This window comes from Lactuca sativa, chromosome 8, assembly GCF_002870075.4.
Source record: "Lactuca sativa cultivar Salinas chromosome 8, Lsat_Salinas_v11, whole genome shotgun sequence".
NCBI lineage: Eukaryota > Viridiplantae > Streptophyta > Magnoliopsida > Asterales > Asteraceae > Lactuca > Lactuca sativa.
Window position 1 is genome coordinate 117,946,959 of NC_056630.2, and position 144,179 is coordinate 118,091,137.

A 144,179-nucleotide genomic window follows, 5' to 3' on the forward strand; every position below is an offset into this window, starting at 1 on the left:
GGATGCTCCAAGCCCAAAATAAAAGTCCAAGATCCATCTTCACAAGCCCACTTCATCCAAACCTTTAAATTTTTAAGCCCTAATCTTCTTTTATGGATCCGCCAAGCCCAACAATGCCTCGAGAGCCCACTAAGCCCGTCTCCAATCAATTCGCAACCGCAACGAACACCGAAAACCCACAAAATACCTTATGCAAAATAAAAAGCACCCGACACGATCCATTAGAAAGAAAATAAAGAATATACAATGCATTAATATTTAAAAATAGTTAAAAAACTGAAATAAACTAGTAAAAATAAGGAAATAAAATAAGTTATCAGATTATCGGTGTCATTTAGCAGTGCGAGGTGAGTGTCCTCACCGTGTTTAACGGGTTGAAGGCACCAATGCTAACCCATGATCTGTTATGTTAGAATACTCATTGTCTGTGTGACAATAGTATGTGTATGTGCTTGTATGCTTATTGGGTGGGGCCCGATGATTATTCTGCATGTTATTACTTGTTATGTAGTATGAATTGTATGTGGATGGGGCCCGTTATGTGAGTTAGGGTGGGGCCCATTATACTCATTGAGCGGGACCCATTATGCGAGTTAGGGAGGGGCCCGTTATACTTATTTGGCAGGGCCCGTTATGCGAGTTAGGGCGGGGACCGTTATGTGTTATATGTTTTGATAGACAGTATCTTGGGGAACTCATCAAGTTTTGTGCTTACGGTTTTCAATTTATGTTTCAGGTACTTCAATCTCCAAGGGGAAGGGCTCGGGATGATTGAAGAACACACACCATCTCGTTCCGCTTTTTGTGATTCATTATGATTGATATGTTGTTTGACACATTTATTTCATTTGGTTTGTACCGATGATGTTTTGGAAATATTGATTTTACTGAATTAAAATGAAATTTTTAGGTCTTATTTTTGGGACGTTTCACGTTCTTACCTAAAAATCCATTTATGTTGTTGCCGGCGTCGCCACCACCAAAGTCTTATGTCTCCTCTGCCGACCTGCATCCCCTATGTCTGTCATCGTCACCCCTTACCTTCTGTTCCAAACTCTTACCATCCTCTATCTATCTTATATACCATCAGTAAACTAATCTTACAAAATCAACCTTCATATCCCTACATAATCGTTATCTCAGCTGTACCTTTATGATTTTTGTTATAAACATAAGAAATTGTATTTAGGTTTTAACTTTCGTGTTAGAGAAATTAGTTTCGCCAATGATGACACTCGATCCATGGAACCATCAAAGTTAACCATCGTCAATTATAGATAGATATGAGTTTGATGCAGCCATAACATGGAAGTGTCTGTGTTTTTCTTTACATTCCAGTTCTTTCTAACAATCTATCTAAGTTGCTCAGCATGATCGATTCCAATTTGATTTAACATTATGTTAGAATTTCCTTTTATAATCTCTATTGGCCTATTGAATTTAGCCATATATGTTATTGTGGAATTGTTGAGGATTTCAACTATATTAACAACATAGTAGTATCAATTTGTTTGCAGTTTATATGTTTGTTTTACAATTTTGATTTGTTTGCATTCTGTGTGTCATGTTTATGCGTGTGAGAGTGAAGAGTGTTGGTATAGATATTTCCGTTTGACATTTCATTTATCTTGAGGTGTTTAGCGATTGTTTTTGTTGGGGTAATTTTGTGTTACTCTATATGTGGCCGAAGATGGTGACCGAAGCAGGAAACCGGGTCGCCTTCGTCTATTTTCGGGAATGAAGATAATTAAGATGGTTGTGAGTCCCGTTTCAAGTAACATATGCATGATTTATTTTATTCAATAATAATTGAAGTAATAAAATAAAAATATATCATTAAGGCCGAAATAGTCTTTTTAGGATGGATATGGACCTAATGTGCAACAAAATTACATAATAAGGACCTCCCGTGTTAAAAAACGTGTTAGGGATCATATGCATAAATTACCCTAAACTACAAGATCATGTGTGTAATTTAGTTTAAAAAAATTTAAAGAACTACAAAGCTTGATAAATTTTCCTTCAATTAAGGCTAAGCGGAGTGGCACTAGCCAAAGCCACTCGCTTAGCTCGCCATGGATTTAGAATAGCACCCCTTAGCTCTCGCTAGGGGGCTCACCAAGTGATAAGTGCCAAGCTCAAAGCGAGAAGTGAGAGTGATAGCTTATTTTATTTCCTTATGTTTATTAGTTTGTTTTTAATTAGTTTGCATTGTATATTCTTTATTTTCTTTATCATGGATCGTATCGGGGACTTTTTATTTTGCATAAGAAATTTTGCAGGATTTTGGAGCTTATTGTGGTTGCGGTTTGACTGGAGTTGGGCTTAGTGGGCTTTCATATGCATTATTGGGCTCTGCGGATCCATAAAAGAAGATTTGGGCCTTAAGAGTTAAAGGCTTGGATATAGTGGGCTTGTGAAGATGGATCTTGGACTTTTATTTCGGGCTTGGAGCATCCACATTTGAAGCTAAATGATGATTGGTTGGTTTAAATCACATGTATATGGAGGGGACCAAAGGAATCTTTGGTAGTGGAAGGGTGGAGTGGAGGAATGAGGAGCCAATAGCATTACAGCAACACTTGCGTGGGTGGGATTTCCGTCGCGTGGGTACCCGTGCAACTGCCCAATTTGGGCATTTTGGTCATTTGGCACACCTTAACCTTGGGGGATCAGATCCATCAGCTACATTCTCGATTTTTCACCATTGGAGACCTGTAGGAGGCGATTTTAAAGCTCAAGACTCATTTCTTTTCATCTTCCCAAGAGATTGGTAGTTTCTTCATGCAATTAGACTTTGGTGATTGTTATTTTGTTGCCATGAGTGGCTAATTTCTCTATATTAGTTAACTTTGGTTAAAACCTTTGAATGTTTGTGGGTTTTTGAAGGATTCATGCTAGATTATCAATTATCTTATGTTTATGGTTCTAGATCATATTTCTTATGCTTGTTTAATGCATTGATCATGAGCTTGGCACTTGAATGAGCTATTGTTACTTTATTTCTTTGGTTTTGCATTGAATCATTGAATTAACTTAGAACAAGGGCTTTATGATGGTAAAAATAATCTCTAGTTTATGAACCATAGCTCCTTTATGGATGTGTAATGTAACATCCCCCTCTGGCACGTATCACAATATTGTTCGCTTTGGGCAACTCGGCACGAGGACTTCCCAGGGGGTCACCCATCCTGGTACTACGCCCGCCCAAGCACGCTTAAATGTAGAGTTCTTATGGGATCTGTTGCCCTCACGACTTTAAAACGCGTTGTGATAGGGAAGGTATCCACACCCTTATAAGGAATGCTTGGTTCTCCTTCCCAGCCGACGTGGGATCAGATCTAACCCAATTTCGTGAGCAACTGTGACATCCCCAAAATCTCGGCCAGAAAAGACCGATTTTCATTTATGCTTTAAAATAATTTCAGAGTAAATCCTTTTGATTTGAAAGAGTTGCGGAATTTGTTCCCAAAAACAAAACATGATAAAACAATGTTTACCAAAGCATTTCATAAAAGAAATGTATTTTCATTATATAATCAAAACTCGGGGTGTCATGTTCCGATACAGACCAATAAGCATAAACGATAACATTACAAGTCATTCATCATATATATACATATACAAACTTGTAAACAAAACAACTTGATGGTTCATCCATCTTATGCCCTCGCGCCACTTCCTGTAATACAAATAAAATTGAGTGGGTCAGGCTTGGGAGCCTGGTGAGCATATAGGGTTTTCAACCCACAATAAATAATTATATTTAATTTCCACCAACCAACAATAACCCAATTACACATTCCCGTTATTCTCACTTTATGTCCCTAAGACAACTAACATAAGGGACCTAGTCTAAGAATATTTCATCGGGGCGACAACACATGCTTCGGGGGTTCCTCAGCAATATAAGTCAAATAAGGCAACCGTGGGGGGATGAAGTACAGTGAATGAACACCCGAGTTCATTAACACCTACAGGTGGCGAACCTGCTAATGTTTCCACAAGACTATCTAGAAAAGTTCGTGGTCGTCATCTAAACTTCGCTAGATGACTAAATCAAACAACAACGAGGCCTCTCATCTGTTTATTACACACCAACTATCTACCCATGTTCTACCCAACATATTAGTAGATAAAAATATACATTTTTATACATAGTTTAAAAACCTGTATAACATGCTTTAATCAATACATATTCCACATAACAGATGAGGCACACACACACATAACATGTATTTCATAGAGAATAATCATATCTATGAGATAGAAGAAAGTGAATACACATTCACACATATAAACAACAATATAATTAATACACTCAAACCATACTTGTATTATTATCGTGTTTATGAAAGGTAGTATACACTCACTTGATCAGAAGATGATCGGACAGCACTACGACTTGCAGAAGTAGTAATTCTCAGCAGATCTGGAAGATCTCTACAAAAATCGAACTTCTCGCGGGTAGAGCTTCGGCTCGGGAACCGCACTTCTTGGGATCTTCGGGATCTTGGGACTTGCTTCGAGGCTCGAGAATAATACCGGGGCTTCGGGGTATTTCTGGCACGCAAATCGATGCAAAACGGGAGAGAGAAGAGAGAAAAGAGCAAAAGAACTCGGCTGCCCTCACATCCTATTTATAGGAGGCTGGAGCCTCGGAGTACGCGGGGCGTACTGCTCCGAAACGTCATTGCTTATGTATCCGAAGTGATCGGGTGCGAGTGTCGACATTCCTCGTTGTACGCGGGGCGTACTTCGGATCAGATCGGTGACTCCTTCGGATAATCATCCGAATTAAAGATTAAATTTAAATACAGATTATTTAATAAACTTCGGAAATTCATAACTTCTTCATACGAACTCCGTTTTCAACGTTCTTTATATCCACGCGAAGGTGAGACTACGCTCTACAACTTTCGTTTAGACTCCATCGGCTAGTTTTAAATTTATTTTTATTTTTTATTTTTAATAGGTCGGGATAGAAAAACTTCATTATAAATTCATAACTTCTTCGTTTGACGTCCGTTCTCGCCTAACTTTTCATCATTTCGATACCAACAACGAGACCTTCGATCCTCGTTTAGATTGTTTCGGCTAAAAACCGCTCGATCTCAAATCGAGTATATCAGGCTGCATACCGCTAAGCCGAAACTTCGATAAATCATAACTTCCTCATACGAAGTCAGATTTGGGCGTTCTATATATATTCGGAAACCTCGTTTCAACTACTACAACATTATCCAAAGATACCAAGTTTATTTTACACTTAAATTTTGACGCTTATTTTTATTCTTAATTAATCAAACCACATAATTAAGCAATTAAGCACAAAACACATAAGACTCAAATAATACAATCTTATTATTTCAAAACGGGTTACAAAGGTTAACCTAGACTATTACATTGCTAAAAATGGCAAGCCCGGAAACACAGGCGTTACAATTCTCTCCACCTTAGAATGATTCCGTCCCCGGAATCACACATCAATAAACAAATGCGGATAGCGACTCAACATGTCACTCTCTGTCTCCCAGGTGAGATTTGGCCCATTCGTGTGTTTCCATAGGACAAGCACTAACCCAACCATTTTGCGTCGCAACTTCTTAGTCTTTCGGTCAACAATTGTCTCTGGTTCTTCAATCAACCTTTTGTCCTCATCAATTCTCAATTCAGAAATTGGAATTATGTCGGGAACTTCTCCCGTGAACTTCCTCAAATAACACACATGAAAAGTGTTGTGAATTCCATTCAGTTCTTCGGGTAATTCGAGCTTGTAAGCTTGGTTCCCAACCCTCTGAAGAACTTTAAACGGTCCAATAAACCTTGGACTCAACTTTCCCCTTTTACCAAATCTTATAAGTCCCTTCCACGGCGAGACTTTAAGCAAAACCGAATCTCCAATTTCAAAAGTCATCGGTCTTCGCTTCTTGTCAGCATAGCTCTTTTGACGATCCTGAGCTGCTAACATTCTTTCCCTAATTATTTTCAACTTTTCAGCAGTTTGATGAACCATCTCCGGTCCCATAAACTGCTTTTCCCCAGCCTCAAGCCAACAAGACGGCGTACGACACTTTTGTCCGTACAAAGCTTGATAAGGTGCCATCTTTATGCTCGAGTGAAAACTGTTATTGTAGGAAAATTCTACCAAAGGTAAATGTTCATCCCAGTTACCTAGGAATTCCAGGGTACATGCTCTCAGCATATCTTCAAGTGTTTGTATTGTTCTTTCACTCTGACCATCAGTCTGCGGATGGTAAGCTGTACTTAAACATAACTTGGTACCCATTTCCTCTTGTAGACTTTTCCAAAACCTCGAGGTGAAACGGCTATCACGATCCGACACAATCGTTAACGGAACACCGTGAAGCCTCACAATTTCGCTCACGTAAGAATTTGCAAGCTTCTCCATAGACCATTTCTCCTTAGCTGCTATGAAATGCGCAGCTCTGATACCAACTGTGACTTCCCCAATTTCACGGCCAGAAAAGACCGATTTGTTTATGCTTTGTTTTATAAATCAGAGTGATCGTTTAAAGAAAACGGTTGCGGAATTTGTTCCCAAAAACAGAAATATGATAACCATTTATCCAAACGTTTCTCAAAGATAATGTATTTTCATTAAATAATAAAACCTTAGAATGTCATGTTCGATACAGACCAAAAGAATAAACAATATAAAATATACCTTACAATAGTTATTTAACTACAGATCTATAATCCAAAATCTCTCGTCAAGTCCACCAACTTATACCCTTGTGCCATTACCTGTAATGAAAAGAAAACTGAGTGGGTCAGGCTTGGGAGCCTGGTGAGCATATAGGGTTTTCAACCCACAATAATATAATTATTATATTTAATCAGCAAACAATCAACCCAATTACCCATCCTCATTATCTTCTTAAGGTTTTACCCTAAGAACCAACTATCCTTCATTCCTTTATTCCTAAGGAATTGGCACAAAATCCATTGCTGCCAAAGTTTATTTATCAAGTACTAAATCCATAGTTATCAGGCGCTAACTCCATAGTCGTCGGGGTTTACTCAAACGGCGCTAACTCCATAGTCACCAAGGTTCACTTAACAAGCGCTAACTCCATAGTCGTCAAGGCTTACTCAACAAGCGCTAACTCCATAGTCGCCAAGGTTTACTCAACAAGCGCTAACTCCATAGTCGCCAAGGTTCATCAAATAGGCACGAAGTCACATCGTCGCTAAGGTTTATACAATAGGCGCTAACTCCATAGTCACCAACTATCTCATCTACCCAAGTTCTACCCAACATTTTCGTAGATATAAATACTTACACAGTTTAAATCATTTAACACTTGTATAAAACATCAATTCCACGCCCATCTCAAATAGACAAATAATATATAAACACATAGCACGTATTTCATAGCAAATACCTCATATTTATGTGTTAGAAGAAAGTAACTACACACTCACGCATATAAACAACAATATACTTAATACACTCAAACCATACTTGTATTATTATCGAGTTTATGAAAGGTAGCATACACTCACTTGATCAGAAGATGATCAGACAGCACTACGGCTTGCAGAAGTAGTATATCTCCGCAGATCTGGAAGATCTTCACAAAAATTGAACTTCTCGCGGGCAGAGCTTCGGCTCGGGAATCACACTCTTTGGGATTCTCGGGGCTTCGGATCTTGCTTCGGGACTCGGGATTGATATCGGGGCTTCGGGATACTTCGGGCACACAAAACGATTCAAAAAGGGAGAGAGAAGAGAGAAAAAATAGCAATTGAGCCGGCTGCCCTCGCATCCTATTTATAGGAAGCTGGAGTCTCGAAGTACGCGGGGCGTACACGTCCGAAACGTCACTGCATGCGTCATCCGAAGAACTCGAGTGCGAAGGTCGTCATGCTTCGCTGTACGCGGGGCGTACTTCGGATGAGTCCGATGACTCGTCTTCGGATAATACCGGGATTTAATAATTAAATTTAATTATTAATTATTTAATAAACTTCGAAAATTCATATCTTCTTCATACGAACTCTGTTTTCGACGTTCTTTATATCCACGCGTAGGTGAGACTACGCTCTATGACTTTCGTTTAGACTCCGTCGGCTAATTTTGAGTTTTATTTTTTAATAGGCCGGGACAGAAAATTTCGTTATAAATTCATAAATTCTTCGTTTGACGTCCGTTCTTGCCTAACTTTTCGTCGTTTCGCTACTAACAACGAGATCTTCGATTCTCATTTAGATCGCTAAGAACTTGCAAGCTTCTCCATAGACCATTTGTAACATCCCCCTCTGGCACATATCACAATATTGTCTGCTTTGGGCCACTCTGCACGAGGACTTCCCAGGGGGTCACCCATCCTGGTACTACTCCCGCTCGAGCACGCTTAACTGTAGAGTTCTTATGGGATCTGTTGCCCTCACGGCTTTAAAACGCGTTGTGATAGGGAAGGTATCCACACCCCTTATAAGGAATGCTTAGTTCTCCTTCCCAGCCAATGTGGGATCAGATCTAACCCACTTTCACCCCCATTATAGAGTTCGACGTCCCCGTCGAACACATCGACTCGTGCCCTGGCTCTGATACCATTTCTAAAGTGGGTTAGATCTGATCCCACATCGGCTGGGAAGGAGAAGTAAGCATTACTTATAAGGGTTGTGGATACCTTCCTTAACACAACGCGTTTTAAAGCCGTGAGGGCAGCAGATCCCATAAGAACTCTGCAGTTAAGCGTGCTCGGGCGGGAGTAGTACCAGGATGGGTGACCCCCTGGAAAGTCCTCGTGCCGAGTGGCCCAAAGCGGACAATATTGTGATACGTGCCAGAGGGGGATGTTACAAATGGTATCAGAGCTGGGGCACGGGTCGATATGTTCGACGGGGACGTCGAACCCTATAATGGGGGTGAAAGTGGGTTAGATCTGATCCCACATCGGCTGGGAAGGAGAACTAAGCATTCCTTATAAGGGGTGTGGATACCTTCCCTAACACAACGCATTTTAAAGTCGTGAGGGCAGCAGATCCCATAAGAACTCTGCAGTTAAGCGTGCTCGGGCGGGAGTAGTACCAGGATGGGTGACCCCCTGGGAAGTCCTCGTGTCGAGTGGCCCAAAACGGACAATATTGTGATACGTGCCAGAGGGGGATGTTAACGATTGTGGGTTAGATCTGATCCCACATCGGCTGGGAAGGAGAACTAAGCATTCCTTATAAGGGGTGTGGATACCTTCCCTATCACAACGCGTTTTAAAGCCGTGGGGGCAGCAGATCCCATAAGAACTCTACAGTTAAGCATGCTCGGGCGGGAGTAGTACCAGGATGGGTGACCCCCTGGGAAGTCCTCGTGCCGAGTGGCCCAAAGCGGACAATATTGTGATACGTGCCAGAGGGGGATGTTACATGTAAGCATTGACATCCTCTGGGAATTGGGGATTCCTTCTTTCTTAAGGCTAATTAACTTATTGGGTTCAATTGCTTCAATTAAACCCTTGATCTAAATTAAGAAGGTATGTTGTGGGCTTCCCCAACCTCCATACTACCTAAGAGGAATCTTGGCATATCATGCTTCATGATTGCTATAACCAATTTGTGATGAATGATAAACTTCATTTTGAATCCTAATGATAAACACACAACTGTTCATTGTGTTGAATTGCCTTAGTTAACCAACTCTCTCCAATATTTGAGCATCTCGCTATCTTGCTTAATTGCAAGTTTTTAGTTATTCAAGTAATCACCCCCCCCCCCCCTCTTTTAGTTTAATTGTAGTTAGTTAGTTTATTTACAATAGTTCTTTTGGATTGCATTGGTGATTGAATACAACCATTTCCCTGAGGATCGATACCCCTTTTTACCATTATATTACGTTTTATTTGCAAACAAAGGGTGTAATTTTCTTGGTGGACTTGACATCCCATCAAGTTTTGGCGCCGTTGCCGGGGAAATCGGTTATTGTTATTTGATTGTTTATGTTTAGGTCTACAAGAACCGGTAAACTAATCTACAATCCGGAAATTGAAAAAGAAGCAAAAAGGTTGAAAAAGTTAGTCAAACAAGCAAAGCAACAACAACTCGTTCAAGCTTCTTCCTCTTCTCCTTTAATCAACATAGAAGACCAAGTTCATACTTCAAGTGATACTGACAGCGAATCGAATTCTCCAATTGTTGGTCAATCATTTGAAGACATTCCGTTTGAAAACTACATAGCCATGAATCACACTCCACCTCACAATCCCATCCCAAACCCAAACAATCAAGATGCCATTACCCCACCCCATCAACCAAGACAACAAAAACAAGAACCTCTCATTGATATGCCACCTTGGAATCAAGCCCCTCCTCAAAACCAACCCAATTATCAAACCCCACAACCACACAACCAACAATTCCACCAAAATAACCAACTTCAAACCAATGCTTTTCAAGTTCAACAAGTAGATTACCCAAATCAACCCAATTACCAACACCCTCTAATATACCAAAACCCAATGTACCCACAACAACAAACTCTGTACAGCCAATATCCTAACTACCAACCTTATCCACCACCAATATACAATCCCCAATAATACTCATACCCACCTTACCAGCAACATCCCAATTACTTGCAACAATATCCCAACAACCCCAATCCACCCAATCCCCCCTCAAGAGTTGACACTTAGACAAATGATGGAAACAGATGTTACTCATACACCTTTTGCTATTTTTTTATCCCGCAAACCGCCGAGGAATTGAATTAAAGTCAAGTTTCTACATCAACTTACCAAGTTCCATGGATTGGATAGAGAAGATCCTCAAAAGCATTTGAAGTCATTTCATATGATATGTGTTAGCATGTTGCTCGAAAATGTGACACTGGATGATTTCAAGCTAACCGCCTTCCCGCTCACCTTGGAAGATAAAGATAGAAAGTGGTTTTTCAACTTACCACCGGGATCTATTCACACATGGGAAGAATTACTTAAAGCCTCCAATAGCAATTTCTATCCCACATCCTGGATATCAAGCCAAAGAAGTGACATTTTGGGGATTCTTCAAGGGGAGAATGAGACATTTCATGATTTTTGGGAGTGATTCAACAACATATGTACAAGTTGTTCTCAACACAACTTACCTGAACAACTACTTCTTCAACAATTTTATGAGGGTATGAATGAAAAAGATCGAAGGATGATTGATGTTTCAAGTGGTGGTGACATCTTCAACAAGACACCTCATGAAATCCGATCACTTTTTGGCACCATTTCTCAAAAACAAAGGAACTTTGGAACTCTCAATGAAATGAAGAGAAATTCTCCACAGGTGGTTGGTGAAGTTAGCAACACTCAACACTTGGAATCAAATATATTATATTTGACTAATGTGCTAAGTCAAATGGTGGTGGGAAGTGGTCAACAATTGATGGTGTGTGGCATTTGTGCAATGACGGGTCATTATACGGATAAGTGTCCCGCACTTAGTAACGAACCGGAAGATATGAATGCAATGGGAGGATATCAAGGTCAACCAAGACCCATGGGATTTCAAAACAATTTCAACCAAAATTGGAGGAATAACCCAAACAACCCATACCCACCAAAGCACAATCCACCAAACATTTTGATGAGACCTCAACATCCACAATACCCCTCTCAAAAACCTCTATATCCACAAACTTCTTTTAACCCTCCAAATTACCAACAACCTCCACCACAAGGCCAATCAAGTGGTAACCATCAAATGAGCCTTCAAGAACTGGTTACTTCTCTTGCTAAAATCCAAAGCCAATTTCAACAAGAGACTAAGAACACCTTCTCAAACATTCAAGCACAAATCGGAGACTTGGCTACCGCTCTCAACAAGATGGAACAAATGGGCAAACTTCCATCTCAAACCGAGAAGAACCCCAATGTGAGTGCAATAACTTTGATAAGTGGGAAAACACTTGGAGAAAGCAACCCTAAAAGAGTTTCAAGTGAAGAAGAATATGAAGTCATCATTGTTGAACATTCAAAAGCTGTAGTTCCCCCAAAGGAACCGGTTGTGCCAAACATTGATCAACCCGAATCTTCTAACAAACCCATCAAACCATTGGTCATATCACCACCCTTCCCTTCCCGGTTAGCCTTTTCCAAGAAAAAAGAGGAAGAAAATTAATTATTTGAAACTTTCCGCAAGGTCCAAATCAACATTCCACTATTGAATGCTATTAAGCAAATTCCAAGTTATGCAAATTCCTCAAGGATTTTATGCACCAAGAAGACAAAATTCAAGGCAAATGAAAAGATCCAAGTCAATGCAAATGTGTCCGCGGTTATCTAAAAGAAGTTACCTCCCAAATGCAAGGATCTGGGAATATTTGCTATCCCTTGTACCATCGGTGATTTGCATGTCGAAAGGGTCATGTTAGATCTTGGAGCCTCGATCAATGTGACATATTCGGTTTTTCAATCTCTCAATTTTGGACCTTTGGAAGAAACCGAAGTAATCATTCAATTAGCAGACAAGTCAAGTGTCTCTCCAAGAGGAGTGTTGGAGGATGTGTTAGTACAAGTTAATCAACTTGTTTTTCCGGCTGATTTTTATGTCATTGATCTTGAAGAGAAGACTCCTTCCAAATCATCTATGATCCTCCTTAGAAGACCTTTCATGCATACCGTCCACACAATCATTGATGTCCCTAAAGGAAAAATAACTATGGAGTTTGATGGAGAAACCATTCTCTTCAACATCTTTGAAGGAATGAGGTACCCTAGCAACATTTCTCCATTGTATCGGGTTGATGTGATTGAGCCAATAAACAAGATATGCCCTAATGTATGCACAGATAAGATAATCATGGAAGATAATTATAATCCTAAGAGGGAAGCTCAAAGAAGATTGGATCCTCCAATGATGGAAGTGGTTAATAAGAAGATAATTAAATGGTTCAAAAGGTGCAAAGATAAGAAAAAGGCATTCCATGACATGCACATGACCCAAAAACAATTTATTCCAGGTCAAAAAGTTCTTCTTTATCATTCGCGGTTAAAGCTATTCTCGGGAAAATTGCGATCTCGATGGCACGGACCTTTTATTGTTATAAAAGTGTTTGATCATGGTGCGATTGAAATTAGGATTTTGAAAATGAATCAAATCTTCAAAGTGAATGGGCATCGTTTGAAACCATTTTATGAAGGCTTTGACATGGGAGAATTAGACAACATAACATTGGAAACTCCGATTTACGAAGGTTGACGGAAGCGGAGTTATGTCTTGGCAAAGAAGTTAAATAAATGCATTGTAAATAAATAATCTCCACTTGAAGTTTTGGGTGTTTCTAAGCTTGAAGTTGGTCTAAAAATAAGCATATTAAAGTCTAGCAATGATCTTGGTGAAGTTTGAAAAATGCCAAAAATCTGCACTTTGCGCGAGTACCCGCGCAACCGTTGCGCGACTGACCACCTGCCGCGCAGATTCCGAGTTCTAAATTACCCCCACATGGGATGCAATCTGATTGTTGCGCGCGGCCGGTTCCTCACCCGCGCAAATGTTTGCGCGACCCAACCACCACTCGCGCAAATATGCCACTTCATAAGAAATTTTTGAGTCATTGCATGTGCTTCCTTTGCGCGACCAAGCTTTCATCCATGTGTATATAGGCGGCCAAGAACTCCACCCACACATCATTGTACGACCCATGTGTTGCCTCCATACCGTCCTCGCGGGACTCCTCCACCTTGATCCCGGTATGATCCTTCCATACTCTCATTATAAGCATTGAGGACAATGCTTAATTTTAAGCTTGGGGTGAGATGTTCTTATATTTTATTTTTTTGATTGCATTTAGGATGTATATAGTTGCATTTAGAGTAAGTCATTTAGGTCATTCAAAAAAAAGAGCATAAAATTTCAAAAATATTGCATATTTTGTTTCTTTCTTTTCTAATTTTCATCTTTTTAGATGCATTCTAGTTTAAGTTCATGCATTTTTGTTCTCTCTTGTCTTCTCATCCCTACAGGTACTATAACACCGAGTCATAAGTATTGAATCATAGATTGGTCTCGGGTCTTGATATGAAATTTATTGTATTTGATAAGTGGGACACGTTTTCGGCCTCACATACCACTTTGAGACCGCTTGTGTGGGGGTCAGATGCAGGTAGCTTGAATGGGTCTAGGTGCAGAGGAATGTGGTTGGTCATACCGATGTGTGCGAGCAAAGATTAGCCCGGTATGGTATTTTGAAGACATTGAAGACTCGCATCTTGTTTTTTTTTTTTTGGGGGGGGGGGGGTACCCCTTAGTACTCCCGAGTCTCATCCGATCCTTGTTTAGTTAGATTCTCACCACCTTTTTTTTCAAGATAGGTCATCATTATTTTAGGAGTCTAGATTAGATAGTTCGATAGATTTTTGTTTGTCATGCCTTGCATTGAGGCGCTTGATGAATTTTGATGTGGGTCCCCCAATCCGCATCTTTTGGGACTAAGTTTTTTTTGGTAACACCCATTTTTGAGTCATATTCCACCCTTTTTAGGTGATCTTGGCACATTGTCAATGATAAATAGGTGTTCATGATTAAGCCTCTATCTATTACTCCATTTTAACTATCGGAGTGTTATGTTTCATGGTGAAATTCCTTAGAACTTCCAAGAAGAAAGACAAGAAGAAAACATAAATAGAAGAAAATTTAAAAAAGTGAAGACAATAAGAGACGATAAAAGATGATTCAAGAAAAACACCAAAAACAAAGAAGAAAAATGAAGAAAAAAAGCAACAAAAAAATAAGAACAAGGCTCCAAGTTCAAGACTTCTTCAAAAAAAAAAAGTGAATGCCAAGCAACAAAAGAGGCTGAAATCCAAATAACAGAAGTTCAAGATTGAAGATTTGAGTTGCTAGGTTTAGAATTAGGTTAAGTAGAATTTTTATTATTTTATTTTATTTTTGATTTTTGGTGAGAAAAGCCCCGACGATGAGACGGTAGAGTGTAAAGGACAGTACAAGGGAGAAACCTCCGAAACTGGATGTTTACCCCGAGGCCGTGCTGCAAAAACCCTATTTCGTATTAAACACTTTAGCCTGACAAATGTAGGAATCATCATGTGTGAAGAGGCGTCTTTCCTTCATGCATTATGATATGCATTAGCCATTTAAAGTGCCCCCACTGGGCGCATCTCTGTTCCTTTGTCTTGCACACCGCGACTACATCCAGCTGTGATCTATTCGCCCATCAAGTGGTTGAGTATGTGGTTTATGGCTCTAAAGCGGGGAACATTTTGAAGATGCGGAGGGTCCATGAAGGACTAATCCTAACCATGTTGACTGATGTTGACCAATTTCTATGGTATCTTTTTTTTCCTTTTTAGTTTAGCTCATCCCGAGCTCATTTTAGTCTTGTTCTAACTTGAGGACAAGTTAGGTTTAAGCTTGGGGTCATTTGATAGCTTATTTTATTTCCTTATTTTTATTAGTTTATTTTATATTTTTAGCTCTTTTTAATTAGTTTTGCATTGTATATTCTTTATTTTCTTTATCATGGATCGTATCGGGGACTTTTTATTTTGCATAAGAAATTTTGCAGGATTTTGGAGCTTATTGTGGTTGCGGTTTGACTGGAGTAGGGCTTAGTGGGCTTTCCGATGCATTATTAGGCTTTGCAGATCCATACAATTTTAAGAGTTAAAGGCTTGGATATAGTGGGCTTGTGAAGATGGATCTTGGACTTTTATTTTGGGCTTGGAGCATCCACATTTGAAGCTAAATGATGATTGGTTGGTTTAAATCACATGGATATGGAGGGGACCAAAGGAATCTTTGGTAGTAGAAGGGTGGAGTGGAGGAATGAGGAGCCAATAGCATTACAACAACACTTGCGTGGGTGGAATTTCCGTCGCGCGGGTACCCGCGCAACTGCCCAGTTTGGGCATTTTGGTCATTTGGCACACCATAACCTTGGGGGATCAGATCCATCAGCTACATTCTCGATTTTCACCATTGGAGACCTGTAGGTGGCGATTTTGAAGCTCAAGACTCATTTCTTTTCATCTTTCCAAGAGATTGGTAGTTTCTTCATGCAATTAGACTTTGGTGATTGTTATTTTGTTGCCATGAGTGGCTAATTTCTCTATATTGGTTAACTTTGGTTAAAACCTTTAAATGTTTGTGGGTTTTTGAAGGATTCATGCTAGATTATCAATTATCTTATGTTTATGGTTCTAGATCATATTTCTTATGCTTGTTTAATGCTTTGATCATGAGCTTGGCACTTGAATGAGCTATTGTTAGTTTATTTCTTTGGTTTTGCATTGAATCATTGAATTAACTTAGAACAAGGGCTTTATGATGGTAAAAATCATCTCTAGTTTATGAACCATAGCTCCTTTATGGATGTGTAAGCATTGACATCCTCTAGGAATTGGGGATTCCTTCTTTCTTAAGGCTAATTAACTTATTGGGTTCAATTGCTTCAATTAAACCCTTGATCTTGATTAAGAAGGTGTGTTGTGGGCTTCCCCAACCTCCATACTACCTAAGAGGAATCTTGGCATATCATGCTTCATGATTGCTCTAACCAGTTTGTGATGAATGATAAGCTTCATTTTGAATCCTAATGATAAACACACAAATGTTCATTGTGTTGAATTGCCTTAGTTAACCAACTCTCTCCAATATTTGAGCATCTCACTATCTTGCTTAATTGCAAGTTTTTAGTTATTCAAGTATTTTAGTTTTCAAGTAATCAAACACCCCCCCCCCCCCCTTTAGTTTAATTGTAGTTAGTTAGTTTATATACAATAGTTCTTTTGGATTGCATTGGTGATTGAATACAACCATTTCCCCGATGATCAATACCCTTTTTTACCATTATATTACGTTTTATTTGCAAACAAATGATCTAATTTGCTTGGTGGACTTGACATCCCATAAAGTTTTAGTGTCGTTGTCGGGGAAACAATTTTTTTGGGATTGCAACATGTAATCGATGGTCCATGCAAAGTAATATATGGCTAAAAATTAAATATCTCAATTCTCAATTTATAGACTCAACAACCTCAACAATTTATTTGTGATTTAATTAAAATAAATGTTTTAATATATATATATATATATATATATATATATATATATATATATATATATATATATATATATATATTCAACTACCAATTCAACTAATAAAAATTAAACCACACTCTCACCAATTTACACACACAAAATACCTTATTTTTTTTCACAAACTCTCTCAATTCAAGAAAAATGTCTTCATTTTAAACAAAAAAACCCAAGAAAAAATGTCTTCTTCAAACCTTCCATCACTATACCTTCCACCTCCAAAAACTCAATCAACAAACTGTAACAGCCCGGAATCTCAGGTATTATTAAATTATGTTTTTGGGGTGATTTAAGAGGGGACTCGGCGAGTTGGAGCCTAGACTCGCCGAGTAGGATCGCAGACTTGGTCGCGGGATCGCGACGGGACTCGACGAGTCCAGGTACGGACTCGGCGAGTCGACGCTGTTCAGCAGAAACCCTAACCGTTCAGTTTGAATCGTATATAACGCCTCTTAGGCCGTCATTTTCAGTCTTTTGGTCGATTGAGAAGAACCCTAATCGCTGTGGACGTCTAGAGCAGGAGAGAAAGCTTTTGGAACTTGGAAGAATTGGTTAGACAAGAAGAAGAAGAAATTGGTCAAAGGAATATCAAGGAGGATCGAGTCCTGAGGTTTGGGGGGACACAGAGAGAACGTTCTCAGGTAATATTCGGATCAATTATGTTAGTTAATGTGCCTATGAACCTAGGGTTTATGAAAAACCCATTTAGTGATTAGATGGGTTATTATGTTATTACCCAGATGTTATACCACAGTAAAGAGATGTTTAGACGTCCAGAGGGTCCCATGGTTGTATATCTTGGGACCATACGTAATTCAGGAAGCAGTTACTCGTCTGCATGGCATGGACTCGCCGAGTTGTTCTTCAGACTCGGCGAGTAGCTTGAAGATTTACTGGGACTCGCCGAGTTGTTCTTCAGACTCGGCGAGTGGAGTCGGGGTGGCCCCGCGATTCTTCCAGGAGTAACTCGTCGGGTCGATGAGGGTACTCGACGAGTAGATAAGGAATCTCAGAAAGTTGGAAGACGTCTAGACTCGCCGAGTCGCCATGGTACTCGCCGAGTCCGGTCGAGCTGACCGTTGACCATTGACCAGAGTTGACCTAGGTCTGACTTCTTAAGGATAGTCACCCTTAGAAGTTATAAGTGTTAATGAGATATGTGATGTTATAGGAAGGTTGTAGCTCGTCGGATTGTGCACGAGTCATTTTAGGAGTTGCTAGTTTTCAGCATATACGAGGTGAGTCTTCTCACTATACTGTACCCGGAAGGGTTTGACTGTGTGACCGGAAGGTCGAATATGTTATGTGATATGTATGCTATATGTGGTAAGTTAATTGTTATATGTGCTATGTATGATAAGTGGGCCGGAAGGCAATATGTTATGGGCCGGAAGGCGTTGTAATGAGGACCGGAAGGTCAGGGCCTGGAAAGGCGTATGTGTGTAAGTGTATATTGGGGACTCACTAAGCATTTATGCTTACAGTTGTTGTGCATGTATTTCAGGTACTAGCGAGGACCGTGGGAAGGCGCCGGCATGATCGATACACACTGAAGATGGTTTTTATGATCTTGGGATTTTGAATAATTGTATTGACTGAATAACTAACTATTTATGCCTTGTTTTTAATGAAAACAATTATGTTTTAAAATTGAAAAATTTGTTTGAAAAATTTGAGTTGTTACAATTGGTATCAGAGCCTTGGTTTGAGGGATTCGGGTGCACCTTAGGGGGTAACTGAACTCAAACCGAGGATTTGAGGAAGCTTTTCAAATAAAGGCATAAACTTTTGTAAATGGTTTTGTGGTAAGCAAGAAAGAAGCAGTGTGTACGATCGGTCAGCGCCCGAACGGTAAAGATCCCCAAAATACCTTACAATATTATATGATATGAATTGTTATGCATGCTAGAAGACTAGGTATTCATGATAGGACTAGAGTGGCCTGATTTGTGATGCCTTAGTCTAGGGAAGTTGCCTATATGAGATGCTTTGCTAGTATGCGGGTAGATAGAGCGTATCAGAAGTAGAGTACTCATTATCCGGATTTTGGGGAGGAGGACTTGGGATGAACATTGATGCGGTGTGGTCGGTAGTATTGGGCCCGTACTACCGAGGACACCGGGTCAGTGGGAGGCCCAAGTAAGAATCCCTGGATATCTGGGACTGAGTAGGGTTGCGTATCGAGTACGATTATACTCAGTAGAATCTCTGATAGTTTTATGTTGTATTTCAGAGATATCATGGTTAGACCGCGTCACGGAGCAAGTACGAGCGGTGTGAGTGACGAGGATATTCGTCAGATGATCCACGAGGAGGTGGCGGCGGCGATCCGGGCTGAGATCCCGGAGATGTTTGGGTCTATCAAGACCACCCTGATGGAGACGTTCGACGAGCGGTACGCCGCATTGACTGAGGCTGCAACCGCTGCAGCTACCGCAGCTGTGGCCGCTGCTAGGCCACAGGGGGGTGATTCATTGCTGTTCCGAGAGTTCAGCAACACGAAGCCACCAGAGTTCGATGGGACGCAGGATCCGATTGCTGCGATGAGGTGGATCGCAGATATAGAGGGGTGCTTCTACACTTGTTCATGCCCGGAGCACCTGAGAGTACGGTTCGCTTTGAACCAGCTCCGTCTGGGAGCAAAGGACTGGTGGAAGTTCGTGACGGCGAACTTCACTTTGGCAGAGACTGCGGCAGTGACCTGGGAGGGGTTCACTACCATGTTCAGGGAGGAGTACGTTCCCCCGGTGGAGCGGGAACGATTGGTTCAGGAGTTCTTAACCCTCAAGCAGGGTACTGATTCGGTGGCGGCGATCACGCGGAAGTTCCATGAGAGGGCGATGTTTTGCCCCGAGCTGGTGGCCACAGAGCAGGCTCGGATGAGCCGGTACTTGGGTGTTCTGAGGAGGGAGATCCGGGAGTTTGTGTCAAACTCCACTTATCATACTTTTACTGAGCTTCAGGCGAATGCCAGGAAGCGTGAGATCGAGTTAGAGACTCAGGCCAGGGAGGAGGCCGAGTCTCAGCAGGCAGACCGGCGGCCGGCTCAGTCTCAGCCGGCAGCCAAGCGGATCAAGTCCGCCGATTCGAGGACGGGAGGTTCGAAGAACCGCACTTGCGTAAAGTGCGGCAAGGGTCACGATGGGGCGTGTCGAGCCGGTGCCTGCTACAAGTGCGGCAAGGAGGGGCACATTGCTAGGGAGTGCCCCAAGGGGTTTATGGTTTGCTTCCATTGCAACCAGACCGGCCATCGAAAGGCCGAGTGTCCGCAGCTTCGTCAGGGATCTGCACCTGTTGCCAGGACTACTGAGACTCGACCGGTGAAGGTCGAGGCCCCGAGGGCTCGTGGGAGAGCCTTTCAGCTGACTGCGGAGGAGGTCCGCGCTGCGCCCGATGTTGTGGCAGGTATGTTGTAATTCGTGAAATTATTTTTAATGTCGATATGTTATGCTTATGTTATTATGCGCGTAGGTACTTTCCTTGTGAACTCTGTGCCTGCCTTAGTGTTATTTGACTCGGGTGCGAGTAGGTCCTTTGTGTCCTTAGCCTTTAGTCAGCAGATCGGCGTTAGTCGTGAGTCGTTGAGACGACCTTTGCGAGTTTCTATAGCTGACGAGAAAGTGATTCGTGCTACGGAGGTTCTTCGGGGATGTGTACTAGAGATTTTCGGGGTTGAATTCCCGATTGACCTGATTCCTATTGCGATGGGGGATGTCTGTGTTATCGTGGGCATGGACTGGTTGAGCCGATTCGGCGCTGTCATCGACTGCGAGCGTCAGTTGGTGACCATACGAGACCCTGGTGGGGGAGTTCTTTCGGTGTATGGTGAGGGTACCCGTTCAGGATCAGCTTTTTGTTCGGCCGCTAGGGCGAGGCAGTGTCTACAGCAGGGCTGTAAGGGTTTTGTGGCGTATGTGATGGATATGCGGGAGGTTTCCGAGAAACCGAAGTCAGTTGAGGAAGTTCCGGTGGTGTGCGAATTTTCAGATGTCTTTCCCGAGGAGTTGCCGGGAGTACCGCCTGTGAGGCAAGTAGAGTTTAGTATTGATCTGGTTCCGGGGGCAGCACCTATTGCTAAAGTGCCCTATCGTCTTGCACCTCCAGAGATGCAAGAGTTGTCCTCGCAACTCCAGGAGTTGCTGGGGAAGGGATTCATTCGACCGAGCAGCTCGCCATGGGGAGCACCTATTCTGTTCGTCAAAAAGAAGGATGGTTCACACCGGATGTGCATTGATTACCGGGAGTTGAACAAGCTAACGGTCAAGAACCGTTACCCATTGCCGAGGATCGATGATTTATTCGATCAGTTGCAGGGAGCATCTTGGTTTTCCAAGATCGATCTGAGGTCAGGTTACCATCAGGTGAGAGTACGGGATGAAGACGTCCAGAAGACAGCGTTTAGGACGCGATATGGGCATTATGAGTTTGTGGTTATGCCTTTTGGACTCACCAATGCCCCGGCTGTGTTCATGGATCTCATGAACAGGGTATGCAGGCCGATGTTGGATCGGTCGGTGATCGTATTTATCGACGACATTCTGGTGTATTCGAGATCGAGAGAGCAGCATGAGGAGCATTTGAGGGAGGTCCTTGAGGTATTGAGGTCGGAGAAACTTTATGCAAAGTTCTCCAAATGTGAATTCTGGTTGCGGGAGGTCCAGTTTCTAGGACATGTGGTTAATCAGAAAGGGATATTGGTCGATCCGGCCAAGGTTGAGGCGGTGATGAGTTGGGAGGTGCCGAAGTCACCCTCTGAGATCAGGAGTTTCCTTGGGTTGGCAGGGTATTATCGGAGATTTATCAAGGATTTCTCCAAGATCGCAGTGCCACTCACCAGATTGACCCGGAAGGGTGTTACGTTCTCATGGGGGCCCGAGCAGCAGACCTCCTTTGAGACACTTCGCCAAAGATTGTGCGAAGCCCCGATATTAGCTCTTCCAGAAGGGATGGAAGATTTCGTGGTATATTGCGACGCATCGATTTCGGGATTGGGTGCAGTGTTGATGCAGAGGGGTCATGTGATAGCTTATGCGTCGAGGCAGCTGAAGCCTCATGAGGCGAGATATCCCACGCATGATTTAGAGTTGGGGGCAGTAGTGTTCGCTCTCGAGATTTGGCGTCACTACTTGTATGGGGTTCGATGTACGATATACACGGACCATAAGAGTTTGAAGTATTTGATGGATCAACCCAACCTAAATATGCGTCAGAGGAGGTGGTTGGATGTGGTCAAGGATTATGATTGTGAGATCCTGTACCACCCAGGCAAGGCTAATGTGGTAGCCGATGCATTGAGCCGCAGGGCGGAGAGCACTCCATTGCGAGATGTGTGCTTGAGACTGACCGTGATGACTCCTGTATTGGATGATATTCGTAGGGCACAGGCTGAGGCTGTGCGACCAGAAATGCAGAAGAAAGAGCGGGTTGTGGGGTTAATCTCAGAGTTTGTCAAGGACAGTCGAGGCCTTATGACGTTTCAGGGTCGGATTTGGGTACCGTTCGTGGGCGGTACGCGTATTACGTTGATGGAAGAGGCTCATAGATCGAAATTCTCGATCCATCCTGGTGCTACAAAGATGTATTTGGATTTAAGGAAGGAATATTGGTGGCCCTGTATGAAGAGGGACGTAGCATGGTTCGTTGAGAGGTGCTTGACCTGCCGTAGGGTTAAAGCTGAGCACCAGAGACCGCATGGCAAGTTACAGCCATTGGAGATCCCCGAGTGGAAGTGGGAACAGATCACTATGGATTTTATCACCAAATTGCCAAGGACTGCTAGGGGAGTAGACGCAATTTGGGTGATTGTGGATAGGTTGACGAAGAGTGCACACTTCCTTGCCATCGGTGAGAGTTCTTCAGCGGAGAAGTTAGCGGAGATATACGTGAAAGAGGTGGTATCTCGGCACGGAGTGCCGATCTCGATTGTGTCAGACCGCGATGTGCGCTTCACTTCCAGGTTCTGGAAGAAATTCCATGAGGAGCTGGGTACTAAGTTGCATTTTAGTACTGCATACCATCCCCAGACAGACGGTCAGAGCGAGCGGACAATTCAGACACTGGAGGACATGCTCCGAGCATGTGTGTTAGACTTCGGGGGTAGTTGGGATGCGTATTTACCATTGGCGGAGTTCTCCTACAACAACAGCCATCATTCGAGCATTGGTATGCCGCCTTTCGAGCTGTTGTATGGTAGGAGGTGTCGGACTCCCATTTGCTGGGGAGAGGTGGGACAGAGAGTGATGGGCAGCACGGAGATCATACTCCAGACGACAGAGCAGATTCAACAAGTGAGACAAAGATTATTGACTGCCCAGAGCCGACAGAAGAGTTATGCAGACAGGCGCCGATACGAGCTTGAATTTCAAGTCGGCGACTTCGTTCTCCTGAAGGTCTCTCCTTGGAAAGGAGTGATTCGGTTCAGGAAGAGAGGCAAGTTGGGGCCCCGGTATATTGGGCCATTTCGTGTGATTGCAAGGATAGGTCGGGTAGCCTATCGGTTGGAGTTACCAGCGGAGTTGGGTCAGATCCATGACACTTTTCATGTGTCGCAGTTGAGGAAGTGCATAGCCGATGAGTCGGCAGTGGTTCCATTGGAGGATATTCAGGTGGATGCGAGCCTGAATTACGCGGAGAGACCAGTGGCGATCAGGGATCGGAAGATCAAGGTTCTTAGGAACAAGGAAGTACCTCTGGTGTTGGTTCAATGGCAACACCGTAGAGGATCGAAATTGACTTGGGAGCCGGAACGTGAGATGCGGGAGCAGCATCCGGAACTATTTGCAGAGTGAGACTTCGAGGGCGAAGTCTAATCCAAGTGGGGGAGAGTTGTAACAGCCCGGAATCTCAGGTATTATTAAATTATGTTTTTGGGGTGATTTAAGAGGGGACTCGGCGAGTTGGAGCCTAGACTCGCCGAGTAGGATCGCAGACTTGGTCGCGGGATCGCGACGGGACTCGACGAGTCCAGGTACGGACTCGGCGAGTCGACGCTGTTCAGCAGAAACCCTAACCGTTCAGTTTGAATCGTATATAACGCCTCTTAGGCCGTCATTTTCAGTCTTTTGGTCGATTGAGAAGAACCCTAATCGCTGTGGACGTCTAGAGCAGGAGAGAAAGCTTTTGGAACTTGGAAGAATTGGTTAGACAAGAAGAAGAAGAAATTGGTCAAAGGAATATCAAGGAGGATCGAGTCCTGAGGTTTGGGGGGACACAGAGAGAACGTTCTCAGGTAATATTCAGATCAATTATGTTAGTTAATGTGCCTATGAACCTAGGGTTTATGAAAAACCCATTTAGTGATTAGATGGGTTATTATGTTATTACCCAGATGTTATACCACAGTAAAGAGATGTTTAGACGTCCAGAGGGTCCCATGGTTGTATATCTTGGGACCATACGTAATTCAGGAAGCAGTTACTCGTCTGCATGGCATGGACTCGCCGAGTTGTTCTTCAGACTCGGCGAGTAGCTTGAAGATTTACTGGGACTCGCCGAGTTGTTCTTCAGACTCGGCGAGTGGAGTCGGGGTGGCCCCGCGATTCTTCCAGGAGTAACTCGTCGGGTCGATGAGGGTACTCGACGAGTAGATAAGGAATCTCAGAAAGTTGGAAGACGTCTAGACTCGCCGAGTCGCCATGGTACTCGCCGAGTCCGGTCGAGCTGACCGTTGACCATTGACCAGAGTTGACCTAGGTCTGACTTCTTAGGGATAGTCACCCTTAGAAGTTATAAGTGTTAATGAGATATGTGATGTTATAGGAAGGTTGTAGCTCGTCGGATTGTGCACGAGTCATTTCAGGAGTTGCTAGTTTTCAGCATATACGAGGTGAGTCTTCTCACTATACTGTACCCGGAAGGGTTTGACTGTGTGACCGGAAGGTCGAATATGTTATGTGATATGTATGCTATATGTGGTAAGTTAATTGTTATATGTGCTATGTATGATAAGTGGGCCGGAAGGCAATATGTTATGGGCCGGAAGGCGTTGTAATGAGGACCGGAAGGTCAGGGCCTGGAAAGGCGTATGTGTGTAAGTGTATATTGGGGACTCACTAAGCATTTATGCTTACAGTTGTTGTGCATGTATTTCAGGTACTAGCGAGGACCGTGGGAAGGCGCCGGCATGATCGATACACACTGAAGATGGTTTTTATGATCTTGGGATTTTGAATAATTGTATTGACTGAATAACTAACTATTTATGCCTTGTTTTTAATGAAAACAATTATGTTTTAAAATTGAAAAATTTGTTTGAAAAATTTGAGTTGTTACACAAACCTTCCATCCCCAAACCTTCCATCACCAGCATGTTATCGACCATCATTTGATCAACCAATTCACTCTCCCACTAACTTCTACTTTCCTATAATGGCTCCACAAAAATTTCCATTTAATCCCTTCTCTTCTCAACCAATGGGATTTTACCACAACTAATCTCAACCAACACCTCGTCCGGATGTGGATCTTGATCCGTTTGAAACGGTTCAAGAAACTCAATTCTTTTCTCAACCCTGACCGCAAACTAACTTTCAATCTCAACCACGCCTCCTACTCGACAAGTCATACGATTCTTCTGATGAAGGCCCCATTTAAGATCTAGTTCAAGAATCCTTTCAAGACCCCAAAGTGGATCCACACGTAAAAAAAGGAAAGGGGAGGGCTCCAAGTAGAGGGTGGACGGATGATGAAGAAAGGGCACTAGCTCAATCATGGCTAGATGTGTTGGAGGACCCGATCCACAGGAAAGACCAAGACTCAACAACCTTCAAAAAAAGTTTAGAATAACTTTTGCAACCGCATGAATAAGAAGTACCACAACCCCGATTCACTTTACTCGAATTGGAGGAACGCCAACCGAGCCGCAATGGAGTTTAACGACATATACATGAACTCAATGAAAAATCCCCAAAGTGGTGCAACTGAGGTGGATATCATGGCTAAGGTTTGAAAGATTTACAAGGCGAAAGTCGGAAAACCTTTTGTTCATGAATCGTTTTGGGGAGTTGTGAAGGGAAATAAAAAACGGCTAGATCTAAAAAGTCCAGACAATTACGCAGGGATGTCCAAACGAACTAAAACTTCGGAGTCCAGCCACAATCAATCGTCTGATGCGCATATCGGAGGGATTGACCTCAATAACGACTGCCCTTATGAAGTTCCAACTTGTCATTTAGGACGAGACAGAGCAAAAAAAATGTTGAAAGGAGCACAAAGTTCATAAACTGCCCTTATGACATTAATATTCTCAATAATTCACCAATATTCAACAAGGTGTATGACGGTACTGCCCCAGATTCGTCATTTGTACTCCGAGGAACAAAATACAAATTTGGGTACTATTTTATGGATTGGATCTATCATGATCTTTCTGTTTTCGTTAAAAGTTTGTCATATCCGGATGACCCCCAGATGGCTAAATTTAAGAGAGTCTAAGCAAAAGCAAAAAAAGGTATCGAGCTAGCCTTTGGAGCACTCAAAAAGCGTTGGTAGATAGTTGCAAAACCATCAATGTTTCGTGATATTTCTAACATGACAGAGGTGATGTAACATGTATCATATTGCATAATATGATAGTAGAACATGAAGGAAATGCGATATGTGTGTATGACGAGAATGAAGTCATCCCAGAGACACAACCACTAGAATATGGTGGTCAAGAATGGATGCAAAGATTGAGGATAATTCAGAGTGCAGTGATCCATACTGATCTTCGACGCAATTTGACCGATCATCTTTGGACGATGGACAATCTTGATCTAAATATGCTACCGGGAGACGAATTGGAAGGCCAATATTCGGAGGAAGACTCGTTGCTTTAGTGTGTGTGTGTGTGTGTTTTGTTTTTTTTATGAAGTGAGTTTTAACAATGAAGTGTGTTTTTTATGTATTAAATCATGTTTTAGGTCTTAATTAGTATTAAATCGGGTTTTAAGTTATTGTAATCGTTTTTATTTAATATGAAGTGTTTGTCGTTATAAAAGTTTATGTCATTAATTAAATAAAAAAATGTTTGCGTATTATTAAAAAATATATTATTTAATATTAAATTAAAAAATATTTGTTTATTAAAATAAAGTAATTAAATTAAATTACAAAAAGAAAATACAAAAAAAATATTTTATATAATATTAAATAAAAATGTTTGTTTATTAAAATATAGTAATTAAATTAAATTAGAAAAAAAAAATTGTGTGTTAAAAGTGTTACCACTCTTTATCAAATGTTAAATTTAGATCTTAAAAGACAAAAATGATATAATATTTAAATTGCTGATGTGGCAAGGTGCTAAGGCTACCCGGAGTGGAACCAATTTCACGCATGAAAATCCTAGATGGCAGCCTAAGAGACACATAAACACTACCCCAAAGAAGCCACCCAATAAGAAATAAGCAACACATAGGTCGCTCTCTTTCTCTCTCTTTTTTTCCCTCTTCACCGCCAACCCACCGGTGAACACCATTTCCATAGCCTGGTGGGCGTGGGTTGGTTGTGGAATGGTAAAAAATCTACGTGTTATTCTTTTCACACACAGACCACCTCGAAAATACCATAAAACATGAGTGTTACCATTCCTTTTAGCCTAATTATTTTGTTGAGATGAGATGAGTCAACAAGGAGACTTGAAGTACAAAAAGGACGTACGAAATTTCCACGATTCGTGGTGAAGATTGCTCTCAGTTTTTTCTTTCAGTTTCGCACGTTAGGCAGACCAAATACAACTTTGACTATCTTTATTTATTTATTGTAATTGTAATTGTTCTCCAATCATGCCACCCACCATTTAATTGTAGCCATTTCAATTCAGAATTCAGAAGTATATAAATTGAGATGGTTTATAACTTTATATGGTTTTCGTCTTATATTGTAAATAAGGTCTGCGAAAAAAAAAAAAAAAAAAAAAAAACGAAATAGTTGTGTGAATAGGTTGTTGATGGTTTTTTTAAGACGATAATAAATAAGGTCTTATATTTTTTTCCCACGCTTTAAAACCTTTTATTTACTTGAAATAGGATTCCTTTTTTATATATACAAAAAAGTTGATGACGTTAATAAATGAAAGTTTTTTTATAATACATTTGTCATTGATAAAAGTAAACCTGATTATTAATTTCATTCTAGCTACTAGAATATCAGGTTTTCTTGACCGCAAATTTTAAATTTGTCATTGATAATTGTGTTCCGATTATAATTTCTTTCTACTAGAATATCCCGTTTTCTAGACCCCAAATTTTAGTCATTTTATTATGTATTATATAGGAACCTAATCAATATATTTTAATGATTAACAAACAAAAACCATCGACACGGTCATATCTTAAATAAATATTATTCATATTAGTCTACCAAATCAAGTTATTATATCTTATATTGTTATAATACATTAATTATATCCGGAGTTTTGGGCCAACATTTTACAGCTATTAGTTTCATATTATACAGATATTTTTTAAGTGTTTTAATCAATATAGTGTTGATAAAGTTGAAATTATGATAGTATGGTTAAATGTATATTTATCTAATAAAGTTTTACATATTAGTGTAATCTGCAAGATAGCGTTTTCAGATAAATATGCAACATTTTATTTTATAATAAAAATTAAAACATTGTACATTGAACACGGTTACTTAACCATGTGGCCTAGATCAAACATTTATTTATTCAACAATATTATATTTATTTTATAAAGTTATGCAATTAACGTATATAAAATAAAACCAAGGTTCAATCTAACAAATAACCAATAATATATTGTATGCCTTTACATTGTTAGAAAAACTATATAGTCATATTATAATAAAGTATTAATTCGTGTAGAACCGTTGTCGATTGCTTCCAAAATAAGTCAAAATAAGACTCCAAATTCAAAAAAATAACACAATATCAGTGGCCCACGTTCATTATTTCTAAAGAACAAGTCAGAAGTTGACTTTCTTGTAGACATTCCATCCGTACCATATATGGTACAAATGCGGAATACCCCCCATCCAACTCCATTCACTAATGCCATTACACAAAGCATCTTCTTTCTGTCAATAACAAAATGTTGGGGAAGAAGATAGGCTCAGTCAAGAACCTAGCCAAGATGGCTAAGGTTTGGAGTGGCACTGAGTCATCGCAATCTGAATGGTTACTCAGGGACGATGAAAAGCAGACAGATGTGTCATCTGATCACTGTTCTTCACCATCCACTACACCCCAAACTGGGTTTTTCACGCTTTACATTGGGGAAGAAAGACGAAGATTCGTCGTCCCTACGAGTTATCTGACTCACCCTCTATTCAAGATGATGCTCGAGAAGTCGTCTGAGGAGTTCGGGTTCAGTCAAAAGAATGGATTGGTGGTTCCATGTAGTGTCAATGCTTTCCAAGAGGTGGTAAGTGTCGTCGAATCTTGTAATGGGAAATGTGATTTGAGTCATTTGGTTGAGGAGTTTGTTTAGTGTATATTATATACGTCGAAGAGTAAATAATGGTATAGATATATATATATATATATATATATATATATATATATATATATATATATATATATATATATATATATATATATATATATATATATATATATATATATGTATTCAGTGTTAAAGGTGTAGGTCTCAATTTTGATATGAATAGGATCTGTTTGTCAATAAATTAGATGTCTGTTTGGTTTAATGAGTATGAATTTATTAAACCACGTTGTATAAGGCCTTGGATCAAAGCTAATGAGATTTCATAAGTTTCGAGTAGATGTGGTTTGTATTCTTACATCGATTATGATAAGTAAAAGATCGGATGGATAAAAGATTAAAAAGAGTAGAAACCGTCTTCATTATAATCAAAGACGTGTAATCTTTCTAAATCATTACACTTATAATAATTTCATTGTCACTTTCATAATTAATATAATTTTCGAACATGTTTAATATAATACTCATAGTATAAAAAAACAATTGTTGGCGGGTCAACCAAACAATGATGTTTTAACCCTAATATAAACAATTGTTGGCTTTATCCCATTTCTTATTTGCATATGACATGATTTTCCATGATTAATGGTCATCAGTCAAAACTTAATGCGATAAGCATTGTATGAATTTTGAGATGAATTTATCTTGCGTTGGGACTAAAGATAAATCTGCATAAAAGTAATTTTATGGGTGTGTATGTTTCAGATTCAGATGTACACGTGGATCGGATAAAATCGATTATCGGGTGTGTTTCGGCTAGATCACAATTTGCATATCTTGGCTTGCGAGATGGAGACAATATGTCTCAGGTGGATAAGCAGAAAAAAGTAGCGGACCTTTAATGTAAAAACTTTATAATGGGAAAGTTAGAATGTTTTCTGTTTGAGATCGAATAAATTTATTAAAGTAAGGGTTAGGAATTTAGGGATGAACACCAAATCGGACCCAGATCAAAACCCGGACTTCTTGTATATTCTTGACAAAACTGGACCTTTTATGGTGTGCTGGTGCAGGTCCGGGTATGCTAGTTGCAATTCATAACTGGGTTTCAATTTTTGAACCAATTTGTAAATGAAAGACAATTATGAATCCGCTTTGTCTACGAACAACTGAACAAGGAAGCTATAAGTAATGCAACTATGAATCTCATGGAGAGTTCGATCCTGGCTCAGGATGAACGCTATGCTTAACACATGCAAGTCGAACGGGAAGTGGTGTTTCTAGTGGCGGACGGAGTATTTGTTGGACATCTTTCACCAATGTCACATGGTTTAGAATATGTAAATACAATTAATTAGTAATTTGCTCATAAATTGTTTTATTAATAAAAAATAATAACAATTTTTGTAACCATATCTATCAGTGTAGGGATTGGTTGTTATACGTTGATAAAAAAAACCTTTTTGTCTCTAGTCGGGTCCGAGTTAAAATGCATATTTTGCGTACGGTCCGATCCAAACACAAAAACCAATTTACGTTTATATATTAAACCGAAAGCCGACCAATTAGCTATATTTCCGATTCGGTCTGGGTCCGGTCTCGATTTGTTTTTTCGGTCCGGGTACAATGAGTCAAATGTTCATCCCTAGTTAGGAAGCATTAGGTGGTGGGGGTGGTTGTTGTTGTTGTTGTTGTTATTATTAAAGCTCCAAATGTATTTTAAAAAAATATTATAACTAGTTTATCTCTCAAATGAGAATTACAAAGGAATATGTAAAGACAATACCTAAACTCTATAGACCTTAAGTCTGAACCCTAATCTTACACACTAACATCTAAAGACATAATACATTCAATTAAACCGATAGATTTAAAGAGAAAGACATAATACATTCAGAGAATGAAGAAGGACATGTCAACAATATGAGTTGCAGAATCGGAAAGTCGGAGATCAAGAACCGGAATGGTGAAAACTAAATCTGGAAGCAACAACTATGGTTACAACGACACTAGGTCGGCAGGTGGCAACGACTTGATCTTCAAACAACAACAACAAAAAACCAGAGGCAACAGTGATGGTTGTGCCTAAATATAGTAAACTCGTGAAGCACACCACCTCTAGAAATGAATTAGAACATCAAATGCAACACCAAACATAATGAAAAGACAAAACTTCAAAAATGGTCCCTGTGGTTTTCGAAAATATCAAGTTTAGTCTTTAAGTTAAAAAAAGCTCAAAGATGGTCTCTATGGTTTCAAAACTTTTAACAAATAGTCATTTTTGCTAACGTCGTTAGCTTTTGGCCGTTAAGTGAACGACATTTCTATCTTTTCATTACCACATGGACCATTTATGAAGTTTTGTATTAATTTAAAAAAAAATAGTAATAATAATTATTTAATATTAACTCTTCTCTCTCTCTCTCTCTCTCTCTCTCTCTCTCTCTCTCTCTTTCTCTCTCTCTCTCTCCCTCCCCCCCCCCCCACCCACCAATAAGAGCGAATTGATCTTAAATACTTTTCTTGCTATGTCTATTCTTTGGTGAAGAAATCGATCCCACCACCATCATCAAACCCACAACCCAACCGATTACTCAAACAAAAATCTCCATCCTTCAACAGTGTATATACAATCGAAAACACATTAGGAGAAGGACAACTTGGTACAACCCATCTATGCATAGACAAATCCACATGTTTATATTGATTCTCGTTTTTCCTTTTCTAAAATCTCTAATACGAATTGTGTTTTCAGATCGAATCATGAATTACTTAATTGATTTGGAGTAAAGGGACCTTAATTTAGGGATTTCATATTTTCAGTTCATCTATTTGTTTTGTTGATTTTTGCTAAGGTTCGATGGTTTGTGGTGTGGTGGTAGGTGGTGTCGCTGGTGTGAAGTGAAGAAGAGGAAAGGTAGAACGATGGTGCAAGAGGGGTGAAAGCAGATCCATGGCCAAAGGAGATAAAGGGGCTATGAGAAACAAAGGAGTGCGCCTACCGGATTTGATATGTGTTTAATTTATTTAATGCTTCCACCAGTTGTAGTGTGAAATCGGTGTCAATGGATCAAGTAAACTTGCCCAATTATTGCTCCGCATGACACTCTCTCTTCTTAGAATCCAACCTATTTCAAGGAGAATACTCCATCCCGTTCTTCTATAACAACCTTTGGAGTCGGTTCACCTGAATCGGAGCTTCACCGGACGTGATTGTCATCCCGCCTAGGGAATCGACACTTGGAATCTTCTTGAGGATATGTAGGGCATTGACACTTTGATTCTTTTTCACGCTCTTCGATTGAACCCACTTTGTTGCTTTTAGGTTTAATATCTCATGCTTAGAAAAAACTATAATTTGATCTCTATGGTAACTGTAATCAGATTTTGGTGATTGTAATCTCGTTAGAAAGCATGTATTAAACCATGATCAATCGTTCTTCCTTAGGTTGAAGAACAATTTGTTGGGGGTTTGGCTTTTGTTGAGAGAGAGAGAGAGTTAATATTAAATCATTATTATTATTTTTGTAAAATAAGACAAAACTTCATAAATGGTCCCTATGGTATATGTATTAAACCATGATCAATCGTTAGGTTGAAGAACAATTTGTTGTAATGTTTTAAAAAATGGTTTGAACCGCCCGGTCGAACCGGTTGGACCGGGAACCGGAAGAAGGAGCGGTTCAACTATCATCGGTTTTACAATGATTTCTGAACCAGACCGAACCGGCTGGTTTTTAGAAAAAACCTGGTTGAACCGGTTAAACCGAATAAAAACACATGAAAAAAAAATAATTTACATAATAAACTTTGGTGATTTTTTTTTAAATCTATTTAGTTTTTTCTAAATAAAAACATATGGTAAATGTTATAAAGTTTTTTGATGCGTTTGTGCTTATCTAAACTTATATTTCCTTTCGGTATTATACTTTATTTTCTTTTTGACGTGTATGGATTGGTATAAACACTAAAACTTATGATTTTGTATTATTTTTAATGTATTTGAATTAATCTACGACGTATTTTTATGTGTATTTTTAATGTTTGAACCTGTAAGTATCAAATTCATAATTTATATATGTATGTATGTGTAGGAAAATAGAAGACTAAACTGCAATTTTGGTCCTTGTGGTTAGCAAAAAATTGTGGATAGAGTCCAAAAAGTTTTCAACTTGCACCACTAGTCCAAAACCACAAACTTTCCGTGGATTTGGTCCCTAAACAATTTGAATGACTATTTTACCCTTTTCATTTGTTTTTTCATTTTTTTAAAATTCGTTTTATCATTATTATTTAATTAAAAACTAAACAAAAACGCACCCACCCCACCCTCAATCTTTAACTCCTCACAGCCACTTATTCTGCATCCTCTCTTCTGCCGGCAACATAATGTCGGGGCCACTGCCTTCTATCCGGAGAGAAATCGCCAGATCCAAAGTTGAAATCAACCATGGTTTGCCGGAGTTGCTACCTCCCACACCTCCCCCCTTCTCCTCTCCTACTTCACGGTGTTATCCCTCCCACCACCATATCCACTTCATATCATCCAGCCATAACTTCGCCCCCACCTCACGGAGTTGCCGCAAACTACCACCTGGTCCGTCATCGACATCTTCACCGTTTTCTCATTTTTCTGACCTAACCAACATCATCCAACCACCAGTACAATACATTAGTTGACTGATATCTAAAACACGCCAAACAATCACCACTCAGACAAAAACCATAAGAATAACACCATCACTAATTTCTCATCATCTCAACAGACCAACACCATCGATTGTAGAAGCATCAAAGGCAATGGAAGAAGACGATACTCAATTAGAACTCAAAACTTGGAACCCTAAAATCGAGAACTTGAACCCTAAAATCAAGAATTTAGGAAGAAGACGATACATTAATGGTGATCTTGATGTTAGTGAGGGCATCTAAATTAGAACATGAGATGAAGATAATGGTGGTTCATGGCGGCTGGTGATGTTAGGTTTGTTGATTTAGAGATGGTGAAGAGCTAGTGGTGGTCGGTGGTCCGATGAAGTAAATGCGATTATTAGATTGAAGATGATGAACGTGGATTTTGATGGTATGTATGATGGTTGTTGTGGTGGTTTTTAGAATGATGTTTGAAGATGTAGAGAAATGGCAATAATCCAGGTAGTGGCGGCTGCAATAAGACAAAACTTCATAAATGGTCCCTATGGTAGTGAAAAGACAGAAATGTCTTTCACTTAACGGCCAAAAGCTAACGGCGTTAGCGAAAATGACCATTTGTTAAAAGTTTTGAAACCACAAGGACCATATGTGAGGTTTTTTGAACTTAAGGACTAAACTTGCTATTTTCAAAAACCACAAGGACCATTTATAAAGTTTTGGCTGATGAAAATTAACACCAAAAAACAACTTCTTTTGCTAAATATGATTTACTCTCAATACACCAAAAAAGCAAACTTACATGTGTACCCCATCCTTTTAAAATATGTTGAATGTACTTCTATTGAATTTTATCGAATATAACAACCACGATGAACCAAATACCGTATCGTATATTAAATGACATATAATTCAAATATATTTATCTAGGTAATTAAATTCCCACACAGCAGGCGAGAATTCATGTAGTTTCATATAGATAAAAATAATTTTGTTAACTATAGAAATTTGCATTTCAAAGTAGTCAACGATTGTAACCAATTTAAGTTAATAGAATTTTGTTTTCATATTAGTAGAAAACTAAAATGATGAAAAAAAAAACTATACATGAGATCGATGATTGTGTTTACTCTCTTATTCACGAGTTTATTCCAGATTGAAAAATCTTTTTTATTATATATACTATTAATCGTTAAAAACTTGGTGAACAGTATATTTTTTTTCTCTTTCATATTTTGCCACTGAAGTTTTTATTCTCATTTTTACGCCACAATTCTTATTCTCATTTTAAAGACTTTTCCACTTTAGCCTCTTATCACTTCCTCACAATCGACTTTGACTCCACCGCCTTTTGACCTAGCCTCTTTCTTCTTATCTCAATTTGCTGTCAATTTCATTCCGAAAGCCTTCCATGTCGGTTGTTGCGATTTCTGGTGCTCCAATTTCTTGCACCACTTCGAAGGTCCCTTTTCTTGCACCACCAGGGCTCCTTAATTTTTTCACAGCTTCTGCCTTTCATTGTTTTCTCTTCAACCCACTATTTTCTTCCTTTCATGCCTTCCTGTAGATTTGTGAGGCGCGCGACGCATGAGGAGTACCTTTGAGGAGCATTGTTGTTCGGAGTCGCTTCATGGGAGAAAACGGTATACCAAAGCTGTTTAGTTGGCGTTGAAGGCGACCGGTGTTGGCGAAGTCGGTCGATGGAAGTGCTCGGCTACAGAAGGCGTCCACTCCATCATCAGTTGTGTCGATCACACTTTTATTTGGTTTATTTTCAGTATACATCTATTATAACATCATTGGTATATGTCCGACTAACCAGCTTCAACAACAACGAGGTTTAGGGATTTTTAAGAGGAACCCGGGTAAGTACAAACTCTGTAATTTACTACACAACTATGCCAACCTTTGTCTGTTCCTTCCAATATCGTTTTTTGAATACATTGAAATCATTGAAGATCGACTGTTTGTTGATTTTGGTCGATGTTGTTTGGTTTACAATTTTGCACACGAAGTGTTAGTCGTTTTGCCTCTTGTGCTTGCGTTGAGGCTGTGCAAGTGCTTATTTGCTGCTGCTTCTCTTGTTGTCATGTCGTCTGCTTCTGGCTTCTCTACTGTTACTTCCTTCTGGTCTCACTCCCTATCTCTCTCAAACACCACACACACACATCACAAATTTATTGATATGTTGTTCTTAATTGGATTTTAACTGTATTTGAAATTTGGGCTTCTCATCTTGGTTGTTATTGTTTCCGTTTCAATTGGGATTTCAATCTTGCTTTTTATGTAGATGTGATAAGATATGTAGTCGGATAACTTTCATGATAACATCACGAAATGGTGGGGTTCAGTAATGATAGGATTTAAGTGTTAGTGATTATATTAGTTTAAGTCTGGTGGATTGTTGGTTTGACATATTAGACCCTGTTCACCTCTGGAAATAGAGAAAATCATCAACAATCGATTTTGGCATGCAAAAATCGGACCAGTGTGAAGAAAATAATCAACAATAGATGCATAGGGTTCACCCTTTTTAATGACTTCATCTATATGTAGTTGGGCTTCTCATCTTGGTTGTTATTGTTTCCGTTTCAATTGGGCTTTCAATGTTGCTTTTTATGTAGATGTGATAAGATATGTAGTTGGATAACTTTCATGATAACATCACGAAATGGTGGGGTTTAGTAATGATAGGATTTAAGTGTTAGTGGTTATATTAGTTTAAGTCTGGTGGATTGTTGGTTTGACATATTGGACCCTGTTCACCTCTGGAAATAGAGAAAATCATCAACAATCGATTTTGGCATGCAAAAATCGGCCCAGTGTGAAGAAAATAATCAACAATAGATGCATAGGGTTCACCCTTTTTAATGACTTCATCTATAAATGACATTAGCATTCCTGGTTATCAATCTTGGAGCATTGTTTTGGAGTTCTTTGAAGCATTATATATGTATCCATCATCTAGCACTGTTTATTGGCTTGCTGGTAATGTTGGTGAAAGATTAAAGGCACAGCAGGTAAGAAACATAATCATATCTTGATTGCCTAATTGCTTTCCAATCATCCTGTTACCACTTTAGTTAACATTCCTTGAATGTAGGGATTAGATATGGACATTCATCATTCAGATATACAGCCTGTGAAACTATCTGGTATAAGTTTCTATAATCTAATATCACATTTGTTTTGTTTTGTTTTTTATGTTATGAATTTTTTTTAGTATTCAACTTTTCATAGGATTATTCCATGATGATCGTGTCTTTGGTTGTAGATGGATGGAATTCTGGATGGAAGTCAATTCTTTGATAGATGAAAATTTGATTCCATTCTTCCTTTTTATATATATATGACTAAAATACCCCCATTTCTATTTAAGTTGGAATACATAAAAGCAAAAACATAAAATTATAAGTAAAAGCCTAAAAATTTATCGACAAATTCCATCATAATTATTAACAGATCATGGTTTGTAATATTTTAGGTTGTTGGATACTATGCAAGTCATAGACAATGTACATGATGATACTTATCTTTATGCTTCCTCATTCATTCGATAAAACTTCAAAAATGGTCCCTGTGGTTTTCAAAAATATCAAGTTTAATCCTTAAGTTCAAAAACCTCACAGATGGTCCATGTGGTTTCAAAACTTTTAATATTTCGTCCTTCCGACTCACTCCGTTAAGTGTTGGCTGTTAACTGAAGGGTATTTTCGTCATTTTACTATGACAAGGACCATTTATGAAACTTTTTCTTATTTATTAAAAAAAGGAAAAAAGAAAATATAATATTTTAACATAAAAGGTCTCTCTCTTTCTGGCTTTCTCTCTCTCTCTCTCTCTCTCTCTCTCTGTATATATATATATATATAACAATCCTCCATCTCCCTCGTTAGTAAACCCACCACTGAGTTGCTGCTATGGGAGTGGAATTTCGACTACCAACCACCCTCTTCCTTCCGGTTTTGCCAAGAGAACACCCGCTGCCGCCCACAGCTCTGCCACTACCTCCTTCCCACTGTGGCTGCGTGAAAAATGAGTAAGAAGGAAGAAACAATCGAGTGCACCTCGATTGTTACCACCGTTTCTCAGTTCCTTTTCGCCTCCGACCACCACGTCACCACTGCAGCTGCCCACCACCCTCTACTCCGCCACTGCCTTCATCGATCAAACCCAACCCAACCCAACTCCCTTCCCTTTTCTTCGTTCTCGCTGACAGGAAAGTAAAATAGGAGGCCTGCGTGAAATAAGACCAAACAACCCATATGTTCATCATTTCTTCAACGTTTTTTTTCCTTACCCACTTTCAACGACTAGAGCCACTATTTAATCATTTTTGTTCTCTTCCCCTGAACAGTTTCAAAAAGGGGATGGTCTGTTGATTTTCTAGTAGCAGTCAATGTTTTAAAAATCGGTTTTTTAGTTGAACCGGTATGGTGATCGGTTCCCGGTTCAACCGGTTCGACCACCGGGTCAACCGGTTTCAATATTTTTCATGTTTTTTCCTATTTTCCTACACATACATATATAAATCATGAATTTGATGTTTAAAAGTTCAAACTTTAAAAATACACATACAAATAAGTTGTAGATAAATCTGAATACATTAAAATAACACATAAGTTTTAATGTTTTACATCAATCCATATACGTCAAAAAAAAAGTATAATATCGAAACAAAATATAGTTTTAGATGAACACAAACACATAAAAAAACTTTATAACCTTTACCATATGTTTTTATTTAGAGAAAACTAAATAGATTTGAAAAAAAATCACCAAAGTTTATTATGTAAATGGTTCTTTATGATGTGTTTCTATTTGGTTTAACTGGTTTATTTTGACCGGTTCAACCGGGTTTTTCTAAAAATCAGTCGATTTAAACCGGTTTAGAAATCAACATAAAACCGGTGATAATTAAACCGCTCCCTCCACCGGTTCTCGGTCCAACCGGTTTGACCGGCCAGTTCAAACCGGTTTTTAAAACATTGGTAGCAGTTAACATTTTCTTTTTTTGCAAGAACATAACAGAGGATGCAAATTTGGAAACCCGCATCTCCTTTATTTAGCAAAACAAAATTAGAACTCTCGATCTCCATCTACCATCGATTTGGAATGCGCATTCTTCATCAGTTATGTGTGTTTTTGTTATATGGGTCCATCATGTGTGATTTTGTTCATGAAATAAATTTGAAACCTAGATTAGGAAACAATCAATTTACCCATGTTTTGAAACGGTTTCGGAAACAAATAATTTGGAGACAATCGGTTTGTTCTCAAAATTAAAACATCAATCTTTATTGATATAGTTGAAAGCACCTAAAACAAGGAAGTGGTAAGGTTGGGGTAGCAGCCAGAAGCAGAGGAGGTATATGGACGCAACTAAAATTTGGCGAGAATATGAATTTTTGGGTTAATATTGTTTAAAAAGTTAAACAAAAACAAAGAGTTGGGGATGATGGTTTAAAGGTATCAGTTGCAAGAAATATGGAAGTGAATTGGAAAGTTAAGAAGCAGCTCCGTTGCAACTCAAAGTCAAACAATTATTCTTTTGTATTTATGTATTTTCCTTTGGGCTGTAGGCTTGTTAAATGATGGTGGGGGTTTTGAGAGAGAGATATATAGAAAGAGAACCTCATAAATGGTCCTTGGATATTGAAAAGACAAAAATACCTCTCACTTAACGGTGAAATATTGATGGAGTGAGCCGGAAGGACCAAATGTTAAAAGTTTTGAAACCACACGGACCATCTGTGAGGTTTTTTGAACTTATGGATTAAACTTGATATTTTTGAAAACCACAGGAATCATTTTTGAAGTTTTGTCTTTTTTTATCCCAATGTCATTTTGTAAGTGAAATTAGACAACTATTATTCACTTGATCCATCTTATAATAATACACTAATATTTTTGTTTTGCAGAAGATAAAAAAAACCCACTTTTGGTAGATGGAAGATGATGATGATGTCTGTGCGGATACATTGTTGTATACATAAAATGACTATTTTACCCTTGCACTACAGCAAACTCTGTAATACTGACTGTGGATGATGATACTTCATTAATTGTCGATTTATGTGGATGATGACACTTCATTATTTGTTGATTTCTGTGGATGATGATACTTCATGGGCTTTAATACTGGCTGCACTCTCTGAGCTGGTGACCTTTCCAGTTCCTTTGTATTTGCTTTTACTGATATTTGTTTTTTTTTTTTTTTAAATTACGGAGTGGTTATTTAAAACACTTAACGATGTTGAATATATAATTGCAGGGACAATAATCATTTCATCATACTTTGGTTTTCATTTATTCTGTCAAAAAATTTCTTTTTTGGAAACTTTTATAAGTTTGCTCTTAAAAATGTAAAAAGTTGGATAAGATCTTAAAACACTTTTTTTTGTGTTTTAAATTCTTGCAGGTGTTGTAGAGGTGACAAATTATTGATTTACCCTTTTCATATCTGGATATGGACCCTGGATGTTGGGACAAGACTTCATACTGCAGAAGGATCATCTTTGCTAACAAATCAAGGATCGAATTTCTCTCTTTCGTGACATGATTTTTTGCTTCTCAGGGTAAAGCATCTTTGAAAAAAATATAATTAGTCTAGCATTGTACTTTTTAACTTTCTTTTTCAAGATGTTATATAAAATTTTAAAGAATATTTATGCAAACTTGATCCAACCTGTGGGCGCTGGTAACTCCTACTAGTTAATATAAATTGACATGATACATGCAGTAAATGAACCACATTTTCAATCCACGTGTAAACGATACAAATTGATTCTAAACCATTGTAATTTGTAAATAATAATAAAGCTAGTATGATGCTCAATATAATTATATGAGACAAAATCGTCTAGAAGAAGATTGGATAAGAAAACCCAACCTCAATCCAAAAAAGAAAACCCGAAGCCGAACAAAAAAGCAAAATGCAAAGACCACAACATTGAACTGGTCTATACTGGACCTGAAAAAACCCCGTCCTAAAGACCAAAATTTTCCTTAAGAAAACATAAAAAAAACTAGGGGTGTTCAAAAATATCCGACATCCGATTTAATAATCTGAAAATCCGATCCGAAATTATCCGAAAATTCGGATATCCAAAATTTCGGATACCCGAAATTCGGATATCCGGATTTTCGGATTCGGATATGGATACGGATACTAGTTTTAAAAAAATCGGATATTTCGGATATCCGATATATATTTATATATTTAATGTATTTAAAATATGTTTTAGTTAATTTAGCTATTTAGGATCTGATTTTCATTATCTTCGTCTCTTTTTTTTTTTGTTTTATATTAAACCTCATTTTTGTTTGTTGCTTTTCGGTCATTTGATTTTCTTTCACGCAATATTTTGATGAATGGCTTATGTATCTTCAGAATTTATTGATTTATCACTCGAAATTATCTTTGCTCATACAAAAATTGCGCAACTAAAGAATATTAGTCTCTTCCTCTTTCTTGATTATATTCTATCGAGCTATCATGGTTCTTGAAGAATTTTGATTTATAATTTACTTTATTATGCTTTTTGGGGTTTAATATGCAAACCATCCATTTTAGGTTTATAGTGACCTGAGCAAATTATGTACTTCATTTACATTTTAGGTTTATAGCGACCTTAGCAAACAGCTAAAGCAATCTTTTTATTTTTTCTATTTTCCTAAAACTTGCAAATTTAAATAAGAAAATCGTCAACCATTGACAAGGATTAATTGTTGGATTGGTTTGCAAACTTATTGATACTCAACAGTTTCGAAAGTTTGTACTTTTTTGTTAATTTGTTGAATAATTAATTATATAAATGATAATTTCAGATATCCGATTTGATATCCGTATCCATATCTGAAAATCCGGATATCCGAATTTTCGGATACGGATTCGGATACCTAATATCAACTATCCGAAATTTCGGATATCCGAAATCCGGATATCCGGTTTTGAACACCCATAAAAAAAAACCAAGAGAGCTTCGAAACCGATTTTGTGCAACCTTTTTAGTAAAATGGAATTGTTTCTTTAGTATGGCCCAATAAGGTGTGTGTGGACTGTGGATTTATGAGGCAGGGTGCATCGCGATCCTGTGTGTGGGGTAGGCATGCACAAACCTGTTAATTTTTCAAACCGATCCGGTTCGGTTCACCCCCTAGCCAAGCAAAACCGGTTCACTCATAAAATTAGTCGAACCTATCTAAACCGGTTCGGTTCGGTTCCATACCGGTTCACACGATATAAACCGGTTTTAGCGACTAAAATCTCGAACGAGTATAAACCGGTGGTTCGGTTCACTGTGAACCGGTTCAATTTACCGGTTCTTTGACCGGTTCGGATATTGAACCGGTTTTTTTGTGCATGCCTAGCGTGGTGTGTATCTTGGGCTTTTTAGGCCCATTGACTAGGCTGTCAGTTTGGAATTGGATTCTTGGAATTTGTACATTGGACTCGTGCAAATGAAACAAAAGTTTGATGTCTCAGGGACAATTTCGTCAACTTAGTTCTGGCAGCACATAGACCGTGCGATCAAATTTCGTCGTAAATGAACGGTCAGATCAAAAGTGGAGAGCGTCCCTTCAAAAATTCAAAAACGCCTCACTCATCCCGCTGCTTTTCATTACATTTTCGTCAAATCAAACTAGTTTGAAGAGAGAAGGGGAGACAGGTCGAGAAAGCGACCAACATTCGATCGAATTCGAAGCAACGGAGCTTCAAAGTTTCCTCTTTAACACACCAGCACACAAAATCCGTGTGTAATTATGTCTTTTCGCCACGAAAAAGGCGTCAATGTCCAGGTGCTGTTGCGTTGCAGGTACTGGAAGTGTTTATCGTACTCAGTAATCTTTCCCTTTTGGTTGAAACTAGGAAGAAAAACTCTCTTTGGATCTGATTGGTTTTTGAGATTTTCAAATCCGTTCTGAAATCATGTTTTTAATTCTTCTTCTATACTTCGTGTATTGAAATACATTGTGTTGTTTGTTTGTAGGCCGTTTAGTAGCGATGAGTTAAAGAACAATGCACCTCAGGTGGTGACCTGTAACGAGTATCAGAGAGAAGTTGCGGTTTCACAGAGTATTGCGGGGAAGCAAATAGATAGGGTTTTTACATTTGACAAGGTACCCTAATTTCTACAATATGCATTTAAGATTGCATTCTTAATAGGGTTTAATTGACTCGGGCACGCTCTTTCTCGTATGTGTAAATTTATTCAGGTTTGGGAGTCTGTTAAATGTTTCAATTTATCACTCTTCTATGTAAATTAAATATGGTTATAATTAATTACTCTCTCCATCTCTCAAAGGATGATTAATCGATGGTTATGGTATTTCTGAACTTGTCCAGGTCTTTGGACCTACAGCCCAGCAAAAAGATTTATACGAACAAGCTGTAATCCCAATTGTAAACGAAGTTCTAGAAGGCTTCAATTGCACCATTTTTGCTTATGGACAGACAGGGACAGGCAAAACATTCACCATGGAAGGAGAATGTAAGAGAGCAAAGGTATGAAATCTATTACACATTACATTGCCCTTAAAGTATGTATGCATCTTTTATGTCAAAACTTAACACTACTTTTCTAATTCATTCTCAGAGTGGGCCAAATGGTGAGCTCCCATTGGAAGCAGGTGTAATACCTAGATCTGTCAAACAAATATTTGACACATTGGAGGGTCAGAATGCAGAGTACAGTGTTAAAGTAACTTTTTTAGAGCTCTATAATGAAGAAATTACCGATTTACTTGCTCCTGAGGAAATCTCAAAACTTGGTGTTGAAGATAAACAGAAAAAACTTTTACCTTTAATGGAAGATGGTAAAGGTGGAGTTCTTGTGAGGGGTTTAGAAGAGGAAATTGTCACAAGTGCTAGTGAGATTTTCACATTACTTGAAAGAGGTTCTGCTAAACGTCGAACTGCAGAGACTTTATTAAATAAACAATCAAGGTTTTTTTCCTTCACTAATTCTCCAAATTTTTGTTTTTTTTTTATATCTCATGATGTTTATAGTAAACCTTACTCTTGCTTTTCAGTCGATCACACTCTCTTTTTTCTATTACTATACACATTAAAGAGTCAACCCCAGAAGGTGAAGAACTTATAAAATGTGGCAAACTAAATCTTGTTGATTTAGCTGGTTCAGAAAACATTTCTCGTTCAGGTGCAAGGGAGGTAATAATTTATGAGTTTTTATTTCCAGTTACAGAAAAGTGTAAAATTTTGTAACATTTGTGATGAATTTGATGGTATTTTGGTGTTATAATCCCACCATGTTTCTCAAAATAGGATCATACCTCACTCTTTTTACCAATATAGACAATGCACTTTACTTTTTTACCCATAATAGCAATATACTTACCTTTATAAACCCATAATGGAAATCTACTTACCTTTTTTTACACATATTAACAATGTGATTGCGTACTTAAATTTCTTTATTCATAATATGTAGCAAATAGAGCGCAATTCCCATATTGGTAGTAAAATGTACGTACATTGCTATTATAGGTAAAAAATAAAGTGCATTTATAAAAAAAATGTAAGTATGATGCTATTATGGGTAAAAGAACAAAAAGTACTTTGCTGTCTGTTGCTAATTGCCCTTATAAATCTCCTTGTGTTTTTTTTTTCCTGATGGATAAGTTTGTAACATTTTGTAAATTTTAGGGTCGTGCAAGAGAAGCTGGAGAAATTAATAAAAGTTTACTTACTTTGGGAAGAGTAATAAATGCTTTAGTAGAGCATCTTGGGCACATTCCCTATAGGTTTGCTTATTTCTTTGCTTCATTGTTAATATTTCCTTTCCATTTAGTCATTTTATATATTTTTCTCTAAAGTTGCTAATGTATTTTGTTAAATTAAATTTACAGAGATAGCAAGCTGACACGTCTGCTTCGTGACTCATTGGGTGGAAGGACCAAAACATGTATCATTGCCACTGTGTCACCTGCTGTACATTGTCTTGAAGAGACATTAAGCACACTAGATTATGCCCACAGAGCAAAGAATATTAAGAACAAGCCAGAGGTATTACTCATTTACTTGTCACATAATCTATATTTAATTTTTCATTTTATTATGTTTATATTTTCTTGTCTTTCTGTAGGTAAACCAGAAGATGATGAAAACAACTCTAATCAAAGATCTTTATGGTGAAATTGAAAGACTCAAAGCTGGTAAAATTATTTCATTGTTTGGTATTTTCTTAAAGATTTAAAATGGGAATTATTTTGAAATATAACATGTTATGTCTTTTTTTTTGAATTTTTTTTATTTACAGAGGTTTTTGCTTCACGTGAGAAAAGTGGTGTTTACTTGCCAAAAGAAAGATATTACCAAGAGGAAATGGAACGAAAGGTACTGTTTTTTTTTTTTTTTTCTTGTTGTTACATTATCTTTTGGATATATAATATTTAAAACCAAATATACATATTCTTATGAAACCTTTTATTTGTTTAGTCAATGGCAGATCAAATTGAACAAATGGGAATTAAAATAGAAACACAACAAAAGGACTTTGAGGAATTGCAAACTCAATTTAATGCCCGAGTAGAAGAGTGTTCCAATTTGAGCAATAAACTTGAGTCAACTCAGGTATATTATAATTCATAGCTTTTGATTCACTTCTTTTTTATAGGATTCTCATAAACTATTACTAATAAATGTCTTTCCTTTTCCTTTTTTTTTTCTATGCAGAACAAACTGAACCAAACCAATAATGTGTTGGCTAACACTGAAGAAACACTCAAGAAATGTCAATATGCTCTCAAGCAACGCGATTTTATCATAGAAGAGCAGAAAAAAGCAGGTGTGCTTATTTTATAAATATGTCAATATTTTCTTTTTTTACAATTTTGTTGTTTTGTATGTTTTATATAGTTTCTGAATATTGTTTACAGAAAACGCGCTGACTCATCAAGCTTGTGTACTCCGGTCTGACTTAGAGAAATCCCTTCAAGACAACGCATCATTGTTTATGAAAATTGGTATGCATTCTTTTATAAAATATATAAAATATTTATTTCAATTTATAACTATCTACTCAACTTTATGCAGCAAGAGAGGATAAACTAAATGCGGGTAATCGATCAGTTGTAAATAAATTTGAGTCTGAGCTGGCACAAGATGTTGGCTCTCTTTCCAACATGGTGGCTGCTTCTGTATCTCAACAAAATGAACAGCTTCAATGCATTGAAAAATTCTGTCACACTTTCATCAACATTAATGATCAGGTTCTACTTTCATCAAATTAAGTTACTTGTTTTTTTGTTTTGTTTATCTTTTTGATTGTTTATGTGATTTTATGATTTAGGCCATGGCTGAGTTAAAGAAAAAAGTTTCTGCATCGAAGAATTTGTATATATCTCATATTGAAGCCCTGGAAAATGTTGTAAGGTTGCACAAGGCAAGTGCTAATGGAAGTTTAGAAGATATTTCATCCATGGCTTCTTCCAATGCTCGTTCTGTTGAAGAAGTAAGTTAACAAACTATAATTTAATTAAAACTTGTTATTATTTATTATTACATAATTTGATTATGTGTATGTATATTTTTTCTTTTTAGCTATTAGCTGAAGAATCTGCACAAGGGCAATCTATATTTGATGAGCTTCAAGGAACATTGTCAACCCAACAAGGAGAGATTTCACTTTTTGCTAGAGAGCTTCGAAAGGTTTTTATTAATGAAATGAGTACTTAGAATTTTTGATATTCTTTTAAATAACTTTTTGGTTTTTATTTTTTTTTATTTTTTTCAGAGATTTAATGAAAGCATTCACCATACAACAAATATATCCGAATTTATTAATGGTATATTTGATAAACTAATGGAAGAATCCAAGGAGCTAGGTGCTCATGCTAATAAAGTCGATGAGATACAAACAAAGAGTATCAATGAATTTCAAAAGGCATACGAGGTACATCCATAACATTTCTAAATTCAAATATAAAATATGAAATAGCATCCAATATTTCAAACTTGAAAATTATTTTTTTCTTCTTGTAGGAGCAATCAAAATCTGAAGCACAGAAACTTATTGCTGATGTCACAAGTTTAGTCTCCAGTCATATCAGTCGCCAAAAAGAGATGGTATTTTATGTTGTTTTACTCTTTTTTTTTTTAAAAAAAAAATATGTATTTTTGTTTGAAGGTGATTGATTGTGAAACAGGTGGATGCACGATTAGCTGGAATCAGAGAAACTTGTGGTGGAAGTAAGAGATTTTTAGATGGACATGTTTCTTCAGTTGAAGGAATCACAACAGATGCCAAAAGAAAATGGCAAGAGTTTTCTTTACAAGCAGAAAATGATGCAAAAGATCATGCCGACTTTTCTGCTGCTAAACATTGTCGCATCGAGTTACTTTTACAAAAATGGTAACCTTCAATCTTTTTAGCACAACATAATATAATACTACCTTTTTTGTAACGAGATGTAATTAGCCATTTTAACTAAAAGTTGTTATTTGCATCCAGTGTTGATACTACTGAAATGGCATTGAAGCATTCAAAAAAGACACATGAATCCGTGACTCACATGGGTCAAAAACATGTCTCAGCAATCGATGCCCTTGTCAGGTAATATTTATTTATTTATTTATTTTAACAAAATCATAACCATCCGTGACAAATTGTGATTTTTTATTTATTTATAAAATTGAAATATATAGAAATGCTTCTGAAAGCAACGAGCATCATGATGGTGAGATCAGTTCTGCAAGGGCCACTGCTGAGGTGGACGTCTCAAAGAACAGCGAGGACATAATCAAGCACATTGAGGGTAATCTTGGAATTTAAATTTTTAGTTTTGCCATTTCTTTAGTTAGAAACTCTAAAATAATACACAAATAAATATTCATTTTTAGGTACATCACTAGAAGAGGTAGAGGCAGTTAATGGAGTATTGGAAACCACAAAGGCCCAATCCACGGTTCTTGAAAATTTACGAAAACACCACTCAACTCAATCCACCGCAATAGAACAAAAAGCTCGTCATACTTTCCACCACAAATACATGGTAAGATGAGTCATGAATGATGTTTAAAAAATATTTGTTTGTATTAAGTTGTTTTTTTTTTTTTTTTTTCTGTATTTAAAGTTGTAATTATTTATTTTTGTGTTTGTAGGATTATGAGCCATCTGGAAATACTCCAATAAGATGTGAACCGGATGTCCCTAGTAAGGTGACAATAGAGTCGCTTAGAGCAATGCCGATGGAGACATTATTGGAGGAATTTAGGGAAAATCATTCGTTTGAAGGAAAGGAAGTGAAGATTTCTCCTAATCAACGTTCGCCTCTTACAGAGATCAATTGAATGATTCAAAGTGAAAAACTGTAAGTTGTTACTTTGTATATTGTGAAATGCCAAGGAGGTAGTGTGATAGGTGGATCAAAAATTGGAAAATCCCTGCTTGGGATTTTTTTTATGTTTTATTATATTTTGATGAATGTTGTAGAGATTCATTTTGTATGTTATTTCTTCTAACTCTTGTGGTTTTGGGTGCTATGTAATGTTCGATTTTTGTTCACTCGAGTTTATTGTATGAAGGACGATGAATGACTTGTAGACAAAATGGCTGCTTGGAAAAAATTATATCATCCGTATCATTTTTTACATATATAAAAAAGTATATAATGAAAATTTATGTTTGGAGGATGAGTTAGTTTTGAAAAACTAAATTATCAAAAATCAAACTCTAAGACAATAAAAAGTGTAATCCACTAAATAACCATACTTTGGTCTATTAGGGAGGGGAGGGGGTATCGTGAGGCGTTTCGGAAATGGGCTTAGGCAGTACCCGCCTTCCGAGGATACCGCTAGAAGATGTCACCTAGCTTTGAACGGGTTTAGCGGTTTGGGGTGTTCATTGGATTCCATCGGGTTCACTAACCCATGAGTATTGTACATATGCATGTGACATTCCCTTGACAATTAAAGACAATTCAATTCATGCAACAAAGAGTATAGATTCCTTGCCAACTTTATTTTTAATATACCTGAGCTTTTGATAATCTTCATACGGGTTTTTATTTATTTATTTTTTTGTTTTATAAGTTTATAAAGATTAATATACAATTCATTCATTTGTAGTGTATTTTCTCTGAGAATATAAGGTGTGGCAACTAGTCGTAACACTATTTTGGTGCCACCTCACATGCAACATCACCAATGGTGTTATAACATCAAGTGGAAAAATGATCATCATGTTGCATCTTGTTATAACACCTACTTTTTTCCATTTTATAATTTTTTTTGTTGAATTTCTTTTAGACAAATATTTTTTAAATATAACATAATAGATAAAACATAATATTTAAAAATTATAAATAACATATAATAAAAACAATTTTAAAGATTAAAATTAACATACAAACTAAATTACACATAACATCCAAATTCCAAAAAAAATAAAAAAAAATACAACACTATTCGTTAAAAAAACATTTTTTAAAAACTAAACGATATTCGTTATCGTTATTGTTACCATACAAGATATAATCCACCAAGTCATCTCGAAGTTGTATGTGTTTATTTGCATCCCGAATGTCAACAAGTCGATGCAAATACTTTGTTGTTCCTGGTTGAAACTGAACATGTATGGACTCCGTTGGGGTATAGTGTGCAATATTTTGCCCTTTATCTTCTACTACCATGTTATGCATTATGATATACCGGCTTTCCAAGGCGTTGACGATCCGTAGGAACACATTCCTACTCAAACGAGATCTTCTTTTGAAGTCCTTCGACCCGTATACACAATTATCCGCAAAGTAATCGCGATATAGATGCTTGTGTCCTTCCTCGCGATTTTTGTTTAACATCGCACGTCTTGTTAGTAGCGGGGCTGGGTCTTGTTGTAGCAGCTCATTAGTATAATACTGATACATCATCCTGAAGAATATATCGTCATCGGAATCATCGGACGAGTTGAAAGGATCCATAATTTTTTTTTGAAGATAATTAAGTTTATATAGAGAGAAAGAGAGAAGTTATGTGTAAACAATTGTTTAGATATAATATGTATTTATATAGGAAAAGAATAATTAATTTTAAAGTTTTTTTTTTAATTAAGTTAACCGTATTCAAACGTTTGAACTCGTAACGGTCGACTTTTTCTCGTTTCATTCGGTGAAGACACTCAAGAAATTAGAATGAATTAGCAATGGAAGGAACTCATGGAAGCATCAAGCAGCGACAACGATCGAAGTCGTCGAGTCGAAGTAAAGAAGTTGCAAATTGCCGGACATAGCTAGTCTCGATCTTTTTTTTTTTTTTTTTTCCTTTCTGCTTCTGTCGATCCAAACTCCAATTCTCCTAATTGGATCAAAATATCAAATTATCCAAATGCCATTGTGCTATTTTAGTTTTTTTGGGCTAAAACTAAAAGGATCTTTGGACTATTAACTAATAAGTTTAAGTTGTAAAATTTTGGATTTGGTTGATCTAATAGAGTGACAATGTTTTTTATGTAGTTGCCAATTTTATTTACGTAGTGGCATAATAGGTAAAAAAAAAATTCGATAAAATTTCCACAGTATAGATAGGAACCAGGTGTTTCCGGTGCCACACCGGGCACCTAGTCAAAACCGTCCCTGCATAAGATTTATGGTTTTGCCATGTATATTATGGTGTAACCGGTTCGAACAATGATCTGAACATCATCTACCAATCACCACTGTTTGATGAGAAATATCATGGAACAGGACCTGATTGTTCATTTTATCTAAATGGTGAACACTATAAGTATAATTACTATCTTGCAGATGATATATATCGAACATGAGTTGTATTTTTGAAAGATTATCCATATGTAGTAACCGATAAAAAAAAGATTCAAAGCGGCACATGATTCAACAAGAAATGACATAGAACGTGTTTTGAGGTTTTTAAAGGATGTTGGGACATATAATATTATTGTCAACACATGCTATGACGGTGAAGAAAATAATTTTTTTGTATGCTTGTATTATACTGCACAATATGATACTGAAAGATGTGGGTGCTGCGATCTTACTGATCATATTAAACATGTTTATATTCCAACTTTGAATAACTAATTAATTTTAATTGCCGTTTTAAGATTTTAATTATTGTCTTTTTTAAGTGTATTTTTTAATTATCGTGTATTTTTTTTATTTGAATTGTGGTTTTTTAATTAAATACTATTTTTAATAGTATTTTAGATTTTTTTTGTTTTAAATTAGACAACGTTTACTTTTAAATAAAAAAATGTTATGTTTTATTTTGTTTTATATTTTCAAATTTAATTAAATAAAAAAATATGTGACAAGTGGGTTAAAAAAATAAGATTTTTCATGTGTTGTTGTTTGAAAAAAGATAAACAAAAAAAGAAGTAAGAAAAACTGATGTAAAGCTAGTTCAGTAAAAACAAAAACAACCTCCATCATTGAAGTTTATGTGACCAAATGTTCAAATTACTACCTACAATATGAATCCTGAAAGGGTACTACTATTGATACTATTGACGCCACTTAATGATTGTATTTTCACTTGCCATGCCCTTTTAAGAATTACTTTATAGTTACTTTATAGGTAGATTACAAATTTTAATATTGATAATTAATCAATCATTGTTTGGTAGTTTATAAAAGTAATTATTAATCATTAATAATTTTTTATATATATATATATATATATATATATATATATATATATATATATATATATATATATATATATATTAATCGTTATATTAATATAATTATTATATTATTAGTTCCAATTAATATTTAATATTTAAATGTGTTGCTTTAATTTTCTTTCTGATCTTTTACCTTATTATTTTATTAGTTTTGATTTTTTACGACCGATATTAAAACATTTGGATCACGGATTCATAGATCTGATTTATTTATTTATTTATTTATTTTTTTGTGAGTGGCATGATAATGGGCCCATGCAACCATTTGGTTTTTGCTTTTACATCTCGGTTATATGTTAATAAATAGACAAAACTATACAAATGGTCCCTGTGGTTTGTTCAAAATTGCCATTTTGGTCGAAAAAAGTTTGAACTAGCATCACAAGTCCAAAGTTTTCATTTTTTTTGTATATTTGGTTCAATGGGTTAACTTCCGTCTATTTCTCTCTGTTAAGTTATGTTTGACTAGTCAAATTAGGGGTATTTTGGTCATTCCCTAATTATGCCCCTTATTTTATATTAATAAAGGTGTCCTATAAGAACGAATCCCAATCCCTCTTTGTCATCGTTCTCAGCTGTGTCTTTTTCAACTCTTCGATTTCTTCAAGAAATCAAAATAAAAAATGATGCTTTGTTTTTGTGGTAAAATGGTAATAGTTCGCACAACATGAACTGACAAAAATCCTGGTAGAGGCTTTTGGGGATGCCCTACTGAGGTATGCAAAGGTTTTGATTTGTTTTTTTTTTTTTTTTTTTTTTTTTTTTTTTTTTGGATTTCAGTATAAATCTCCCATTACATGTTACGATCTTCTTTTGTTTCTTAAATTTTGAAGGGATCCAAATGTCGATTTATTGGCTGGTTTGATGGTCCAATTTGTGCACGTTCGACAACTATTATACCTGGGCTGTTGAGGTCAATCAACAAATTGAAGTCACAAAACACAAGACTCAAGTGTTACCTGTTATGCAGTTGGATTTTGTTCGTGTTTGTTCTGGTTTATAAGAATTAGATTGAAGTGTAATGGTTTGGGTGGTTTCTAAGCAGTATATTGAAGTGTAATGGTTTGGGTAGTGTTTTAATGTTTTTGGTAGTATATTGTTTAAGCAATGTAATCTTTTGGGCAATACTTTGTGGTAGTCTTTTGTGGTTAAAATGTAAGCAATGTAAGACATGTTTAACAAGAATTTGTCAATGGTAATTATATTTGGTATGTACATTTTGACCGATTTATTTTGTTTGTGGTTTTGTTTAAAAGGGCATATTGGTCAATTTATTTTGTTTGTGGTTTACGCATTATCAATGGTAATTGTATGTTTTGTTTAAAAGGGCATATTGGTCAAGTTCTACAACAAAAAATTATACATGAGAATAACATCAAGACATTAAACATAACATAAGCCATTACATCAAATCCAGTGTAAATTGTTCCCATACATCACAGGGGTACACTATCAAGTACCAAAAATAACATCCAAATTGCTTAAACCCCAAAACACATAAAGTACTAAACATACAATACACATAAACATAACATTATCCCAAAAAGACACTTATACCCCTACATATATCAAAATCCCTTAAAATTCCATCACTTACCCCCTTGGCATTTGCAAGTTCTAGCATTGTGCCCTTTAGTTTTACACTTGCTGCAAGTTACTTTGATAAACTTTCTTGTAACACTCCCACTAGCAACATGGCTTTGACTTCCACTACCACTAGCAACATTGTCTCCCTTCTTCTGGCTTTTCTCCTCAACAAATTGCCTCCTCTTTTTCTTGGGCCGTCCAGGCTGATTATGGTGTAGAGGAGGGATGATTTTAATTGGGTATTCACTTATAGGCCACATTGCTCGAACTTTAATAGGATCTACCTTGTACACATAAGCTGCTTTCCATGTTTCTAGCTAGTGCACCATGTGGGCATAAGTGTGCAACTCTCTAACTTCCTCACAATTATCTGCTTTTTCATTTAGGACTGCAATGACATGCTTACAAGGGAGTCCTGTTAATTCCCACTTTCTACAACTGCATACTATTTCAACCATCTCAACAACATGTTGATCCTGCCATGGCCCTTACACTTGGTATTTATCTGACCCATTCCACCTAGCTGTGTACTGAGATGCCCAATTGACATTCTTCTCCATGATCTTTGTTGTAGATGGGGTTAGTGGACCAACACACTTGTTTTGCACCTTTATGACATTACATATTCTTTTCATCATATACTCCCTAATGTACTCCAAACAGGTTATTAGTGGCTTGTCCCTTCCCTCAATCAATTTGCTATTAAAAACTTCACAAAGATTATTCAGAAGCATATCTGAAACTGCTCTACCTGAAAACACCACAATAATGTCAGGATCAAACATATACTAACACAAAAGGGTAAATTTGGAAGCTAAAGTATATACTTGTGAAGTGGCTTCTTGCTCAGTGTTGTGGGGGAATCTGCTTCAACCAATTATAAGCTTCTATATCATATGAGCTGAATTCCTTCATCCTATGATTGAACTCTGGTACTGTTGTAGCTGTAGCACAATTCCACAAGTGTTCTTTGTACTCATTAGTTCTCCATGTTTTTCTCATATTGTCATGTATATGCTTGAGACAAAACCTGTGCTCAGCACATGGGAACAACTAAGAAATGGTAGCCTGCAATCCTTGTAAAGGAATTAAAACATAGTTAATATAGTACATCCAAATATGTCAAATATAAACAACAAATTACAAACCTTTTGTCTGTCACTTATAAATGTGAAGTTTGAGTTTGCATATAGGTCCAGATCATCTGTAATACACTTAAGAAACCACTTCCAACTCAGTCTCAACAATGGCATAAGCTATAGGGTATATTCCATTGCTGGATTCTACCCCAACTACAGTTAAAATTTGTCCTGGGAAAGGTCCCTTCATAAATGCCCCATCAAAACCTAGAAAATCCCCCAGGCAAGCTCTAAACCCCTTCTTCATTCCACCCAAACACACATACATCTTTTTAAACCTTGTTGAGGTAGCACTTAGGTTAGGTTCTGAATCAAACTCTAACTTCACAGTGGTTTCTGGATTAGTAGACTACAACTCCAGGATGTAATCTCTAAGAACATCATATTGCTTTTTGTAATCACCCTGGACAAGTTTTTTTTCAGTAGATTTGGCCCTGAATACCTTGTGAATAAAGAATCCAACTTGATAATCATTTTGAAGTTGTTCTTGAAGAGCTCTGACTGGGATTGTTGGGTTGGATATCTGGTCCATGATTCATTTAGAGATAAACTTTGCTGTTGCAGATCTAACTTTTCTTGTCTGGAGGCATCTATGTTCGTGGTTGTAAGTTTTTATGAACCAATTACTATTTACATCTGACCTAGAACCTTGTATCACCCAAGGACAAGGGGTAAGTTCACCCACATGACCATCATTAAAGGCTACAGTTCCTTTACAGATTGCCCTTAACCTCATTTTGTCGTTTTTCACAAAGAATATATTCCTTCTTGTTTCCAGTGCATGTAATTGTATCTTTTCGTTTAATGCATTATTATTTTTATATTTTTGTCCTATCCTAAAAGTTACCTTGTGTATCTCACCTTGAGAGCACCTTGTCTCCTTCCCCAATTCCTTTATTACATCTCTTCTTTTCTTATCTATATCAGAACCCTCATCCAATGATTCCCATTGATCATTATCTATAACATCTAACTCTTCATTGACCTCATCACTCTCATTATCTCTATGCTTTGATAACCTTTTTTCAAGAAATTATGCTTCAAGATCTATATTCATGTAAAAATCCCTCATATCTACTTCTACATCAAGGATTATGTTGTCTTCATCCACCCATAAATCAATATCATCACTGTCCTCACTCTCATCACTTCTTTCATGATTCTCTTCATCAGTCTCTATGTTATCTTCACTACCATCATCAACTGTAAAATCTCTCATCTCTACATTCTCATCATTCACTTCATTTCTGTCATGATTCTCTTCTTAAGTGACTTCCTTATAAACTGCATTGTCCTCACCTTCATGAACCTCATCATCTACATTTTGTTCATTAGACTGTAAAATCTGTTGGTACAACCCAAGATCAAAGTCATTAGTTGCCTCATCAAATTCATTAAATCCCTGGTCAATATCATTACCTACCTCATGAAATTCATTAAATTCATGGTCAATATCATTACATGCCTCATCAAATTCATTAAATCCCTGGTCAAATTCATTAGCTGCATCATCATTATTCCCACCAATCCTATCAACACCAACATCATCCATCACCAATTTCTTAATACATGATGACAATGGTTTGTCCTTGATAAATTCCCTTTTCTTAGTATATTCAGGGGATATCAACAAGGCTAAAGCAACTTCATTTGCTATCACAGGTGGTATGCATGTTTGTGGCATGCCACTGGGTTGGTTATTAGTTGGGGGGTTTGATGTTCATCAATCTCCTCTAATTGCTCAATAATAACTTTTCTTACATGTTTAGGAGCCATAAAGTAAGTAAGCAAGTTAGTAATACCATGTTCGGTGTAAACCCTTATCAGTTTATGCTCTTTCACATATTAGGCAAGATTGAGGACATCATCATCATTTCCTTGCGCCCGTAGCCCAAAATGCATGTCTCTCTTTGGCACTCGAAAATGATAGTAGATAAGTGGAGGAACTGAGTATCCTAACCCTTTCATAATCACATCCATCTCTTGAATAGAAAACTCTTCTATATCCACCATATCAACGTACGTCATAGTACCCTCAATGTAGTTGACATTTGGAAACTTTGTGAATTCACCTTCATGATGTAGCTTGATGGTAAACAATGTAGGGTGTCCATCTTCAACACAAGAGCAAAAAACAAACTTCAGAAAGTATGATTTCTTGTAAGCAAATCAAGAAAATGATCAAAAACAAAATTACGTACCACAAACCACCCTTGGGTCGAATAACGTGCTTGACAACCTTAAGTGCCACCTTGGTATATGCATTCACTACGAAAGTCGCCTGATCGAAGCTATCAACCTTGGTAATCAGTTTAGGGTTCTTGATCCTCAGTCAATGAGGAGGGAAATTGTATCGACTCATGGTTTTTAAGAACTATAAATGTGAATTAGGCTCAATATTTTCCGTATTGCGATGCATACATACGAACTCTCCTTTATTAATATAAAATAAGGGGCATAAATAGGGAATTACCAAAATACCCCTAATTTGACTAGTCAAACATAACTTAACAGAGGGAAATAGACGGAAGCTAATCCATTGGACCAAATATGCAAGAAAATGAAAACTTTGGACTTGTGGTGTTAGCCCAAACTTTTTTGGACCAAAGTGACAATTTTGAGCAAACCACGTGGACCATTTATGAAGTTTTGTCAAATAAATGTTATAAATTATAATCAATTTTAACATAGTTAATATATTCATGAAAATAATAATAAGAGTTGGACGTCAAAAATAAAACATTTTACATTTATATAGATATCGATGTTTTAAAATTAAATAAAATATTTTAATATGATGTAATTTGAAAATTATTATTTGAAGGTTGCTAAATCATTTAAATGACAATGGTAGTTAGGAATTTAAAATGATAATGTCGTGTATTACATTTCTAACACCCAACCAAAAATAGACAAAAAATAAAATGATCATGTAATAATTATGACAATTAAAAAAAAAGTTGATGTGACTGCGTTAGTGGTTCGAAAAAAAAAAAAAAACCAAACCTCCTTCATTATACTTTATGTGACCGGATTTTCAAGTTACTTCCACAATATGAATGGTGAAATTATATTTTTTTTTTGACGTGAAAAGACATTATGATAAAGACTCATTATTTTTTTTATTATTTTTTTTGTGGTGAAGTCACCAATATTTATTATTATTTATTTATTTATTTATTTATTTATTTCTGAAGTCACCAATATACTCAATCTTGCGAAAGTTAGAATTTTGTAGTGAGTATTATTCTTTTGTGTAAACTAGTTAAGGGTTTTTGACACTGTAGCACATCAATGTTTAGTCAATTTGCATATTTAGTCACTTAAGTTTTTTTTGTGCTCAATTGATCCTTAATGTTAGTAACTACCGGCTAATTAAGGAATGTGAGCAAATATTACTGGTTTAAGGGTCATCACTGATGTGTATTGGCTTATGTAGACAAGCATTTGGCCATGTCATCTGTAACGTGGAAACCTTCCTTAATTGAACCTTATATTGAACCATCGAGGATACATTGTTACCCCAAATTAGGTCAGTGGCTCCCTTCCGAAACTCTACACTCAATTGATATAACCAGAACAATGTCAGCCTCTTCCAGTCGATCAATCAAGCTCATGCGTGTCGGAAACCTTCGTGATGATGATCCATGTCCACCTTGTGATTGTCAAGACGCAATAAGCGTGGAAAGGACTGCCTGGACCGACGATAATGTAGCTCGCAGGTTTTGGAACTGCAAAAACTCTTTGGCGAGTATTCATTTTGTTTACTTACACCGTATTTGTTATTTTGAGTTGGAAATGTACACATTTTCATTAATTGCAACCCTAACCCTAACTCTGGTTTTCCCTTTTAATCAGTTAGCTGAAGGTCCGAAATGCAAGTTCTTTATGTGGAAAGACAAAGAAATGGAGGAGGGTTACTACAAAGAACAGCTTCGCAAGATGAAGTTTGAGCTGAAAAGGAAAGAAGAGTTTAGTGAAGTTTCAAAGATTCAAAAGAAGTTGGTTAAGCTGCAGCAAGCTATGGAAGCAGATAAGCAAGTGTTTGAGACACAGTTGATGGAGTTGACGAAGCAAAACAAAATGTTGAAGTGTGGGATCTTTTGTTATGGTAATTGTAGTCATTTCCATGTGGTTGAAATGGACTTGAATTGTACAGCAGATCAAATAGGTGTTTATGGTTGATGGTATATAATTCCAACCAGTTTTTTGGAAAATGTATGGGTGGATGTTAAAAAGTTATTAGCTTTTCTGGGAAGTGTATGGGTGTATGGGTACATGGTCAAGGTTAGATCCTAGTTGTAATGTATAGTCAGGTTTTTGGTTGAATACTTGTTTGATCAGTGTGTGTGTATGGGATGTTAGATGTAATGGAATGTAGATGTAATGGGATGGCAGTACATGGGAACAATTGTAATGACTTTGTGTTGCTTCAATGAATGATATGAAATATCCCAGTTAAGATATACCTTGCTGAATTTTATAATATGCATGTGTTCCTTTTATAAATTAAAGTGTGGGTACCACATTGTCGGCCATAAGGAACTCACTTGGTCAATTTAAAAGTGGATTGTCTTTAGAGTTCTGTGCAGGGGTATATATGGAAAAGTAAGGGTATATGGACCATTGACCACACATGGTATATAAGGACATAATCAATCATAATTTTAAATTATCTATATATGCAAATATATTCCCTTGCCATGCAGTTTAACCAGACAAGTCCTTGCCATGCATGTAACTTCAAATTAACACAACAAAAAGCTCAAAATAACAATCAACTTAAGTAACACAAAATACACATCACATAAACCAACATAGTTTCATACAAATAGCATAGTTAATAGCAGTTTCATAAAATCAACAACAATACACCAAAACACATCATTTAACACTACATACCATGTTCATATCACATAAACCAACACTTAAAGTTATTCTAGAGTAACAGGTTTAGCTTCTGAATTCCCAGGTGCATCTGCACCACCAACTTTCTTGCCCAGTTTCAACTTGATAATCCTTTCATATTTCTTCCTCCTGATTTTCTTCAACAAGGTTGCAAGTGGTGTTTCTCTAGCCTCCTGTTCTTGCACATGAACCTAACTAGGTTCTCCATTAGCTGATGCATCAAACTCCAAAGGAGTGAGTTCCACCTCATCATAGTCTTGTTGCACATGCACCTCATTGGCTGCTTCTCCACCATCATTTACTGCTCCTCTATCATTGACTGCATTAGATTGATTATCTTCAACATCCTCATTGAGAGCTTCAGCTACACCCTAATTGACCAATATGAAACATTATTAGAAATTTAAAAAGAAATTGTAAAGATTAACCATTTAAATACTTATGTACCTGTTTTGTTTTTCTTTTAGCTTTGGTTTTAGGAGGCCTTGTTAAAGTACAAGCTCTTTTGTTGTGTCCTTCAATCTTACAAAGGCTACATTTTTGTTTTTTCCTAGCCTTGGATACCTTTAGCCCTGTCGAAAATACCCGATACCCGAATTAACCGTTCGATTTTTTCGGGTATCGGGTAAATCGGGTTGGGTTAATCAGGTATTGGGTAAATTTTTCCGGGTAATCGGGTTACCCGATTTTTTTCGGGTCGGGTAAAGGGTAAATTTTTTTGGGTTTCGCGTATACCCGAATTATTTTAAAAATTCCTTTTTTTTGTAGAGCTTGTACTATATAGCAGGTATTTGATCATGCTTAAACAAACTATCATTATTGTAAAACATAAATATATTTATTATGACAATACGACACTAACAATATTAAAAGTAATTTTTATATATCATCAGTTCTTTAAAACTTAACTGTTTTCTAGATTATAGTTTTTATTGCAACTAACAAACTCCTTATCTTGACAAAACTTCAGAACATGGCAAAACTTATGGCTACATTTATCTTAAACATTTTAAACTTTTAAATTAAGATCTTTAGGTATTTGTTTTTTTAACATCTTATTAGATTAGATTAAGTTGTTAAAAAATTACTTGATATCTCATGTATTATTGACTAAAAAATCTCAATGTTCAAAGCTTGAGTAACTTCATTTATGTCTCGTTTGTTTATATAAACAAGACTAATAAAGCACGACATATTTATTTCATTAAATTTATTTTCAGTTGAAATTAAAAAAAATTATATATTTCGGGTAATACCCGAATTACCCAAACCCGACCCGATACCCGAATTACCCGAATTTAGTTTGGGTAGGGTAACAGGTAATTTTTCTAACATGAAAAACCCGAATTACCCAACCCGAATTACTTAACCCGAATTACCCGAAACCCGAAAAAAAATACCCGTTCAACACCCCTAGATACCTTCACATGCTCCTTACCTTTGTTCTGTGTTTGGGTAGTTGTCTTTGATTTTTTACTTGACTGGTTTGGGGTTTCTGTTGCATCCCTTTTCCTTTTAGTTACAGGTCTCCCAGGCATAGTTCTACGAACAGGAGGTAAAGGTGGGGTGTAATCAGTTGCAGGCCACAAATTACTTCCATTCATAGGTGCTAACCTAAACTTGTATGCCTTCATATAAGTGATGCTACTAAACATTTTGTCCACATATGACTCTACATCCCTATTCATAAAACTAATAGCTGCAACAAAATGGACACAACCGATTCCATTAAGCTGCCAAAGCCTGCATGAGCAAGTTCTTTCTTCAAGATCCACTTCATAAGCATCTGTAGTTCCTCTTACTTCAAACTGATTTAGTCCACTAGGTAAGACTTGGTAATGTCTTAGACCCTTCTTAATGTCATTCACTATTTCTCTAATTGTTGGACAAATTTGGTTATCCTAGACCCTTGCATTTCTTCTTGAACACCCTCTCCATCATATACATCCTTAACTCCTCTAGCATGGTGATAATTGGTTTCTTCCTAGCATCAACAATCACAACATTAAAACTTTCTGACATTCCATTCTCCACAGCATCACAACATCTTCCTGGTTGGAAGTAGGCCCTTGACCATGTTTTGGGGTCTTTGTCCATCAGATACTGATGAGCACTTGGGTCTAGCAGTTCAAGCTCTTTCATGGCAACCTTAAAATCTACCTCTTTTGTTGCTTTACATGCCTTCCAGAATATGCTTTCATATTGGGCACCACTATACCTTTTCCTAAGTTTTTGGCTAATATGCTTGGCACACTGGCTATGCTCTACATATGGAAGTAGTTCTTTAACAGCCTCAATCAAACCCTGTTAACAAATTCTAAATATAGTGAATAAGATGCAAATAGATAGGAAAAGTAATTACAAACAATTAAATTACCTTGTGTTGATCAGATATTACACTGTATCCATAGCCTAAATTAAGTCCTAAGTCATCAATGAGTAAATCCAAAAACCACCTCCAATTTTCCTTATTCTCCACACATACTACTGCCCATGCAATAGGATAAATCCCATTGTTTGCATCCCTTCCAACAACACATAATAACTCCCCTTTACAGATCCCTTTAAGGAAACAACCATCTAAACCTATTATCTTCCTGCATCCCTCCTTCCACCCCTTCTTCAATGCATTAAAGCAAACATAGACTAAAGTAGTTCTTCCCATCTGGCATATGATTTACATCAAGCTTCACAGTGCTACCTGGATTTGATCACCTAATCTCTTCTGCATACGACCATAACTTTGCATAATGTTCGACTAGGGTACCATCTATTAGTTGGAGTGCATATTTCTTAGCTCTCATGCATTGACCAACACTAACATGAATGCCAAAATTCTGTGACATAGCTGTTCTTAGCTTTCTAACACTCATCTTTTGTCTAAGTAAGAACTCTCTTGTATAATGACTCCCTATCCAAGCATAAGTGACCATAGACCCTAACTTGTAGTTCCTTGCACATTTGTGGACTGGATTTAAAGACTTAATTTGGAAGCTTGCTTCATCACTCGTCCAAGATGCGCACAACCTAAATGTGCACTTACCCTTGCAACACTTAACCAACAATCTTTTCCTATCATTTTTCTCTAAGCAAAGTTAGTACCTATTCACAATAGCATAGTTGCATAACATCGATTTTAATTGAGATGGATCTTTGAACCTCATACCAAGTATTGGGATCTGCTTTTTCCATGGAACTAACTCATTAAAAATGGAATGTTGTTGAGTTACAGTGGCATCCTCTTCATGCCCATCATGATCATTTATGTTGTTATCATTTCCCTCTTCCTCTTCGCCACATAATCTATTTAGAAATTCATCACCCTTTGTCCTATTCATAGTGACTATGTCCTCATTAAAGTCCACATCCACATCTGTTAGGTTATCAATTTCGTCCTCATTCTCACCACCATCAATGCAAGAATCATCTCCATCCTCCTCTTCTATTTCAGAACCAAACCAATCTTCTATTCCTTGACCATCATGGTCCATATACATACAAATTTTATCATCTGTCCCATATGCATGAAAAATGAAACCACCATAGTCTTCATCGTTAGCGATAGCAGTTATCCCAGATATTAAGGGCTTACTTGGTTCACAACAGTATAACTTCTTTATACTTTCTTGCATGAACCGTTCGAGAAAGGTGATACATTCACCATATGTCATTCCAGAAAAATCGTGATCATTGAAAGTGAAATTGATACCATGGTTATACGAGAAAGGATTTCTAAGAAAAACACCTTTGAAGTTTAGCTCCACTATAGGGTAGAGTCCATCAGGGTTTGGTGTCGAGCTAGACATTTTGGGTTGGTTGACTGCTCACTGACTTCGATCGGAGAAAACGACTTCGAACCCTAGGTTTAGTGCTTCGTATTCACTGTAAGATGAGAAAAAGAAAGAACGAAGGAGTGTTCTAGCTAAATAAATATATTTATTTTGACCTCTAAATCCCACATGGATAAAATAAATGAATTATATTATGTAAACTTATTCCATGTAAGCAATATCACCGGTTGTTCCGTTTACCGGGTGCATAAAGGGGTAATTAGCCGGTAGTTACTAACATTAAGGATCAATTGAGCACAAAAAAAACTTAAGTGACTAAATGTGCAAATTGACCAAACATTGATGTGCTACAGTGTCAAAAACTCAGTGGTTAATATAGAAACTTGTTAAAATCCAAATAAAATAAGTTGTAGTAAAAATGATTAGGAGCTTGGTTTTGTAACTTGGCGAAGGTTTAAGTTTTGTTTTGAAATAAGCGGGATTCATTCCTTTAAAAATGAGTAGTAATAAAATACATTTTGCTTGTTTGTTTTTTAACCCATAAATTTAAATATACTTTATTTATAATTTTAACAAATATTTATCATATCCAATGTTGTATTTTCTTTTTCCAAACTCGCCAAGAATATTAAGAGATCCAATGTTTTAAAAACCGGTTTGAACCCGTCGGTCGAACCCATTGGACCGGAAACCGGTAGAGAGAACAGTTCAACTATCACCGATTTTACATTGATTTCTAAACCGAATTGAATCGGTTGATTTTTAGAAAAACTCAGTTGAACCGGTCAAAATAAACCGGTTGAACCAGTTAAACCGAATAAAAACACATGAAAAAAACCATTTACATAATAAACTTTGATGAGTTTTTTTCCAAATCAATTTAGTTTCTTTAAATAAAAACATATAGTAAATGTTATAAAGTTTTTTGATGTGGTTGTATTCGTCTAAAGTTATATTTTGTTTCGATATTATATTTTATTTTCTTTTGAGATATATGGATTGATGTTAAACATTAAAACTTATGATTATGTGTTATTTTAATGTATTTGGATTCATTTACAACTTATTTTTATCTGTATTTTTAATGTTTGAACTTGTAAACATCAAATTCATAATTTATATATATTTGTATGTGTAGGAAAATAAAAAAAACATGAAAAATATAGAAACCGGTTCACTTGACGGTCGAACCGGTTAAACCGATTGAATCGGGAAACCGATCACCATAGCGGTTCAACTAAAAAAACGGTTTTTAAAACATTGAAGAGATCGCTAACATTTTAAAATTCTCGAGCTTGAGATTTCGTCAAATAAAAAAAAATCACAAATACAAATGAATCAAAGTAAACTCACAACTCCTTTAATTTTTTGCAATAAAGGTTAAAAATGTGGTGTAGCAGTTATTGACTTATTATTAGTGTTTTAAAAACCGGTTCGTACCGGCTGGTTGAACCCGGAACCGGAGGTGAGGGCGGTTCAATTTGGACCGGTTTATAATGATTTCCTGACCGTATTGAACCGACCGGTTTTGGTAAAAAACCGGTTCAACCAGCTGAATTGAACCGAACATTCTTGGATTTTTGTGTTTGTTTAGGGTTTAATTTTTTGGATTTTGACTTCTATAATTGTTTTTATATGTTGCATTCTATTTACATTTGTAATAATAAAAGATGACAAGTTGTATAATCAATGTATACCAAATAATTAAAAACATATAAAAATATAGAACCGGTTTAACCATCCGATTGAACCGGAAAACGTCACCCGACCGGTTCAATTAAAAACCGGTTTTTAAAACACTAGCTTATTATTGTTAGACCGTAAAAATGATCAATTTAGTAAATAATTTTAATAAAAAAATTAAAAAATACTGAACAAATCTCTGTAACCAATGTTATTGTAGTATTGTTAGCGAGCCTCCATCTTCAAACTCAAACTTTCAAACAAAAACTCTTTTCCGAAAAACTCCATGTTCAAACTCAAACTTCAGAGATTGTTTACTGTTAATCCATCTATTGAAGGTCCAAAGTTTTGCTCTGTTGCTTCTTCCTTACAATTTCTAGATGATGGTGGCCAAACAAACCATCAAATTCATGAGCATAACACCTCAATTCTCAGTACCCAAATTCAACAAACACCATCTATGGACCCGAGATTCTACGTATCCGCCCTAATGAACTGTAAACATTTACAACAGATTAAATCCATTCACGCCCAATTGTCTGTTAATGGCCTACTCAGTGACCTTCTTTTAATTAACAAACTTTTGTATATGTACGTTCGCTACAATTCTCTGGACGATGCCTATAGCCTGTTTGATAAAATGCCTGAAAGAAACCCGGCTTCTTGGAGTGTTATGATCGGAGGATTCGCTAAGGCTGGTAATTATACCAATTGCTTTGAGACGTTTAGGGAGTATATCAAGTCTGGGGAACATCTTGATGTTTACACCCTGCCCTCTGTAATAAGAGTTTGTCGGGATAGAAAAGATTTAAAAATGGGTAGATTGGTTCATCACATCGCGCATAAGTTCGGATTGCATAAGAACACTTTCGTTTGTGTAGCACTTGTTGACATGTACGCAAAATGTGGGATCATAGATGACGCACGGAAGTTGTTCGATATAATGCCAGAGAGAGACCTTACAACATGGACTGTCATGATCGGTGCGTGTGCTGCTAGTGGAAACGCCAACGAGTCTTTGGTCTTATTTGATCAGATGCGAGAATCCGGCTTAGTGCCAGATAAGGTCTCCATGGTGACAATCGTCAACGCTTGTGCAAAATTAGGCGCCATGCATAAAGCCAAACTCATCCATGACCTTATACAAACACAATATCGCTCTCCAGACGTGATTCTAGGAACCGCAATGATAGACATGTACGCAAAATGTGGAAGCATAGATTCTGCACGCCAGGTGTTCGATGAAATGCCACAAAGAAACGTTATAACATGGAGCACAATGATTTCAGCTTATGGGTATCACGGGCAAGGCCAAAAAGCACTCGAATTGTTCCTCATCATGTGCAAAAACAGAATCGCACCAAACAAAATCACCTTTCTTTCACTTCTGTATGCTTGTAGTCACTCCGGTTTAGTCAAAGATGGTCTTCAAATCTTCTCACAGATGCAAGATGAATACTTCATAAAACCAGACGTGAAGCACTACACATGCATGGTTGACCTTTTAGGTCGTGCAGGAAGAATTAATGAAGCATTCACCATGATCAAGAACATGAAAGTTGAAAAAGATGAAGGTTTATGGTCTGCATTTCTTGCAGCTTGTCGTGTTTATAATCAAGTTGAAATGGCACAAAAAGCAGCCGAATCACTTCTTGAAATCAATCCCCACAATCCAAGCCATTGCATCATGCTTTCAAACATATACGCAAAAGCAGCTAAATGGGATGACGTGGCAAAAATCCGTGTTCAAATGAATGGCAAAAACGTAAAAAAGACACCCGGTTTGACATGGGTTGAGGCACATAACACGTTTTATAAATTTAGTAGTGGTGATCGTACTCATTGTGAATCAAACGCTATATATGAGAAACTTGAGGGGTTGATTGGGAAATTAAAAGTTAATGGGTATGTTCCGGATACGGATTTTGTGTTGCATGATGTTAGTGAGGAGGTTAAATTGGGAAATTTGTATGCACATAGTGAGAAACTTGCGATTGCATACGGGCTTATGAGTGTACCCGAGGGAAATCCGATTCGTGTCACGAAAAATCTTAGGGTTTGTGGTGATTGTCACACGTTTATTAAGGTTGTATCGCTTGTTGAAGGGAGGGAGATAATTGTTCGTGATGCGAAGCGGTTTCATCATGTTAGGGAAGGTGTTTGTTCTTGTGGTGACTATTGGTAAAGAATGTCGGTTTTGGTTGTTGATGATAATAGTATTTATGTCTTTTGTAGATATGAGAGATTTAAAGCCATTCCTATTCTAACTTTTTTGGATGGGACAAAGATTTATAGTTTTTGTCCTATTGACGTCACTCTGTTTTGTTTCTGTCAAATACATATGGCAAATATATCACTTGTTTAGGGTTAAATGAAAGAAATATCAATGATTAATATTGGTTTATTTACCATATCATCTTAATTTTGTTTATTCCTAATTATCGTATTGAACTTTGTAAATTCTCATTTTCCAAAAGAAAAAAACTTTGGAAAATCATACCAAATTATACTATGATTAAAATACAAGTAGTTTTGAGTTTTTAGCTACTATAATAAGAAAAACTAATAAAAACACATTGTTATAATTGAATTGAGTAGATTTTACAAAATATGTGTCGGTAAAAAAATTTAAAGCATAATGTTGCAATAGATAGATATCTAGATAAGGTTTCAAAATGTATAAAAGTCTCTCTCTCTCTCTATATATATATATATATATATATATATATATATATATATATATATATATATATATATATTAAAGTTAGACAATGCTAAGGAATAGTGACATGATGCTAACTTGCGTTTGGAATGGTCGGAAGTAAAGTTGATGATTAATTTGGCAGAAATGGTCCTTATCTACAGTAAAGTTCCTAGATGTTTGTCAAAATTGGTCCTCTAATTATAATTGTGCTTATAATTCTGTTTCTTTTCTTTTAAAGGTCACATTTTTGGCATTTTGTATATTTTTGATTGATACGTGTTCTTTCCACCGCCAATCTAAACCAATAGGGATTGGATTGGTGTCGATCAGTTGTACTCTCCCAACAAAAGCGCTGACTCCACCACACCACCGACTTCATATCTGTTCGTTCATTCCGCCTCTTCTTCTGATCTTCCTTACCCACGAATCTGCCAGACCACTTACCCCCACCATCGGACCTTTCATTCTTCTCCGACATCTCTATCGTTATCTCTCACCACCACCATGGCTCAGTTCGATTTAGGAATCGGGGTGTTGTAGTTGGCAGAAGTGGACATGGCTCCGGTTTTTGGGGAATCTTCTGATTCTCGCTTCCATTTATGATGTGTCGTCTCTACTTCCCTGTTTCCTCCGGGTAATCTACCACTATTTTTCCTTCCTGGTTTTCTATATGGATTGGTGCTAACCTGATGCGATGTGTGTCTATTTCTCCACCATTTTCTTAATCATCGCATGTTCTCCAGGTGTAGAGTCCATCGGAAAGCGTCGATTTTCTTTCTTCTTCTCATTCAATCCTCGATTACAGGTTTCCCATGTTTCTTAAATCTTCGATTTTAGGTTTACCGTCTTTCCTCCAATGCCTAGGCTTTGCCTCAAATCTGTTTTCGGCTCATTTTTTATTCTTTTGTTCTAAAAAGGGGATTCAGTTTCTGCTGATGCGTCTCTCCACCGTTGTTCTGATTACCTTCTCTCTAAAATCGTCAATCATGACCATTATCTCTGTTTACGCTCAAACATACGCCCCCACCACGGGATTGATAGTGCTCATCGGCGACCAGCACTTCCCACTTGATCCTTCTGTTCGCTACCCTGGGAAGAAGGTAGGTCTTACTTCAGTTTATCTATATTTCCCATTTCTTTTCTACACCATTTCTGATTCTGAAATCAATTTCTATGTTGACTTGAAGCAAAAATATGCAAAAATCGATTGAAAAGCTTTTCATTTGAAGTTATTTTTTAGTTTTAGATGAAGGAGGTGTGAACTGCAAACAAACTTCAAACGGTGGTGTTGAAAAACAGATGTAAGTCACCATACATGAAGGTGTTTTGTTAAAATTTTAGTATCTTGGTTTGCTGTTTGACTTTCCTTTCTTAATTTCATAAACGTTTGGCTTCATTTTCACCAGGTGAATCATGTTTTAGTGGGCATCTCTACAACGTCAAAAAGGTTAGTTAATTCAATTTATCGAAGAAAAATTGATTCTTGTCTGCTATGAAGTTTCATCATCTCAACTAATTAAAACATCACTCCTTTCCTAATTTCAATAAGTTTATTATGTTAATTAATGCACTTCCATTTTCAATTTGTCATTGTTGATATATGCATTATTCATATTAGAATAAAAATTCATATTGGAATAAAAAGAGTAAAAGTTTATAGCAGCAGAGCATAAATGGAATTAGTTGTTGAAGTTCTGATGCATTTTAATTAATTTTTGGGTTTATCTTTTGTCTAATATCTTCCTTTTGGGTTCATTTTTGTGGATCAAACAATGACAGGAGGCAAATGAAGATGATATGTATTACCAACAGAAAAAAAAACCTACCTTTACTGTTTTCCCATTCATTAGGTTGAGGGTAATTTTGTCAATTTGGATGCTTTACATTTTACATTTATACCGACATATATAAATGTTGTTGTAATATTGTTGAAAAAAATTAAAGAAATACAAATTGTTTGCTCCAGGGAAATTTCATCTTATTTTGGTCTCAATGGAGTACTACAATCACAGAGACATTAAATTGTTTGAAGTTTGAAAGGTCTTTCATTCTTATCTTCCAGTAGACTTTTGTTCGTCATTTCTGAACTTCAGTTTCCGATTCCTTAATTTTTGAATTCGGTTTTTGCTTGGTTGCATTTTCAGAATCTTACCTTCTCCACTGCCATTCCGACACCAATCTTGCAGGTGACTTTTTTTTTTAAAAAAAATTAATGTTGACTTTTGATTTTTGATTTTAGCACCAAAATGACTTCTTCTGTTACTAACCACCATTTGCTTTTTTTTTTTTTTTCAATAAAAATTAATCTCATGCCATATTATGATAACGAGAGGTTGGTTTGTCATTGGAAGACGAAGGAGCAGGCAAGAAGAGCAAGTATAGTGGAAGTATCCTCATGGGCGAAACAAAAAGAGGTATTTTCGGAACATTTGGTTAATATTTAAAAAGGATCGATTATTAGTGAAGCTGCTTAAGGGGTATTTTCGGCAACTTTTGATAATAATAGGCTGCCATGCTCTGATGGAACGTTGCAGGTTAAATTGTGATTATTTTGAAATCTGTTTTTTTTAGTATTTTGGCCAGAAAATTGATTTATGTGCTCTTGATTACAGGGTATTTGGGAATTCGGTGTTTATCTTTTCTATTGGTTTTACTTGGTGCTGTTGGGATTTAATTTGATGTTGCATATGCACTGAATGTTGGATTGAATCCAGGCTTGTGATCTCAGTCAACCAAAATTGTTATCAAAGAGACGAGGGCCATTTCGGTCCGTTTTGGGATTTTACTATTAAAATTGAGTTTTTTGGTAAATCTTATAATCGTTTTTTCTATTCCAGTCTTGGTTCATTTGGAAGTACTCAAAGATTTGAATTGACAATATGATAGATGAATTTTTATTGAATCCTAAGACTAAAAAATATATTTTCAAAAACATAAAGAGATAATTTCTCAATTTATAGTTTGGCTTCAAATATTGGTATTTATATATAGGTAAGTTTTGGATTGGAAGTTTTAGATTTTATTTGACGTGTTTGAAGATATATTTTCAGATAGTGGGAGCTAGCACATTATAGTCGCTCAACTAGTAACCAATTGCGAAAACTAAAAAATCGATGGTTGGTATCAACTTTAATTCTATGTATGATTTTGTATCTCACTAAGTTCTTTTTGCTTTTTTTTTTTTTGGAAATGAATACATTGGTGACTTTTCTTCAACAGAACGTGAACTAAAGCTTCTAAATTTGTTCCACAAGCAAGACAAACGCAATTTTCAGGCATGGAGTTGCAGGAAGTGAAACACCTCTATTTGCTGACATAGTTAATAAGGGTATTATGTAATCTAAATGGACCTGATCTATTATACAAATTCATAGCAGGATTGAAGAACATATCAGATAAAAAAGGCCGCAATATGGACAGAAGCATGGAGTGGATGGTAAATTGTTATTTATTCTTGGATTAGATACAAGAAGTAGCAATGTACCTTCATTGATTTGTTTTTCAGCCATATTAATGCAATTAAGAAAAAGCAATGTAAATTCATTTTCTATAACATAGTTCAACATATTTGATTATTATGCATTTGTAAATTGCCGAATTGTAGGGAATAACAACATACTTTACTGTGGCTACGAAACACCTTCCAACCCCCGCAACGCGGGGGACCCCTTCTAGTTATTTATTATGTTTGGCCTACTTGTGAGCATTAAATCTTGTTATAATATTTGGACCCACATCCGACCCGTAACTGATTCAGATGAAAACTAGATTTTAACATACATTCTTTGGTGGTGAATTGTTTCATTAATTGTGTTTACGTGTAATGGGTGGACTTGTTGACCAAAATCAATCTTGATAAATATTAAACAAGTACGGAACGTGCGAAGTGCATACTTGTTTAAGTTTGGTCAAGATTCAAAGTACACTACTATTTTGGGGCGAAACCCCTAAACGAATGAGGGTCCAAGGATAGTGCCCTTGGAAACGGGGTCCAAGGGGCAGGAATTTGAATTCTTGAAAATAAACCCGATTTTGACTTTGTTTTGACCCTTATAGAAAGAACCCGAATTAGTGAGAATTTTCAGACATAAAACTGTTTTAGTGACAGTTTTTCAAACATAAAACTGTCTTGTGACAGTTTTTTGATGAGAAAGGTACTTAACCATATTTTGGTCATAAATTTGGTACTCAAGAAATTTATACTTCTCATTTTCCGTTCTGTTCTCTCATCGTGCTAATTCTTATCCACTTGAAGATTGAGAATACCACCTAAAAATTCTTCAATCTAAAAGTGATCACATAATTCTTAGAATACCACCTAAAAATTCTTCAATCTAAAAGTGATCACACAATTCTTAGAATTTCAAAGTGCTGTCTTTTACCCCAAATTTCTTACATTCCTGAATCAAGAATATAATCGTATTATAATTGGATTTAGAATTTCAAAGTGCTGTCTTTTACCCCAAATTTCTTACATTCCTGAATCAAGAATATAATCGTATTATAATTGGATTTGCAAAAACTAACTTGAAAACTTAGAATCATAACAGAATATAATCGTATTATAATTGGATTTGCAAAAACTAACTTGAAAACTTAGAATCATAACAGAATATAATCGTATTATAATTGGATTTGCAAAAACTAACTTGAAAACTTAGAATCATAACAGGTTTAGATCCGAATACTTTGATTAAGGTAAATGAAAATAAACCACAATTTCCCCATTCTAGTCGTCATAACCCATGATTTACTAATTGTGCAAGTTTCTACAGAAGTTATAAATTTTACCTTTTTTTTTTTTTTTTTTTTTACTTTTTAATTTTTTTTTATGTTAGTGGTGTAATTATATCATCATAGAGTACAAAACTCGTTTCCAATCGGTGGAAATATGCGTTTGTGCTGAACGGTTATTTAGATGTCGTGAAGCGGAAACAAAATATATTTTTTACTTGAAAGCGAAATTGAAAAAAGTTGAACAAGAAAAAGAAGAAGAAGAAGAAACATGACAAATTTCAATTATTTAGCAAAGACAAATACAATGATGCCTAAACAATGATAAACAATAAATCTAAATAAAATAAGCGTAGACGACAACAACGACCTAAGCGTAACAAGTATAGTATTTTTCCTTTTTGCATTTGTTGTCATACTAAGTGTAAGACCCGTGTATCACCTGAGTTGATTAAAGAATATAAAATATTAAAATGTAAATAATAAGTATTTTTTCAAAATAAAATTTTAAAATAAGAAATGGAAAAACATATTAATTGCAATTTAGTATAATATTTATTACATTTGATACTTTACATATATAAGTATAAGTATTATGTGGATTTTTAATTTTAAAAATTAAAAAAATCATAAATTGACATGTGGATATTATTTATTTAAAAAAAATCACGAAATGACAAGTGCCAAAACTCATTGGAGATTCACATTTGATAAAATTATCTTTATAGTAGATTTTTATTTGTATTTTTATTTATAATCAAATATATATTTGATTGTATTCATGTTTATTTACCAAACGTTTTTAGACCATAAACATTATAAGCATGTATTTTGAGCCCAACAAGAGTAAGCCCAACAGCCCAAGCCTCATAGCAAAACATCAATTTAAATTTAAACTTTAAATCTTATTAGTATTAGAGTAAATTAGACGAATGATCGTTTAGGGTTTGAGTTAATTTGCATGTTTGGTCTTTAATTTGTTTTTTCTTTTAATTCGAAAGTTTCTTACTATTTGTTTTTGTTGTGTGCTTGGGTGTTACCTAAAAAGACTAGTTTGTCCATATTTCTTTTAATTTATTTAAATAAACATACATTCAACCCCATTTCCATCACACTTTACCTTACCTTACCTACCCCACCTTATTTAAATAAATTAAAAAATCAATGGCAAAATAGTATATTCAGGTAAGACAGGGACCAAACGCGGAACAAAAACAAACTGTAGGAATCTTCCGAATTAAAAAAAATAAATAAGAGACCAAATATACAAATTACCGAAAACCATAGGGACCATTCATGTAATTGCTCTTAGTAATCATGTTGAAGACGGCAAAGCAATAAACAAAAAAACAGCAAAAGGAGTTGTTTTTATATCTATTTTATAATAGTTACATTTTATGAATATTTTAAAAAACAATTACAATTTACAAGTATTCTACCCCTTAAAGAAAAAATCAAGACTCTGAGTTTATCTTGTAATTTAATTGCCGATCACATAAAAAAATGGTTTTTGAATAAAATCAAGAACTTTATAAATCAAAATCAAAATGAAAAAAAGACGTTATTAAAAAAACATTTAGATAAAAAAACGTACATTTTTTGTAAATGTTGTAATTATTTAAACCGAATAAATGAGAACCAAAAATGGTCATAATGATATTAAATTGAGAATAAAGAGTTTCACCAAATTTGAGTTTTTGATGCTACAATTCTAGTAAAATCTTTGTAGTTTCATGACTTTTATATGTCATGAAAAGTAAACGGAGTGACTCTCAAGTCTCGACAACTTATTTTCTGTCACTCTGATAATTCTAAGACTAAATACATTGATGATCTTTTGCTGAATTTATTTTAGGGGAGGCCGTTTTCAAAAAAAAAATATATTGATGATTCAAAAGAATTTCAATCGTTAGATCTAGTTGACTAATAACTATCATTTAAGGATAAGTTGAAAACAAGACTTTATGAATACCTACACAAATCGTAATTGAGTCCATTAGTCTCACATGCGTGTACACACACACACACACATATATATATATATATATATATATATATATATATATATATATATATATATATATATATATATATATATATATATATATATATATATATATATATATATATATATATATATATATATATATGAATTATTAATTTATAACCCGTGAAAACTATGGTTATAAATTAATTAAAATTTCATATTAAAAAATCAAAATTATCAATCAATTATTTAAAATAAATTATTACTTAAAAGATATTTTTTAGTTATATAAAATTATAATCATTAATTTAAATAAATACGTGAAGTTATATAACCTTATAACTTGTATTAATTTTATTTTATTTTTTAATCTAGTGTTATTAATTTAATATAATTAGAGTGAAAAATTTTAAAATTTAAAATGGATAATCAATTATTAATTTAATATAATTAGAGTGAAAAATTTAAAATTTGAAATTTGAAACGGATAATTAATAGATTGATAGGTGGCATTATAACTGACATATAATATTAATTAGAAATCGTAATAGTATGACATTTGTCAATAGAAGAATATTTTTTTTATTAGAAAAGAAATAAGAGATTGTTGACTTAATATACAATAAGATAAAGTGAGTTTTTTTTTTCTTACCTTTCACTTTTGTTTATGAGATTGTTAAGACAATTTAAATAGTGAGTTTACATAAGGTTTATTATTATTATTTTTTTTACAAACTTATTGGATGAAATTATTCTTATTGAAGCTAAATTAGATGAGTTTTGTTGAAATAATACTTATGAATGTCAGTTTTCACTTGGAAAGACTATCTAACTTGTGTCGAATTATTAATCATTTATCTTGTCGATATATGAAACTGGTGTTTAAGAAAAATGAATAAAATTAAAGTGGAAGTACCAAAAATGACAAAGTGACAGTCCACACTTGTAATATTAAGACACTTGTAATATTAAGGTAAATTGCATAACACCGACACTATTGTGGGCGTGCTAAATTCTATTGTGGGGACTTATCCCTATTTTGTATTAGGTCTTTATTTAGCCGTTTTTGTTATGTTAACTGTAAATAACTTTCTTATGTATAGCTGTCATTCATTTTCATTGTAATTCACTTTCTTCCTTTTCAATAATAAACTCTAACCATAGTCTCTTTAATAATTTTGTTATCTTTGTTATTAGTTTACATAGGTGTCATCCTTCCTCTATACCTTTGTAATCTTTGGAATGAAGAAACCAAAATGGAGACTATCTAGCATGATCCGTTGTATTCTATTAAGAAGCTTTATCGCATCCGGCGCGAGAAAACCAAACATATTAAATGCAAATGGTATGAACATGTGTTGATTTTCTATATACAATTTCTCATGTTTAGTGACCTTATCTGTAGCAGCTTTTAAAGTAGCCCGTCCCGCCGTGAAACCCCAACCCTCAGCCTACGAGAAGGGATACCCTGTAAGGTCCACACATGTGTGTTTCCCTCCAACTCATCCAAGAATCAAAACGTCAACCAGTCTAAAAATTGATTTTTCTTTTGCTAGATCAATAAAAAATCAAAATATCAGTCGGTAAAAGAGTTAACCTTCTTTATGTAATACATAAATACTCTTATTTTCCTAGCACCTTCCTAGGTTTAAATGAATTTCCGCTTGTTCCAAAAGTAATTTTTTTAAGTATAATAAAGTTGTATTGGTTTAATTTCGTAGAAGCTTGAGTTTCAAGATAATCAGTTATAACATCAATTTAGTATATGCCATAATGCTTTTAGCAACGTAAAAAGCTTAAGAGATACTAATAACAAAAACTTGAATATATAAGCAAATTCAGCTCTTGGAATAAACAATGGGTCATGTTAGTTGAGTTTCTTGCCTCGATTGATGATTGATCTTTGATCAAGTCGTTCGAATCAAGATAGTTTCAGTTTTGACTAGCGACTCTCAAAATCATATGGCAATCATGTGATATTTGATCACATCATATATGTTTCGGTTTCAATTATATTGAGAAAAAAGTCATAATATTAACAGATAATTGAAATAAAATAAAAATTAAATATAAACTTTTTTAAGTTGACTAAATTTGAAACATAAATGTGTAATTTGTAACATACCCCCAACTTGCAGCCAACCAGCCAAGCGACCCAACATGCTTTTACTACGTAGGCGTAGAGTTGAATATTGTTTTTCTTCTTTCCGTTATAAATAAAAATAATTATACGAGATCTAGAGTTTGACTTTTTTATCTTTGACTTTTGAAACATATTTTGAGAAATTGAAAAGATGAGAAATGGACACGTAAGAAAAAGAAGTGGACGGTGATTTTATAATTATTTTAGATTTTTAATATAATATATAACTTCTAATCTATCTGATTCTGATATAAATATAATATTTAACTTGCTATGTGATTTAATAATAATTTTAATAATAATTTTATTGCTAGTGAGATGTCAAAGATACTCTATAAACTTATGTAACTAAATTAACCTTATAATAATTACTAATGGGTAACTAAATAAACCAGGGACTTCTAAAGCTGTGAGCTTTTGACTAACAAGACAGTAAGAAAATATTAGTATATTACTATTATAAACTGGAAAAAAAACAGATATTTACCTGTTTTATTTGGTTTGAATATTAGTCTAGTTTGGTCTGTTTTTGAGCAGAAACCGGTCCATTGTTTTTTAAGAAAAATAATACATTTCAAATTTATAACAACTTGTTTATACTTACATATTTTTAAAGTTAGATAACCTCAAATCTATGTGTGATTCGTAATATAGTTTAGGACCAAACTTATTAAGAATCAAAACCAATCCAAATAGCCCAACTATTAGAGTCTAATCGTTGAAGAGTAAAATTCAAAACAGGAGATCCATGATTCAAATCTTGACACAAGATATTACTAATATTTTATAATTAACTTTCCACATAACATTATCAACCCAACTATAAATCAATACAATTACTGATTTCATTATTTTGTAATTTATTGTTCTAGCCTACTTCAACCAATAGAATAACTAGACAAAAAAATGTTATATTTTAAAACATTAGAAACTGAATTAGTAACGTATGCCCAAGGGCAAACCTTAAGGCGTGATACATGGGACCAATGCCATTTCTTTTTAATCTTTAATGTGATTAATTATGTTTACAAGATTTGTATTTATTATCATTTACCACATATGGTAATGAAATTTAGTTAAACTTTGTAGTATATAAATGAATAGGAAAATTGAATAAACGAACCCTTATAAACGATTTTATTAATAAAAATACTATTTTTTTAAGAAATGACCACTTACTTCGGAATAACGTATTCCCGAGCACGTAAGAACATTTCGGACTTGACTCAGGCAACATACTGTGGAATACGATATTCTGGAGCATTTATTGTTGTTCCGACGCTGTGGGTTGTTGGTAGGCATTAGGTCCGGAATCTAACACCCTGTACATTCCAGACTGAAAAAATGTATTTCAGACTGTACTCCGGAATGGCCGTACATTCCGGAAGTATGTTCCACAATGATAAAATTAGGTTATTTGTGTGTTTATGTTCCATATATTTTCATATATGCAATATATTAGTGTTTTTGATACCTTCATTATACGTTCCAGAATGATATGTATACAAGATTTTTTTGAGTGTTAGTTTCTAGTGGAGGAAAATGACAGCATATCGAAGGTTGCATGTAATATATTGCTCCGAACTACACATGATTTGATGTAGGTATAAACCATGATATTAACTTCTTCGGGTTAATTACGTTAGTTGTTTCCAAGTCCATGTTACACACTAACCCAATCTATTTTTTCAATGTCCTTGATCAAATATAGTTATGCAGATTCTAGACGATGGTGATGTTAGATATTTGATTATTTTCTTAGTTTTGTTAGTAGTATGCCTCCCAACACAATATAATTGTTTGTTATTAGTAACGTTATGGAAAGTGGTATTCATCGATTTGCTGGGGAAATCGTTATGGTGGAAATGAGTCTTCTGGTGCTGGAAGTAACCAAATGTGTAATTTATTACCTATGACAACCAACCATGTTCCTTCTTATAATGACCCTGTAGATGGGGGTAATTATAGGAATAAAGGTAAGACTGTTGCTGATGCTTTTCCTACAGTTGATGTTGATGAATCTTCAAATGATGATGCAAAAATAATGACGTTGGTTGATGATGGTAATATAATTCCACACGGAGAGCCAATTGAACATTTTTAGACTTACACTGAATTTGATGGGGAAGATACTGAAGGTGAAGAGGAGAAATTTGAGCCCTTACAACCCTAAAAATCACAACAGGAAAAGTTCCTTTTTATTTTTCCAATTTTGAAGAAACACAAACCACCCATTGGGTTATGTCTCAACCATTGCCATTGCCCGAACTAACTCAACAAAAACATAAAGGTTCCACATCCCATAATTATAGTATGTGAAGTTATTCTAACTCTTTACAAGTAAAGAACAACTTAAGATACAGTTAGGATTAAAAAGTGTTACTGAAGGTGTACCATCCTGTTTCGGATCGTCTGTAATTTAGGTTTCGTGGGCTGCAACCTGGGCATGAGGAAGCCTTGAGGCTGCAACGAGTTACTAGAAGCGTAGGGCTTCTCGCCACCTTTCCATGGATATGAGGTTCATCAGAAACGGACTTATAGTGAAGAAGCTATGATAGTTTGAAGTTTTGGCAAGTTTAGTCCCTTATTTGAGAAAAGGTGGCAACTGAGTACTCGGGGCGTACGCGTACGTACGCTCAACGTACTCATGTGCGTTTGGAAGCGGAGCCACCTAGTATACTGGGCGTACCAGAGGGTACGCTGGGCGTACTAGGCTCAAGGTGGAAACCCTAAAATGAGGGGTGTGTCTTTATTTAAAGAACATGATGGCCTCATTTTTGGCCACCATTTCCAGCTCTCAACTCTATCAAAACCCTAATTTCCATCCCTTGAGCTTAAGTGGCCATTTGTGAGCTTCTATGTGTTCTTGTGGGATTCTTTGATGGAGAAGGAGCATTGAAGAGAATGAAGTTGGAGTCCAAGCTTTAGATATGAGCTTTTCTGTGGTTGGAGCATCATTTGAAGGTATAAAGCTTAGAGCTTTCTCATCCTTTTTGATTTGTGGATATTATGGTCCATTTTAGGGTTTTTGGTCCCAAAGTGTAACGATCGTTTCCGAGGTATAAATTTATTTAATTCTTCAGTTTATTTATTGGGCTATAACTGAATTGTTATTGTGAGTAGACCTCTTTTTGGGCCGAGGTGTAAGCAGCCCATAAGTCGTACGCGGGGCGTAACCCCTCCTTGTACGCTGGGCGTACTGATTAAATGAAGCGCAGGGAGGCTGAGCGTACGCGCAGCGTACCTTATGGTACGCCCAGCGTACGCGACCAGGTGGCAAACCCTAATTTTGGGGTTTGAGGCATATTTAAACCCCATTATAGCCTCCCATTTGGCCTCCTCACTTATCATTCACTCCAGAGAAACCCTAGTTCGTCCCCTTTGCTCCTTGTTTGTGTGTGTTTGATCTTTGAGCTTATTTTTGTGAAGAAGGAGAAGAAGAGAAGTGGAAGAAGAAGAACTTGAGCACCTTGAGCTCATAGATTTGGGATCATTCCTTCATTTGGAGTTCAAAAGAGGTATAAAGCTTCCAACTTTCCTCTTGTAAGTTTAGATCTAGGAGTTTTTGGAAGTTTGGACCTTTTAGGTCCAAAGGAAGGACCTTTATATTGCAACTTCGTTTTTGGAGCATGGGATTGCTATCCTTGAAGCTCAAGAGTCCCCATAGCAGTAAAGTTTCGATCTTTGTGGCTTATATGGAACCATGCATGAGTTCTAGTTAGTTTTATGGAAGTAGAATGTTATTTGTGGAAGTTTGAGCCTTTATGAGACTTGTAAGCCATCAAGTAAGCAACTTTATGGCTTAAGTCATGGAATAAGCTTAGGATCTGGATTTGTAGCTTCTGGATCGGATTATTAAGCACTTAATGAGATGTTGGCTTAACAGAGTTGTACGCTGGGCGTACAAGGAAGTATGCACCGCGTACAAGCTAGCAGTCGGTATGCTCAGCGTACCTTGGTGTACGCTCCGCGTACGCTACCAGTTTGGGCTTCGAGTGTTGGGCCTTGGTGTAGGCTGGGTTTTAGGCTTAGGGTCCTTGGGCCTTTATGCCCCATCAGACTTCAGTTGCTAAGGACCAAGGATTTAGTATTGGTCTTGAGTAAGGCCCAATAAAAGGGTTCTAGGCCCAATATAGCAAATTGGGCCATTAATGGGCCTATAGTGGGGCCATAGATGGACTTAGAAGGAATTAAGGATTTGGGCTGTGACATCCCCATTTTCACGGCCAGAAAAGACCGATTTTGTCTATGCTTTATAAAAATCAGAGTACTTCATTTCATAAAAATGTTGCGGAATTTGTTCCCAGAAAAACATGGTAAATACGTTATTAAAACATTTTCGAAGAAACATATTTATTTCATTTTAAAACGTTTGGGATGTCATCGTTAATATAGAAACATAAGCATAAACAGAACTTACAATTATTTACACTAGTGATCTACATCTCTTTAAATCTCTCAGTGTAATGTCACTTCATATCAACACCTGTGATATAAATAAACTGAGTAGGTCAGGTTGGGAAACCTGGTGAGCACATAGGGTTTTCAACCCACAATAATATAATAATTATTTTTAAACATCAAACAATCAACCCAATTACCCATTCCCGTTATCCTCACATTACGTCCCTAAAACATCTAACACAAGGGACCTAGTCAAAGGACTATCATTGGGATGGACACGATTGCCAAGGGGATTCCTTGGCAATGAAAGTCCTAAAGGCAACCATATGGGGGATGGAGTACACCTGGTGAGCACACAGTTCACACAATTCGAATAAACACACAGTTCAAATAAACACACCGTTCGAATAAACACCTACAGGTTGCGAGCCTGCTAGTGTTCCACTAGACTGTCTAGAATAGTCAGTGGTCGTCATCTATACTCCGCTAGATGACTAGATCATCAAGAACAACTATAACGAGGCCTCTCATTATTTTATTTTGTCACACAGCAACTATTACATCTACCCATGTTTTACCCAACACATTTTGTAGATATAAAATACATATACAGTTTAAATCATTGAAAACATGTATAAATCGTTCATCCAACATAGATAGCAAGTATACATATAATATACACACACAGCACGTAATTTATATAAAATACTTCATATCTATGTGTAAGCTGAAAGTAACTATGCACTCACCTGAGTAGGTGGTGACTCGGCGCTTGGACAACACTTCGTTACTCTTAACACACTTTTCCTTCGGCAAAACCTAGTATCATTGCCACTAGGGTTTAGTCTAATATTCACCGCGACTAATTAGTAGTCTAGCTATTATTACTATTATATAAGCGTTAAAAGATACTTATATAACCCATAATAATAGCCCAAGTACTTATTATAAGGTCCTAAAAACATTACTATATTAAAACATAAGCTAAACTAAAGATAGGTTAGGCGTAGCTCACTTACAACGGGTTTTCTTGAAAACCGGGCTTCGCTGGAGCAGCATTCCCGAGCCGAAAGGCTCTTTTCTCGAGACTCCCGGAGCCTCGGGGCTTCCTTCGGGTGCTAGGGGGTTTACCTAGGCTTTTAGGGGGGTTAGGGAGGCTAGAGAGAGAAACTAGAGAGAGAAAGTGAGTTTGGGAAGGTGTGAAGAATGAGGGAACCCGACACCTCTATTTATAGGGGTGCTGACTGGCCTACTCGCCGAGTAGGGGGACCTACTCGCCGAGTTGGTCCATGTGGTGGCCTTCTGGTGGTGCCACGTGTCCAATTATGGTGGTGCCACGTCACCCCCTATCGCGTATCAGCCTTCGAACTTAGAAAAATCATAACTCTCGCATACGAGCTCCGTTTTCGACGTTCTTTATAACCACGCGTAGGTAAAATCAAGATCTACAACTTTCATTTAGACTCCGTCGGCAAATTCTCGACCGATCTCAAATTTAATAGTAGGAGGCGTTTAGACTGTTAAATGACCGCGAAGAATTCGTAACTCCGTTTTCGTCCATCTTTTTACCATTGAGTTCCTATTAATGAGATCTTCAACTCTCATTTAGGTCGCATAAGCCAAAAACCGCTCGAACTAAAATTCGAGTTTCAGGCCGTGCACTGCTAAGCTGAATCTTAGAAAAATCATAACTTCCTCATACGAAGTCAGATTTGAGCGTTCTTTTTATCGACGCTCTTAGTTTAACATATTCTACAACTTTCGTTTAGATTTCTAAGGCTAAATCTCGCTCTATCGTAAATTCATTATTTACGCTTCCCGGTGCCGTGCCGGTTTTGCCGTAAAACTTCGACGGACCATAACTTCTTCGTTATAACTCGGATTTCGGCGTTCTTTATATGTACAGAAACCTTGTGACATATTCCACAACTTGGTTAATATTATTTATTCTAAATAATCTTTTGTCAAAAAGTCATTTTCGACCCCTATTGCCTCTAATTTGACTAGCCCGGATCTGCGGGCGTTACATGGGCCATGTTTGTGTCCCACACCATAGTAGGGGTAAAATGGTCATTTTACCCATAGAGGAATCCCTATTATGATTTAGTATTTTATTTCCCATGATAGCTGGGAAGCAGCCGGAGCAGCAGTCAGGGATTTCTCATTCAGGAGTTCAGCAGTCAGCATCACGAGGTGAGTTTCCTTCCAGTAGGAATGGGTCTAAGGCCACAATGCTGGCTCGTTTAATTAGTAGTAGTTTCCGGACCTCGGTCCGATGCAGTAGTTAGAATGTTTGATGCCTTCGTGGCTCAGACAGTGTTTATGTGTTATGTGTTCCGGGCTACGACCTGATGTAGTATGCAATTTATGTGTTCATGCTAGTTGATATGTTTATGCTATGCTATGTTATGCTCAGATAGTTTATGGACTTCGGTCCGATGCAGTTAGTTCCGGACTTCGGTCCGATGCAGGGGACAGGGTCCCAGTCAGTTCCAGACTTCAGTCCGATGTAGTTAGTTCCGAACATCGGTCCAATGCAAAGGGCAAGGCCCTGGTTAGTTCCGGACTTCGGTCCGATGCAGTTTTCGGACTTCAGTCCGATGAAGTGGGCAAGGCCCAGTATGCGTTATATGATATTGTATGGTATGTGGTAGTTTGTGGGAGCTCACTAAGCTTTGTGCTTACAGTTTCAGTTTTGGTTTCAGGTACTTCCGCAAGTAAAGGGAAGAGATCGGGTTGATGGCATCGCACACACTACAACTTCAGTTTGTCCTGGGAGTTGTTTTAGCTTTTCATAGATGTGATTTGACATAGTCTTGATACAGTTTTCTCGTGATACTTTGCTATGATTTTGGGATATTGACGTATGGGTTTATTTTATGATATTGACATGATGTTTTTAGTAATTATCAAAAAGAAAATTTTGGGTCGTATTTTGGGATGTTACACAAAGCTTGAAGCTTTATGAGTTGTTGAACTCCAAAGCCTAATATTTGTCCCTTTGAGTGTTTTTAATGGAGTGAATTCATAAAAATGAGGTCTTGGATGTTAAAACCACCCTATGCATGAGATATGAGCATTTTTAGGAGTGAAGAGTGAGAGTTTTTGTGTTTGGGACTTCATTAGCCATGTAAAGGCTTAAAGTCATGAACTTTATGGAGTATGAGCCTTCAGGGAGTCCAAATATGAGAGTATAGCTATGGTCTTAACGGGTTAAGACCAAGAGAGTGGGAATAGCAAGTCTCGACATACGCCAAGCGTAATTCTAGTATGCCCCATGTACTGATCAAGTGTCCTCGATCAGGATTCGTGTGTACGCTGAGCGTACCAAGGGAGGTATGCCCCATGTAATCTTGTTGTGGGCTTTTTGGGCTAAATCTCACATTGGGCCTGAATTTTGGGCTTACTGTGCTGTAGATTTTGATAAGAGAAATATATGTATATGTCTTGGGCCTTTGTGTTGGGCTTGCCATTTGGACTTAAGTTTAACAATTAGGCCTTGGGAGAGCCCGTTTAGTATTGGGCCTTGGTGGGCCCAATGGGCTTGGGTTATTTATGGGTCATGGAGTAGTTATCTTTGGACGTAATGAGTGAGGGTTTGGTCTTAGATCTTAATTGGGTTAATTGTGGGTTTTGGCTCAGTGTTAGAGGCCGGTGTGCAACAACAACATTATAGGAGCTGTTCATCATCCGAGGTGAGTCTTCTCACTATACATACCTGAGTGGTACTACTGTGTGACCGGAGGGTCTTAATTGATTTATGCGATATTATGCATTTTTCTTTGTGATATATGCTATATTATTATGTGCATTTTGAGATCGGACTGGGAGGTCCAACCCGAGTTGTGAGACCGGAGGGTCCTCACTAAGATACATGACTAGAGGGTTCAACTCGAGCTGTGAGACCGGAGGTGCTCACCGAGACTGTGACAACCTGAAATTTATCCCGTCACAGTAAACCCTTTTCCGCTAATAAAACTCGTTTTATTAAATTGTTCCATTAACCTTTTGGATTAGGTTAATTAAATTGGGACTATTATTATGACTTCATGAGTGTCCAAACGAGTTAGAAAAACGTGAAACATCCTCGGTATCCCTTTGAAAAGTTTTTAGATTACGACCACGTCGAGTTACGACCACTTAATCGGGTACGACCATAAGCCCCGTTTAACATCGGTATCGGGTAGTTTTCCTCCGGGCCACAAACTCAAACCCCTATATAAAGGTGAGTGGACCTCCATTTGAAACTTTTCCATAACACACTCTCTCTACTCTCTCTCTCTACAAGCCAATTTTCATCCAAAAACACCTATTTCAAGCTCCAAACTTGTAAATAATCTATCATAGCTTGTTGTTTAGCTTGTTTAGCATGAAAATTCGTGTTTAAATCATCCAAAAGCCTCAAACTCGTGTGTTTAAGGCCCAAGACCACTCTTGGACCATAAACACCCATAAGTGGGGTTTTGAAGCCCCAAAACCCTCCCAAATCACTCCTAGTGCTTAGCTATGACTTAGGGACTTGCATGTACAAGTTTGGAACACCAAAAACTTGTCATTTGGGGAGTAAACATGAGTATATGGCCCAAGAACATTCTTGGACCGTTAACACCATTTAAGGTGTTAAATTGCCTCTTAAACACCTCCTATGGCTTGGGTTAATGTCTAGAATCAACCACCATTGAAGTAGGGACCTTAAACATTGAAGAAACCATGACTATAAGAGATTACGACCGTAAATCCCCCAAGGATTGGTCCCTGGGCCGTAAACTCCCTTAAGGAGGTCAAATGATGCTCTAACTCCCCCTATGGCTTGGAATAATGCATAGAACCTTGTATTCTTTCATATAAGACCTTAAATCATGAATTGAAGGGCCAAGTGAGAGTTTACGACCGTAAACTCTATATTTACAGTCGTGAACTCCCTTAAATGGTTCATTTGAAGCCTTAGCCACTTCCTATGCCCTAGAATTGAACCTAGCCTAATTCCACAAGTGTTATAAGACCTTTGAGCAACCAAGAACACACCACCCATGAGTTTATGGCCGTAAACTCATGGGGATATGGTCATTGGGCCGAAATCTCCTCTAAGAGTTTAATCTCAAAGAGTAAACTCCCTAACTAGGCCATACACCCCCTTATTGCAACCCAATAACTAATTATATGTAAACACATGTCTTCATATGTTACTAGGTCATTAAGTGTGTTCAAGTCTTTACTTGACACCGAGCACTCAACCGACACCTCCATCCGATCCACTCGCAGCAGGTGAGTTCATACCCCTGAAATAACCTTTTAAATGATTTTAACTGCTTTTATAGGGGGGGGGGGAATACAAGTTGAACTGTACAGTTATTAGATAAATCACATGTGATTAATAACTGTATACTTTTGCATGTTAGACTGTTTTATCCAGCTTAATATTTCCAAATCATGTTTTCAAATCTTGTTAAAGTATGAATATCCCTTTTTAGATCATTAAAGGTTATCTATAGTTTTTCAAAGATTGGTTACTAAAGAGACATCCAGTCGTAATTTCTTATTAAAAGGTTTTCCAAAGGTTTTCTTCACTTAAACTGTTTTATAAAAAAATCATTTTCAAAGCTGTTTATGAAAGGGTTTTCAAAGGATTTCCAAAGGTTTTCATAACTTGTTTTACAAAATTACATCAAGTCATAAATTTCTTAAGTGTAAAGGTTTTCCAAAGGTTTTACCAGAGTTTTCTTCTATGCTTTTATTTCGTTAAATGCATGCCTATATTTGTATAGTTATATAAATAATGTTTAAAGGACTTAGGAAGGCTAGTTCGCCCTATTTCCTTTTCCTCGTTGGGATGTGGTCTGGTGGGTATCGGTTATCCGTCCGAAGGTCGTTTAAACATTAATTATATATCATGTATACATGTATGGACATAAAAGCTCTCTCTCTCTCTCTCTCTCAGCCAATTCATCGCCTTGAGTAGTACAGGCATCCTTCTATTATTCATGTTTCTGGAACCCTAGTAACTATTATAGGAATAGTTAGGAGAATCTATCTCTCTCTCTCTCTCTAACTCTCCCTCTATCTCTCACTCTATCTCTTTCTCTCTCTCTCTCTCTCTCTCTCTCTCTCTTTTACTTTAGAATGTGACACACTATTTCCCTTTACGACACTTCATTGCGCCAACGCCATGTAACCAGAGTCTCCGGGAAGGAAAGCGAACATCATGTGTATAGATCTATATGGGACTGACACTCCCACACCCAGACTACTAGCTACAGTCCGTGCCGGTAAGGCCCATGGGTGACATAATGCCACTACCTCTACGCGTGACCTGTAGGGTCATCAGATACTCTATCGTCGATCAACATGGTTACATACGAGCTCACATTCACCCTTTATTTTAGACTTTGCTAGCTGTATCGTTCACTCGATACTGTCTGGAGTCTGGTTTTTCTTTGTTTTAGACTTTTCTAGCTGTATCGTTCACTCGATACTGTCTGGAGTCTATGTTTACTTGTTTTAGACTTTGCTAGCTGTATCGTTCATTCGATACTATCTGGAGTCTGTGCTTCCTTTTGTTAGACTGAGCCAGGCGTATCATTCATTCGGTACTCTCCTGGAGTCTATGTTTTCTTTTGTTTTAGTCAGCAGTGTTACTGCTGAGGTATATATTATTTTCCCCTAGTATTTTCACTTGTGATTTTCTCATTATTCTTTTAAAGTCAATTCTGTATTTTGGTAATGATTGTAATTTGGGGAAAACTACTCCTTAAAACATAAATCTGTCGGGTCTTGGTAGAAGACTGCTTTTATTTAGAAAATATAGGATTTTCTGGAAAGGACGCTAATACACCATAGATTCTAAGCTACTATCTTTCATAAAGTTATTTTGATTAAAAATGTGTGTTTATACAAATGACACTAAATACTTATGAACTCACCAGCATTATAAAAATGTTGATACTCGCTTTGAAAATAACTTGTATTCTCAGGTCATCGATAGACAGGTACATCCCGGGAGCTTTTGCAGAGACAACCTAGTACCGAGCTGCATCTATATTATTCCTTGTATTACTTTGATTTTGCTGTGAAGTGTAACCTATGTAAAATTATTACTATTAATGCAATGGTTGTTGTACTTTGATTACTATACTGCATATGTTGTGATACTTGACATGACGTCAACCACCCCAGAACGTTTCCACCGTTTCGGTTTTGGGGTGTGACAGAGACACATGACCAGAGGGTCTACACCGAGCTATAGCCATGAGAGGCTTATTATTTGTGTATGTGGTATTTTGGGGAACTCACTAAGCTTCATTCTTACCATGTTATGTGATATGTGTTTCAGGTACTTCTCATTCGCGGGAAGGTGCCGACTTGATTGTACACACGAGATGGAGTTATGTTTGAGGATCTTGGATTTTTATTCAACCATTATGGATATGTGTTTTGATAAATTAATACTTTGGGGTTTTTGTGAAATGTGTTAATGAGAATTATGTGACTTAAAAATGAAAAATTTGTTTGAAAATTTATGGTGTTACAGAAGGCTTCTAATATAAAGTGAAAAATTCCACAAAAGACATGTTTGAAGCTGTTTGCTTTATAGATAATTGTTATCATAGTATCGGTGGAGCGTGTGTGGTTAACCGGCACATCGATTGAGGGGTAAATATTAAGGGTACCAAGTATATTTGCATGGTTATTCACACCTTGTTTTGTGATCCTCGACATCCCAGTCACAAAACCTGAAGGGAACACTTGAGATTGAAACATGCCTTTGAAAAGTTCAATGAATCTCAAAAGAATCTTGGAGTTTCAAATCCAATTAAAACCTAATAATACATTTCATTTATCTTGGTGAAAATTGGTGAATCGTCATTCATCTACCTTCAAATATTTTATAGCTTGGATTACGACATCCCTCTTCCACGTTATAAAATAGTTCGCTAGGTCCTAGCCTTAATATTTCATAGTGGGTGTTATATTAAGGACTTTAGATCAACTATCTTGAATATCTCTGAAAAATATGTCTGGTTCAGACATCTATGATCCTCCCAAATCTCTTGGAACTTCACTTCCTCCACCTCCTCCAATTATTCTCCCTAACCCACAAGTTCAAGGTCACTCAAGCCCTATTGGCAAGTAAGGTCTATGTGTGATTGCATCTTGGATATGAAGTCACATATTGACAAGCCGGGAGAGTTGGGTGTCAAACTCTTGAGAAAGTTGGTGGTTCAATCACATTCTAAGTCACATAGTGAATTCCTTTGGGATTACTATGAAACAAACTATGACATGACCCTTAATGATCTTATCTATTTGCTTGGTGCTGCTGAATCGACAATAATTTGGAGCACTGGGAGAGAAAATTTGATTAGTAGATCAACTTCCCAAACTACCATGGACATTGACAATGGTAACATTGGATATCTAGAAAAGCCTTCTCTTCCCAAGAAAGGGATTGACCATAGTCAACTAGGTTGACCAAATGGTAAAGAGAAAGGCTAAGTCTGCGATAGTCCCATGTACCATTCCCAAAGAGTCCATATGTTTCTCTTGCCAAAGGAAGGGGCATTGATTGCAAAGCAGCCTATTTACCTGAAAGATCATAAGGTTGATCAAGTCAAGAAGATTGACTCTACTTCAGGTAAAGTCCACTATCTAACTCTATTAAGTTTCTATTTTGAGATTCTTGTTACATGATGTGACTAGGTCACATGTTGATGTTTTAAGAATCAAAGAAAAGTGAAGAAACTTAAAGGAAGTATATGTTGATTCTGATCGCGAAGATGGATCTCGATCGCATGGTTCTGTGATCAGAATTTTGAGCTGTTGCTTAAGAGTTATGATATATTGCTTAGGAATAGATAACAACAAAGTTTTTCTTGTGATTTTGCACTGTAAGGATAGTTTTTTCGCAAAGTTTTTAAAATAAAAGGAAAAAATTGATTTTATTTATTTTTGAATATCCTTACAAAGGCATTTGTGAAAAGGAAAAAAATTGTTGCTTATATGATTCCATTAATAGCAAGAGTGGAAATATGAATTTGATTCTTTCATTTGTGGTAGTGTTTAAATTTTCCAAATAAGGAAAGATTCTCATCACCCAAGTTTTAGTTGGATAGAAACTTGGAATCATGCAAGTTGTATAGTATGGTGAATGAGAACTTTAAAACATTGGAAAATTAATACTAATTACTTGTTCACATGGATGTGTGAGTCAAGTAAAGGACTAAGGGATCGAGTACACATTCTTGTGCACTAATCAAGCCCACCACAAATATAACTTGAGTGACACATCTTAAATAAGGTTTATTAACACTAGTGAAATGTAAGAGTAAAAGGTTTTCTAATCTTGTACATTTGAATTTGGTAAGTTGTGATGTTTTTGATAAAACAGAGACCAACTTAGGCCAATTGTGTTAAGTGTTTGTCTTGATTGGAATCCACACTATCTCTTGAATATTTGGCAGGAAAGTCTTATAGGTCAAGGAGACAGTGGGAGTCTAAAAGATCGTGAAAGGGTTTCAAGAAGTAATCAAGGATAAAACCTATATTTCATTACTAGCACACAACTAGAGGTTTATAACCTATCGTGTTGACATTTCTGTGCCCATTCCAGTTAAGTTGGCTATACATTTGAGTTCTACATGTTATCAATTGTTTGCATAGCTACTTGGAAGCAATGGCAGGCCCTTGAGCTGCCAGGTGGCAAGAAGTTAATATTGCACAAGTTCAATCCATATGAGTTAGGATTTGTCACTAACCTAGTCTTGTGATTATGGTTTGACAAATTCACATGGATAAGAACACATACACCATAAAATCTAAGTGTCATAAGGTTTCTCTCCGATTCATGAAAATGATGACGAGGAAATTCTTTCACTAAGTAGATTTTAAGTAGATAACAATAGTGATATTTGCAGTTCTCAAAGTTGTTAGTGGAGCGTGCGTGGTTAACCGACACACTAACATTAACTTATGAGAAATGGAAAAACGTCTAAACAGTTGAGACTGTGATTATGGCATCCCTTTTCATAGTTCTGAAATTGTTTAGACACACCTGTGATCTATCTAAGATAAGGTGTATGATTTTGATAAAGTATTATTAAAGCAATCTAGTATCAAAAATCTAAACTTTGGTAAGAATGTCAATAACGTATTGACTTCTAGAGGTCCAGCTGTTTTCTGGATACATGTCAAAGCTAGTGGGAGCATAACTGTTATGCTAATAATCATCATGTTAGTGGGAGCATGATGATTATGATAAGTATTGCAAGTTAGCAATGTTAATTATAGAAAACAAAAGTTTCAATTCATGAGGTTGCAGGGGTTGAAAAAGTTGTTTTTCTATAATTAAGGGAGAGGAAATTATACTTCATTTTAGTTCTAAAAAGCTTAGATTGAGTTTATAATCATTCTAAAGAGCTTATATTGAGATTTTAATAACCTTTAGTCAACAATATATATACAAATTTCATGTTGGATTGGTTCAACTTAAGAAAATTCTATATATCGCATTCTCAAAATTCGATTATGATTACGACATCCATTTTCATAGTCAAATTTTGAGAATATGGCAAACGAAAATTATTATGGTAAAAGACTGGTCTAGAACCATGTCTTTATGTGAAACATCATGAATCATGTCCCATTTACTTTGGGTACAAAATTGATTACGTGTGCTATAATATTTATCCTTTCTGAATTTTCCAAATGCCTTGGGGGCATTAAGGGGAACACTGTCTAGAATTGGATATGACTAAAGTGATTAAGCAATTGTCGAGGACAATCTAAGGTTTACCAAAGATTGGTTGCTCAAGGACAGTTGGAAGTATACAATTAATATTGGAAGGACCATATTGACATAGTCTGAAAAGAGGCAACTCTTGTTCAGAAGTGGTAGTTAAAATGGGAACATAGAGTTGTCTTCATAGGTGGAAGCAATCTGTGTAAGGTTAAAGAAACTTAATGCAAGAAGCATTCAAAGCAATTCACTTTGAATTTGAGACATCGTTTCCATGGAATTGCTCTCCATTGGAATACTCTGTAATGATTGTTGCCAAGTCTTTGTGGATTTGTGCATAATCATTACAAGAGGAACAATGCATATAAGTTTAAAATCTAAACAAATTTCGATAATTGTTAGGAATTCTTACATTTACGACAAGGATTTGGAAGTGTGAAAAGAGAATCATTAAAATTATGTTCAATTGATCTAGTTCACAAAGAAAAGGATCATAGACAAACATAGAGTGCATACTTGGTGTATGGCAAAGCTATTGTTTAGAAAAACATAGTGTACATGCTTGGAGCAAGGGACAACTAGTGTTTTTAATTCAGGTATAAAGTTGATAAAACCGAAACAATGAATAATGAGTAATAAGTATGGTGATAAATAAAAGTGGTCTATTTATATTCATAGGGTTTGATACCATATTTGATTCATTTATTCTTGTGTTTCACTTTGCATGTTTTGACTTCCATAATAACTAAGTTATTCTTCCGGAATGACTAAGTTATTCAAACCATCCACAGTCGGTCATATGTTGGAAGTAGATATGAATCAAGACTGTCATGGTTTGGCTTCTAGAGGTCCAAGTTGGTGGACAAAGTTGTGCTACAACACTCATGAGTGCTCATAAGTTTTGAGTATTGGATTCAACCCACGCTCATTTGAATCACTTCATGGATTTTATCATGAGTGATCATGAGACAATAATATCTTATATTCTTCAAACCTAGATATATGAGTTGTTACTATGAGTTGGTTGTACATTGATTGCAGGAAACCGCATTGGTAACTCGATGTTATAAAACATGCCTTTGTGTATGATTCAACAATTAGTAGAACAAGCCATATGAGTCGAAGTTTATCCATTCCTTTTACCTTCGGGATAAAAGCGATATCTGTGGGCCCCTCGATGATTTAATGATGACACATGTGAGTGCTTGGCCAAGCCAGGACTGATTTGATTTGTTCAATTAGTCAGTTATCATAAATCGGAAATCAGGAAACAACAAATGGACAGAGAGAACGATTATAATCCATGTCTCAGTCCATATGATATCTATAATGGAGGAATATATGATCCCTTATCTAATGGACAAGTCATTAACAAAGGTCAGAGTTCGTTGACAATATCAGAGTTCGACAACAACTTTAAGAGCTACGATTGCCAGCTGGTTTTTGAAGTCATACTCAATAATAGTTTTAGACTTATCCAAGTGGGAGACTGTTGGATTAATGTCTAAGTCCATAACTATATTTGGTATGTACTTGACCCGACCCGGCATGGTCCATTTGGGTTGCACTTCACCGGCACAATTTATATGGATAGTATTTTGAGAATAGTATATTTATGATTTATATTAATATATTATAAGTTCTAATATATTAATATATAATCATATTATTTAATTAGTATTGATAAAGAATTAATTTATAATTAATTAAGTGATCAAATGGAACTAATTAAATATGGACTCTTAGATATATATGTGTAGTGTGCCAAGTTCATTAAGGTTGGGCTAAGTCTTCATGGATAGTCCATGGAGCTTTAACCCATGGATCCTAGGAAATGAAAGGTCATGGGTATTAGGGTTTAACCCTAATCCTCCACACTATATAAAGGGTCTTATGGTTCATGAAATTAGGCAAGTGGCTAGTGTGGATACACTAAAGAGGGCAATAAACGATTTCATAAGTGTGAGCCAAGTATCCATATTCTATAAAGGTTTTCCAAGGTGTTTTGGTGATTTGTGATTCCACTTGAGGCTTCCACACTATTGGGGCTAAGATCTTAAAGTTCAAGACTTCAAGCTTCATTAAAAGGTATGTATTCTAAGTTGTTATATTACCCAAGTATCAAGGATTGTATGCTAGATAAGGTAATACCTTGGAATATTCATATTTGCATGTATAATAGAGAAAACATAGATCCAAGGTATTTAGGGTTTCATGTACACTTAGGAGTGTTAGAATGTTCAAAACCCAACATTAAGACCCTTATTAAGCTCCTGTTTGAGTGTTGAGACCCATTAAGGCTTGTAGGAGATTAAAGTTGGCAACTTTATTGTTTAAGACCTTTCCTAGGGATCAGATGTATGTTTTGGACATCTTGGCTTAACCCATTAAGAGATTAAAGTTGGTTTTGGGCTTCTGACGAGTACGTTGGGCATACGCTCAGCGTAATGCAAGATTTATGCATTAACATTTTGTAGATCATGCTTCATGTTTGAGTACGCGAGGCGTACGTCTCGAGTACACAGGGAGTACTACCTAGAATTGTTATTTTGGGGCTTGTTGGGCCTTTGGACTTCCGACGTTGGGCCATGGTTAGACTGGGCTTTCTTGGTATTGGTCCCATGATAGTTTTTGGGCCCAATTAGGAAGTCGGGCCATATTGGGCTTTGGGTTGCCATGTTGAGCTTTCGTGCATTTAGGCTGGGCCTTGGTTATGGAACTAGTAAGTAAAGGGTAAAATGATCTTTTACCCTTTAGGAAGTTGGTTTATGAGTGGGCCTCGAATTTTCGGTTATCGGGATAATTATTGATTAAGATTGTATTTATTGTTAGTTGGTGCGAGGTTCTATGGTTTAATGACCCGAGCAGTTATTGGATTATCAATGGATTGAGGTAAGTCTCCTCACCATACTTGTGGGTTGAAGGCACCAATGTTGGCCCACTAAGTTTTGTTATGCTAGCTGTCTTTGTGACTCTTGTATGGTATGTTGGGCTAGGCCTATTGTATGTTAGACTAGGCTCATTTGTATGTTGGGCTATGCCCATGGATCAGGAGGGCTAGGCCCATTGTATTTTATGTAGGTGCTAACTATCTTTATGACTTTTGCACTTGCATGATTGGGCTTAGCCTATTGGTTTGGCAGGGCTAGGCCCATTATGGTGGGATGGGCCTAATATGCGGGCTAGGCCCAATTGTATGTGGTATTTTGGGGAACTCACTAAGCTTTGTGATTACGATTTTATGGTTATTGTTTCAGGTACTTCCGGTTCGAAGGGGAAGGGCCCGACTTGATCGTAGCGCATCCACCCATGATTCCGCATTATGATGATTTTGGGATTGTACTATGATAACCGTTTTCTTATAAAGTACTTTTGAATATTTATGAAAAGGATAATGAATGTTGACTTAAAGATAATTAATTTTCTGGTTGAATGAAAAAAATGAAATTTTTACCTCATAATTTTTGGGACGTTACATCAGGACTCAAAGAATGTATTGGGGATATGCCGTATTTAGCTATCATATCAGATAGAGCCAATTGAATTGAAATGGCGATTCAAGTTGTGTTCCCGAATGCATATCACATACTCTGCTTTCGCTATTTGTTGATGAATATGAGAGCAAAGATCGACAAGAAAGAGAGAACATAGATTTTGTTTTGGGAGGCTGCAAAATCTTACTGACAACCTGATTTCAAAGAAAGCTTGGGTAGGTTGCATCATGCACTAAATGAAGAGTGTCGTACATGGCTTTGTAACATCCAAAAAATAATAGTGAAAATTTTCATTTTTCAAAGATCATTTTTTAAACCACAAGTCATATGAAACAATATTTCCAAAGCATAGTCATAAGATTCAAAGTATCCAAAAACATCTCTCAACATAAATCCAAGGATGATGTGTACAATCACGTCTTCACCTTCCCCCGATCATCAAATGTATCTGAAACCATGTGATCAAATTGTAAGCCTAAAACTTAGTGAGTTCCCCTAAAATATCCTAATCAAATAAAACGTATAAAAAAAGCATATTGGGTCCACAATCATTAGATTGGATTACCCTTAAGCCCACAACATAAGTATGGATTGCCCTCCCGAAGCTAATATTATGTGTAGATTGTTCCCGATTTTGTTGGTTTACCGCACAATGTAGTACCGCCTCAACCCAACCACACTATGTCGACATATGTAACAGATAAATGATAACCATCTAGTACAAGTAATCTTACAAATCTACCAATAGAAATGATCACTACAGCATAACAACATCCTATACACAAGTATACATAACACAACCGAGTGGGCTGGAATTGGTTTCTTCAACCCATGTGTATAGTGAGGAAAACTTACCTCAAAGTCCATAATATTACATTAACGAGCACTAATATGATAAACCTCTCTACAAGTCACCTATACAATAAACAGGGACCAAGCCTCAATCCACAACCCAAAATACTCTACTTGGCCTTAGGTCAACTTGGTCAAGGTCAACAGTCAAAGTTAATACTCTAAGATCACCCAGCCAGCCGTCACGTTGTGACCATCTATTGGTCACTTCGTGACCTAGTAAAATAAAGTAGTTGTGAACCTACCATACTCATGTCATGATAACCCAAGGTGTCACGTCGTGACGACGTGTTAGACAGTCTTGAGCTTTAAGCTCTCAATCCTTTAAGCATTGCAATCCAGACCCTTCAGAAGGCTTTCTCTATCCTAGAACCCCATAAAAATCATAGTTTTTCGGAGCTAGGGAAAAACAAAGAAGAAATGAGGTTAGGCTCTCATACAAGAGTCCCCAAACCCTACCATACTTCAGATCCAACACTTATTTCAACAAAGGGATACTTGTGAGATCAAGAGATCTGATGCGCATGGACAAGGTTTTAAAACTCAAACCTTGAGTTAATGCTTAAGATCAATGTCTGCTTACTAAGAGGAGTTCCAATCAAGTCTGGCAAGACCAGTCAAGTCTGAAGTAATGAATTCAACAAAATATTCAAGACATGAATGAATAATTAAGTCAAATTAAAGACAATAAATGAGCAAGAAGAATGTTTGATATGAAAGGAAATAAAAAATGAAGTAAAAAGAATAATGTTATCTTAGGTTGAACAATCCGTCACATACTTTGTCATTAAATTCTCCTATAAATAAGAAGACTGATTACATTGTTCAGACCATAACACATACATAGAACCAGCTAATAGAGTTACTCCTGACACTCTAATTATCTAAGTTTTGAAAAAAAGAGACTAAGTCCCATGACATGTTACATCAAACAAAATGACAAATACAATTAATACAGATGAATAGATTCGGACATATCATTATTTCGGACACAGTCTTCATTCCGGATTGCCTTCACTACGTTCAAAATATATTGTTATGAACTTCTCCTCCGGAAGCAAGCTACACTTCTAAACACAAATTGACTCCGGAACATTTTCACTCCGGAACTAAAACTGACTTAGGAACTTATTGGATGATTGCTAGAGGTTTACTTTTAGGTTCCAAAAATCTCACCCTAAGTGAACTTAGCAATCAAGTCAGCTCAGTTAGCTTCTTCCTTGATAAAGACATAGGCTCGATACAACCATTATCTAACTTCAATATAACACTGCAGCTGACTCACAACCTTTGCTCTAACATTTTCCAAAGCATCTGATTTGGATGCACGACTTATGAACTTTTGGAGAGCTTTAGTTGGAACTAGGTGTTTGTCAAGGACTCGGAAGAAGTCCTTCTTGTTTGTCTTTCTTTGCTTGTATACAAAACCTAGTACTGGCTCATCAATGGGCCCTTCAGCTAGTAGATCAACTTCCAGAAGAGCATAGTCGATCTTGGTAAGGTAGTTTTCGGCTCCAAACAGATGTGCCAACTCATAGTCGCAACGCCATAATTCAACAACATAATCCTTAAGTAAACTTAAGTCAGCTTGGTAAGCTCCCATGCTGAGATTGTCTGATTGATGACTCCAAAAATGTGCAGCAATAGTAAGGATGTCGTTTGGATTGATTTCAGGGAAGTCAGCATCAATGATTGTGCATTGAGTTGGCTTATTCCTGAAGATGTAGTACCAGAACAATATGCAGTTGAGTTCATACTTGGTTAAGATCTTTCTTCCAAACCCTGAGATCTTTGTTATTCTCTTTCTAGACCACACTTCTTTTTGAGGGAGTGTGTTCTTGGAATATAAGGTTTTCAATATTTCATGCTCAGTCCGGACGATCAATTCCAGATCATCTTTAGGGTGGAGAGGAGCAAATTTGATGTAGAACTTGCTGTAAGGAGAGAAAGGAAGATCAAGTTGTTCCGAATCGTTTATGAGGATATTCTAGTACATGAATGGTACTATATCCAAATAATGGATCATCCCTTTGTGACAGAGAGGAGAAAGGCATAGCATTGGATTTGGATTGTCTTTAAGGGCTTGAATTTGAATGCTTTCCTCAAGAGCTTGATTGATATCTTCTTGGGACCATCCTGATTTTGGCTTTGGTAGAGTTCCGGATGTGACAACCCGAAATTTTCATTTGGTCAAACCTTAAAAGTCAACCACTTCTTATTGTGAATTAATATCATTATGTCTTATTTTTAAGAAATATAAAGTTCGTTTGATTATTTTAATATTATTTTTAAACGAACGGGTGAAAAAAAGTGTCGTCCCGGGTTTTTATTTTTGAAAACCGCAAACATTTCGCGTATTAGAATCACCCGACCAAACTTTTATATTTTGGGTTGAAAAAGCACCCAAAACCGTAAACTCATACCTATGTATGAGTTTACTCCCCAAGAAACTAGTCATTGTGTTTACTCCCCAAATAGTCGAAAGAGTAAACTCTAAAAACTCTCTCAAGTATCATCCAACATTAAATTCCAAAACTCCAATCCTGTAAGTATTCTAACCATTTCAAGTTAGTAAAACACTTAATCTAGTGTTTGTGCATCTATTCATCTATTCATCCATTCATTTATGTATTTTGTTTAGATTTTCCAAAACACCAAGAACACCAAGAACACACACTAAGTGTTCTTGGCCTTTTAGCTCAAATCAAGCATCATTATAGTAAGTACTTCCATCCTTGAGTGCTTGTAAGCTAGTATATCAAATAAACACCAAGAAAATCGGTCAAGAACACCATGATTGAGGTGTTCACGGTCCAAGATGATGCTTGGGCCGTAAACACCATAAAGACCCCCAAAAGTGACTTAAGTCCCATGTTTAGCCCTAGTTTGAAGTCTAAGACTTACCTTAACATATGTAAACCTTCCATTGATGTGTTTAGAATTTGAAAAAAATCAAACACCACAAATTATAGGTGTTTACGGTCTATGGATATTCCAAAACCGTAAACACCCAAAAAGGTGTTTAAATGAGCCATTTTCCTTTCTTAGCCCTAAAAACTAACTTAGATGTTTACCTAGTTGTGATAAGGACTTGAAACAAAGGCAATATCCCTTCCCATAAGGGTTTACGGTAGTAAACCCAAGGGAAAATACCCTTAGGCCGTAAACACCTCAAGGAGGGTGTTTTGTGGCCCTAGTCCATTCCAAAGGCTAAACCACTTAGCAAGATTGCTTCAAAGGATATGTTAAACCTCCAAACAACCCATAGTTGCAAGAAATGGAGTTTAGACCGTAAACCCTTGAGTTTACTGCCGTAAACTCCTAGGGTAAAGGTCATTTAGACCGTAAACTCCCAAGGAGTTTATCCTTGGACCCCAAACACCCTAGTTTTGCCCTACTAACACTCGGATGCAATCCTTGTGAACTTTAACACTCGAAACAAAGTGTTTTCAGGTTCTAGAGTGTCCCAATTCATTTTATTAGTTATAATAAGTCTAATTAGTTATATATATGTTCATTATATGATAACTAGGCTCGTGCGTGTGTACAAGTCTTCAATTGTCACCTAGCACCGTAACCGACACTTCAATCCAATCCACTCACCACAAGTGAGTTCATACCCCTTTAATTAACCTTTGAAATACTGTTAAATGTTTTAAATGCTTTTATGGGGGGGGGGGAATACAAGTTGAATACTTATAGTTATTACATCAATCACATGTGATTAATAACTATAAAACCAATGATTTTTATCACTGTTCAAACTGTTTATCAAACTGTTTTACTTCAAAATGTTTTACAAACTCTTTTCTTACCAAATACTTTTATTTAAACTTTGTTATACTTCTTATAAATTGCATGCCCATATATGTATAGATATATAAGCAATGTTTAAAGGGCTTAGGAAGGCCATCCGCCCTATTTCCTTTTCCTCGATTTGGATGTGGTCTGGTGGGATGTCGGGTAGCCGTCCGAGGGTCGTTTGAATATTAATTATATATCATATGTGCATATATAGACATAAAAGTGCTTCCATATTCATACGTATCAGTTACATCATTAGTAAGTTACCATAGGGGTAACACAGGGTTACACTTATACTATTGCTAGATCAATGTGTCAGTTCATTCATGAGTCAATACTTAGTACTATGAGATCATATACATTACATTACTATGAGAACATATACATTACATTACTATGAGAACATATACATTACATTACTATGAGAACATATACAACTATACTAGCAGAAGAACATATACAACTATATACTAGAAGAAGAACATATACAGCTATACTAGAGAAAGAACAAATACAACTATACTAGAAAGAGAACATATACAACGATACTGGAACATGTAACAATACATTACATATACATATATACATTGAAAAATTGTGATCCACTGTATCGGAGCATGCCTTAAATGTCATGGCCTGAGTTGTAACCAGAGTCTCTTGGAGGGAGAGTGTGAGTTTGCGTATAGATCTATACTGGATTGACTATCCTACACCTTGCTGCTAGCTACAGCCGGACCGGCAGATATGCGGGTGCCAAACGTCATTTCTTTTTACGACCATTCATTTGTCGTTGTTACCCAGTCGATAGTATGGTACAATTAATCACATGATACCTTAATATAAATCCGGTTTAAGGTAGTTTGTACAACAGTAGTTCCTATATTACAATAGTACAGTACTACAGTAATTTATCCTTTATATACATTTAGTGATTATTTCACTTAAAACATTTATGTACAAACTATATTTTGATAATGATAGTTACCCTTGGGAAAATTACACACGTTTACGATAAACGAACGTACAAAACAGTTACGCCTTGGTAGAAGGCTATTTTTAATAGAAAATATAGGTTTTTCTCAGAGATTCAAACTTTTACAAACACGTACATTCACATACTTTTATCACCAATGTTTACAAACTATTGTTTAAAACTATGTTCAAACGTTTTGATACAAACACCGACACTAAAATACTTATGAACTCACCAGCTTAATGCTGATAAACTCTTTCAAAATAACTTGTATTCTCAGGTCATCAGTAGACAGGTACCGAGGCCAGCTTTTGAGAAGATGGAACGCATCCAAGACTCATCTTATTATTTTGATTCACATTATTTTTGGTGTCTATAAATGTATAGAACACGCTTGTATTAAAATTATATATTTAATGAAATGGATGATGTTGTTTGCTTGTTTACTTTTACTGTGTTGTGATACTTTACATGATGTCCTCCGCCCCAGAACGTTTCGGCCGTTCTTGGTTTTGGGGTGTGACACCGGAGTAGTGAGCTTGATAAGTTTCTGTGATGGGCTTCTTACCCTTGTCTTTGTTGAGATTTGAAAGAGCTTGTTTCATGTTTTCATCTATTACAAATTTTGGAGAAGTGGATTGAAGAGGATTTTCTAGAATGTCATTTGGGATCCGGGGGAGCAATTCTTGGTGCAGGAATTGGAGGTAGCATGGATGAGGTGGCTCGGAAGGCGTCAACTATTATTTTGGTTTTAACCTTAGCAATTTTGATAATTCTACGGAGCACATCAGGCAGTGTGGATGGCATGAGACTACAGACCAAATTCTTTGTTCTTCTTCTGTCATCACTTTAGTAGGGAGCTTCCTTGGAGCCTAAAGACCTACTATTGCAAGTGTGTACGGAGAGCCAGTGAGAACCTGCACATCATCTGAACTTTCATCTCGGAGTGAAAACTCCGAGGCAGGTTTCCATGGTTGACTTGGTCCTTCTCCCCCTCTTGCAACAGTGGACCTGGCAACCGGGGCAAGGTAAAGCGACTCCTTTGAATCTGAAATTTTTTCAAACACTTTTTAAAAGCTGGTGTTGAGCTGAAGAGTTAAGGTGTCATAGGCTTCAATAGTGGGAGCCTGAGCTTTGAGATGGTTGAAGAGCTGGCCAAGGATTGACAACATCTCATCAAATTTGTTGTTCGGAACATCCACGATGTTCCAACATGCCCTGAGTAGCTTTAGAAAGACTTGTTGCATGATGAGGTTCATTTCATCTTTCTTCCGGATTTCTTTCTCTAATCGCTAAATCTGTTTCTCATGGCGAACATGTGTTTTCTTGATAAGGTCATTGGTGGCAACGACTAGGTCATCATGAACTTTCAACATCTGAGTGATGGTATCAAGGTAGTGATCAACATAAGCATCATATTTGTGTTCAATTTCTTCGATTGTGTGTTTGAGGCAGAGAGAGATGAGCTGGTCAAGTTGGGCTTCATGTTCAACAATTGTGGGTCCGGACTTGTTATTTTCGGACAAGGATTGGAGAATAGCGTCTAACTTAGAATCCAGTTTGGAAACTTTCTCGTCAATTTTGGTGTTGAGTCCGTATACAGATGCTTCAAGTGTATAAACCTTCTTCATTGTATCAAAGACATTGATTTCGAGAAGGGCAAACAGATTAATATGGTTTCCAGTAGAGGATTCAGTGTCTGAAGTGAAATCCCAGAGCTTGTCTTTGTTGAGTTCTGGAATGAGATGAGGTTCGGAAGGACCTGACTTGGTTATAGTGGCATCATCACGAAGTTTAGGAGTGGATTTAGTTTCTGCTTCAGGAGTGGGTGAGGAGGATCCAAAATCAAAGGATGATTTGGATGAAGATGGCTTGATCTGAAATCAAATGGAAGGCAGATAGGAGTGTCACCATCATCATTGAACGTAAAATCTTCGGAAAGTTCTTCATCTGGATCTGAATGCAAAACGCCATGTTGTGGAGTCTTTGGTGTTTCTCCAGAAGCAAACTCCAAGTCAGTAACATCATTAGTTGGAGCAACAAAGGGATGGTTGCTTTGGAAGGCTCTTTTTCTTATGGAGATGAGGGTTGCTTCAACTTGGGATCGAGTGAGCTCCGGATGTCTCGAATTTTCACTGTCTACAAAATCTCCTCACAAAGGATCAGTAGCACCTGGTCTTCCTGTACCCTTACCGGGTATCATACCAGTTGAGGCACCTGAGGTTGGAGGGACTGCCCCAGCCTCAGAATGCTTGGGTTCTGGAACATGGGTTTTGAACCGTGCAAGTGTGGAAGAAATAGGGATATCAAAAGTGACACGTGGGTTTGTTCCATGGGCAAGGAACTTTGTTCAACACGTGCATCACCTTTTTAGGAAGGTGAGGGTGGATTATGAGCAGACTCCCCATGAGTGTGTGCTTGTGATTTTGAAACTCCGAGGGGTACCTCGGAAGAGTTGGTTGGTGGGGTGAGCGGACAGCCAGAGTCAATCGAAATGTCATGAGCTCCTTCCTATTGAGAGGAAGATCTGACTTTGGATCTCTTTCTGGTTTTTGGCTTAGAAGGAAATGTTTTTCGTTTAGCGGATTTCTTCTTTTTCTTTCCACCGGATGAAGCAGATTTGGCCTCTTTCGGAGTGGGCTCAATGGAGACAGGGGTGGACTGTGTTGGGTTAAACACAATCAAAGTCTCTAAATGATGTTTTAAATGAATGGATCTGGAAGGAATGAGGGCCAACATGTGTTCCGGTAAGCGTCGAATAGGTCCAAAAGATGACTGGTCCAGAATGCGAGAATGTTTAACAGTTTTAAAGGAGACATATACCTTTCTCGGAATTGTGGCAACTAGATTTGGTTCAGAAATTTCTTTGTATAGTTGTTGGATCCTTAGTGCCCAAAACCTAGGGCTCAAAATTTCTTTAGGCTTCCTCTTGATGGCGAATTTTCGGAAGTCTTGCCATCGAACTTTAAAGAGATCCACGATGTTTTCCTTTCCAGAGAAGATGCTGTAGACGACATATAACCAGTCCTTACTGAGGGTATCCGTTCCTCCATGCTTTCCAGACAGTCCCCTAATGATGAAGTGCATCAGTATGGTCCAAAGACCAGAAACGGCTGATTTCTTGAACTCTTTCGCTTTGGACTCCTGATCGTAACCGATGTGATTCAATAATTGTTGAAATTCCTCGGCACTTGGTTCTTGAACTTTGAATCCCTTGGGATTTTCCTCAACTCTGATTTCCTTGAGAAAGGTAGAATTGTGGATTGGCACGATGCGATCACAGGTAATCTTGGTTTCCAGAACATCATTGTGGATTCTAACACTCTCGAAGGCTGTGAGAAGAAGAGCAAGTGAAAGTGGTGGTTCTGGGATTTTAGTGAGGGGGTGAAGATGGGATGATGACCCACAAAATCAATCATCACTCTGAGTGATTCATCGAAATCCATGAGGTTGAGAGAGAAGAGTTGTGTGGTATCCCTAAGGAAGGGTTCAGACGACATTGAAGACAACGATCTCTTAGACGATTTCTTCTTTGCAATAGTTTTGGTGATTTTGGAAGAGGTTTGAGTAGTGTTGTAGGAAGCCATTGTTGCAGGTGAATGAATGCTCAAAGAACTCAAGAACATAGAAGAAGATGAAAGAATTTGGGTATTTTGTGCGTGTAAAGGGATAAAGGAGGGTTTAAAGAGGTTTATATAGGTGACGGAAATGGGTCGGGTTAGAAGTGGTAATGATGGAATCCGAATTGGAAAGGGGTTGAATTTAATGATTTTCTGTTTTTTGGGAGTGAGTTGACCTGAGATGATGAAAGGTTTTGATGGATGATAGTTGAAAATAGAAACCACAAAGAACGATGGGATGTTTGCTTTATAGGGACGTGCAATCGTGGAGTGGATTTCAAGGAAGACATGATAAGCATCTTGAAAAGTAACCGTTAGAAAACAATTCATCTTAAAATCTTTTGGACTTCTTCATGAATTTTGATTTTGGAATAATGATATTCCGGTAGGATTGAAAAAGATTTCATATAATGTGAAGTTCGAAATGAAATATTTGACTTGATCCGGAATGAAGCATATGAGCTTAAAGATGATCCGGAGTAGATTTTGAAAATTCAGAAGTCAAAAGTTTGAGAAGGTTATGGAGCAAGACTTTGAAGTGATTAAAAGATTTCGGAACATAATTTTCAAACGGTGTTCAGAATGAAGCTTGAAAGACATTTCCGGAGCAAAGTGTTAGAAAAATTACGAAATGAAAAGTGTTTAAAAGAGTTCGGAGCAAAGATTTATGAAGTAATTCTGGAAAGAGAGTAGAGGAGAGATTCACTACCGATCCGGATTTGAATTCGGGAAGACCTTACGAAGTAAGTTTTGATACGAAATTGTTACCAGTGTGACTGTACTGGTCTTTGGACTTAAAAAGATTTAGGAGTTGTACAACTTTGAACTTAGATTGATGGTTAGATAAAAAGACACATAAAATGATCCTGATTATTCCGAGAGATAATAGTTCCGAGATGTAAGAAAATTTTGCTTCAGAACCAATTTTACTTTCTGATGTTGCCATCAGAGAGTGCACACCTCTTGAAAAAATTGTGGATCAGGCATCATCATACCCATTTTATTCAGAAAACCGTTGAACTTGGTTTCGTCTAATGCCTTAGTACAGACATCAACAATTTAATCGTCAGATGGAACAAAGATGAGTTCAATATTGCCATTTAAAACATGATCTTTTATGAAATGGTACCGTATGTCAATGTGCTTCGTCATGCAATGCTGAATTGGGTTGTGCGAGATTGGAATTGCTCTTTGAGAATCACAATAGATTGGAATACGTTGAAAGCGGTAACGATAATCCAAAAGTTGAGATTTCATCTAGAGAACTTGAGAGGTACAACTAGCAACAACAATATATTCAGCTTCGGCCGTTGAAAGAGCAATGCGGTTCTGCTTCTTGGATGACCAACTAACCAATCGACCTCCTAAAAATTGACAGGCACCAGATGTGCTTTTTCTATCCAGTTGAAGACCACTATAATTTGAGTCTGAGTAAGCTTGAAGGAGAAAACTCTCATTTGCTGGGTACCAGATTCCGACATTCTTTTTACCTTTTAGGTATCAGAAAATCTGTTTTACAACCAAAAGATGAGACATCTTAGGATTAAATAGAAATCCGACATAAAGACAAGAAGCAAACATGATGTCCGGACGAATTTTTGTAAGATAGATTAAGGATCCAATCATTCCTCTGTACTTATTTTCATCAACTGCAACACCGGATGAGTCCGAGAAGATTTTGTGTCTGAAACCCATGGGTACCTTGGCTGAGGCACAGGTGTCCATTGAGTACTTTTTGAGGAGTTTCGAAATGTACTTCTCTTGATGAATAAAGATTCCTTGATTGGTTTGTTTGACTTGAAGACCAAGGAAGAAGCTTAATTCATAAATGATGCTCATTTGGAACAGGGTCGGATCGAGTATACCTCTTTGAAAACCGGAGCGTTTGAGAAAATCAGTGACCATCTCGTACCAGGCGTGAGAAGCTTGCTTAAGGCCATAAACAACTTTCTAGAGCTTGAAACAATGATTTGTAAATGAGAGATTTACAAAACAGGGAGGCTGTTGAAGGTATACTTCAGTATCCATTTCACCATTTAGAAAAACACTCTTACCATCCATTTGGTAAACTTTGAAGCCTTCGTGAGCAACATAAGCAAGGAATATTCTGATAGCTTCAAGACGTGCAACAGGGGAAAAGGTCTCGTCGTAATCAAGTTTTTACAATCTGTGTGAATCCTTTGGCGATCATTCTTGCTTTGTTTCGAATGATAACTCCTGCATCGTCTAACTTGTTCCAAAATACCAATCTCGTACCTACAATTGGGTGATTCTGAGGAGGAGGAACAAGAGTCCATACTTCATTCCTATCGAATTTTGCCAATTCTTCCTGCATGGCTGTAATCCAATCGACATGTTCTAATGCTTCCTTGATGGATTTGCGTTTAATCATGGAGATAAACGCAGAGAAATGACATTCATTTTGCACACTTGTGGCAGATCGAGTTTGAACATTGGCGCTTGGGTTTCCAATAACTTGGTTGGGAGGATGATCCTGAGTCCAGATATGAAGTCTTGGTAGTTCTTGAGCAGCAGAAGATTCAATATTGATGATGGAGTTAGGTTGCTCCCCCTGAATGGTTTTGAATTTGAGGAAGATGCTCCCCCTGAACTTCTGAACCGGATAGGTTGATGTCGTCATCAGGAGTGAAGTCAAAGAAATTTACATCATCATCGTTGTTGATTGGATTTGAGTCAAATTCGGCAGCTGCATCTAGGAATCCATCCACATTTGATTCAAGGGAAGGTTGACCATTATCCTCCTCAAACTGAGAAGGTTGAAATGGTTCGGAATCAAAGGAAGGAAAGGTGGGTGCTAGACCAGAAACAGTTTGGGAGACAGGAGGGGTAGATGATAGGGTTGGTCTTAAACGAGATTCCGAATCAAGAGCTGTTTCTGATGGTCCGAAGAGGGTTTCAAAGTCAACTTCATGGATTACTTGAGTGTTTGGACATTTGGGAGGCAGATCATCTGACTCCAATATGTGAGTAGTAATGTGAGTAGAACCTGAGTTCCGAACGAAGTTCTCATCGAAAGTTACATCAAAGCTTTCTTCTAAAACTCGAGTACGATGATTTAGCACTTGATACGCCTTTGATTTTGCCGAGTAACCGAGAAAAATTGCTTCGTCAGCTTTGGGTTGAAATTTAGTAAGCTAATCATGGTTGTTTTTGATGAAGCATCGACATCCAAAAACACGAAGAAAGGAAATGCTTGGGTTTTGACCATTCATGGCTTCATACGGTGTCATATTGAGGCGTCGATTGATGATAATCCGATTCTGAGTGAAGCAAACAGTTTATACAACTTCGGCCCAGAGGTAAAGTGGCATATTTGCAAAGTTAAGCATGGATCGAGTAGCTTCTACTAGTGTTCTGTTGCATCTTTAGACTACACCGTTTTCTTGTGGAGTGTAAGGAGTAGAGAAGTTGTGATCAATTCCTTTCTCGGTGAGGAATTTTTCCATTGTGTCATTGGTGAATTCTGAACCATTATCACTTCGGATACGCTGAACAGGAAGTTTGACGAGAACTTCAATTCATTTGATGAAGTTGATGAGTTCAGACACTGTTTCAAACTTTAGCCTAAGGAAAAAGACCTAATTATACCTTATGAAATGATCAACAATCACAAGAATGTGTTTCTTATGATGAAGACTCTCTACAGTTGATGGTCCAAATAGATCAATATGAAGAAGTTCCAATGGATTCGAGATTGATTTTTCGATGAAGACGGGATGACCCTTCTTCGATTGCTTTCCACACTCACATGTAGCACATAAATGATCATGTTCAAACCTGAGGAGTGGTAGTCCTCTAACCATTTCTCTAGACACAAGATCATCCATGTACGAAAAATTCAGATGAGCAAGCCTTCGGTGCCATAACCAGCTTACATCAGGAACAACTTTGGAGAGAAGGCAAAGATGAGATTTGCCAATGATCATGTTGATGCCGAGTGGGTACATGTTCTTGTTGAGATTTGACTTTATTAAACATTCACTTTGGTCTTTAGTCATAACATAGCTGTGTTTCTTGCAAAATTCAACTCGATGATTTGAGTCGGTGAGTTGAGCAACACTTATTAGGTTATGTTTTAGGTCAGCTACGTAAGCCACATTCAAAATAGAGAAGTTTCCATTGGTGAGGATGCCATAACCACGCATTTGAGAGTTGGAGTTGTTTCCATATGTCACGTAACCAACATTGGGAGAAAGTTTGAGATCACGCGGAAAGTCCTTCTGCCTCGTCATGTGCATAGAGTAAGAACTATCAATATACCATATTGTTTCTCGCTCCGAAGCATAATATGCCTGCAAAATCAGTGAGTGGTGGAGCTTTTAGGCTCCAAGTTAGGTTTTAGGACAAGACTACGGACTTTGGACTTGGATTGTGATTTTTAGACAACAGTGGTTGTTTTGTTGGATTTCTTCCGAAATTCTTTGGGAAACAAACAAAATGTCATGGTCTTCTCATCTATCCAATAATCATATTCTATGACATGGAGTTTCGGAATGACTTTCTTCAGACATGTGGCCTCTAGAGAAGTGGGTATCACTGTCTCGTTCAGAGTCACTAATTTTTCATTTTCCAAACAAGTTTTTGTTTTGAAGATTTTTGTGCAATTGGTTTCTTTGAAAATCTTTCTTTGTTTGATGGTACATTTGATTTTGAAATGGATTGAGGTTTGAAAATTGTACCATCAACTTTGGCTATAAAAACTAATGAACCGGTCCGAGAAGGGTCATTTTGAATGGGTTGGGCGCATGAAACTTGCATTTTTAGGAGGGTGATCAAGAACTTCTTTAGATTCTGACTGGCTAGGAAGAATGGATTTTCTTTGAAGATTCTTAATAGGAACACATGTTTTATGATTTTGGGAAGAAGATTTTCTACCACTCCTGGGTGCATTCTTTTTTGAGTTCTCAAGAAACCTAGAACTTTGTCTTGACCTAACTTACTTTTTAAGGGCATTTTTAGCTTCATTTTTAGGATCAACGACATCTTTCCTATTCAATGAGTGTTTCTTCTTGAAGTCAAATGTTGACTTAGAAGTTTAACCGTGGGAGGGATTGCTAAACTTGGGCTTGATAGGTACCAAGTTTGTTTTGGAAATCACTAGGGAATTTGATTCACATGAATCAGAGGACACATTGCTTGAGGTTTCAAGGTTATCATCTAAGGGTGCCCATGCACACTCAGAAGTAACTTGTTCAGTTGTTACTGTAATTTTTTCGTCGACAAAACAGTTGTTAGGAGGAATGTGTTTCGGAACATGATCAATACAATTTGATACACTATGGTGGAATTCCGTGGTCTGATTCAGGTACAGGTTTGTCAGAGGTGTGGAATCAGGACACTTGACAACTATTGGTTGAAACTCAGGAGTAAGAGATGCAACTTTGTCAGATGTCTCAAGAAGGGTGACAAGGGAGAAACAAGGATGTCCAAATGTTGGTGGTTCGGAATATCTCCCATAAAAGATAAGTTTTGTAACTCCTTCAAGGGACTAGCGATGAGCTTCGAAAACCCGCTTCCGAGGCCTGGTGCTTTTGACCAAGGATGACAAAAATTATTTGGCATCCGTTCATTTGCCTCAAGAATGTTAATGGAATTATGCAAAAAGCATCTATTTTAGCATTAAGATGTTTGTCATCCAAAATCAAGACATTTCTTTCTGAATAGGTGATTTCACATTTGTCTTTCAAAATGATACATTCGTCTTTTGAAATTACAAGTTCCCGTTCTAAAGATTCTATTTTTAACTTCTTATCCTCGAAACGTAACCTAATATGAATCAATTCATTGTCCTTCTTCTCACTGGCTTATATGGCAGACTCATAGGCTCTATAGATGGTATTCATATCTGTTTGGATCTGGGTTAAATGTGATTCACAAAGAGATAAATCAAAATTATTTTTAGTGATCATGGATTTTACCTGCTGAAGAATTCTTCGACTTGGTGGATCATTTTTGGCCATGTAGAAGTAGTTCGGTTCAAAAACATCTTCACCATACAGTCCAAAAAAAAGTATTTTCACTTTCAGCCATCTGCTGAGCTCTTCGTGCGTAGTAATCAGAATCCTTGATTTTTGGTTTTTGTGGAACATCAGCCAAACAGTCCTTTGAATAGTGATTAGCATGACCACATTTGTGACATACAATTTTTGGTTTGTTAGATTTAGGAAACTGTTGAGGTTCTGGGGTGGAGTTTGGTTTAGTGATTGGGTCTATAGGCTGGTGGATTTTCCGGAGTGGATTGAGGTTCCAGAGCAGAGTATGGTTGAGGATTATTTTGGTGAGGAGCATGAAAGCAATTTTGGTATGGTTTGTGAGAAGGGTTAAAAGGACATTTGTATTTCATGGAGAGTAGTGCAAACTTCTATTGGAAATGGAGTTTAGAGTCCATAGCTACGGAATCTGGATTACTATCAACAAGATAGTTATGAGTGGGTGTGATGGGTGAAGAGGATTGACAGGTGTAAGGATAGATTTAAAGGGGTAAGAGGTGGATGAGTTAGTACTAGGTGGTTCAAAGGACTTGACAAGAGCGAGAGGACCTCTAGAAAGTTCTCTTAAGGTCCGAGCAATGTTTGACTCATGACCTTGAAGTTCATCAAATAGTTGATAAAGCTTTGACTTCTTTAGAGAACCATTGCTTTGAAGACAAGATTTCACATTTCTTCATCCTTTATCGAGACTGTTGATGAACTTGAGATTGTACTCCAAAGGAGTTCGGACAATCCCATGAACAATCATGTTGTTAACTGCAATTCGATATCGGTTGGAGGCTGAGGCAACTGATTCACCAGGAGTAATTTTGAACATATCAAACACATTGAAGACGGAGGTCAGACGCTTATCCTTCATGTTTTCCGAACCTTCGAACAGATCTTGAAGAGTATCCCAAATCTCTTTGGCAGATTTACACAACTTAATGTGTTCAAAGAGAGATGGTGGGACACCAAACACCATTTCAGAAAACGCCACTTGATCAATATGCAACTTCTCAATATCGTCAGTAGTGAGAGGAGCTGGACGTTGTTCATCTTGACCCATGAGTTGAAGAACATCATCTCTAACAGTTGTTCTAACCGGAACATGAGGACCTTCTTTGACGGATCTCCAGATAGCTTCACCTTTCTCTTTACCCAATAAAAACCTTTTTGTTCTGACTTTCCAATGATCATATTCTTCAACAACTAGCAATGGGTCTCGTGTAGGGCAACCCACACTATTTTCTATTTGCATTGAATACATTTGTTGAGTATTAGAAGCAACCATTGAAGTTAAGATATCTTCAAGCAAAAGTGGTATATAGAAGAACTTTTATCCTGAACACAAAAATGGTTGAAATACCAAGGTAATTTCAAACCAACAATAATCTGATCTTATGGATTCAAAGGACAACCACTCAAGCTATGATACCAATTGTGAGATCAAGAGATCTGATGCGCATGGACAAGGTTTTAAGACTCAAACCTTGAGTTAATGGTTAAGATCAATGTCTGCTTACTAAGAGGAGTTCCAGTCAATTCTGGCAAGACCGGTCAATTCGGAAGTAATGAATTCAACAAAATATTTAAGACATGAATGAAGAATTAAGTCAAAGTAAAGACAATAAATGAACAAGAAGAATGTTTGATATGAAAGGAAATAGAAAGTGAAGTAAACAAGAATAAAGCTATCTTAGGTTGAACAATCCGTCACATACTTTGTCATTAAATTCTCCTATAAATAAGAAGCCTGATTATATCGTTCAGACCATAACACATACATAGAACCGGATAATAGAGTTACTCGTGACACTCTGATTATCTAAATTTTGACAAAAGAGACTAAGTCCTATGACATATTACATCAAACAAAATGACAAATACAATTAATACAGATGAATAGATTCAGACATATCATTATTTTGGACATAATCTTCATTCTGGAATGCCTTCACAACGTTCGAAATATCTTCTTATGAACTTCTCCTCAGGACGCAAGCTACACTTCTAAAAACAAATTGACTCCGAAAATTTTTCACTCCAGAACTGAAATTGACTTAGGAACTTATTGGATGATTGCTAGAGGTTCGGTTTTAGGTTCCAACAACACTGTAGATCCATAAATTTGGCAGCTTTATGGACCCCCAACACTCTATCATGTCTAAACATGAAAGATGACACATAAAAACCTAGATCTAAGATCATGGACTCATAAGGCATTGAACTTGGAAACTCACAAGGGTCCATAGGGTGTGAGAATGGATGATTGTGAAGCTTGAATGTTGAGTTGATGCATAAAACTCTATCTTTGCTTCTTCTTGGATAGAAAACACCCAAATGGAGCTCAAAATTATCTATGGAGGATTATGGTTTCAAGGGGAAGTGTAGGGAGGTGATGGAGGCTGAGGGTGGGCTAACCATAGCCCTCACTTCCTTTAAATTGTGAAAAAATCCCCAAAATTATGGTTTGGCTCGCAACAACTTTCACATCGCGACATCTAAAAGATATGTGTGTTTCAAGAGGCATGGTCACGTCGTGACATGTAGGTGCTCACGTCGTGACCAAGGTTAAAGAAAAAAATATGGTTAATAAATTAAGAAAATATTTACCTGAACTGGGTGTTACAGTTCTCACCCACTTGATCTAGATTTTGTCCTTGAAATCATCGGCTACGAATAAATCTGGGTAGTAGTTCCGCATCTTCGCCTTGGGCTCCTAAGTCCACTCTAAACCCTTCCGGTTCTGCCACTAAACCTTAACTAGGGGAACCACCTTGTTGTTCAAGGTCTTCATCTTCCTATCCAAGATAGCTACTGACCTATCAACATAATTTAGGTGCTTATCGACCTGAATGTCGTCCAACAGGACCACCAATGAATCATCGACCACACACTTCCGAAGTTAAGACACATGGAAGATGCTATGACTCTGACTAAGTTCCTTAGGTAAATCCAACCAGAGGGCTACCTTGCCTACCTTTTCCACTACTCGAAAAGGTATGATAAATCATGGGCCCAATTTTCCCATCTTCCTGTAGCGTATGACTCCATTCCAAGGTGATATCTTCAGTAATAACATATATATTCCCAACCTGAAACTCCATCTCGGACCGTCATCTATCAACATAACTCTTTTGTCGGCTCTGTGATGTCTGTAATCTCTGCCTGATCTTATGAATAAGCTCTGTTGTTTGGAGAACCACCCCAGTTCTCCCCATGAACCTGTGGCCAACCTTTGTCCAAAAAACTGGTATACGACACTTCCTCCCATATAGAAGCTCATACAGCGGTGCACCGATACTAGAGTGATAACTATTGTTGTAAGAAAACTCAACTAGGGGAATGTAGGAATTCCGATTCCCACCGAAATCAATAACACAATCCCTCATCATATCCTTGAGTGTCTAAATGGTTTGCTCACTCTAACTATCGGTCTGAGGGTGATAAGCAATGATGAAATGCAGCCTCATACCCAACTCCCTGTGAAATATCTACAAAAACCGAGAAGTAAAACACACATCATGGTTATATACAATAGAGACTCACATACCGTGGCGAGCGACAATCTCACATACATAGACATCGACCGCTTTCTCGGCCGAAGAACTCTACCGAATGGCAAGAAATGGGCACTCTTGGTCAAACGATCGACAATAACCCAAATTGCATCGAACCCCTTGGCCGTCCTCGACAACTTGGTGATGAAATCCATGGTAATCTTCTCCTATTTCCATATAAGAACCTTTAAGGGCTATAAGTTTCCATGCGGCCTCTGGTGCTTTATGTTAACCATCCTACAAGTTAAGTACCTCTCCACATACCATGCTATCTACTGCTTCATGCACGACCACTACTAGCTAAGTATCAAGTCGCAAAACATCTTCGTGGCTTCATGGTGAGTCAAGAACCTGGACTTGTGTGCCACCTCCAACACTGTCTGTCATATCCTTCTATAAACTGGGACTCAAACCTGACCATGCTGGTTCAAAATCCCCTGAATATCGGTGACAAACCTACCAATCCGATCTTTGATCTTCTCCTTCTTTGAATTGTCTCTCTTGACTCCCTCGACACGAGCCTCCCTGATCAAATCTAGAAGTGGTGAGTCGATGGTCATCCTCAAATAGAACCCTCAACAAGAGGTGACAACCACCTTGAAGCTCAATGCGCTGGAGACCACATTGGCATTCCTTAGATGATAAAGAATCTCGTAATCATAATTCTTGACCATGTTATGCCACATGTATTGCCTAATATTTTGATTTAGTTGATCCATAACATATCCCAAACTCTTATGATCCGTGTAAATGGTACAACGGACCCCGTCGTGATAATGTTGTGAAATCTTGAGGTCAAACACTACTGCCCCTAACCCAAATCATGTGTCGGGTACCTAACCTCATGAGGCTTCAACTGCATGGATGCATATGCTATGAACCCGCCTTGCTGCATGAGTATTGCCCCAAAACCAGTGATCGATGCACCACAAAAGAAGGGTCAATACCAGGGCCTCACATTGAATGGTTTTGAGCATTCTAATACTCCTATGGTGTACATGAAACCCTATAAACCTTGGATCTATGTTTTCTCTATTATACATGAAAATATTAAGTATTCCAAGGTTTCATCCTAAATAGCATATTATGAAGCACCTATACTACAAAGTTCTAGTTAGATGACATACCTTTTGATGTAGCTTGATGTCTTCAAGCTTTAAGAGCTTAGCCCCAATAGTGTGGAAACCTCAAGTAGATTCACAAATCACCAAAACACCCTGGAAGAACTTGATAGAATATGTATGCACACTAAAATCGGCCCAATCTTATGTCCTCACACACTAGTGCCATTTCTTGTGCCAAAGGCCTCTTTATATAGTATGAAGGATTAGGGTTACATCCATGTAAACCCTAATACCTAAATGAATTTGGCCCATTCCATATATATATATATATATATATATATATATATATATATAAGAGTCCATATTTAATTAGTTCCTTTTTTATCACTTAATTGATTCTAAATTAGTTCTTGATCAATACTAATTAAATAATATGACTCCATATTAATATATTAGAACTTATAATATATTAATATAAATCATAAATATACTATTCTCAAAAGACTAACCATATAAATTGTGTCGGTGAAGTGCAACCCAAATAGACCATGCCGGGTCGGGTCAAGTACATACCAAATATAGTTATGGACTTAGACATTAATCCAACAGTCTCCCACTTGGATAAGTCTAAAACTATTATTGAGTATGACTTCAAAACCTAACTGGCAATCGTAGCTCTTAAAGCCGCTGTCGAACTCTGACCTTGTAAATGACTTGTCCATTAGATAAGGGATCATATATTCCTCCATATTAGATATCATATGGACAGAGACATGGATTATAATCATTCTCTCTATCCATTTGTTGTTTCCCGATTTTCGATTCATGATGACTGACTGATTGAACAAATCAAATCAGTCCTGGCTTGGCCAAGCACTCACATGTGTCATCATTAAATCATCGAGGGGCCCACATATATCGCTTATCTCGAAGGTAAAAGGAATGGATAGACTTCGACTCATATGGCTTGTTCTACTACTTGTTGAATCATATACAAAGTCACGTTTTATAACATCGAGTTACCAATGCGTTTTTGTGCAATCAATGTATAACCAACTCATAGTAACAAATCATATCTCTAGGTTTGAAGAATATAAGATATTATCGTCTCATGATCACTCGAGATAAAATCCATGAAGTGATTCAAATGAGCGCGGGTTGAATCCAATACTCAGAACTTATGCGTACTCATGAGTGTTGTAGCAATACCTTGATATGTCCAACATCTTAGACATCTACAAGCAAAATCATGACAGTCTTGATTCATATCTACTTCCAATATATGACCGATAGTGGATGGTTTGAATAACTTAGTCATTCCAGAAGAATAACCTAGTTATTATGGAAGTCAAACCATGCAAAGTGAAACACAAGAATAAATGAATCTAATATGGTATCAAAACCTATGAATATAAATAAAACACTTTCTATTTATCACCATACTGATTACTCATTATTCATTGTTTCGGTTTTATCAACTTTATACTTTAATTAAAACACTAAGTGTCTTATGCTCCAAGCATGTACACTATGTTTTCTAAACAATAGCTTTGCCATAAACCAAGTATGAACTCTATGTTTGTCTATGATCCTTTTCTTTGTGAACTAGGTCAACTGAACATAATTTCAATGATCCTCTTTTCACACTCCCAATTCCTTGTCTTAAATGTAAGAATTCCAAATTCCTATCATTTATTGAAATCTGTTTAGATTTTAAACTTATATGCACTATTCCTCTTGTAATGATTATGCACAAAGCCACAAAGGCTTGGCAACAATCATTACAGAGTATCCCAATGGAGAGCAATTCCTTTTGGCACTTTAACATACGAACCCTATGGTAATGGTACATGGGACTTGTTAGGTTTTTGTCATAAGAACATCCTATGTGCTCATACAAACCCTAATGCTTGGATCTAGGTTTCTCTATTGTACATGCAATGAATCCAAGACTATAAACCCTAATTCTAGCATATGGAAATCAATATTAACATATAATTAGGTTTAAGATGTGTAACGCCTGTGTTTCCGGGCTTGCCGTTTTTAGCAATATAATAGTCTAGGTTAACCTTTGTAACCCGTTTTGAAATAATAAGATTTTATTATTTGAGTATTATGTGTTTTGTGCTTAATTGCTTAATTATGTGGTCTGATTAATTAAGAATAAAAATAAGCGTCAAAATTTAAGAGTGAAATAAATTTAATATCTTTGGTTAATGTTGTAGTAGTTGAAACAAGGTTTCCGAATATATATAGAACGCCCAAATCTGACTTCGTATGAGGAAGTTATGATTTATCGAAGTTCCGGCTTAGCGGTATACAGCCTGAAATACTCGAATTGAGATCGAGCGGTTGTTAGCCGAAGCAATCTAAATGAGAATCGAAGATCTCGTTTTTGGTATCGAAGCGATAAAAAGTTAGGCGAGAACGGAGTTCGTATGAAGAAGTTATGAATTTCCGAAGTTTATTAATCATTTTGTATTTATTTTTAATTCAAAATTCGGAAGCATTATCCGAAGGAGTCACCGATCTAATCCGGAGTACGCCCCGCGTACGAGGTTACGCTATCGCGTAACTCCGATAGTGTCGACACTTCGGATGACGCATGCAATGACGATTTCGGACGCGTACGCGCTGCGTACGCCTGTACGCCCCGCGTACTCCGAGGTTCCAGCCTCTATATAAAGGATCCGAAGACAGCCTCATTTCTTGTTCATTTTCTTCTCTTCTCTCTAGTCTTTTGCATCGTTTTTCGTGCCGAAGCTACCCCGAAGTCCCGGTATCATACTCTAGCCCCGAGGCAAGTCCCGAGATCCCGAAGATCCCGAGAAGCGCGGTTCCCGAGTCGAAGCTCTGCCCGCGAGAAGTTCGATTTTCGAGGAGATCTTCCAGATCTGCTGAGGAATACTACTTCTATAAGCCGTAGTGCTGTCCGATCATCTTCTGATCAAGTGAGTGTGTAGTTATTTCTTCTAATACAATAATACGAAGTATTTTATATAAAAATACGTGCTATGTGTATATATTTGGTTGTGTTATGTGTGAATGAGTATTCACTCTCTTCTATCTTATAGATCTGCTTATTTCTTTATGAGATATGTGTTATGTGTGTGTGCCTCATCTGTTATGTGACATATGTGTTGATTAAAGCATGCTATACAGGTTTTCTTTAAACTACGTATGAAAATATATATTTTTATCTACTAATATGTTGGGTAGAACATGGGTAGATAGTTGGTGTGTAATAAACAGATGAGAGGCCTCGATGTTGTTGTTGTTGTTGATCTAGTTATTCAGCGGAGTATGGATAACGACCACGGACTCTTTCTAGACAGTCCAATGGAACACTAGCAGGTTCATAACCTGTAGGTGTTGTGAACGATGTGTTCACCGGTGTACTCTATCCCCCTCATGGTTGCCTTTAGGATATCTATTGTTGAGGAAACCCCTTCGCAGTGATGTCCGTCCCGATGAAAATCCTAGATTAGGTCCCTTGAGATAGTTGTTTTAGGGACGTAAAGTGAGGATAACGGGAATGGGTAATCGGGATAGTGATTGGTTGGTGAAATTAAATATAACTTATTTATTGTGGGTTGAAAACCCTATCTGCTCACCAGGCTCCCAAGCCTGACCCACTCAGTTTTATTTGTATTACAGGAAGTGGCACAAGGGCGTAAGATGGATGGATCATCTTGTTGTTTTGTTTACAAGTCTGTATATGTATATATTTGTTGAATGACTTGTAATGTTTATCGTTTATGCTTTATGGCCTGTATCGGAACATGACATCCCGAGTTTTGATTATATAATGAAATGCATCTCTTGATGAAATGCTTTGATAAATATTATTTTATCATGTTTTGTTTTGGGAACAAATTCCGCAACTCTTTCAAATCAAAAGGATTTACTCTGAAAATATTTAAAAACATAAATGAAAATCGGTCTTTTCTGGCCGAGATTTTGGGGATGTCACAGTTGGTATCAGAGCATTAGTTTAAGCGAACTAGGAATTTGTGGGATTTCTAGACTTAAACTTAGAATGCTAAATGTAATGATGAGATGTGTGTCTGTTGGATTTTAGACACGAGCACTAGTTTATTTTAGGAAAGTTGCCTAAAATGCTTTTATGTGCTAAATGATATATGTTGCCATATATGATATTATTTGTTCGGATCTACGGTTTGTTGCCAACCGGATCTGAAGGTTTATGTGTTTAGGATTCTAAGCGTATGTATACGATATTAGAACTAGCATGTAAACGTTTGGAGTAATAAGGTGAAATTATTCGGTGTAGATCAAAAAATGGTGAGAACAAGGAGTGGCGTTGGAAACGCAGATGAAAACAGGAATCAACCGCCAGTGATTGAGCAAATACCTGTTGTAGCAGCAGCACCAGAACCAATAACAATGGCTGCGGTGCAAGCCATGATTCGGGCTATGCTAGCCGAACAAAGGGAGGAGATGCGACAAATGTTGCATAATAATAGGGATGAACCTATCATACCTATTGAGGAACCGGAATTGATTCCCGAGCAATCGGAGGAAGGGAACAATAGTCGCATGGTGAGTCAAGTTGGGACTCAAGAGGAACGAAGGAACGATCCAGAAAGGAGAAACAACAAGGATGGGCGTATGTACAAGAACTTCTTGGGCGCCAAACCGCCAAGTCTTTCTGGGAGCCCAAAGCCTGTTGAGATAATGGATTGGATCTCCGAAATGGAGATGGTATTTGAAAGTTGCGACTGTAGCAACAAACAGAAGACCGTCTTTGCGGTTAGACAACTGAAGACTGGGGTCTTGAGTTGGTGGAAGTTGTTGGCAGATACTATGCCACGAGGAGAAGCCCTGAAAATGTCATGGGAGGAGTTCTTGGAACAGTTAAGGGTGCAGTATTGTTCGGAGATAGATCTGATTGATCTGAACAATGAGTTTCAAAACTTAAAGAAGGGGAAGATGAGCATAGATGACTATGCTACTGCATTTACTGAGAAGATGAAGTTGTTTCCGTACCTAGTGCCAACGGAACTCTCCAAGATTGAGAGGTTTGCTAACGGACTGCCTGCTGACTTTGGTACGACAGTCAAAATGGCAACCACTCTGAAAACGGCTGTTCGTGCAGCTAAGAATGTGGAGGTCCAGCAGAAGGAAAAGGGTCTGGAAAGAATAGATGTTGGAGAAAAGAGGAAGTTCGATGGAACTTCAGGGTCCAACAAGAAAAACAAGTTCTCGAAGTCTGGTTTGAGGGGAGGTGGAGGTGAGGCGAAATGGTGCGACAAATGTAAGAAGAAGCATCATGGAAGATGTGAGGTGGCGAACACATGCTACAAGTGTGGAAAGCCAGGGCACTATGCCAATGAGTGTACCCTCACAAAGAAAGTTTGCTATGGTTGTGGTGAGGAGGGTCATATGTCGAGAGACTGCCCGAAGAAGAAGGAGGCAGCTAGACCCAGCATTCCGCCAAAGCCAAAGGCGAGAGCATTCCAGATGACACTGGAAGCTGCTAAAGATGAAGCTGATGTCGCTTCAGGTACCTTTCTCGTTAACGAATTGCCTGCCCAAATTTTATTTGATTCTGGAGCCAACTACTCCTTTATATCGCATGAATTTGGTAGAAAGCTAGCTTTGCCTGTTGTTAGACTAGATAATGCTTTATTAGTCGAAGTTGCTAGTGGCAAGTTTGTACCTGTTAGCTATCGCATGAAAAACATCTTAATTGATCTGAATGGGAATAAGTTCCACGAGGAATTATTGCCTATCGAACTTAATGGTTTCGACATCGTATTGGGAATGGATTGGCTTAGCGCCAACGACGCCGAAATTTTATGCAAGAAGAAAATAGTCAAAGTAAACCCGCCTGGGAAAGATTCGTTTATGGTGTATGGAGATAAACGCAGAGTGAATTCTGGAATCATTTCATTGATGAAAGCCAGAAAATGTTTGACCAAGGGGTGTACATCGTTTTTAGCATTCGTGATTGATGCTAAGAAGGAAAAGAAGGTGATGCAGAATATTCCAGTGGTGTGTGATTATCCGGAAGTATTTCCCGAAGATCTTCCTGGATTACCGCCTGATCGACAAGTGGAATTCCGTATTGACTTGTTGCCAGGAACAACGCCAATTGCGAAAGCACCTTATCGATTAGCACCGACGGAGATGAAGGAACTAATGATGCAACTTCAGGAGTTATTGGACAACGGTTTCATTAGACCTAGTTCATCGCCCTGGGGAGCTCCGGTGTTATTTGTAAAGAAGAAAGATGGAAGTATGAGAATGTGCATCGATTACAGAGAGCTGAACAAGGCAACAATAAAGAATAGATATCCGTTGCCGAGGATTGATGACCTGTTTGATCAATTGCAAGGTTCGAGCTATTTCTCGAAGATCGATCTTAGGTCAGGATATCATCAGCTAAAAGTAAGAGAGCAAGATATCGAGAAGACTGCATTCAGAACTAGATATGGACACTACGAGTTTTTGGTTATGTCGTTTGGACTAACCAATGCTCCAGCAGCGTTCATGGATTTGATGAATAGGGTTTGTAACCCGTTCCTTGATAAATCCGTGATAGTGTTCATAGACGACATTCTGATTTACTCGAAAAGCCAGGAGGAGCATGGCAGACACTTGCGAGAAGTGTTAGAAGTCTTGAAGAAGGAGAAGCTGTATGCTAAGTTCTCCAAATGTGATTTTTGGATTCGTGAAGTCCAATTCTTGGGTCACGTGGTCAACCAAGAAGGGATAATGGTTGATCCAGCGAAGATCGAAGCTGTGACGAAGTGGGAACAACCGAAAAGTCCCACGGAGATTCGAAGCTTTTTAGGATTAGCTGGATATTACCGAAGGTTTATCCAAGGCTTTTCTTCGATCGCTAGTCCATTGTCAGCTTTGACCCACAAAGGAGCTACTTATGCTTGGGGTGAGAAGCATCAGGAAGCATTTGAGAAGCTAAAGAAGAAGCTATGCGAGGCACCGATACTTTCTCTACCCGATGGAGTTGAAGACTTCGCTGTCTATAGCGATGCATCTGGTGTTGGTTTGGGTTGTGTTTTGACCCAAAGAGAAAAGGTGATAGCATATGCGTCTCGACAGCTGAAAGAGCATGAAAAGAACTACCCGACTCATGATTTAGAGTTGGCAGCGGTAGTTTTCGCTCTGAAAATATGGAGGCATTACCTCTATGGCACGAAGTGCAAACTTTTCACTGATCATAAGAGTCTCCAATACCTCTTTAATCAGAAAGAATTGAATATGAGGCAACGACGCTGGCTAGAATTACTTAAAGACTATGACTGCGAGATACTTTACCACCCCGGTAAAGCTAATGTTGTTGCTGATGCTCTCAGTCGGAAAGTCAATCCCGAAAGGAAAAGGCCAAGAGCGTTGAGAATTGAAGTTGTATCAACTATTTTGGAAAGTATAAAGAAAGCTCAGAGCGAAGCTTCTGAGAAGAATGACAGAAAGGAGGAACGTTTGGGTAAAACGTTGGTGTTCGGTGTAAACAGTCATGGACTGAAGGTGTTCCAAGATCGGATTTGGATACCTAAGACAGGAGGAGTCAGAGATCTTCTGATGGAAGAAGCTCACAAGACCATGTACTCGATTCATCCGGGTAGCACTAAAATGTATAGGGACCTGAAACCCTACTACTGGTGGCCGACGATGAAGCTTGATGTTGCAAAGTATGTGGCCGAGTGTGTGACTTGTGCGAGAGTCAAGACACAACATCAGAAACCGTACGGGAGTTTAGAACCTTTGCCTGTGCCTATGGGTAAGTGGGAAGACATTGCTATGGATTTTGTCACTAAACTGCCCAGAACAAAGAATGGTCACGACATGATTTGGGTGGCCGTTGATCGATTCACTAAGAGTGCGCATTTCATAGCGGCCAGGGAGAAATGGTCTATGGATAAGCTTGCGAATTCTTACGTGAAGGAAATTGTGAGGCTTCACGGTGTTCCGTTAACGATTGTGTCGGATCGTGATAGCCGTTTCACATCGAGGTTTTGGAAAAGTCTACAAGAGGAATTGGGTACCAAGTTGTGTTTAAGTACAGCTTACCATCCGCAGACTGATGGTCAGAGCGAACGAACGATACAAACACTTGAAGATATGCTGAGAGCATGTACTCTGGAATTCCTAGGTAATTGGGATGAACATTTACCGTTGGTAGAATTTTCCTATAATAATAGTTTCCACTCGAGCATTAAGATGGCACCTTACCAAGCTTTGTATGGACAGAAGTGTCGTACGCCGTCTTGTTGGCTTGAGGCTGGGGAAAAGCAGTTTATGGGACCGGAGTTGGTTCATCAAACTGCTGAAAAGTTGAAAATAATTAGGGAAAGAATGTTAGCGGCTCAGGATCGTCAAAAGAGCTATGCTGACAAGAAGCGGAGACCGATAACTTTTGAAGTTGGAGATTCGGTTTTGCTTAAAGTCTCGCCGTGGAAGGGACTTATAAGATTTGGTAAAAGGGGAAAGTTAAGTCCAAGGTTTATTGGACCGTTTAAAGTTCTTCAGAGGATTGGGAACCAAGTTTACAAGCTCGAACTACCAGAAGAACTGAATGGAATTCATAACACTTTTCATGTGTGTTATTTGAGGAAGTTCACGGGAGAAGTTCCCGACATAATTCCAATTTCTGAATTGAGAATTGATGAGAACAAAAGGTTGATTGAAGAACAAGAGGCAATTGTTGACCAAAAGACTAAGAAATTGCGACGCAAGATGGTTGGGTTAGTGCTTGTCCGATGGAAACACACGAATGGGCCGAATCTCACCTGGGAGACGGAGAGTGACATGATGGGTCGCTATCCGCATTTGTTTGTTGATGTGTGATTCCGGGGACGGAATCATTCTAAGGTGGAGAGAATTGTAACGCCTGTGTTTCCGGGCTTGCCGTTTTTAGGAATATAATAGTCTAGGTTAACCTTTGTAACCTGTTTTGAAATAATAAGATTTTATTATTTGAGTATTATGTGTTTTGTGCTTAATTGCTTAATTATGTGGTCTGATTAATTAAGAATAAAAATAAGCGTCAAAATTTAAGAGTGAAATAAATTTAATATCTTTGGTTAATGTTGTAGTAGTTGAAACAAGGTTTCCGAATATATATAGAACGCCCAAATCTGACTTCGTATGAGGAAGTTATGATTTATCGAAGTTCCGGCTTAGCGGTATACAGCCTGAAATACTCGAATTGAGATCGAGCGGTTGTTAGCCGAAGCAATCTAAATGAGAATCGAAGATCTCGTTGTTGGTATCGAAGCGATAAAAAGTTAGGCGAGAACGGAGTTCGTATGAAGAAGTTATGAATTTCCGAAGTTTATTAATCATTTTGTATTTATTTTTAATTCAAAATTCGGAAGCATTATCCGAAGGAGTCACCGATCTAATCCGGAGTACGCCCCGCGTACGAGGTTACGCTATCGCGTAACTCCGATAGTGTCGACACTTCGGATGACGCATGCAATGACGATTTCGGACGCGTACGCGCTGCGTACGCCTGTACGCCCCGCGTACTCCGAGGTTCCAGCCTCTATATAAAGGATCCGAAGACAGCCTCATTTCTTGTTCATTTTCTTCTCTTCTCTCTAGTCTTTTGCATCGTTTTTCGTGCCGAAGCTACCCCGAAGTCCCGGTATCATACTCTAGCCCCGAGGCAAGTCCCGAGATCCCGAAGATCCCGAGAAGCGCGGTTCCCGAGTCGAAGCTCTGCCCGCGAGAAGTTCGATTTTCGAGGAGATCTTCCAGATCTGCTGAGGAATACTACTTCTATAAGCCGTAGTGCTGTCCGATCATCTTTTGATCAAGTGAGTGTGTAGTTATTTCTTCTAATACAATAATACGAAGTATTTTATATAAAAATACGTGCTATGTGTATATATTTGGTTGTGTTATGTGTGAATGAGTATTCACTCTCTTCTATCTTATAGATCTGCTTATTTCTTTATGAGATATGTGTTATGTGTGTGTGCCTCATCTGTTATGTGACATATGTGTTGATTAAAGCATGCTATACAGGTTTTCTTTAAACTACGTATGAAAATATATATTTTTATCTACTAATATGTTGGGTAGAACATGGGTAGATAGTTGGTGTGTAATAAACAGATGAGAGGCCTCGATGTTGTTGTTGTTGTTGATCTAGTTATTCAGCGGAGTATGGATAACGACCACGGACTCTTTCTAGACAGTCCAATGGAACACTAGCAGGTTCATAACCTGTAGGTGTTGTGAACGATGTGTTCACCGGTGTACTCTATCCCCCTCATGGTTGCCTTTAGGATATCTATTGTTGAGGAAACCCCTTCGCAGTGATGTCCGTCCCGATGAAAATCCTAGATTAGGTCCCTTGAGATAGTTGTTTTAGGGACGTAAAGTGAGGATAACGGGAATGGGTAATCGGGATAGTGATTGGTTGGTGAAATTAAATATAACTTATTTATTGTGGGTTGAAAACCTTATATGCTCACCAGGCTCCCAAGCCTGACCCACTCAGTTTTATTTGTATTACAGGAAGTGGCACAAGGGCGTAAGATGGATGGATCATCTTGTTGTTTTGTTTACAAGTCTGTATATGTATATATTTGTTGAATGACTTGTAATGTTTATCGTTTATGCTTTATGGCCTGTATCGGAACATGACATCCCGAGTTTTGATTATATAATGAAATGCATCTCTTGATGAAATGCTTTGATAAATATTATTTTATCATGTTTTGTTTTGGGAACAAATTCCGCAACTCTTTCAAATCAAAAGGATTTACTCTGAAAATATTTAAAAGCATAAATGAAAATCGGTCTTTTCTGGCCGAGATTTTGGGGATGTCACAAGATGTTACCTTGATTGTTATGTAGCAATAACAATCCCAATTCCTCCTTGAATTGACTTTGGAAGGCTTAGAGTCACAAGTGTCACTGCTCTAAATGGCTTACAAACACCAAGAGCAAATGGAGAAGGTATAAAGAGAGAGAGGAGAGGTATAAGAATTCGTCTCTAGAACCTCTTGGGAAGGCATTCACGAATTCATGAGCCTTGGGTCTTTATATAGGTGTAGAGATTAGGGTTTTAGTCCTTATCCTTATCTAGTTGCTTGCCCACCAAGTAACCATAAGATAAGCCTTGAAAAACCCTTATCCTAGTCGAATTCTAAGGCCTTATCACCTTAAATTCGTCCAACCTATTAATAAGATAATCCTTACCTTATTTTGTAACTATCACATAATTACAATTCAGCCCCTCTAGTTTTATTAATTACACTTGATCACAAAATTAATTCTTAATTAATTATTGACCAATATTAATTAAACAAATATGATTTCTCCTTTAATATATTATTCTTATAACATATTAATAAATCATAATAACCTCTCTCTTTATTTATTTCTCCAATCAAGTTGCTTTGGTGAAGGCAACCCAAAAGGACCATGCATCATCGGGTCAAGTACTTACCAAAATAGTTATGGACTTAGACACTAATCCAATAGTCTCCCACTTGGATAAGTCTAACAACTATTCTGCGTATGACTTCAGATCCTGATCTGCAATCGTAGCTTTCCAAAGCCGCTGTCAACTCTGATCATATCAGATACGCATGTCCTTAGATAAGGGATCATATATTCCTCCATTCTAGATATCATATGAGATATGATTTCAAATCATTCTCTTTGTACTATATCTCGATTCCGATTTATGATGACTGAATAATTGAACAAATCAAATTAGCCCTAACCCGGCCGAGCATTTACGTTTGTCATCACTAAATCATCGAGGGGCCCAAAGATATCGCTTTTATCCTACTTTGAATAAAAGGAACGGATAAACTTTGATACAATGCTTGCTTGCACTCACCCACCAAATTACACACAACAATATGTTTTATAACACCAAGTTACTAGTGCGTTTACATATTATCAATGTGCAACCGATTTGCAAGATACAACTCACACATCTCGGTTTCAAGAATATAAGATGCTATCGTCTCACCAATCACTCGTGATACAATTCATGGAGTGATCCAAGTGAGCATGGGTTTAATCCAATGCTCAAATCACATTCATAAGCACTCATGAATGTTGCAGCAAACATTTGCTTATGTCTAATGCTCTTTAGACAATCCACACACCAATTCACGACAGTCTTCATTCATATCTACTTCCAACATATGAATGACTGTGGTCCGTTCGAATAATTCGATTATTCTGGAAGTCAAAACATGCAAATGTGAAACACAAGAATAATACTAATCCCATATGGCCTCAAACCTTTGAGTATAAATAAAACGCCTTTTATTTATCACCATATTGATTACTCATTATTTGTCGTTTCAGGTAATCAACTTCTTACTTGAATTACAACACTTGTCCCATGCTCCTAGCATGCACACAATGTTTACCTATGGTTATTACTTTGTGAAATAGATCACACTGAACACATTTCCAATCATTCTCATTACACCACTCCAAATCCTTTTCATAAGTGAAAGAATATCAAATTCTTGCTACTTATAGAATATGCTAGATTCTAACATTCTATGCAACTTATCCTTTCGTAATGTCACCGCACCAAAGTCACAAAGACTATTGCCAATGATATTACAAAGTCTTCTATCGGAGATTGTTACAAGACAATTCCTTAGATATGATGTCTCTTACTCAAAGTACATTCCTTTGAACATCCTTTTGCATAAAAGTTTCTAATCTAGTCATAGATTTTCAATATTCAATTCCCAATATGGACACGCTTCCATATTTTCCATATGACAACTCATTCTTAATAGAATCTTATCTATTCGTGATGATGTCGATATGGTCCATCCAATATGGAAACATTTCCATATTTTCCAATACTATACTTCCAACTACTCACAAGCGACCAATCCTCGTCGAACTTTGGATTGTCCTTTGATAGTTGTTTAATTATTTTAGTCAAAACCCATTCTAGTCCTTTTTCCTCTAAATGCGCTAGACATTTGGAAAATTTTTAGAATGGTCAAATATTATAGCATTTGCAATCGATCCTATACCTGAAGCGTATGGGACACAATGCATAATGTCTTACATAAAGATTTGATACTTTATCAATCTTCCGCCATAATATTTCATTTGCTATGTTCTCAAAATTCGAATTGTGAAGAGGAATGTCGTAATCATAATCAAAATTTTAAGAACACACTATGTACCCTTGACTAAATTTATTAACATTTCTCAACCTAATCCTTTAGATTCGAAATGAAGCATAATATTCTCTCCCTTAATTATAGCAAAACAACTACTCAACCCTTACGACTTTGCAAGGTATAACTCTTGTTTTCTATAATTAATATTGCCAACTTGCAATACGTGCCTTAATAATCATACAATCATAACATTAATGCTCCCACTATCATGACGATTATTATAAAACATAACACTTATGCTCCCACTAGCTTCGACATGTATTCATAAACATCTTAACTTTAAGAAAAACAATGCTTATTGAATTTCTTAAGTTCATGTTTCTAATACTTAGTGCTTTGATAATCTTTTATCAAGGTTTATTGAACTTATACACCTTTGCCTTTGATAGTTCATATGTGTATCTAAACACTTAAGACTAATTGCCAAACCTCACAATTCAAATTATGGAAAGGGATATCGTAACGATAATCGAATTCGAGAATGCAATTTTACAATCACTATCTTCTTAAAATCTTTCTTAGTGAAAGCATTTCCTCACAATCATTTTCATGAAGGAGGAAATCTTATGACACTTAGATTTAAACGGTGTATGTGTTCCTATCCATGTGAATTTGTTAAAACCAAAGTTTATGACAAATTCAAACTCATATGGATCGAACTTTCTTAATCTTGATTTCTTGCCTTATGGTAGCACAACTGCCCACCATGTCTTCCAAGTAGTTAAGCAGCTCACCCTTTCCTATCAATGTACCTTTCATTGATTAAGGTGCTTTGCTTTTTATGCGTTCATAGAACTCTCATGCATAATTAACTCGATTGCATTGGCATAGAACCAAAATAATGTCATAAGGTTTATTTGATTTGTTCTTGAAACTTTTCAAGACCATTAAGACTCCCACTGACTCCTTGACATATAAGATTCTCTTGTCAATAACCATTTCTTGACAAACAAATATTCAAGAGTTAGTGTAGCTTTTATCAAAATACTTCATAAATTGGTCCTAGTTGGTCTTTGTCTCATCCAAGACATCACAACTTACCACATTTAATGAATGTTTTAAACCTTCTTAATACTTTTCACTCATTGTCACAATCTTAACTCTAAGACTTGTCTTGGAACGAAGTATGATTGACTTCTTGATTCAACCATTTCTTCAATTCTTGATTCCTCTTCCTAGACATACAATTGTACTAAGACTCACTTAGAGGATCAATTGAGATATGGTTCTTAATCATTAAGACCTATCATAAAGCATAAAAGGTACTCTACCTTCTTCTTAGAATGGAGAAACTTTTATCTTTCTGCCTACTTGATTCTTGTTATTCATTCTACTATTGATTTAACTTTTTCAAACAATTCAGAATTACACTTAATCTTATAAGTATAATCATATTTACTAAACCTTTAGCAAATCATGACGAATATCTTTGTTACTCTTATGGTGGACTTTGATCAACACGCAACTTTGTGTACTTGATCTCCTAGTCCTTCACTTGACACTTTGTCAATGAATTAGTCTAATTTCCAAAATATGAAATTTCTCATTGATCGTGCAACCAAGTTGCATGATTCCAAGTTTCTGTCCAATTGAAACTTGGGCGATGAGAAACTCTCCCTATTTGGTAAATTTTTGACATTTCCATAACTAAGAATCAAATCCATTATTGCTAATAATAGAAACATCCAAACATCAATTTTTCATATACGCCATTGCAAGGATAAATAAATAATATAAAATCAAAATTTATTTTATTGCGGAAAATTTTTGTCCTTACAATGCAATTCATTGAAAAACTATGCTAATACATCTTTCTTAGCAATCTAATTCTAACTCTAAGTAGTAGCTCAAGAATCTAATCTTCGAGAAATGCGATCGAAATCCATTCCTTCACGGTTAGATTGTGCTCACTTCTTCCCTTAAGCTTCCTTTCTTTTATTCGATCCTACAAAACATCAATTGTAATCTTATCACATTATGTATTAAGAATCTAGAATAGAATCTTAAAAGAGTTAGTCAATGGACTTTACCTAAAGCAAAGCCATACGTTTTGACTCTCCCATCTCTTAGATCTCTTAGGTAAATAGGGCAACTTCGTCTGCAATGCTCTTTCTCTTGGCAATAAAAGCAAATTGACTCTTTTGGAACATGACATGGAACTACTTCAGACATTGCCTTTCTCTTATGATCAAACTTTTCGAACATAGCATGTCTTTCGTTGCCATTGTCTATATCCATAGAGGTCTTGAAGGCAGATTCACCGATCAACTTTGCTTTTCTATTGCGCCAAATCATTGCTGATTCAGTAGCAATAAGTATATAGGTGAGATCTTTAAGGGTCACGTCGCAGTTCATCATATAGTACTCTCTTACGAACTCACTATATGATTTAGGAAGTGACTGAAGAACCCAATCAACAGCTATCTCCTCACAGACAACGGATCCCAACATTCTTAACCTATCTGTTGGGATTAAAACCCTAATTGTGATTTGATGAACAACATGCGGAAAATAAGAACAAACACAAATAATGAAGATTATGTCGAATGATCACTCGATTTATTCAATATGAGGAATAAATTACACTTTCAGCATAGACTAAAGAATCTAACACTACATAAGAAACCTCACGTGGCGGCTACATTTTGCCTAACTCTTAACCCTAATTGTGAATAATACATGACTATTTATAGGGAAAAGACAAGTCTTGGGCTTTTAACCTACAACTCATCAAAGGGGCCCATTGCCATCATCCATGGAGTGCTTTGAAACCCTACAATCTCCCCCTCAAAGTATGGAATGGATGACAATGCTTTAACTTCCAAAACAAGCATCTAGCAAATAAAAAGATCTGCAACGAGGAATATATGAAGCAATCCACGAATCTTGATTCTTTAATAGTCTTCAAACACGGGCTCTAGGATATATAAATCAAGCACTGAAGTAATGTCTTTAAACTTCATTTTCGAATGTAATCCCAAAGAATCTTCATGAAAACCAAACCCGCCATTAAACCCATTTCAGAATAAAGAGACCGAATCACTTCTTGTCTTTGAAGAGCTCCCCCTCCAAGTCACAATGATCTTCAAATAAGCTAATGATATAACCCATCAAAAAATATCATGTAACAACCCAAACTTTAAGATTCGTAATGCCACTTGATCAAGAAAATACAAGAAGTCGGAGATATAACAAGTCCTTAGCAGAGCTCGATGAAAAACTTCCGCTGTAAAGGATACTTCTCCGTAAAAGCTTTAGCAGAGCTCAACGAAGAACTTCCGCTGTAAAAGCTACCTTCATAATTCTACCATAAGCTTTATCAAAAATCTTCAACTTTGAAAAGTCACAAATCCAATTTCGAATGGCCATACCAAATTCTCCCCCGATTTATAATCAAAAATATGATTATAATGCCTTCAAATGGTCATGAGAATGATCTTGAATGGATAAAAATTTACTAAGCTCCCCTGTGACAAAATGATATACACAATGAAATATAAAATCCGAAAAAGTCATGAAAAATTTGACGTTATCACGAAAAATGACTTTCCGAACCGCCAAGACTTGATGGAATCCATAATTTTCTGTTCACGAAAAAATATGAGCGTTGAAAAATCCAAAACTGTTCACCATCCCTTAAAATTGCAAATTTTTCGAAAAATGGGCTGAAATTGTCACTTGCTGAAAAACAGGGACTGAAATTGTAATTCTGCATCAATACTCCCCTTTATTTCTGACAAAATCTGGAAATCGTCCATAATCGCCATGTTGTGAAAACAATAAGGACCAGAAGTGTCATTTCGTTGAAGTTTCAGGGACCATTAATGTAACTTGATATCTTCTTCCCCAATTTAGACGCCTGATAAAAGGGATGCAGCGACTGGAACAAATGCGAGACCCCAAAATTAATACCCACGAATCATACTTTCGTTCCAAGTACAAGCAACCGAAACCAAGTTCGGTCCAGGTTTATTGAACCGAAACCATGTTCGGTCCGAGCACAGGTTCGCTTTCGGTCCTTCCCTCTTTCGTTCCAAGCATAATCACGCGAATCACCTTTCGCTTTCGGTCCTTCCTTCGTTCACTCCAACCACTAATAAACGACCTCAAGTTCGTTCCAGGTTCAGTCCAAGTGCATCAGCTTTATCCCAAGGCGAAACTCCATTTTTTTTTGTTACAAGAGCTAACAAACGAACCCAATCATAGATTTGCTTCAATATCGTCGATTATACCCCAAAGAGAAGCACAGTAAATGAACATTCACAGGTAAGGCTTTCATAGCGATTTTGATCTTTTGCATTGACCACCAGTTCATTCCAATTGAAGAAAATAATCACACCACCACAGTCAGAGAACGCTCGTGGGTGAAGAACGAGTTCACAGGTGAAACATTCTCAAAAACTCAATTTTGACTTTCATGTAGACTAGGAATTTCGAACAAAAATACACGCACTCAGACTTCATTCGTCCTGATTTAGATACCTTTCGCTCCTAATCGACCATAGACCTTTCGTTTGACTGTAGTTCTTCCCAATGGAGCACCAATTTCGAGACCCATTACACATGAACAATATGAACAACAAACCATGAAGTTGCGAACAGATTAGAACATCACAATTTTAATTTTGACTTTCAGGTTTGACATGGCAATTGCGAACAAATCATCAACACATTCCAGATGATTTCGACAACATTCGTTTTGATCATCACTCTATCGATGCGAATCTAGTTCTAGCTCCGAGTCACAATTACTTTCGATTTAGAGATCATTCGCAGGGAAACATTCGTCCATTATTCACAGTCAATTTTGACTTTTCAAACTGTGACCAATTGTTCGTCAACAATGCCTTCACACAACTCCAAAAATTTCATTCGACAATCATACAATCGCCACTTCCAAAAATCGAGATAAATCACAAAATATCATCAGATAGTTTCCAAGATCAAAACGAGTTAATCAAATTGATCTTATGAATATGAATTAGAAAATCGATGAAAGGTTTGATCTTGAATAAAACTACACACAGATCGAGTCATCAGAATCGATGGTACAAGCAACGATTGTTAATCATGATTGATCATGAGAGAATGAATGAATGGAAGAACTGAGCACGCAAAAGCAAATGACGCAAACGGAAAATTGAATATGATATTTAGGGAAAACGAAATGGATCATGAACAGTGCAGTAACGAATCAATGGCCCAATAACAAATGAAGCTGATGCAGCGACAATACATTGGATTTGGATTAAATTGATGATCAGATCTAATCAGGCAACATTTAGAAGATATGAATCGAATTAAAAAAAAATACCCAGATGAACAGTGACAGAAAACATAAGTTTTCATGAACATTTTCTTGAACATAAATTTGATTCCATGCCGCCAAAACACCAAAAATCTTCAAAATCTTGTGTAGAAAATCATCAAATCAAGAACCGATACTTCAAAAATCAATAGATCTTCAAAGACCCGCTCTGATACCACTTGTTGGGATTAAAACCCTAATTGTGATTTGATGAACAACATGCGGAAAATAAGAACAAACACAAATAATGAAGATTATGTCGAATGATCACTCGATTTATTCAATATGAGGAATAAATTACACTTTCAGCATAGGCTAAAGAATCTAACACTACATAAGAAACCTCACGTGGCGGCTACATTTTGCCTAACTCTTAACCCTAATTGTGAATAATACATGACTATTTATAGGGAAAAGACAAGTCTTGGGCTTTTAACCTACAACTCATCAAAGGGGCCCATTGCCATCATCCATGGAGTGCTTTGAAACCCTACACTATCAATGTGTGACTTCATCCCTAGGACGTGTGCACACACCGACTTTCCGTCTTTAAGTTTACTTGCCAAAAGGGCTTGAGTGATCTTGAACTTTTCAAGCTTTTGAACTTATGGGTTAGGGAGAATAATTGGAGGAGGTGGAGGAAGTGAAGCATGATTTCTTGTTCCTCGATCGACTCGTGGAATATCATCTTCATGTGGAAAGCTTGTTCCATGGGATTTGGGAAGACCATAGTTGTCAAACTTTGACATCTACAAAATGGGAGAAAACAAATTCAAGTTAGTTGATTGATTGAGTCCCTAGTAAATCACCCAAATGAAATACTAAGGCTAGGACCCAACACAATATTCCACAACTCGGGAGAGGGATGCCGTAACCCTAATTGCAGAATATTTGAAGGTAAGTGAATGACGATTCACTAATTTCCACCACGAAAAACGAAAAAGAAATTTATGTTTTAAATCTATGAAAACTCCTAGATCCTTTGAGATTCATTGAACTTTCAATGGCATGTTTAAATCTCGATATGCCCCTCTAGTTTGTGACTGGGATGCCGAGGATCACAAAGCGGGTGTGAATAACCATGCAAACTTACATGGTGCCCTCACATAAGAGTGTGATTTGAACTTTTTCAAAACTATACTAGAGTTTTTTTAGAATTTAACATTCATAATTCAACTTTTAATCAACTTTTAAATTCCAAAACTTGAGGGCAAGTTTTGAAACATTTCAACACATTTGGGTTTAGAATTTAAATATACATCAAAATTAAACCATTTAATCAAAATTTAAATTCCAAAACTTGAGGGCAAGTTTTGAAACCTTTTTCAAAACATTAGGGTTTCAACTATTTAAATTTCAAAACAACAAAAACTTTGGGTTCAAATTTAAACTATAAAACCTAAAGGGGAAAATATGAAACTTTTCAAAGCACAAGGATCAAATAACAAATAATCTAAATTAACATTTAATTACATAATTATCCATATTTGATTTATTTAATGATTTCTTGCAAAACAATTTACCAATTTAATCAAAATAATTAATCAATTATCACATAAGGAAATAAATATTTTATTAATTGATAAATATCTTTAATTAGATCAATAATATAGTCAAATATATCATAAAATCGGATTTATATTGATCTAACATGATAAGGTAACTATCCTTAAGCAAAAACAACCAGAAATCCTGGATATAGCTCCATCTGACGCTCGAACTCGCCGAGTACCACACTGTACTCGCCGAGTTGAGGCCTACTCGCCGAGTACACTGTGGTACTCGCCGAGTTCAGGAGGCAGAACCACAAAAATCGAATTTTTTCAACATACAAGGCATCAATACAATAGAAACCAATCTAGGCTCTGATACCACTGGTAGGTTTTTGTCATAAGAACATCCTATGTGCTCATACAAACCCTAATGCTTGGATCTAGGTTTCTCTATTGTACATGCAATGAATCCAAGACTATAAACCCTAATTCTAGCATATGGAAATCAATATTAACATATAATTAGGTTTAAGATGTTACCTTGATTGTTATGTAGCAATAACAATCCCAATTCCTCCTTGAATTGACTTTGGAAGGCTTAGAGTCACAAGTGTCACTCCTCTAAATGGCTTACAAACACCAAGAGAAAATGGAGAAGGTATAAAGAGAGAGGAGAGGTATAAGAATTCTTCTCTAGGACCTCTTGGGAAGGCATTCAACTCCAAACCGAGGCATTCCAAGCGCAAATGATTGCAGTCCTTGCCGAATTGAAGGAACAACAAGCCGCTTTTGATAGGAGTCTAATGGAGTCAAGGCAATCGGATGCGGAGTCAAGCTCCAAGCGCAACCTACGTCGCAAGTAGTGCTTGCAAAAATCTCAAATTTTGTTATAAGTTAGGACCTCGACTAAAAGTCTTTAAATTTCTCAAACTTTGTAACCGGAGACCCTTATAGGGGTCAAATTTTCGTGATCATTGTATCAACTATTATATTAATATAAGTGGCACTATTATTACTACGTTGAGTATCTCATTAAATCCTTGAAAAGTCATCGAGAAACCAAATGCTTGATTCATATTTTCAGTCTTACAAATAACTTTCATTCTGCTATTTTAAGACTCATACTATCATCTGTTGTCAAACTATAGCAATTTGGTTCATAAGACACATTCAGTTTCTATACTAAGTAATTCTTATCGTTATCTTTTCAACCTTTAGTTGAAGGATGCCTCCGCGTAGGAACCCATGGCGAAACAACGGTGGGGAAGCACCTATACCAACACCACCACCTCCACCACCTCAATTTGATGCTGTCATGTTCCAAGCAGCAGTCACCGCAGCGGTAGCAGCTGCCATGTCACAGATCAATAACTCGAGTACTACTGGCTCGGGAACTGGCACACACCTATCCAACCATGGCGAGAGTCATGAGCAACCCCGAGAATGCACCTATAAGGACTTTACTAATGCCAAACCCCGGATGTTTTATGGAACTGGTGGTGTGATAGCTCTGAGGCAGTGGATTGAAAGGACAGAATCAGTCTTTGAAATCTGCTCCTGTCCCGCGCACAGCAAAGTCAAATTTGCAACTTTCACCCTTATTGATAGAGATTTAACTTGGTGGAATGGCCACGTTAAGGTACTTACCCTGATAGTGGCAAACTCCATAAGCTGGGAAAGCTTAAAAGTCATGCTAATGAGAGAATACTGTCCACGAGGAGAGATTCAAAAACTCGAGCATGAACTTTGGACTCTTGGAATGGTTGGTACCGACATCGCAACTTATACCAACAGGTTCTGCGATCTGGCAATCCTTTGCCCAGATATGACAACTCCTGAAAGCAAGAAAATAGAGAGATACATTTGGGGACTGTCGCCCCAAATTAGGTCAAGCGTGTTAGCTTTAAAACTTGACACTTTTGAAAGTGCCAAGGAATTGGCACAATCTCTTGTTGATTATGGAGGTCATCAGAACTCAACGGTTGCTACACCAGAACCACAAAAGGGAAACAACAACAACAACAACAACAACAACAACAACAACAACAACAACAACAACAACAACAACAACAACAAGAGGGTATGGAATAAAGGGAAGGGTGGGTCTCCCCAAGAATCCGCGAAGAAACAACTGGTTTCAGTGAATGCTGCCAATGTACCTACTACAGTCCCTACAAATCCCTACCCAACAAAGACTTATGCAGGTAATCTTCCAAAGTGCACCAAATTTACTTACCACAATCATGGACCTTGTCGGGTAATGCAGTGCTCCAACTGCAACAGAAAGGGACACACCGTCCGTTTCTGCAAGGATCCCGCAAAGTCGATCACTCAAGTTCCTAGCACGGGTATAGGCCAAACTTGCTATGGTTGTGGCGAGGTGGGCCACTACAGGAGGAACTGCCCAAAGGCAGCAAATACCGGCGGGGTGGGATGAGTTTTGGCGATAGGTCACGATGAAGCTGTAGCTGATCCGAATGTAGTTGCTGGTACGTTCCTTCTAGATAGTTCATATGCATGCATATTATTCGATAGTGGAGCGGAGAGAAGCTTCGTGAGTCAAAACTTTATTCACTTACTTAAACGTAAACCTAGCAAGTTAGAAAAATCATTCACTATAGAGATGGCCAATGGAAAAACCGAAAACACTAACTGCATATACATGGGCTGTACGTTAACTTTAGACGGTCATTCTTTCCCAATCAATCTCATGCCGGTCCAAATTAAAAGTTTCGATGTCATAGTCGGCATGGATTGGTTGAGTCTTCTTCGCACCGACATCATGTGCTTTGAGAAAGCAGTTCATCTTAATCTTCCTAACAACGAAACATTAGTGATTTACGGCGACAAATCAAGTACAAACCTTCGCATCATTTCGTGCATCCAAGCTCGAAAGTGTTTATGGAAGGATTGTCGAGCATTCCTAGCGCACATCGTCGATACAAGTCAGGAACTGAAGGACATCAAGAACATTCCAGAAGTAAGCGACTTTCCCAATATCTTTCCAGAAGAACTACCGGGATTACCACCACAACGCCAAGTCAAGTTTAGAATCGACTTAGTTCCAGGGGCTACCCCAGTAGCAAAATCGCCTTATCGTCTAGCACCAGCAGAGATGCAAGAACTTTCCAGTCAACTTAATGAAATCCTTCAAAAAGGATTCGTAAGACCAAGTTTCTCACCTTGGGGAGCATCGGTCTTGTTCGTAAAGAAGAAAGACGGATCGTTCCGTATGTGCATTGACTACAGAGAACTGAACAAACTTACTGTCAAAAACCGTTATCCTCTACCCCGTATTGACGACCTATTTGATCAACTTCAAGGAGCAAATTACTTCTCAAAGATAGATTAACGATCCGGATATCACCAATTACAAGTACTAGAGGGGGATATTCCCAAGACAGCTTTCCGAACTCGTTATGGACACTACGAATTTGTAGTGATGCCGTTCGGATTAACCAACACACCCGCAGTATTTATGGACCTAATGAATAGGGTGTGCCGTCCTTACTTGGATCAGTTCGTCATCGTCTTTATCGATGATATACTTATCTACTCCCGAAGTAAGGAAGAGCATAGTGTAACGCCTGTGTTTCCGGGCTTGCCATTTTTAGCAATGTAATGGTCTAGGTTAACCTTTGTAACCCGTTTTGAAATAATAAGATTGTATTATTTAAGTATTATGTGTTTTGTGCTTAATTGCTTAATTATGTGGTTTGATTAATTAAGAATAAAAATAAGCGTCAAAATTTAAGTATAAAATAAACTTAATAACTTTGATTTATGTTGTAGTAGTTGAAACGAGGTTTCCGAATATATATAGAACGCCCAAATCTGACTTCGCATGAGGAAGTTATGATTTATCGAAGTTCCAGCTTAGCGGTATGCAGCCTGAAATACTCGATTTGAGATCGAGCGGTTTTTAGCCGAAGCAATCTAAATGAGAATCGAAGATCTCATTGTTGGTATCGAAGCGATAAAAAGTTAGGCGAGAACGGACGTCAAACGAAGAAATTATGAATTTATAACGAAGTTTGTCTGTCGCGGCCTATTAAAAATAAATAATAAAAATAAAATCAAAATTAGCTGACGGAGTCTTAACGAAAGTCGTAGAGCGTGGTCTCACCTTTCCGTGGATATAAAGAACATCGAAAACGGAGTTCGTATGAAGAAGTTATGAATTTCCGAAGTTTATTAATCATTTTGTATTTAAATTTAAATAAAAAATAGGAAGCCTTATCCGAAGCGAGTCATTGATCTGATCCGAGGTATGCGCTGCGTACTCGAGTATGCCCCGCGTACTCCGAAGAGTGTCATCATTTCGGATGACGCATGCAGTGACGATTCGGAGCCCTGTACGCCCTGCGTACAGGCGTGCGCCCCGCGTTCGTGCGAGGGTCCAGCACTATAAAAGGGGATCCGAAGGCAGCCAAAATTTTTGTTCATTTCTTCTCTTCTCTCTAGTCCTTTGCCTCGTTTTGCGTGCCGATTCCATCCCGAAGCCGCGGTAATATTCCCGAGCCCCGAGGCAAGTCCCGAGATCCCGAAGATCCCAAGAAGTGCAGTTTCCGAGTCGAAGCTCTGCCCGCGAGAAGTTCGATTTTTGTGGAGATCTTCCAGATCTGCTGTGGATTACTACTTTTGCAAGTCGTAGTGCTCTCCGATCATCTTCTGATCAAGTGAGTGTGTAGTTATTCTCTTCTAATACAATAATACGAAGTATTTTATATAACATACGTGCTATGTGTATATATTTGGTTGTGTTATGTGTGAATGTGTATTCGCTCTCTTCTATCTTATAGATCTGATTATTTCTCTATGAGATATGTGTTATGTGTGTGTGTGCCTCATCTGTTATGTGATATATGTGTTGATTAAAGCATGCTATACAGGTTTTTAAACTATGTATACAAATGTATATTTTTATCTACTAATATGTTGGGTAGAACATGGGTAGATAGTTGGTGTGTAATAAACAGATGAGAGGCCTCGTTGTTGTTTGATTTAGTCATCTAGCGGAGTTTAGATGACGACCACATACTTTTCTAGATAGTCTTGTGGAAACATTAGCAGGTTCGCCACCTGTAGGTGTTAATGAACTTGGGTGTTCATTCGCTGTACTCCATCCCCCTCATGGTTGCCTTATTTGACTTATATTGCTGAGGTACCCCTGAAGCATGTGTTGTCGCCCTGATGAAATATTCTTAGACTAGGTCCCTTATGTTAGTTGTTTTAGGGACATTAAAGTGAGAATAACGGGAATGGGTAATTGGGTTATTGTTGGTTGGTGAAAATTAAATATGATATTTATTGTGGGTTGAAAACCCTATATGCTCACCAGGCTCCCAAGCCTGACCCACTCAGTTTTAAATTGTATTACAGGAAGTGGCGGAAGGGCATGAGATGGACGATCCATCAAGTTGTTTTGTTTACAAGTCTGCATATGTTTATATTTGTTATATGACTTGTAATGTATTCGTTTATGCTTATTGGTCTGTATCGGAACATGACACCCCGAGTTTTGATTATAATGAAAATACATTTATTTTATGAAATGCTTTGGTAAACATCGTTTTATCATGCTTTGTTTTTGGGAACAAATTCCGCAACTCTTTCAAATCAAAAGGATTTACTCTGAAAATATTTAAAAGCATAAATGAAAATCGGTCTTTTCTGGCCGAGCTTTTGGGGATGTCACAGTTGGTATCACAGCATTAGTTTAAGCGAACTAGGAATTTGTAGGATTTCTAGACTTAAACTTAGAATGCTAAGTGAAATTTTGAGATGTGTGTCTGTTGTGATTTAGACACAAGCACTAGTTTATTTTAGGAAAGTTGCCTAAAATGCTTTATGTGCTAAATGTTATATGTTGCCATATATGATATTATTTGTTCGGATCTATGGTCTGTTGCCGACCGGATCCAGAAACCTTATGTGTGTAGGATTCTAAGCGTACGTCTACGATATTAGAACTAGCATGTAAACGTTTCGGAGTGATAAGGATGATTTGATTATCTATCATGATTGAGGATCTAATTTCACCTTATTCGGTGTGTAGATCAAAATGGTGAGAACAAGAAGTGGAGTTGGAAATGCTGACGAAAATAGGAATCAACCACCAGTGATTGAGCCAATACCTGTCGTAGCAGCAACGCCTGAGCCAATAACCATGGTTGGTGTGCAATTGATGATTCAGACGATGTTGGATCGTCAGATGGATGAAACTAGACGGTTACTTCAACAGAATCGTGAAGAACTGTCGATTCGTGTGGAAGAGCCTGAACTGAATGAAGGGCACTCGGAAGGTGGAAACTTCAGTGGGTCTGTTGGTCCAGCAAACCCACCAATAGTTAGGCAAGATAACCGTGATGGAAGGAATGATGGAATGGGATGCAAGTACAAGGACTTTTTGACTTGCAAACCATCGACCTTCAATGGAAAGGAGGATCCGATTGGGGTTATGGATTGGATCTCCGAAATGGAGCTAGCCTTCATGACGTGTGGCTGCAGAGGTAAGTTGCAAACTATCTATGCCGTGCGTCAATTCCTAGGTGGAGCCGTTCGTTGGTGGAACACTCTAGGGAAGACCTTAAGCCCTAATGAGCCACTGCAATTGTCATGGGCAGAGTTCTTGGTGCAGTTTAAGCGCAAGTTCTGCTCGGCTCAAAATCTGTTGGAGTTGGAGAACAAGTTCCTGACATTGACTAAAGGCAGCATGTCAGTTGATGAATACACCAATAACTTCACCGATAAGATGGAGTTTGCCTTGCGTATCGTTCCAGACGAGCTGACAAAGGTGGATCGGTATGCGAAGGGACTTCCATGGGAGTACGAGGTGCCAGTACGTCAGGCACTTACTCTAGAGGCAGCTATCTGGGCTGCCAAGTCTGTTGAAAACATGATCAAGGGGAGAACCTCCGACAAGGTTGATGTTGGTGAGAAAAGAAAGTTTGAGGGAACATCTGGTTCCGGTAAGAAAGGAAAATTTTCGAAATCTGATTCGAAAAAGTTTGGGGGAAAAGGAGGCGAGGCGAAGTGGTGTGATAAGTGTAAGAAAAAGCACTTTGGGAAATGTAGCGAGGATGTGACCTGCTACAAGTGTGGAAAGGTTGGACATTTTGCCAATGAATGTCCGAACAACAAAAGGATGTGTTTTGGGTGTAATGAAGAGGGGCACATTTTGAAGGACTGTCCGAAGAAGAAGGAGGCAGCAAAGCCCAACATTCCACCAAAGCCGAAGGCGAGAGCCTTCCAGATGACACTTGAGGCTACGAAGGATGAAGCTGATGTCGCTTCAGGTACCTTTCTCGTAAACTAATTACCTGCTCATATATTGTTTGATTCTGGAGCCAACTACTCCTTTATTTCGCATGAGTTTGGTAGAAAGCTAGCTTTGCCTGTTGATAGACTAGATAATGCTTTATTAGTCGAAGTAGCTAGTGGAAAGTTTGTACCTATTAGCCATCGTATGAAAGACATCTTAATCGACCTTAATGGGAATAAGTTTCACGAGGCGTTATTGCCTATCGAACTTAATGGTTTCGACATCGTCTTGGGAATGGATTGGCTTAGCGCCAATGATGCCGAAATTTTATGCAAGAAAAAGATAGTTAAAGTAAACCCGCCTGGAAAAGATTCGTTTATGGTGTATGGGGACAAACGGCGAGTGAATTCTGGGATCATTTCTCTAATGAAAGCCATAAAGTGTTTGACCAAGGGATGTACATCATATTTAGCATTTGTGATTGATGCTAAGAAAGAAAAGAAGGTGATGCAGAGCATTCCAGTGGTGTGTGATTTTCCGGAAGTATTCCCCGAGGATCTTCCAGGAATGCCACCTGATAGACAAGTGGAGTTCAGAATAGACTTGTTACCAGGAACCACGCCAATAGCAAAAGCACCTTATCGATTAGCACCGACGGAGATGAAGGATCTGATGATGCAACTTCAGGAGTTGTTGGACAAAGGTTTCATTAGACCTAGTTCATCGTCCTGGGGAGCTCCGGTGTTATTTGTGAAGAAGAAAGATGGAAGTATGAGAATGTGCATCGATTACAGAGAGCTGAACAAGGCAACAATAAAGAATAGATATCCGTTGCTGAGGATTGATGACCTGTTTGATCAATTGCAAGGTTCGAGCTATTTCTCGAAGATCGATCTTAGGTCAAGATATCATCAGCTAAAAGTAAGAGAGCAAGATATCGAGAAGACTGCATTCAGAACTAGATATGGACACTACGAGTTCTTGGTTATGTCGTTTGGACTAACCAATGCACCGGCAGCGTTCATGGATTTGATGAATAGGGTTTGTAATCCTTTCCTTGATAACTTCGTGATAGTGTTCATAGACGACATTCTGATCTACTCGAAAAGCCAGGAGGAGCATGGTAGACACTTGCGAGAAGTGTTAGAAGTTCTGAAGAAGGAGAAGCTTTATGCAAAGTTCTCCAAATGTGATTTTTGGATTCGTGAAGTCCAATTCTTGGGTCACGTGGTCAACCAAGAAGGGATAATGGTTGATCCAGCAAAGATTGAAGCTGTGATGAAGTGGGAACAACCGAAAAGTCCCACGGAGATTCGAAGCTTTTTGGGATTAGCCGGATATTACCGCAGGTTTATCCAAGGCTTTTCTTCGATTGCTATTCCATTAACAGCTTTGACCCACAAAGGAGCTACTTATGCTTGGAGTGAGAAGCATAAAGAAGCATTCGAGAAGTTAAAGAAGAAGCTATGCGAGGCACCGATACTTTCTCTACCCGATGGAGTTGAAGACTTCGCTGTTTATAGCGATGCGTCTGGTGTTGGATTGGGTTGTGTTTTGACCCAAGGAGAAAAGGTGATAGCATATGCGTCTCGACAGCTGAAGGAGCTTGAAAAGAATTACCCGACTCATGATTTGGAGTTGGCAGCGGTAGTTTTTGCTCTGAAAGTATGCAGACATTACCTCTATGGCACAAAGTGCAAACTTTTTACTGATCATAAGAGTCTCCAATATCTCTTTAATCAGAAAGAATTGAATATGAGGCAACGACGCTGGCTAGAATTACTTAAAGACTACGACTACGAGATACTTTACCACCCCGGTAAAGCTAATGTTGTTGCTGATGCTCTCAGTCGGAAGGTCAATCTTGAAAGGAGGAGGCCAAGAGCGTTGAGAATTGAAGTTGACTCGACCATTGTGGAAAGTATAAAGAAAGCTCAAGAGGAAGCTTCTGAGAAAAATGACCGAAAGGAGGAACGTTTGGGTAAAACG

At 37.3% G+C, this 144,179-nt stretch overlaps 5 protein-coding genes and 1 long non-coding RNA gene across 24 annotated transcripts; 4 read left to right on the top strand and 2 right to left on the bottom strand.

Annotated features, from left to right (window-relative positions):
* The first annotated feature begins 29,048 nt into the window (after positions 1 to 29,048).
* LOC111882184 (auxin-induced protein 6B) lies at positions 29,049 to 30,859 on the top strand. Its single transcript, XM_023878536.3, has 2 exons — positions 29,049 to 29,444; positions 30,228 to 30,859. Exons 1-2 carry the CDS (start codon positions 29,112 to 29,114, stop codon positions 30,252 to 30,254), a joined length of 360 nt encoding a protein of 119 aa, XP_023734304.1. The 5' UTR covers positions 29,049 to 29,111; the 3' UTR covers positions 30,255 to 30,859.
* Positions 30,860 to 42,727: 11,868 nt separating this feature from the next.
* LOC111882187 (kinesin-like protein KIN-5C) lies at positions 42,728 to 48,640 on the top strand. The gene is made up of 22 exons (XM_023878538.3): positions 42,728 to 42,931; positions 43,106 to 43,235; positions 43,462 to 43,620; positions 43,712 to 44,061; positions 44,148 to 44,286; positions 44,782 to 44,879; positions 44,985 to 45,141; positions 45,221 to 45,290; positions 45,395 to 45,471; positions 45,574 to 45,708; positions 45,811 to 45,922; positions 46,014 to 46,100; positions 46,171 to 46,346; positions 46,427 to 46,588; positions 46,678 to 46,785; positions 46,871 to 47,029; positions 47,119 to 47,202; positions 47,283 to 47,488; positions 47,588 to 47,689; positions 47,782 to 47,891; positions 47,977 to 48,128; positions 48,238 to 48,640. The coding sequence occupies exons 1-22, from the start codon at positions 42,879 to 42,881 to the stop codon at positions 48,424 to 48,426; spliced, it is 3,015 nt and encodes a 1,004-aa protein (XP_023734306.1). The 5' UTR covers positions 42,728 to 42,878; the 3' UTR covers positions 48,427 to 48,640.
* A 10,643-nt stretch (positions 48,641 to 59,283) lies between these two features.
* On the bottom strand, positions 59,284 to 61,301 carry LOC111882186 (uncharacterized). The gene is made up of 3 exons (XM_042897445.2): positions 60,831 to 61,301; positions 59,857 to 59,973; positions 59,284 to 59,780 (listed from the first exon to the last, which is right to left on the bottom strand). Exons 1-3 carry the CDS (start codon positions 61,095 to 61,097, stop codon positions 59,601 to 59,603), a joined length of 564 nt encoding a protein of 187 aa, XP_042753379.1. The 5' UTR covers positions 61,098 to 61,301; the 3' UTR covers positions 59,284 to 59,600.
* A 4-nt stretch (positions 61,302 to 61,305) lies between these two features.
* LOC128127826 (uncharacterized) lies at positions 61,306 to 62,074 on the bottom strand. Its single transcript, XM_052766529.1, has 2 exons — positions 61,787 to 62,074; positions 61,306 to 61,713 (listed from the first exon to the last, which is right to left on the bottom strand). Exons 1-2 carry the CDS (start codon positions 62,072 to 62,074, stop codon positions 61,306 to 61,308), a joined length of 696 nt encoding a protein of 231 aa, XP_052622489.1.
* Positions 62,075 to 65,117: 3,043 nt separating this feature from the next.
* LOC111882189 (pentatricopeptide repeat-containing protein At4g21065) lies at positions 65,118 to 67,299 on the top strand. Its single transcript, XM_023878540.3, has one exon. It carries the CDS (start codon positions 65,170 to 65,172, stop codon positions 67,066 to 67,068), a length of 1,899 nt encoding a protein of 632 aa, XP_023734308.1. The 5' UTR covers positions 65,118 to 65,169; the 3' UTR covers positions 67,069 to 67,299.
* Positions 67,300 to 67,887: 588 nt separating this feature from the next.
* On the top strand, positions 67,888 to 71,160 carry LOC111882188 (uncharacterized). 19 transcript variants are annotated; one of them, XR_008225904.1, is made up of 11 exons: positions 67,888 to 68,221; positions 68,331 to 68,392; positions 68,505 to 68,687; positions 68,775 to 68,888; positions 68,994 to 69,034; positions 69,367 to 69,444; positions 69,554 to 69,627; positions 69,732 to 70,001; positions 70,094 to 70,121; positions 70,200 to 70,703; positions 70,807 to 71,160. It is a non-coding gene; the product is annotated as an uncharacterized LOC111882188 (long non-coding RNA). The 19 variants fall into 19 exon arrangements; XR_008225897.1 differs by having other exon boundaries at positions 67,889 to 68,221; positions 69,732 to 70,121; positions 70,200 to 70,393; positions 70,626 to 70,726; XR_008225895.1 differs by having other exon boundaries at positions 67,889 to 68,221; positions 69,732 to 70,121; positions 70,200 to 70,393; positions 70,626 to 70,703.
* The last annotated feature ends 73,019 nt before the right edge of the window (positions 71,161 to 144,179 follow it).

What these genes read in the sequence shown, in the direction of transcription:
- LOC111882184 (XM_023878536.3), top strand. Translation starts at nt 29,112, where the DNA reads ATGTTGGGGAAGAAGATAGGCTCAGTCAAGAACCTAGCCAAGATGGCT. An exon ending in TCAATGCTTTCCAAGAGGTG is followed by an intron (nt 29,445 to 30,227) that starts GTAAGTGTCGTC and finishes TGTATGTTTCAG; the next exon opens with ATTCAGATGTACACGTGGAT.
- LOC111882187 (XM_023878538.3), top strand. Translation starts at nt 42,879, where the DNA reads ATGTCTTTTCGCCACGAAAAAGGCGTCAATGTCCAGGTGCTGTTGCGT. An exon ending in AAGAGGAAATGGAACGAAAG is followed by an intron (nt 45,472 to 45,573) that starts GTACTGTTTTTT and finishes TTATTTGTTTAG; the next exon opens with TCAATGGCAGATCAAATTGA. An exon ending in GAGTTACTTTTACAAAAATG is followed by an intron (nt 47,489 to 47,587) that starts GTAACCTTCAAT and finishes ATTTGCATCCAG; the next exon opens with TGTTGATACTACTGAAATGG.
- LOC111882186 (XM_042897445.2), bottom strand. Translation starts at nt 61,097, where the DNA reads ATGAATAGGGATGTAGAGTCATATGTGGACAAAATGTTTAGTAGCATC. An exon ending in AAGGTAAGGAGCATGTGAAG is followed by an intron (nt 59,974 to 60,830) that starts GTATCTAGGGGT and finishes ACAGGGCTAAAG; the next exon opens with GTATCCAAGGCTAGGAAAAA. An exon ending in CTAAAAGAAAAACAAAACAG is followed by an intron (nt 59,781 to 59,856) that starts GTACATAAGTAT and finishes TTGGTCAATTAG; the next exon opens with GGTGTAGCTGAAGCTCTCAA.
- LOC128127826 (XM_052766529.1), bottom strand. Translation starts at nt 62,074, where the DNA reads ATGGGAAGAACTACTTTAGTCTATGTTTGCTTTAATGCATTGAAGAAG. An exon ending in TAATATCTGATCAACACAAG is followed by an intron (nt 61,714 to 61,786) that starts GTAATTTAATTG and finishes ATTTGTTAACAG; the next exon opens with GGTTTGATTGAGGCTGTTAA.
- LOC111882189 (XM_023878540.3), top strand. Translation starts at nt 65,170, where the DNA reads ATGTTCAAACTCAAACTTCAGAGATTGTTTACTGTTAATCCATCTATT.